The following is a 141874-nucleotide window of genomic DNA, read 5'->3' as shown; positions in this document are numbered from 1 at the left end:
TTTATATTATTAAAGGCACTGCCCAATCATTGGCGTTTTGGAGGTAAATGCCATTGCTTGTACGACAGTTGCTACTCTTCTTCTCTTTTTTTTTTTCAATGCTACGCTGTCCTATTAAAATTACATGTTCCCTAGCAATCAAGATCCTCATCATATTCTTATCACGATAGTCCTTTTTTTTATTTTACGGAGACTATTTTAGCCCCCCTAGTTTTCAAAATGCTTGACATTGTTCCTTTTTGTTTAGAATTTTCCAATTTCAATCCTTTAATTGTTGAATTGCTCATGCCAGCTAATAGAATATCTACTTTCTCGATTATTATTTTTTGAATTTTGTTTTTATATTTGTTTAGCGCATACAAATATGTGGGATTAGAAGCGAATTTACAAAGATTGAAGTGGTATCTACAGTAATCATTCTAGATTAATTTTATTGTCCTAGCTATTTTTGTAATATATATATATAAACATGTTTGATCTATTCCTCAAAAAAAAATATATATATATATATATATATATTTTTTTTTGAGGAATAGATCAAGCGTGTTTACAAAGGCAGAGGCATGGGATGGCTTGCAAAGGACCCGACACTTGCAATTTTTTTCCCAGTCTTCCCTTGAATGATTATAATTTTTAGCGCTGAAATTAGTAGATTTTAACTTTTAACCCTTTCAAAAGTTTTTTTTTCTAATTCCCCACTAAATTTAATATTTTAGCTCCGCGGCGGCTTGTTTACCGTACAATTTGAAAGAAATATTAGAAAATAATTGTTAAGAATTTGTAGCTGCTAGATTAATTGTGGGAATCAATGGTGATTTCTAATAGATTTCACTGATAAACTTGTATTTTCTCTCAAGATGAAGTTGTCTTGCACAAATATTTTGTAATGAAAGCAAATTATTGAAAGTCAAATCTTACAAAACTTGTCATTATGCCTCTTCTTGAATTATTCTTTATGTTTTCTTTCCATGTACAACGTAATGTTACATGGCACGACAATCACGCGCATATATCTTTTGCATGTGTTCTAGCAAGAAATTTGCCCACGCCTAAAATTTATTTTATGAGCAATAAAAGTTGCATTTATTAAGATAGTTAACCGCGTAACTTAACTCTATTAAATTTAAAGAAGAAATCCATTTACAACTTTAATGGTGATTAAATAATTATATTATAAACAAAAAATATAGAAATATCAATTATTCCTTTACTTTTTGTTATAATGACTAACAGTTTTTACGGAAAAGATTTTTCTACCTCTAAACCCAAGCTTTATGAGTTTACCAATCAAGAGTAAAAGTAATAGTAGTTTGACTGTAGAAATTCACAATGAAATATGAGTATGTGCATAATAAATATCTAATCTAAGTTTTTTTAGTTTTTTTTTTAATAATAATATTTATAATATCATATATTTGAGATTTGAAACTAAAATTGCCAATAAAATTATTTGTTTATATTTTAAAATCCAAAATTTATTTTATTGACAAAAGCTAGCCCATAGGTGTGACTATTAAAATTAAATTGAATTAATAATTATTTAATTTAAATTTTAAAAATAATAATTTTCTTAACAATCATATTATTTCAAAATATTGTTTCAATTCTTATAAATTAAGTATTTTACTACACGAAACATAACCTTTTTTTCTTGTCTTTTCTATTTATTTTAAAAAGGAGTTTAGGGGCTTGATTGTATATATATATAAAATGTTATTACTATGTGATATAAATAAAAACCTTAAAGAAAATTTTTCTAAAAAAAAAACAAAGAAAGAAAGAAAGGATAAGTAACTTTTTAATATAGGGCAAGCATTGGAAAAAAAAATCATTTTAGGATAAGAATGAAGATTTATAAACAATAGGACCAAATTGGACATTAGGGAGACATGAAGGCGTAGAGATGAGGAATCACTTAGCCAACTTAAGTTATGATGAGGGTTAAGTGCATTGATGCACTTGATTGTGGCTCTTTCATAGAAGAAGAAGATGATGATCACGATGCCAGCTGTGATGAAAGTAACACTTATAAGACAAACGTGTTCTTTTGATTTCCACGTGATTTCTTAAGCGCGTGATTGGGCTTCGTTTTGTTACGAGGTGCCCCTGTTGGGCCCATTTATGAACCCGTCTATGTTAGCTGAACATGCGTGCTCGGCTAGTTTGTCTTTATTAAATCATTGTATTTTTGCCACGTGGAGTTATTCATGGACCATTTTTCATTTACCTATACATCCTTCCCCATCTCCATTGCTAGAGGACCTCTAACCTATGCACTGTTATTTTATTTTATTTTAATTTAACTTTGATATTTTATTTTAGCATAAACAATGAAATTGAATAATGAAATGTCAAAGCTTTTTTTATTTCTTTGATTCTATTTTTTTTAAGGATATATATATATATATATATATATATATATATATATATATATATATCTTTCACCATTGACTTGCTAAATATTAGATTTTATAATTTATTTTGATTTACTTTCTATAAAGCTATTTTGGTTTTATGATCCAGATTGCTAATTTTAAATGTTAATCTTATTGATTTGAGTTATTATTTTATTTTTTTAATTATTTTTTTCTCAACTTTATTATGTAATATTGGATTGATTGAAAATTGAGTTTATAATTGTTTTTTTGATTTATTTTCCATAAAATTATCACAGTTTCATCACCTGGTTACAAGTTTTACAAGTCAACTAGATTGATTTATTTTTTGTTTTGTTTTTTGTATTAAATATTTTTTTTTTCAATTTATTTCTTCAACATTAGGTTAATTGAAAATTTTAATTTATAATTTTTTTCTATTTGCTTGCTAAAGAGCTGTCTTGGTCTCCTGATTCGAGTTTAACAAATTAAATTGGGTTGACTTGAGTTATGTTGATTAGAAATCGGGCTTCACACACACACACACACACAACACACACACACACACATATATATATATATATATATATATATATATATATATATATTATGGAGCTATCATGGTCTTATGACTGATCAGGTCTCGAGTTAGGCTGGTTGACTCATTTTTTTTGCTTTTTTTTTTAAAAAAAAATTCCATATTTCAATATTGATTTTATTAGGAATTAGAATTCATAATTTGTTTCGGTTTATGTTCTATAAGGTTATCCTAGTATCATAAATCAAGTCACAAATTTGATCAATTGATTCACATGGTTTTTTGTGTCGTTTTCTAATAGATTTTTTTTTAAAAAAATTTCATCCTTAAATATTGAGTTGATTGAGAATTGAGCTTTATAAATATTTTTTTTTTTTTGCTTTTATGGGATTATCCCGGTCTCATGTCCTAGGTTTAATAGGTTAAGCCGGGTTCACTCAACTCATTTTTTAGTTGAAGTTATTTTCAATTTCATCTTTCAACATTATGTTGATTGAAAATTAGATTTAATAATTTTTTGTATTTGTTTTTTATAAAGTTATTAAGATCTCATGATCTAATTAGCTGATTTAGCATGTTAAACCGAATTGATTTAAATAATCTAATATGTTATCATTTTAATATTTTTTAAAAAAATATTGTCTTGATTCGTTTTAGTTAAATTATATTTTTATCGATCGTTCGGGTTGTTTTTAGATTTGTTAAGTCGACCATATCATATTGAATCAATCCTCGTATAGTTTAAAATTTTTTTATATTAAAAAACATATTAACAATACATTGATGTTTTTTTATGCCTAAAAAAAGTAATCTAACTCGCAACATGCAACAGAAAATTATCTTTTTTTTATCTAAAATAATTTTGAATTCTTGTTATCCGTTTTCATTAAAGATAACCCAAAAATGCAAATTCACATGATTTTGTATATATTATTTTACATTAAATAAATAAATAGTCCATTAAAAAATAAAATATGTTTCACGCATAGTAAGTCAAACTACATAAATTGAAAAATATTTTACTGCTATTTTTAAAAAATGCTTAATTAGTCCATAAACCATATTTTTTTTTTATAAAAGTTTGGATAATTATTTTAATGAATTTTGATAATTAAATTATTAAAATATCTCATCTATTTCCGTCTATGATTAAATTGAGTATTTTTATTCACAAGGTTATAAGCTTTTCACATCCACTTCAATTCATCTAAATATGGGCAAATGTCTAATGTAAATGAGTGCAAAAAATAATCCACAGTATTAGCTTTATATTAGCTATTTACCCTGTATTTTGCAACGAGTTAGATAATTTTATTTTCATCAAAAAATAATAAATATATAAGATTTTTAATGTATTTTTAGCCATAAATAAAATCCCAATAAAAAATTAAAAGATAGATATAGATTAAAATATTTTATTTCACAAACTAAATTGAAAAAAATTCAAGAAATAGATATAAATTAAGATATTTGATTTCTTAACATTAACAATGTACTTGGTTTTATTTAATAATTTTTTAAAATCAAACCACATTTTTTACTAATTGTCTAGATTATTTTTGGAATTGTTAGGTCATTCAAGTCATATTAAAATTTTTTTTATGCAAATTAATTTTAAATTTGGACTAGATAAATAATTAAATATGAAAAATTCAAGATCTATCTACTGAATCAGATTTAATAATAATATCAAATAATTCTTCTGACATAAATATTTTTATTATATTTAGATTTGTTTCTAATTTAATTTACGCAGCGAAGACAAAGAAACCAGTACCATATAAATATGTTAGGTACATGGAACAGTAGAAATGCATCTAGATGCTTGAATGGACCCGTGTGCAAGTTTTTAGGTTATTCTCTTTTTGAGATTTTCTAAGAACTGCAATGGCTAGTGTGCTACTTATTCTTGTGTTTGTTTACCTTTAATATAATATAGTAATATATTTGATAACACATCAACCTATATTTTATACTGTAGAATTTATTAAAAAATTAAGTTTGAAATGTAATTTTTATGAAGTAATTTATACATGTTTTTAATTGAGTTTTATAAAATACTTTTTGTTTTTGCAATTTAAAAACACTTTTAAAAACCTTTATTTATTTTTTATTTTTTTCTTACTTCAAATTAATATATATATATATATATATTTTTTATTTTTTTTGTATTTTCAAACCAATTTGATGTGCTAATATCAATAATATTTTTTATGAAATAAAAAAATTATTTTACTACATTTTCAAATAAAAAACACTTTAAAAAGCAATCACAACTGCAACTCTAAAAACAACTAATCAAAAATTATATATATTTTTTCTACTATTCATAAAACTCAACCATAATTTTTAATAATAAAAAAAAGTATCAATCATTAAAGAAACTCTGGTGGCTGTAACCTAATAGCAACACTGTAAATTTATTGTCTCTATCTGTTTAGTTAATTCTTTTATGATTATCATATATTATTTTGCATTTTCTAAGGAATTTCTTCTTGCAATATCACTGAAACTCAAACTGAAGTTGCGCATTTTTTGAGCAAAGAAATTTTCATATCTGTCAGTGTACCTTCCATCAGTCTAGCTTGGACAAAGAAAACAATGAACGTTTCTTTCATAATCAGCCATATATTAAGCTTTGCTAGAGGAAACCAATAGCATTAAGCTGTAATAGCGTTCTTGGTGATGATATATTAACTGATCATTAATCATTACTGTTTTTATATAAATTCTCAGAAGCTATCCTCCTCCGTTCTTTTTAACTCGAACGCATGACTCGTTGCTGCTGCAAGATGGATGATCGTGTCTGTATCCACCTCAATTTCTGTACTTTGGAGCATTTTCCTTTGCTTAAAACTCATGATTTCCGAGTTAAATCGTGTATAAATTCCTCAAAAATATGGAAAGAGAGATCGGAGACAACAAGCATAGCTGCATCATACTGCTTGGCAATAGATTGTAGCGTGAAAAAACGATTGATATTAAGAAATACCTATATTTATTTAAGTACTATTTCTCAACTTTATGAAGATCTCTTGATCAGGAAAAAATCAATCTTCTATTCGGTTGGCAACTCGAAGCGACATAGCGGGCACACATGACTAATCTCAAGCCAAAGAACAACGCAAGGATTATGGAACTTGTGTCTGTGGGAGCATGGCATGCAAGTGACTGGAGAACCAATTTCCATGTTTTCCAAACAGATTGTGCAGAATGTTGTGGACTCAATACCATCGAAGATCACCTCCTCTAATGATTGGATCGATGATTTAGCGGCCGGAGTTAGCTTGCATCCTTCTTGTTCTGCATATTGTCTGAAGGCAAGATCAATCAATGACTCGTACGAGTTAAATCCAAGCTTTTCACCCCTATCTCTCAATGGCTGATGAATAGTATTCTGCCATATACTGGGCAAGAAAGGCCTCCCTAGGCTAGCTTGCTGCTGGTTCATGAAAGAAACCATTCTAGCTGCATCACGTGCTTCTCTTAGAACACTCCTTGCATAATACATTCTCTCATATACATGGCGTGGCAGAATTATTTTCCTGTCGATCATCAAAAACAAGGTGAACTCATTGTCATAAGATTGAGTAATTACATCCAATATGCACCGGAATAGATCGTCCTGGTTCTTTAGCCGAGTCCAGTCTTCTCTTGGATTTCCTTTCCATTGAATCCTATCCAGCGAGAAGCCGATGTTGGCTTCAGATATCAGCCCTGAGATAATGTCTCTGGTCAGAGAGTGACATGATTCAAAGATGAAAGATTTTTGTGGACCATGATCTCTTATCGTCTGTGGCACAGGCGACCTCGACTTGGTGAATGATTCCAATAAATTGTGTTCCATAGGCATATAGACAATAACATCCGATACATAGCTTGTCATGACTTGAAGTTTAATACTGAACATGGAGCAGTTAGCTGAGACAGATGCACTGCTGTTTCTAGGATTACTGGAGTAGATCGCAGAGACATAAACATTATAGTTTTGGGACTCCATGGTTGACATAATGAAGGGAAGGAGAAAGAAGAAAGAAGAAATCTGAAGAATTAGTCGTACGTCGAGGTGCAAAATTAACGCAGAGATCTATTGAAACCGAAGCAGATAAAATCTCTGCACTTTTTATGTGTGTGTGTAAGCCAAAGCTTTTGATTTTCGCCCAAAGCAAGGATTTCCTTCTCCTTCTCGTATTGGGATTTATTTATTTTCTAGTCCTATTTTATTATTAGGTTTTGAAACAAAGCTGACATCTTGAATTCAAAGACAGAGATACACTAGTACAAGCAAACAATATCGTCTTTTAATTCGCTGGTTGCATCTTCTTACATGCGAGACAGGGCCCAAAGATTTCCTAATTATACAAATTATTATTATTATTACTACTACTACTACTACAGAAAAAAACTAAAACCCATAGGTTTTTTTTGGCTGTAGACAGGGGCCTAAGATCTCCTCTTTTTCTCCTTTTTAGAACTGGAAGATGCGGTTTCATGCATGGCAACCACACAGAGACAAATCAATTTGTTTTTTCTCTCCTCTCTCATTCTCCCCTGCCACGGAGACATAGCAATGATGATTGCTGTCAGAAATCAAAACCCAGACCAAAAGAAGCTCTCAACTGCAAATAGCAAGTGCAAGGATGAAAAGAGAGAGAGGTTGTGTTTCTGGTATGGGGAGGAAGGGAAGGAAAGAGAAAGCAAAGACAAAATCAAGGGTGAAATTGATTTTTTTTTTTTTTTCTTATTCTTGCATGCAATGTTGATTGCCTGATTTGAATGCAAATAAGAGATGCAAAGGATATTTAGATCAGATCTGTGATGCATGTAGTTGTTGTTTTTAAAATATATTGAAAAAATATGTTTTTATTTTTTAAAATTTGTTTTTAATATTAATATATTAAAATAATCTAAAAATATAAAAATATAATTTACTTTTTTTTAAAAAAAAAAGCTATGGTTGGATTTTACATTAATTAAAGTTGATATTGCTAGATTCTATGGTTGTTGGTTTAAATTTGCATGCAGAGAAGCATTAAACATTGTGCTCACATATTCGTATCACTCTCTTATATTTTACTGTGAATTATCAGTTATTTTTTTTTTAGTTTTTAAATTTTATTTTTGTACAATTACATCTTTTTTTAGCTAAATTAAAAAAAATTAAATTTGTTGACTAGGAATTTTTTTTGAAAAACATAGAATCAAAGTAAAAAATACATCACGAATTGGTGATGGTTTCAAAATTCCCATGAAAAATTTATTTTAGTCCTCCAACTTTATAGATTATACATATTGGGACCCTTAATAGTTTTGGTATAAAAATTTATTTTTATTAGTTTTTAGTTCTTGGTATGAGAAAATAGAGAAAATACCATATTCCAACAGTAAAGAAAAAATCATTGTTGACACTATTTCCGACCACTAAAATAGTCAATTTTGGTGTCAACACCATTTTCGATCACTAAAATAGTCAATTTTAGTGTCAACAAGTTTTATTTGGTGAGGAGAATTTCAGTTAGATTTTCTTACCTTGAAATTGTCTAACAACCCAAATCTAGGATTGGGAAAATTTCTTATTTCGATTTGATTTCAAGTTTTTGTATGGATTGTTTTGGTTTTTTAATACCATTTATCAGTTTAACAAGTGTTTAGATTCTTTTCTAGGTATTTTGAATTAAAAAAAAATGAGTTGATCAAGTGATTTTTGGATAAAAAAACATAGATCATGTTTTTCTAGCCACCATAATGGTCACAATCTAGAAAAAAACAAACAACATGTCCTTTAGAATTTATTTTTCAAAAAATAATGAAATACATAGTTTGACCTGAATTCATTTTAAAAAATAGGATTTGCGAGTCCAGTGCTAACTTGATCTTTCCTTGTTTTTTTTGTTTTTTGTAACTTTACCCTTTTTTAAAAGAAGAAGAAGAAGAAGAACATGTTTTTAATATGTTTTTTAACACAATTTTTATTTTTTAAAAAAAAAAATTAATATCTCTTCTCTTTGATTTTTTTTTATTTAGTCTTTTTAAAATAATGATTGTTTTTTTAATTATTTTTTATGTATTTAATTTTTCAAGAGATTATTCTCATTCATTTATAATTTTTTTATGTTTTATATAATTGAGATTTGTTTTTAAAAATAAAAAAAATACTTATTTTTGGATAACATTTCTAATAAGTGAAAAGATAAAAATATTAATTTTATTCGATCAATTTTAGATTTGCATCTATTTTTACTATTACTTGATTAAATAAACATTGATTTTTGTAAAAAAAGTTATTAAACACAATATGGTAAATGGCCTCTCGACTTTTTCATACACTTATTTAGTTATTGTTAATGATTTTTTTAATTATTAACATGGATTGTTCTCGATTTATTTAACTAAATGAATGCCTAAATTTTTCAATTTACACTTGATAAATTTTATGTAAAAACAACATGTAAAAAAAGCTTGCTTGTTTAATTTTTTTACTGGGAAAAAAAATATTTAGCCTACTATAAAGCATAAGTTAAATAGATAGTGCAGAATTCTAAGAGGCATAGGGGAAATAATGTTCCTCCACGCACTATAGACCCTTTCAAATTCATTGTGGACTTCCCCAACAATTTTTTTGTTCCAATTGTTTTTAAAATTTCATCATTAAATTGACAAATTAGATGTCAATTTAAGTTAATTTATTATGAAAAGAAGATTAAAAGACAAGGGATCAAAATAATAATAATAAAAAAAAGGAACGGGTGGCTTTAACAAAGTTTCATGAAATGTTCATTGGAATCCCTGAACTTTCCCAGTTATAAATACTTGGTCCCTTCAATTATTAAAATATAAGAAAAAAATCAATTTTAATCCCAAACTTTATATTTTTATTTTTGGTCCCTCATTTGAGAGATGAGAGAGAAAATAGTTGAATTTTGATGATAAAAAGAGAAAATCTTCGTTTACACAAATTTCAACCACAAAAAATGATGATTTTGGTGTCAATTGATTTCTTTTGATGAAAATAATCTATCCTAGAGGTTCTTGAACTTTTCTTATACAGTAAATCTTAGCCTAAAAACAACTTTGGTTCTAGTTGATTGTGGATTTTTCAGTTTGTTTTATGCAATGAATATGTTTTACAATGTGTTTAGAGTATTTTGTTTTTTGTTTTTAAGGATTAAACCATAGTTGAAAATAAGTTTTTTAGTCTGAAACATCATAGCCCAACTTTTCAGTTAACAAAAATCATTGGAATTTAGGCAAGGCAAGCGATGCCTCACCTGTTTTTTTTTTTTTCAAAAGATTAAAGGACAAATGATAGGGATAGGTAATCCACTCATATAAATTTTTTTTCAAAAAATAACAAGGCCTAGGCGCATGGGCTACTCTAAACCTCGCATGGGCTTTTTTTCCAGGCCTACATGCTTTGGGTCTACCAGACCTGAGTGTCTAGGCCTTTTTTTTTTTTTTTTACCCCCCTCTAAATTCTATATGTTTTTGTTTTTCTCACTTAGTTTTTTTTCTTGTTTCATCATTTAATACTTTGTTGATTATTAATTGGGTAATGTAATTTGTTTCAATTTGGTTTTTTTTTTCTTTCTAATTATCCTAATATTTGGTTGGTTCTCAATTTTATAGTTGTTTATTTTAGATAAAAAAAATCATTTTACAAAAATTGTTATTCCAATTGATTATATAACTCGAGTCACGAGTTTAACACATTAACTTTGGTTGGTTAGGAACTAGATTTCATAATTTTGTTTGGTTGCATAGATAGTTATTGATTTATTTGATTAAATGCATACATGAATTTTTTTTATTTGAGATTGAGATTTTTATTACTTAAAAAAACGCATAGAAAATATTGTTGTGTTATAAAAAATATATCCAACTCGAGGCACAATGCAAGTCAAATAACTACTTAATCCTAGTCAAAATAGGACTTTTAATTTATCTTTTCCAATTATTTCCTAGCCTAGGGTTTTTTATTTTATTTTTTATATTTCAAACAATTTCCTGGTCCTGGACAGTCTTGAGATTCGTTTAGTTTTGCTAATCAGTGATTTCCAATAACTAATAAACGTAATTTTTAATAGTTAGATATGTTTATAGTCACCAAGCAAGATACAAAGAAAAAAAATTCCTGGTGATTTAGCAGATGATTTGAAAAAAGAGAGACTGAAATGAAAAAAGGTGCTCAACATGAATGGTGTGCCATAAGTTTTGCAAAAGATGCACTTCGATTCTTGAACTTTAAAAATCACGCAAATTATATAATTTTAGTACCTCAATATTTTTCCAATTCAAATTTGGTATAAAAGTTTATTTTTTGTTATTTTTTAGTCCTTAGTTGAGAGAGAGAGAGACAGAGAGGTTGCTGGATTTCAGTGGTAGAAAGAAAAAAGTGTCGTTGACATTGATTTAAGCCACAAAAATAAACGATAATTGTGTCAAATAATTTCATTTGATGAGGGAAGTTCATATTTTGATTTTTAAAAGTTGCTTTAACCTATGTTATTTAGTGTAATATTTAAAAACTTGATTGTAAAGTGAAAAAATAACCAAACTATAGGATGCTTAGAGTAATTTTTCCTCAATAAATTATCAAAATCATACCAATGTTTCTTTATAGCAAAAGCATCATGCACCCACACCCAAAGCATCGTGAATTGATTGTCTATCTATAGTGCATTTTGTAGACATGGAAATGTATAGTTTAGCCCTTATAGTTTTTTATTTCTTTTATTTTGGCCCCTCTAGTTTTAGGTGTTTTTCGTTCTAGCCTATAACTTTTATTTTTATTGTGTTTCAATCATTAAGTGTTGAGAGAGACAATTATAAAAAAAGGCAAGCAGAGGAGAAAACTTCTAAATTGACATAATCTTACTGCAAAAAAGATCGAACCTGGTATTAATAAGTTAAACTTTGAGAGTGGAGTTCGATAGAGATTGTATCATCATTCAATCATGCTACAAAACTAGATTGAAACTCTAAAACTTTATTTTGATTCTATTTGATTTTGAGTTTTTTTTTTACTAATTTAATGTTGTTTAGGGTTGGAAATAGAGTCGTTGAGGTTAATAAGATATTTTTTTAGTGTTTTGAGGTGAAAATAAGTTGAAATTTAGATTTTAAAAACCAAAATACCTAGACCCTATTTCTTAGCTACTGAAAATGGCGGATAAATGTTGTAAGGTATGAAAGGTTATTTATCTAAACAGATGATGTGTCATCCTCTTTATTATTTTTTTTAATAACTTAGTTGGATGACACATCACTCACATAAGTTTTTTTTAAAATAGAAAGTGTGCTTGGCCTTTTAGGTCTAGAAACACCTAACCTTTTTTAAAAAAGCTTAGGCATTACTAGGCTTTATTTTTAGCCCAAGAATAATTTTTTATTTTTCACTTTATAAAAAATTTCTTTTTAAATGGAATTATTAAAATGATATATAAAAACATTCTATTCTTAAAAGGTGTCCGGCCTTTTTTTAATATATGAAAATCACTTTATTCAAAAAAAAAAAAAAAAAAACAAGTGTGTCTAGCCTTTAACACCTAACTTTTTTTAATAAATATAAAAACTAGGCATTACTAGGCTTTGATTTTAGCCAAGACATATTTTTTTATTTGTTTAATTTTTAATTTTTTACATTTTTTTTGCTTTATATTTTTTTTAAAATAGAATTATTAAAATGATATATGAAAATCATTATGCTATACTTTTGAAAGAAGAATTGAAATTTTTATGTGAATATTAACAATTGCTACGTGAATAATTATATATGAACATGACATGCAGGAATTTTTTTAAAATGTATATGAATATTCAATGAAGATAAAATATTTATTTTATTATTTTTATTGATAATTTTTATATGGTTTTTTTCAAATTAATTATTCTTTTAATTTATCATATGATTTGGTGAAAATTATAAAGGTATGTTGTGTTTTATTGAAGCTTGCTTTGTGGATCATGGTTAGTTTTGATTTTAAAAAACTATTCTCTAGATAAAAACAATCAATAAGAGAGGTGATCTTTGCTTAAATAAATACATTTTTATTCTCTTTAATACAAACTATCGGGTTCTTACGAATATTTATTGTAACTACTCTAAGTTTTTATTAAAAAGGCTAAAAAAGTACTTTCATCAAAGAAAAAAAGGGAGCAAGAGGATAATAGACTGGAATCTTGACAAAAAAATTTATTTCCCCTCCAAGTTAATTTCTTTATGAACTTTAAGCTAAGTTACCACAAAATTAAAAAAAGAATAATTTTATAAAGTGGCCCGACTTTTGGGCCTTATTAGTCAGCTGACGGCTCTACATTTCTTTTGTTGTTATGTGGAGTTTGGCCTCTATATGATTATTTTTTCGTCGTATTAAAATTAAATATTTAAAAGTATGTTCTTCTCGAAAAAAAACTTGGATTTCTCTCTTCTCCTCCTCCTCCTCCTTTTATGAGACGTTATTATTCGCCACGTAACGGAACGCTTGGTGCTCTTACCTCAACAAACGGACGTCTCATATGATAATAATGGTATAGTTTTTTACTTTATTATTGCATCAAAACCTCAAACCCAACAAATTTTTTTAGGGTTATTATTGTTGATTTTTGCAATTTTTCAATAAAGATGTTTTTTTGTTCATGCTAAAATGGCACTAGATACGTTTCCTAACCTTACAAATCTCAAGGAGTTATTATTGTTGATTTTTGCAATTTTTGATGACCGCAAGATTTTTTCTTTTGCTGGAAGCAGGGATGAAATTAGAGGGGGTAGGCAGAGGCAAGAGTCTCTGCGAGGGAATTTTTTTTCTTTGATAAATTAGATTTTTAGCTTATGAAATGAAAAAAAATTAAATTTTGGTCCCCCTTAATTTTTTTTTCTATGATTTGGCCCTCTCAAACTAAAATTCCTAACTCCATCTCTAGCTGGAACCCTATCCATTCGCACAAATTTGAATTGCATATAATGTTTTCTAAATTTGAATTGCATATAATGTTTTCTACTAGTATATTTTTATTATTGTAGCAATTTTTACAAAGATATTTGCTATTTAAATCTGAATCTGTGTCTTTTATTGTATATTGTTTGCTTGTGTGCATTGTTTTTATATTTTTTTTTGGCAATTGGCTTGATATTTGGTCCGTTTATTTTGTTATAATTTTAAAAATCGTAGTTAGGTGGGTGGTAATACACTAAACTGCTTTTTATATTGTAAGGCCCACCAAAACATTGAGTTTGAAACGTAGTTTTGGTGAAGCAGTTTTTTCATGTTTTTTTAACTAAGTTTCATAAATCTTTATTTGTTTTTGCGTTTTAAAAGTAATTTTTTTCAAAATTTGAAATTTTTTCTTTACTTCAAATATATTTTTTGTATTTTTATATTATTTTGATGCGCTGATATCAAAAATAATTTTTTAAAAATAAAAAATTAACTTGATGTATTTTCAAGTAAAAAGCACTTCTGAAAAGCAACTACAACCAAATATCTTATATATTTTTTTTGCTGCACCTAAACCTCAATCATAACTTTTACTAAACATGTATCTCAATCCAACTAACTACATCTTTTTTAAACTTATTTTTTAAAATCATAACTACAAAAACTACCTAAAAAACAAACACACTTTAAAGGTGTGTTTGTTTTCCAGAACACTTTTTAATTTTTTCGGGAAATCACTTTTTAAATTTTTTTGTGTTTGTTTGCCATTAGAAAAGTTGATCAACGGAAAATATTTTCCAATCAAAGAAAAATTTGGCTTGATTTCTAGGAAAGTATTTCCCTTTTATTTTGGATGAAAAACCCTTTTCGGAAATTATAAAAAAATTAGAAATGTCATATTATTTGCTGATTATATTAAATTTGATCCTCAAACTTTTGATTGCTATATATATTTTGTTTTGAATATTTGTTTTTCAATTTCATCCCTTATAATTTAATTTTTATATTAACTTTGGTTCTTATTTTTATAATTGTTATTTGCTTTTACTTTATTATTTTATAATTGAATTTTTTTATCAATCAAATTTGGTCCTCTTTGTTTTGATTATTAATTATTTTTATTTAAAATAATTTATGAAATATTAATTATTATTATTTTAATTTTTTTATCTTTTATTTTTTTTATTTTTTAGATTTGATCTTTATTATTTTGATTATTATTTATTTTATTTGAGATAATTTATAAAATTAATTTTTTTTTTCAATTTCATTCTGATTCAACTTTTTAATTTGTAAGATTTGTTAATAATTATTTTAACAAATTTTTAAAACATAAAACATTAATAAGTTATTTTTCAGCTCATTTTCCATAACATAATTAAATATTAAAAATTATTTTTCAACTTATTTTTCATTATCCTGTCAAATATCAGGAAATAATTTATATTTTTAAAATCTATTTTTCTAAAATTCATTAAAATAAAAAAATACTTTCCAACAAATAAATAATACACCACACATGTAGGAATCTTGATGGCTCTGATTTGCTCACCTAGAAAAATCTCCAGTTCGTTCTTTTATTTGTTTTTAAATTATTGAGCTTCCAAAGGGCAATCTGGATATTAAAAACTTATAGCATGGGTTTAATAGTAAACCTATAGCTGTAGATTTTTTTTGTAAGGAGATTAACACCTCATTAAATGATTATATTTTGTAGTACGACCCTCCCTTTAGTTTTAGGTATTTTTGATTTTGTATATAACCATTCTTTAGAACCAGATACATTCATATTTTTTTTGGTGCACTTTCTATTTTATAAATATATGTTCTTTTATAGTTTTATTTAGAGCATTTTTTTAATCCGATTTTATATATTTATTAGATAGGTTTCCTTGGGATAAATTTCATTAATTTTATTTTTTAAAAAGAATTGATCATGTTATTTTAAAAAAGGGATAAAATACAAGAGGAAGAAAGTTTTTTTTTCTCAGTGTCCCTTTCTTCAACTAAGTACTAATAATATTCTTTTTATTATTTATTCTCACGTGTGGTAAGAGCAACTATGGGTTTGATTTATTTACTCTTAACTCTAAGTATTTTTCAAGAAAAAAAAAGGAAAAAAAAATAAATATTAGAAGGAAATAAACATGGAGTAAAACACTACCATTTTTTATTTGGAAAAGGAATATTAAAAAAAAATAAAGAGTTTATTTGAGAGTGTGGCTGTGGTTGCTTTTCAAAATATTTTTCACTTAAAAATATATTGAGATAATATTTTTTTTAAAAAAAATTATTTTTGATATTAACGCATTAAAATGATCTAAAAACATAAAAAATATATTATTTTGAAATAAAAAATAAAAAAATTACAATTTTTTTTAAATATTTTTGAAATATAAAAATAAATAGAACTCAAGAGTGGTTCACCTTTTCTTCTTGCTTCTCTCCAAATTAATGGAGGGGAGCAATATATATTTTCTAATTTAGATCCATGGAATTATATACCAAGAATTACTACATAATTTCGAAATATATTTTCTATTACACTATAAAAGAAGGATTCATTATTAACAAAAAAAAAAAAACTAAAAGCTTTCAATAAAACACTCTCAGTGTATTATTTTTTGAAAAAAATAAGAAGTTATATGAAATTAAATAATAGCTAACATTTTGAAACTTCAAATATTAATTAACCCCTTTAATTATATTGCCATCAAGTTGAGAAAAAAGAAGGTAGGATGAGTAGCTTGACGAAAAAGGGTTAAGTGGCCTAACTTTTCCCAATCCCAGCTAATGATTAAATTATATAAAAAAGAAAAAAAATAAGCACTAATAATCAAAGGGTCAATAGTCAATAACTCCAAAGAGAGATGGAAAGGTCAAATCGAGTGACGAAGGGCTTTTGTAATTATTTATGTGGTTGTGGTGCCTGCTTTCTTTGATACTGTTAGCATATACCCAAAAGCCATCCCATCTCATAATAAATAATAATATAATAATAATAATAATATAGAGAGAAAATAAAATTAATTGAGAGAAAGAGAGAGAAGCTGAAAGATAATCCTTTGCATATATACTACTAGGAGGATATAACAAGGGGAGATAAAATAAAAATAAAGAAGAAAAACCTCAAAGCTCGAAGCCCATGACGGGCCAAATTCTTTGACTAGTTGTAATTAATTCTCCCATCATCATCATCATCATCATCATCGGATCTTATCCTCTGTTTTGCTATGGATCCATTTGATTTGGTTCGCAAAGGTATAGGTTTTTCTTTGTTTCTGTTATGTCTTTGACTTTTATAGATCTTTCGTTGTTTCTTGTCAATTTTGAGTTTTTTTTCGAGGTTGTTTTTTGGTTAGTTCAATATTGTGTTTTTGAGATCTTTAAGGATTGACTGTGTGGAAAATGTAAGAATCTGGTGCTTGATTTGTGTTTTTTTTTTTTTTTTTTTTTTAAATTCTTTTGTAACGGTTGCTTTTATTTAATTTTGTGAAATCTTTTTGCAAGGGTTTTGATTTAATGAGCTCCGTGTTTAATTACTCCATGTGGGTTTTTTTTTTGTATTTTTTTGGGTTTTAACTTTTGATTTAAATGGATGTAATTTGTCTTATTTTTAGCTATAGCTTACTAATTAGTCAATTGTGGGGTTTGAAGCGTTGTTTTGTGCAATTGGGTCCTATTTAATGCAATTGATTCGATGTTTCACTTAAAAGATTTCATTTTTATTGGCATGTTATGCATTCTGTGCTGACGGTCATAGTTCACAGTATTCAATTAACCTTCACCTGGTTTTGTTCAACCAGGTTTTGGGGAGAAAATGATTTGATATAGCGGTGAAGTTCCGGTTCCATGTATACTGTATTTAGCGTGTTTTAAAAGCTGAGTTTGGAAATGGGTATGCCAAAGTTGTTTCTTTTAGGATGATTTCAATTTAGATAAGCCAGTTGCAAATATCAGTGTCTTTTTAGATAAGGGTTGTTGAGGTCATTCCGGCCAGGACTGGATTTTATGATTGTGGGGCTGTCATGGATTATGTAGTTCTATTTCCATGTTTGACTGATGAGTAAATGAAAATGTTTGCAGGTTTTGGATAAAGCCTACTGCAATTCAGGGGTGTTCTTTGTGTCAGTCTCTTTTTATGCATTTAGAGTTTCTTTTTCTTTCCATTTTAGTAAAGAAATGAGCTTATCCAAGAAAGGTTCTTTAACCAACGATACAAAGCTTAATCTTCCAAGTAAAGCAACAACTTTGAACCCAAATGCAGCAGAGTTTGTTCCCTTTTCCCTCAGATCATCTTCTTCGCCATCTGGAAGTACATCAAACACTGCAGATGCTGCAACAAAATTCACTACTTCTGGAACCGTAGGAAAAGCAGTGCTTGATCGATCAGAATCATCTGTTTCTAATGCTTCTGACGATGAGGCCCATCAATTCTGGCGCCACCAGCTGCCAGATGATATCACCCCTGATTTTAAGGTTATGAGTGACGATGAGTCTCAGGGACTAGGAGGGCTCTCTTTAGCAGGCTTGTCTCTACATGACAGCGAAGTGCCTAGGTTCCATGCCTCCTCCAGAAGTGGATATGTATTGACTGAGCAGCAGGAACCGTCTCCACATCATATGAATGGTAGCAGCTTTGGTGAAAAGATGAGATATCTGTCTGCTTCTTATGGAGAAGATCCTAGTTCAGCAAGTTTTCTGAATTTGCCAACTAAGCCGTGGGACAAGCAAATTGCAAACGGTGATCACCTTCTTGGCAATGGTAGGGAGGTACATCCCTACAATGGAAATTCTAGTCATGGGTTCAGGAGTGAAATATTGGGTGAGCATGCAGTAGTGGATGATACTGAAATAAACTCTTTGGGGTTTTTGGCTTCACAATTCCCTGGGTTTGCTACTGAAAGCCTTGCAGAAGTTTATTTTGCAAATGGTTGTGACTTAAATCTCACTGTTGAGATGCTCACTCAGTTAGAGGTAACTCCTTTGTTTCTTGCCTCCAATCACGTTTATTTTGTCTGTATCTCATTTTGCAGATGCTTTTAAAAAGATGTATTATGTTAATGCATTGTCAAAAAGTGTGCCTGTGCTTTGCTAAACGCAAAATATTTTTTACTTGTTTTTGTATTTCTCTTAAGTCTTCTGGAATTCTGAATCCAATTTGTCTGGGTTTCCCCCAACTTTGTATTGGAATTAATACAGTGGAGACAGCCCTTTTGCTACACATCCTATAATTTTGTAGAGATGCAGGGCCTCTGCTATTTGGTTGGATGCTAACTGTGACTAGCAATGCTTCTCATGCCTTATTTTGGCAGGGAAGAGCTTGCTCCCGAAGATTTTGATGACTCAGTCCGACTGTGGTCTTATGTGTAACCTCAAGTTCTTAAGACACTGTTCCTGGTAACAGGGGGTTAGTCATATTGTTTTGGTTCTTTCCTCCTATTGATGTTCTGCCCTTTCTTTTGTTAATTAGTAATATCTGTTGCAATAGTTGTGTAAATGTGATTTGGTGGAAGCACCAGTGCTTGATGTCAAGAATAACATATTTTCTTATATTTCCTGAAGTGGCTAAAATCTGTCATCCCATCTGTGAATGATTCTGCTTATCATAGTTACATTTTTCTCTGTATGCAGTCTACTGTGCTTTGTATACAGAGCATTTATGTTACTTATTGTCTTAAATTTGTAGCTTCAAGTTGATGGCAGTTTCAATCAGAATACGAACTCGAAGACTTTGTCAGCTCCCAATCTCAGTGCACTGGACTTTCCTGCGCTTACAGTGCTAGATAATCAGAATGGTTCTTCAAAATATACTGGGGATGATCTTCAGCAAGCTAGTGTTCCTTATCGATCTTCTAACAAAGACAACATGCTTTTATTTAAACCTGGCGGTTCCTTTTCATCTAGAGGTGCAGTGGATTTTGCATCAGCTGTCAGGAAATTGGCATCTCAAGATTCTAGTATGTGGAAGCATGACAGAAATGGTTCTGCTGATTCCACAGTTGGCTCAAGCAGAAGTTCCCATGTTTTGCCTAGTGCATATGGTGGTGGTCATGGGAGAGGCATTTATGCAGACAGGCTGCAAAGTCGCGGGTCAGGTCGACAAGCTCCTGTCTGGCTTGAAACGGGAGAAGCAGTGGGTAATATTCCTTGGTCAACAAAGTTAATTGAGTTTATGCACCTTTTAAATGCGGGCAAATACCTTCCATGTATATATTTCCTTTAACATTGTTGAGATGGCAGCAAACATGTATTCTGAGATGCGGGAAGAAGCTCGTGATCATGCGCGTTTAAGGAATGCATGCTTTGAACAGGTATATCCTTTTTTTTTTATTTTTTGCTGTCCTGCTGTTTAAACCTTTCTTATTTTGACCCTCAAGGTGTTCTGTGATCAAAACAACCTTAAAATTGGCTCTAAAAAGATGCATGAGTCATCGTAAGGAGGTATATGTTATCCAAATACAGTAACTGATGATGGCCCTTTATAGTGCAGAAATCAGGAATTAAAATTTATATAAGCCACCTAGATAAACCCCATATCTAGCGTGTCCTTTTCCTAAATAGGATTGAAATTAGACTACTAAAGTCTGAGTTGACCAGTAAATCTACTGGCTGATCCTAAGGTGCAAGTTAAACACAATCTAGAACAAACTACAGCTGTACATGCTCACCTAGAATCTAGAACAAGCTGAGTTGCATGAGCAAGCAGGCACACTATCAGCCTGGAACATGCTGGCTGAGCATGTGTTACTGATAGGTTTGCTTTTACAAACGTGATGCTAGTGTGCCACTGCAGTGGACATTGTACTAGATTATCATGCAGCAAATTTGATGCTTGCTGACCGCTGAGCCAAATAATTTGTGAGTCTGCTCCAATCTTTATTCACGATTTGATCTTTTTGTCACACGTCAGCACAATCAAAATAATCAATCATTAGGTGTAATGGTTTTTATATCTCACAACAGGCACGTCAAGCATACCTCATTGGGAATAAGGCTCTGGCAAAGGAATTGAGTGTCAAAGGACAACTGCACAATATGCATATGAAGGAAGCTCATGGAAAAGCTCAAGAATCTATTTATCACCAGAGGTTTGTCAATTCTTTGTGCTCACAGTTTGTTTCAGCCATGACAAGTTGATGTGTTTGGATTAATAGGTGATAGATTTTCCCTCTCTCCCCTCTCTACCGCTTCAAACCATCTGTTTTAGCATTAGCTGTGACATGCTGATGTTTTGTGTTTGACTATTGCTTTTATCGATTTTATTTTTCTTCCTTTTTTCCTTGAAGCAAATGAGATTGTGTCAGGTCTGGTTAAATCATTTCGCCCTGGCATGTTCAATTTCTTCTACTGATTACATTCTTTGTTGTGCGGGCCTGTTTCTCAAGAAATGTCAACAATGCCTGCTGTGCAGAGCCATAAGTGGACATTCTTTTCATCAATTCCTTAGACCCAAGGAGGTTTTAATTTTTGTAAGCTAATAGTTGGGTTTGTTCTTACTCTCCGCCTGAACTTTTTTCCAGGAATCCAGTCAGTCTAGAGATGCAGGGAACTGGAAGAGGACATGAACAAATGATAGACCTTCATGGTCTGCATGTTACCGAAGCCATTCATGTGCTAAAGCACGAATTGAGTGTTCTGAGGAGCACAGCCCGGGCAGCAGATCAGCGTTTGCAGGTCTATATATGTGTTGGAACAGGTCATCACACCAGAGGTTCACGCACTCCTGCAAGACTTCCCGTCGCTGTACAGCGATACCTGCTTGAAGAAGAGGGCCTTGACTACACAGAACCACATCCAGGGCTGCTTCGAGTAGTGATATATTGAACCAGTGTCACAACAGCACAAAGCACAGGAGTTTTTTGACACGATGCAAAATCCAAGTCATAGTCATCAAATCGTTCTTGTATCTGTACATGGAAGATATCGAAGAGAAAGTAGTTGAAAGCCTGAAAAAAGAAAATATGAAAGAAAAAAAGGAGGAAAAAAAAAGGTGAGGTTAGGGAAAAGGTGAAAAAGGGAGCAGAAATGTACCATTAAGGTGTTAACAGGTTGACAGCAGGATTACATTTTGGTAGTGATCAGGGAACCTACAAAAGCCGAAACTTTTGCAGCTTGTTAATTTTGTACCATAAATTTTTTTCTTGTAACATTCCTTTATCTTTTCTTTTTTATTCTCAGATGTAACTGATAGAATTGAATTACATGATAGTACAATTCATCAAGCATGACTAAGTTGTCCCCGATGGCTATGAAATCTTGAAATATCATCTCCATAGATGAGTGCTGGTTGTCGTGTAACATGAGTGAAGTTGTCCTGACCTTTTTGATACTGTCTGGTCCGCTGGTGGAGTCACCGCATTAGCCAGCTTTTCACGCACTAGAGCCTATTTTGGTGGAGGTTTCGTATGGGAGTGTTCTTGTGGATGAACACACGCACCCGTTATATTCACAGGTTAGAACCCAGAGACAAATTGAGCCGGAGCATGCTGCCTGAAAGTTCTTTAATGCTGGAAGGCGAAGCGGGCTGGAGGAAAGTCGCCGTGCGCAATCTTAAGTGAACACAAAGCATTAGTAGCAATCCAGGAGTGACCTTCCGAATATTTCCTGCGTCTATATTCGCCATGAATGATTTTCAGAAGCTAACATAATCCTCTCACATTCGTTTGAAAGAATTGTAGCAGCCAATTCCAATACAAATCAGACATGGGAGAGAATCTTATGCTCAAAGGCCGAACTACGTTATAGGATGACTTCCCATATTGCCATCTCAACTAGTTTACAAGAGAAGCTTACGGAAATACTTGGATTGATCAAATTTTATAAAAATATGTATTTAAATGGAAAAGAATCAGTACAAGCACAAAAATAGAAAGAAAAAAATAAATTCATGAAATGATTTAATTTCTCAATATCTTTGATTTAATTTTTTAATTAATTCATTTACTGTTTACCTCTAAAATATGATGGCTCATAAATTTTAAAAATTATAAGTCTATCTTTACCTGAAATCTAGTGGATGATTTTTTATTCATTTATTGAAGCCAATGAGCTTCTCTCTTGTTGGTTTGATGAGTCATTGTCATATTGTATACAATATAGAGTTGCCAAATGTATACAGGATTATATTTTGAGTTTGAAATGACAAGTTAGTGTTACATACTTGATGTTATATAGTGAATTTGAAAGAATCTTTTCAATTTAAAATCTTAAGATATTATATGAGGCTTTAAGATATGATTTATATTATTATATAACGCATCCTCTTAATTGAAATCTCTTAACCGTTTGATCATCAAGACTTTAATAACATATAAAAAAATCATTTTAACCCAGAAGCTTAAACTCTTAGATGAGGTTTCAAGATTTAATTTATATTATTCTCTAACAATGTAATGAATGCGAGAGAGAGGACATGCAACCTTGGCTATTATAATGTGGTCATATGAATTGATGGACAATATCATAGGTATCTCGTCTTTAACTTTAGCTTTACCTTTAACCCACCGAGCTAACCATATACTGGTGTCAAAATATGTTGTATTATATTAGACTAGTGAGCAATGATGTTTATTTTATTATAACAAAAGCATACATAATATAAAATATTGTTCTAGGTAAGCCTAGAGTGTATACAATTTTAAATCCATAAACATAGAAAATAAAATTCAAGACAAACATGCTTTCAACATAAAATACAATAAAAAAATATTAGCATGCATACTAAGCATATATTCAAACTTACAATATATATAAGATCAAATTCCTAGCATGCATACAAATAATAAAAATAACAATGTTTAAATTAAAACAAATAAGAGTACTTGTTGAAGCACTTCAAAGAACTAAAATTTTTGTTTTTGTCAATGATAAATCCTTTGTTCTTAAGGCTTTATTGCTCATCATTTGTACACCTAGATTCTTTGCAATATACCTCCTAAGATTCCAACAATACCACGTTAGTTCATATCCACTTCTAAATAAGATATTTGAACTAAAATAAAAGACCTCAAATATCTCTCAATGAAGTATGAACTTAAACTCTAGATTTGAGAGAAAAAACCAAAGCTTAAAAGAAAATAAAAACACAAAAAATAAGGTGAGAAAGAGTGAAAAATCTAAAAAATTAAAGTTAGAAACTCTTCTTTCACCCTCATTTTTTATAGTGAATTTTATAAGCTAAAAGATAGAAATTAATAGGAATTAGTTTCCACCATTATCAATCTTTGATTAGCCACCATAAACCAATAATCAAGTTTAGAAAAACCATCGGTTCTTTGAGATTAATTTCTCATTCACCCATAATTTGTTTAAATCATGTTAATTAAATAAATTTCCAACAATCTCCCACATAAATTGAAATTATCTCATCAGTTTGAAAATGACTCAAAGATTTGTTTTGAGATACTAATTTGGTATATTACTATATCAAAATAGGTAGCTTTTGACTTTGAACCTTTCTTAGTGAAATACTATCAGATTTACTTGGATAAATAGTGAGCTTGATGTCTTGAATTATTCAACTTTTTATGTAAAACAAGATAACAATAATCATATAGTTCTCTATCTAGAGATTCATTTGGTTCTCACTATTGTGTTCTTTTTTACCTTGAACAACTCTTGGATTCATGAGTGTTTTAAAGAATTTGGCCTCTATTGAAATTCTCAAAGAAACATCTATATTTCTCACTCATATAAGTGATCTTTTATTAAAAGTATTATGCTATACTTCATTTAGTGTATCAAAATATAAAAATTATTAAGAGCTCAGCTCACCTTTTATCACATTGTAATTGTATAATGATGACTTAGTTTTCTAGCGCTACTAAGAATATTATATGACTTAGTTTCCATAATTTAGTTGGGATATTCAATCAACTAGGTATGGTTACTATCATTACACTCTTTCTTCTTTTAAAAGCTTTAAGCTCATTCTTCTTGATGAATCATATACAAGCTCTTTCAACAAACCTTTAATTAGTGGATCTGTAATATTTTTCTTTGATTTTATATAGCCAATATAAATAATTCCATTCGAGAACAAGTGTTTAATGATATTATATCTAAGATATACATGTTTAGACTTACCATTATATATATATATATATATATATATATATATATATATATATATATATATATATATATATCACTTTGTGATCTTCCAATTGTTGACTAGTTATCGCAATGCACACAAATAAATGATATTGGTTTTGGCTAACATGAAATACAATCTTTGTATTTTCCAGTCCTTTTTTTTTTGGCCAAACGACATGTTTTTATTTGGGTTTTTTTTTTTTTTAATCATTAGAGGTGATTAGGGTCCAAGTTTTTAAACTCCAAAAATTAAAATTTCAATCTATTTTCACTTAAAAATACCTCAAAATACCCTAAAACCTTTATAAATCCATTTTTTACCTTGAAACAAAATGGAATCACCTTTTAAAAAAAATCAAACCGAATCTATAAAAACTTAACTAGTTTTGATCTATTTTTTTTTTAGCAGGTTTAAAGAGAAAAACCATCTCCATTGAACTCTTCTCTTTAAGATGAATTTATTCATACAAAGATTGGTATTTTTTATGGTCATAATATGATCGATCAAACTCTTTCTTATTTATCTTTCTTTTTTAGTGAGTCCCTCTACTCTTTGAGCATTCATATATATTGAAACATGAAAAAAAATGAAGTTTTGAATCAAAATGTAAAAATTATAAAAGAATAGAAACTAAATCTGCAAAAATTAAAATTAAAGGGCCAATATGAAGTTCTCCACATCTCTGAAAAATGTAGTTGGAAAAGAGCTTTGTTTTTATTTATGTTCATTTTGGTCCTTGATTTTTTAATTTTTTTTAACAATAACTTCTATTTGGTAAAATTGATATTTAATCTAACATCCAAATATTACCTGCCATCTTTATATACGATAAACATGCAAATCAAAATAAATTCTAAAATAAACAACCAAGAAAAATGGTAGAATACGTCACAGAACTCACCTTTTGCAGTTATTGAGTCAGTTACCATGAAGAAAGGAGGACCTCGTACTGCTGTTTACGATCTTTGTAAGAAAGTTCAGTGGCCAATGCCTACATTTGATACAACAGAAACGAAATCCAGGTTTGCCAATTCAACTAGCTCTCTCTCCTGCCTTTTTTCCCCTCCAAACTTTCATTTATATGCAAAGATCAAATGTTTCCTTTCACCGTTATTAATTGTACAGGGTATTTTGTTTTCCATGCTACATTTTTTCTGCATATTTTTCTCTCTTTCTTCCAATCAACTTCTTTCCACAGAACTGCAATTGAATTCGGTGAAGGCCCCCCCAAAAAAAAGGATTTAACAGTTACGTATCAAAAATCATCTTGAACATGCAGTCTTTTGGCGTTGTTGAATGCGAGGGAGAGGCTAGGGCTGATAAGAAGACTTCATATGACTCTGCAGCACTAGCCATGCTTAATGAGCTTCAAAAACGGGGGCAGGTCATCTTTGGTGAATCAATATAAGACTTGCTGTGGTATGAGTTACTATTCTCTATTCTGTCTAATTTTGGAAGCATGATGGTGAATTTTTGTTTAATAATCTGCCATCTATTGATTCAAAACACAGAGCAACCAGGAAAGTAGTGAGTGACGCCTAGCCCTAGGTGCTGTTGTAAGCTTAGATTAGAGTAACTTGTGAACTATCCCCCATTTCCTGTATAATGTTTCTGCCAATCAAGCTTGTAACCAGAAGGGTTTATGTATATGATGTGACTATTAATACAGGAAAAAAAAAAAGAGAGAAAAAAAGATAGCATTATGTTATGGCTTGCAGTTCAGTGGTGCCCTCTTGCAAACCAGAAAGGTTTCCCTGGTCAATCCATCTAGCCTCAAAAAAGGAAAAAGCATAACTTGCAAGCTGTTTTCTTATCCCATGTCGGCTTCTAATTTACATAAATCTCATCTAACATTTGTAAAAAGAGAGAAAGAAAAGAAAACAAAAGCAAGAAAGCATCTTATCTAGCGGATGCCTGTCTGGTGGACTTCGATGACATTGACATTTGGATCAGTCTTGTGTGTTAAAAATTAGCGATATTAAAAATGGGCTGAATAAATAATTGAAAGGGTTAAAAATTAGTCATACTTCCATGTTAATCCTCATTAAAGTTGAATTATTTATTATTTATATTCTTTTTAGTTTTCAGTAGATCCTTTCTTAATGAATCATTAAAGTGTCATACAAAATGAAATATTTCTTCAAAATAATTCAGAATGGGCATTTGTTATGTTGAGTTAAATGGATCTAGTCTACCGTGTTAAGGTCTGAGTTAAACATGTTTTTATGAGCATTAGGTTTTATATAGTTCTTGATCAAATAGCGAAAACAAATACTACAAAAGATATTGGTAATTTGGTATGCTAGCTTTGTAAAGCCACAGGATCAAAACCCATCTCAGAGAAGGGTGTTCTCAGCACTCCTCCAGCTAATCGCACGGGGATGCACGTGTTTCTCGTTGTACTGAAGCTGGATCATGATGAACCCATGAAGCTGAGAAGCAAGTGGCTTCTAAAGTTATTGGTGAGGAAATTAGTAAACCAACTACAGCAAGTTGACTGCATATTCTTTTCCTGGCTTTGATAATGTCAAGGAAGATAAAACCTGCACAATCTGCAATGCCTAGCTGGTGCAAATATTCCTGCAAACATAGGCAATGACAATACATTGGCAACTCACTTTCTGTCAAATGGCAACTTGAATAATAATACACGACGCAGAACAAATCCACTCGCCCTATTTGGTTTTACATTTGCATGAAGAGAGTTATTTTGAGTTGATCAAAAGACCTCATCTATGCAATGTGTTAAATTTACATGGTATGGTGTCAAAGCACACCCACCGAAGAGATGGAGTGTATACATAAAAGGTGTAGTTAGGTAAAACAACAAAATTTGTTGGGATTTTCACTCATCTATTGTTCCTTATGCACACCAAATGCAAGTATGTATGTATATGCAACGAGAGGGTAATTGTGTGACGCAAAGTAGAAACTGTCTTTCATTCTCAGAAAACTGGTGGTGGAAACAGCAAACTCCCACAGCATTGAGCTTTCTCAGTTTTCACATGTCACCATTGGCCAGTGACTATAAAGCAGCGTGTATGCCAGCTTGATACGGTGACATCATGCTCTAATCAAAAGCTCATATACATTGCTGTTGTTATCCCCGCTAACACGCTTCAGCATCTCAAAACTCTTACGGCTCCCTAAGAAATCAATCCGTTTAAAAATCACATAACCATGCACTGATGTTTCTTTGCTGGAGTACGCTGATCGAAGCCTGTCAGCATGTCTGGAATCAGTATGAATAGCAGCTCCTATTTCTTGCCCTGACATATCCTCCTGGAAGAGAATATAACACACATCAGCATTGATTCCATGAGCCATCAGGATTGATCACACAAGTTGATCAAAACATCCATATTTATGATCTCAAGAAGTGACGTACTAGCAAAGGGAAGGGAAAATATTTTCAAAACTTACCTGATAAAATGCATATATATGATCTAAAACCTCCAAACATGTAAAACCATTTTCACTGAAAAACGTTCTTGAAGATGGCCCCATTTCAGAAAATCGGTCAACGGGAAAAAGTATAGTCAGAAAGTGATTCTTAAATATCAATTCGGTTTTCTCACTGCAAGACACAGAAAGAGAATGAGTGAGACACTCATAAGCATTGAGGATAATTTTGGAAGGTATCCCGGTTGAGAAAAACAATAACCTCTCTGTCAGTGGCCGGGTTAAGTTTGCGAATGAAGCTTCTGAGTCCTTGATGTCTCCTTTTGCATCAAAAAATACAGATGTATGATGTTCACTAACATCTTCGCTGCTAAAAGAGTCTGTGTAAATAGAAGCTGTTGAAGTTGGCTCAGATATTGACCAGCAGATTGAATCCAGAAGGCTGCTAGGGGTTATTGGTCGTATTGGGGTTTGACAGGTCTGTAAAAATCCACAGAACAAAAGATACGTTTCACATCAACACAAGGCAGTTTTCAATACAGGACAGATGAACCTACCCACATGTAGAAAAACGCACTTGAAAGGAAGAGAAAACATGAAGTAATATACAAGAAATCACCACCAGCATGTCATTCATTTGAAAAATATGCAGAGGCACAAGGAGTCAAGGATCGCAAAGAAACTGACAAACAATGACTTTCAGGTGAAAAATTTACTAGCAAATTATCATGTTCACAGGATTCTGTAAAAGCACTCTTCAGCATTTTGCATGGTGATCAAATGTCAACAGCCCAAGATTTTCACCATTGCACCAGGGATGGCCCCTCAGTAATCAGGCCCAAGTCTTTCAAGTTATGACTTATTTTCACGGGACAATAGCTGTAATGGCCCAAATTTGAGAAAAGACCCCAATTCTACATGTTCAAGTAAATACATCTCTAGTAGATGGTGTGTGTCAAAGAGTCATCTCAACTTAAAAGCTTAAGCTTTAGATGAGGTCCCAAAACATAGTTTATTCTATTCACTAGCACACCTCATGAAAACACTTTGGCTTAAAACTTAAACATGCTCACCACTACTTTGTGTCAAGATTTTTTATTTAATTAGAAAAATAGGGGGATGGGGCTTGCTAGGAATCGAACTTGTGGCCATTTAGTAATATACAAGACTTCATCACCAGCATGTCACCAGCATGTCATTCATTTGAAAAATATGCAGAAGCGCGAGGGGTCAAGGATCACCAAGAAACTGACAAATGATGACTTTCAGGTGAAAAATTTACTAGCAAATTATCATATTCATAGGATTTTGTAAAAGCAATCCTCGGCATTTTGCATCTTGATCAAATGTCAATAGCCCACAATTTTCAACATCGCACTAAGGATGGTCCCTTGGTGCTCAGGCCCAAGTCTTTCAAGTTACGACTTATTTTCATGGGACAATAGCTGTAATGGCCTAAATTTGATAAAAGACCCCAATTCTATATGTTCAAGTAAATAAATCTCTAGTTGACGGTGTTTGTCAAAGAACCATTTCAACTCAAAAGTTTAAACTTTAGGTGAGGTCCCGAAATATGGTTTATTCTATTCACCAACACACCTCGTGAAAACATTTTGGCTTAAAACTTGAATAGGTCCACCATTACTTTGTGTCAAAATTTTAAATTTAGTTAGAATAATAGGGAATGGGGCTGCTAGGAATCGAACTTGTGGCCATTTAGTCATCGAGGCTTTGATATCGTGTCAAAGAAGTGTGGTCCAATCCAAGCAAATGGTTTCATTATATTCACTAACAGTTTCTATGTCTATTACACATTAAGCAAAACTGAGTCTCTCTAACACTAAAGCCAAAAATAGAGAACAGAAAGACAGAAGGCATTGCAATGCGAGAATAGCTAAACATGAAAAACACAAGCATGCAAGTGAAGATCTGATAACATGAATATTATTAACCACTAACCTGCATACGATGACTGCGACGATTTCTAACCCCATTCTTAGCAATATTCACAATCTGTAGCCTTTCTTCGTGACTTGCTTTACCTCTCAAACTCTGTGGATCTTGAGGAACATTTCTTCCATCCATTTCCTAGAACAAAATCAATTTTAAAGATGCAAAGTACAGGGGAAACAAAAACAAACATCTAGGAAAACATTAATTAAAAAGTATCATCATTAAATAAGCATTTGAACAACATCAAAAGTACCTCTTCTGTAATGTGATTTTGAAAATTTTCCAGCATCACGCCAACATGTCTGGCCAAATCAGCAGACATATGAACAAGCCTCTGCATGTGCTTCTCCTTCACGGTTTTCAGAATCCATGGTGGCTGAAATACATTACATGCGCAAAGAATTTAAATGAAATAAACTAATGAAGTGCAGTGCTAGTCAATATTAAGAGTAAAAGGATTTTCAAGTTGTAGATCATGTCATCAGTTAGATCATACAAAATATAGTGCAACTACAATACGCAAACAGTTGAAAAAAACTGACTTGGAAAATTCAAACAGTTTAAGCATCAAAAAGCAACTCTGTAGAGGAGCAGCATTTCAGAAGAAAATGAGAACACAGAGTACTCATTCTAGTGTGGAATCAGCAATGCAGAACTCACAGTAACAAGGTTATTAGAATGGCCAAGGTATTTTTGGATAGAAGCCCCTTCACACACTACATAACTTGCACTGCAACCAACAAACCATCGATCTAACACCTTGGCACCTTCTCTTGTAGCTGCCTCATAAACCTATCAAGCATATTAAATGACTCAAGGAGTTGATCAAAGACATTGTAAAGCAGTAAACATAGATGAAACATGGAGTCCCACTCATTTATCTAACATCAGCATGTAGATTAGAAGTAAAGTAAACTCACTGCTATCTGATACCAACATTTCAACTCACCTTACTTCGCAGATCATCTGAAATGTCTGAATCAACATACATGGAATTGCCAGACAGGTTCAAGCCAATACTTTTGATGGGACTTCTTCCAGAAGATAGTTGATGTAGTCCTTCACTCTTGTTGAATTGCTTGACATCATTAATACCAACAGGAAGACAAACATTTTCAGCACCAGTAAAACCGACAAGCCGATTCATTTCATCTAAGCGTGCACCATTTTCTCCAACACTCTTGACACTATAGAGTGATTCACTCAACCTTACTGCAGTGGATGAAAAAACAAATGGATTTGATACAACGAGCTAAAAATAAAATCACTTTAATTCTCTTGTTTCCTTGTTGTGTTCTTGTCTGAGAAAAACAATCAAGATACATTTTCACATAAAAATCCTAACAAACAGAAGCCTCGCTAAAAAACTCAGGCAAATAGCCCACCCTAAACCATATGGAAAACCCATAGAACCCTCTTTAAACAGAATAAAGGCAAGCATAAAAAAATATCAGTATAGCACTTGAAAAGGCACCATAGCTCTGAGAGAGATCAAATCTCCTAATTCATATGTGAGGTTACAAATAAGATTGAATTTGTGACAGAAAATTGCACAAAACCAGCTCTTGGTAGATAAAACCTTTTATTAGCAACTAAATGCATATAATTGATTAGTACAAAACCAGAATTAGTCAACTCTTACCATTCCTCCTGACACTGTCCACAAACCATCCAAGCGTTACAACAAAGAGACCAATTTTAGATCCATGCTTCAAAGCATGCTCTAATTTACGTCCACCAAAGCTGTAACTAGTGTTAAGGTTCCACAGAGTCATGGCATCAATAGCGAAGAGATATTTAATGTATTCTGGGACTAAAAGACAATGAGAAATGCCTAATAATACAGTCAACCCAAACAAAGAATTAAGATGATTGCAAAATTTCACTCGCATGCATATCCAATGCACAAGCCCATTTTACAACGAAGCATCTCCACCAAACTGCCATTTCATGTCAAAAAATGATTTAATCTACGTCATAAAAGAGTAAAAGGATATCTGAACCACCAAATGAGTACACTGAGGATGCAAATTAGGGCTGTATTGACCACCTAATCTCTCTGTTGCTTCCATGACTTGTTTCCTGGCTTCTGCATAAGAAGAATTTCAAACCTGAACAACTACTTATTTAGATAGTTAAACGAGAAAATTGAATTGTTTTATCTGTTAAAAAAGAATATAAATTTAACATATCAAATAATTTGAAGAGAGAATCAAAAAGATGAAACAACACATCATATTCAAGATAGCCATAATTCTACCTTAGTTAGCATCATGTTTTTCTTTTAAAGGAGAGAAGATTACATAAAACAGATAGCTCAAATATGTACCTGATACCTAACAATTCAAAGAAAAAATGTTGTTGTTATCATAACAATAACACAAACAGCTGCAACTGTATAGTTATTGTTCGTGACTTCATACAAATAATAAAAAAAAACGTTACTTTTATATGATAAACACAAATCTACAATATAATACAAATTTCAAACACAAAATCACAATCTTTCATGCCTTCTTTATGTTTTTCTTGCTAAATAAATCAACAATTCAGAATCTTAAAAATTAAAAACAAGCAAAAACATTACTCAGTACCGCGAAGTAAATACCTTTGGATAGACCGGTAACACAAATAACAAGACCAGCAAATGGACCATGTGATCTAACCACGACAGGCTCAGACCCAATAGAGGAAGTAACAGGAGACATTGGCTCAAAAGATTGCAACCCTCTAAAAGAAGGTAATGAAGCTGACATCCCCACAAACAACCTTGAACACCCTTTACTATCAACTACTTGAACTCTACCACTACCGCCATCACCAGCACCGCCCATAAGCCCCCACCACACTTAAAAATCTATTTTTAATTCTTGATTCGCACCATAATTAACCATAGAAAATTAAATCAACAAAGCACCAGTCTTTCAAACAAAACAATAAAGATTCCATTGCATGAAACAAAAAAAGATTAATGAGCGGGAAAGAGAAAAAGAAAGAAGACAATACTAATTAGAGGTAATGATGGTGTTTCTGAAATGACTAGAAATAATCCGAAGTAGAAATCTTGACAAGAAACAAAAAGTGGGTTGATGTTAAAAAGAACAAAAACAAAACCTCAACCAAGAAGTAGTACTAAAACGAAACAGTATAGGACTTTGGAAGAAAAGGGTGTTTGAAGAAGAGAACAAAACAGTAAAGGAATGTGAATTTTGATTCAAAGAGAGTGTTAAAAGTAGTAGGAGTAGCAGAGGTTGATGAGACAAATCACAAATAGAGAATTTCTTGAAGAGATCCCTTCAAAAAGTCAGAAAAAATTTGAATGTCGTGCTTTGCTTGCTCTCTGGCTCTGAATCTGTAATGTAAAAATCACTGCTTTGGCTTTTGTTTTTTGCTTTATTGGTTTCAAAAAAAAGGGGAATCGCACCATTTCATTATCCAAGCCAAAGCCACGAGCGTTAGAAGTTTTCACTTTTCTCTGTATTTCACATTCAAAAGCTGGATTTATTCTACCCAAAATAGACATGTTATTTTTGCGCAATTACATGGCTGACATTGTACACATACAAGTGAAAACAAAAGCCTATGTGGTTGTTGCATAGTGGAGTTAACTATAACTTAGTCCCTATGTTTTATTAAGGTATATTAATTAACTCCTATAATATAAAAAAAAATTAAATAATCATTTAATCAATGTTGACCATGCTTAATTTAGAAGTATTTTGTTCCAAAAAATAAAAAAGCTTTATTTCTCATCAATCTCTCCATCTTATCCTTTTCTTTAAAAAAATCTCAAAACAAAAAATAAAACTAATTAAATATACAAAATTAATTAATTATTAAATATATGATTTTTGAAATCATGAGGACTAATTAATTAGTTTTGACAAACTATAAGAACTAGTTTATAATTAAGAGAAATCATGGTGTGTATCATTAAATTATAACAAACAAAAAAGAAAAAAGAAACTCCCAAGATTTCTAACCAGTAACCACAGCCATCAGTTTCAAGACTTCAATGAATATGACAGAAGACGAGTTACATCCTGCAATTAATTTAATAATTATGATATGAACTCCTTGATGTTAGAAGAGATGGTGATTGAAGTTGTTGTTGTGGAGCATAAGAACATGTTTCACCTTTTCTCCTTTCTTCTCACTTGTTTGATCGTGAGAAAGGCAGGTGGAGTAGGCATTGAGTTGTTTGATTAAATTTCTTGCTCGTTGAAGTTTCATAAACTTAGAGATCTATCATGAGAGATTAGTGGCCCGGTTTACATGGTGAATAAGTCAATCTCCTCATCCTTATGGCCATGATTTTTCTGCCTGCATTGATGGAATCTTGGCTCGGAATGCTACCTGACGAACAAGCTTCTTCCGACTAATTCAAGCATGGTGTAACTATGCCCGCCCACACCTGGTCGAAACTTGATTTTGATCTAGTTTTACCCATAATATATCTAAGAATCCATTTAGGAACGCAGTGCAAACCGAGTTTTTATAAAATTTAAATATTTTTAGTTAAAATTTAATTTAATTTGTATATTTTGGATTGTTTTGATGTGTTGATATCAAAAATAATTTTTTTTTTTAAAAAAAGCATCAGTAGCATACATTTTAATACAAAAAAGTTATTTAAAAAACAACCACTATCACATTACCAAACATATTCTAAATTTACTTAATAGATTAACCCGTGATTCGATACATGTATTATCATCATTTCTCTACATGCTATTTGTTTTCATTGTGCTTTTTTATGTTGGAGTCATTATGGTTTAATTATTTTGCTGGGTTTTTACCCTACACTGCATCCAATTGCCCTATGATGTCGTCTTATGTTAATGAAATTTCATTGTTGTTTTTTAAAAAGGGTAATTAAATAGTTAGATAGACATGCTTAGAATTGGTTCACTCACGGGTAGTTGTCATCTTCCACGATACTCCTTTAGGTCACCTAAAGTTGGCCTGAATTATTTAATGGCTTGTAGTATAAAGGTAGCATAAGCAGTGACATTGCCAGCAACGCACTACAAAAATGTTCATACAGTTGACATGATTGATGTTATGTAAAGCACAAAGAAACTAGTCACTACGACCAATTTAAGCTTGAAATTAGGAGGGCAGAGTCTTTTTTGTGTTTACAATGATGCAAGAGTGCCACAATAGTATGATTAAATTCTTGATTTTAAAGCTTGCATCGAAAGGCTGCTCAAATCCTCATCTGCGATCTTTGGCTGTGTTCAAGTTTGGATCCCATTGCCCACCGGACTGGATTTGAGCATGAGATTTTCAGTTGTGGCAGCAGCTGGCTATGGTTTCTACTTCTACAGGTTCAACAGGTATGCTGGAAAGCAAGGCAGCGCTATGTATCATATTAAAAAATAATATAAATTTTATTTTAAAATTTTATTTAACAATTTAAATTATTAAATTGAATTAATTTTATGATATGGTGATGACTAAGTGGTTACGAATTCGAATATCATTATCCTTATTTATTTGATAAAAATTATGTACAAGATAAAATGAATCTATATAAATTTTAAGTTTAAAGAACTTTCATTTAAAATAGTTATAAATTATATTTTAAAATTTTATTTAACAATTTAAATTATTAAATTAAATCAATTTTATAAAATATCCAAGAAAGATTTGTGAAATCAGAAACGATGGCGAGGAAGTCAGCCTGAAAACGGTGGCAGTGGAAATGAAAGAGAAAGTATAATTTGACCTATCGACATGAAATATTCAGCAACTACATGATGACAAATCAGGATTCTAGTCCACGATAAAATGATAACACTGTCCAATTAAGTGGTAGGCCATGTCCACTCCTGAAGCTCCACGGCCATCTATTATAATTCATTTTCATGTATATGTATGTAATATCACTATTTGTCCCTTGCCTGCTCCTTGGAAATTCACATGGTAAGGGGGGGAATTAGCAAACTGCCGTAAAGCCGTTTCAAGCACAGTTTCTCGTTGCTTTTCAAATTGTAATTGTTGTGTTTTCAAAATATGTTTAATGTTAAAATATATTAAATTGATGTTTTTTAATAATTTTAATTGTTAAAAAACCAATTCAATCAAAAATTTAAGTTATTAGGTTATATCCCAAGATATAATTATATTATTCTCTAACAAACTTCTTCAAGTAAAAGCTCTTTAGACCTGAAACTTGTATAAACTCATATTAACTTGTGTATAATTTTTATTAAATAAATATTGATGGTAAGATTCAAACTCGTGATTTTTTGGTTATTAAAATTTTAATATAATATTAAAAAGTTATCTTAATCTAAAAAATTAAATTATTAAATAAAATCCAAAATATAATTATATTATTCTCTTAAATCTAGATTTGATCTCATCCTATGCTGTTAATCTTTGCTGCAGAAGTTAACAAGATACATAACTTTTGTTAGGCAGAGTGGGACATGGACACTTTCCGAGCTATAATAGTAAGGAAGCACACAAGTTCATGTTATCACAGCGCTAAAGCTATAAATTAATGCTGTCATAATGTTTTATTAATCAAGCAAATAATGATAAGATTAAAGAAGCTCATCATGGAAAGTGCCGATCTAACAGCATTAGACTAATTAATTAATTTTTGATGTGGTGAAGGCTTCTTGATTATCGCGTCGGGTCTCCCATCAACCGCGTACCAAACCTTGCGCAGCAAGCTTCTACGTGTTACAACATGCGTAGCCATGGAAACATACGAGTCAATGGTCAAGGTACTTTTTTAAAAAATTAAATAAATTAAATTAAATTAAATCAAGTGAAGAGGGGGGAGGAAAGAGGAGGATGCGGTCAACTCATCTGTCAACTTCCTAAAATGTACATAAGGAAGCCAAAAAAAAAAAAAATAGAGAGAGAGAGAGAGAGAGAGAGAGAGAGAGAGAGAGAGAGAGAGAGAGAGAGTTGATTTCACTTCGCATGGTACTTCGTATTCGAAGTATCGAGAAATAGCATGACGTTAAATTAAAAATAAATTGTGAGAAATATAATTTTAGGCTATGGAATAAAAAAAGAGTGGAAAACTTCAATTTAGTCCTTGAAGTTTAGTTCATACATTATTTGATCTCTGATGTTTTAGAATTCTATGTTATAGTCTGAAACTTCATTGTTTATACAGTGAGAAAAGGGAGAAAATCATTTAAAAATAGAAGAAAGGAGAAAGAGGTTACTTGGGCACATTCTGGTGATGAAAAATACCGATCATTGTGTTATTGGGTTTATTTTGCAAATAAAAGTTTTATGGAGGTAGTTTGAATTCTTTATATTGCTAAGAAAAATAAATTGGGACTTGGGAGGGTTTTTGTGATTTGGTTTAATTTTGAGTTCTTAGAAAGATTGGAGGTGTTTTGGGAAATAAATAGGTTTAATGAGGCTTTTATAATATTTTGTAGGAGTTTATATACGAAAACAAGTTAAAAATGAATTTTTTAAGTTTTTAAAATTTTAAAATCCAAACCTTAACTTTTCAACCACCATAAATGGTTGGATTCTGCCGTCCACACTATAAAACAATGAATTGTACGTTCTTTTAAAAAACAGAGGAGTTACGTAAAGGTAGTTTGAATTTTTTAATGGCTTGTAGTATAAAGGTACCATAAGCAGTGACATCTTGTCAAAATAAAAGTAGATTGTAGCTTGAATTTTTTTTTTTTTTTTTTTGTGATGTGATTTAATTTTGAAATTTTAGAAAACATGAGGTTTTTTTTGGGATAAAACTGGGTTTAACGGATGTTTAATAGTTATTTTGGTGTGAAAATAAATTGAAAATGAGTTTTTATAATCTTAAAATTTGGATATTAACTTTCAACCATCATAAATAATCGGAATCTGTACCAGAAAATAAACACATTGTTTGTCTAGATAAACAACACATCATTCATTCTATAAAACAAATTAAGATAGACAATGAGTGTGCAAGTTTAACCTTTTTATTTTAGGTGATACGCTTATAAACTATTTGTTAAATAACCCCAAGTCTTTTTCTTGAAAAATATAATAAAACTTTCTTTAAATAATTTTATTAAAAATAATAATTAGACAATTCTCCAATTATGCCTTAATTTTTCATAACAATAGAGCTTGTGATATTTACCATTACTTTACTATTAGTTATATATTAAACTAATATGTATTTATTTTTTTAAAATTATGAATTTCGATATTTGATAAGAATAGAATATCTGTTTTACTATTTTTATTATAGATTTTTTATAAAATAGTATAAGACTTATTATTCTTAGATTTGTTCATAATAGCGTCTAGAAAAGCTCGATCCATATTTTTGTTTTGTTTTGTTCTTATTTAAACTTGTTTTGATGATCACAGTAAGTTTTTTATTTTAAAAACAAAACTTTTAATAAAAGAAATACATGAATAAAGAAAGTGAGTATATTATTAAAAAGATACATTTTCTCTTTAATTTAATTCATTAAGATTTTTACGAATATTTTTTAATTGCTAATAGTTTTTATTCAATAAACCTTGTTGCAAATAAACAGACATGTTATTTTCAAAATCCAAAATCACATGAATGTGAGAAGATAATTTTAATTAAAAAAATATATTTTCCTTTAAAATTTTTATGAATTGACTTTCTTACAAATATTTATTTTAATTTTTATATTATTAAATAAAAAATAAATTTTGAAACAACACTTGTGCACTATGCTTATCAAAATTAAGTCAGATGGACACTTGAGGGTCTAGCCCATTGGTCAACAACAAAGCTTGTCTTTGCGAAGGTCCTGGGTTCGATCCTCAAGAGTACCAGCCTGTCACCCCCGCGGTGCCTTACCTGCCTACTGGGCTTGCAGGATGTTCAGTGGGCCCGGGAAATAGTCGTGGTGCGCGTAAGCTGGCCCGGACACCCCGGGTTACCAAAAAAAATAAAATAAAATAAAATAAAAATAAGTCAGATGGTGGCTCACACTGGGAGAAACCTCCGTTCAAACTTGCTCGCCTAATACTAGTTTGATTCTTTGCGGGATGAATCAATTTTTTTTTTTCAACATCATAAAAGGCTGCGGGTGTTGTGTTAATGTTTTTTATCATAAAAAAAATTGTATTTGCAAACTACAAGGTTTATATTCATGTTCAATAAAAAAAAATTGAGAATGATATATAGCTAATAAATGATAATAATTAATAATTGATTGATTCCAGCCAAAAATTAAATAAAAAAAGGTAAGATAAAGATGTTATTTCTTAGAAAAAAAAAGGTAAATATTTATTTTATTTTGAAATTGGGTCTCTAAAGTTTAAATTAATTTGGGTCAATAAAATTAAATTTTATTTTTCCAAATCAAACAGTGATACAATGTCAAAATTTATTTTTAACATTGCGAGAGCTCTATTTTCAAGTCAAATAAAATAAAACATCAAATTCAATTTCAAGTCAACTTAATATTTAAAGATAAAATTAAAAATAAAAAATAGTTAAGGGATAACAAAATTAAAAAGAAAAAGAAAATACCAAGGGTAACTATTGTAACCCACGGTGGTTTGTGTCTTTCTTCTATATTGTATTTCCATTTTATTTTTATTTTTCTTCCTTCTCTCACCATCTCATGTGTTTATGATTTCGAACACCGTTTCATGGTTTACCAGCGATGAATATGTAAAACTAAACTACAATTGTTAAAAGAGAAGCAAAAGAATGGAATGAAAAAAGAAGTTTGAAGGGCCAATAAAAAGAACGAGAGAAGGATGCAAATGAAAACAAAAGATTTTATGTGGTAAAAATAGTTTGAAAAACTCAATCAAAAGAAAAAAAAGAAAGGATGCAAATGAAAAAAAAAAATCTTGAGGTGGCTCACAATTCTTATGAAGTTTTCACCCCAAGTTTTTTAATTGTACTAGTCCATTGGCCGTGATATACTACATATTAGATTCTTTTTAATGCAAAACAATATTTATGCATTGATATTGTGTTTTCTAAAAAGAAAAAAAAATAGTTATGAATGCAAAGTTTGACCTATATTGGATGATATCTTTTTTCAATGCCGGGTAAGTAATATATTGGATTTTTTTTTAAAATATTGAAACAACAATATATTAGATTGGTCTAATTTAACTCGGGTTAATCAATTAAACTCGCACCTGAATTATGAAATCGTGACAACGTCATAAAAAAATAAAAACAAATAATTATATCCAATCTCAAAGCAATCTAATGTTAAAAAATAAAATTAAAAAAAAATCAGTTAAAAAAAGATTAAAAACTAGACTCGAGTGAACTCGAGTTAATTTTGTTAAACTTGTAATTTAAGTCATACATCTCACTAAATTTAATATCTTTTATTTCTTAAGTTATTTTTTTATTTAATTACATAATAACTAGGTAGAGATACTTTTTTGTATTAAATAAAAAACAATTTGAAAAATAAACAAACATGAGAGGCACAAGAGACTGAAAAACAAAAAATGACCTAGTTTTTTAAGTTAAATAACAAAAAAATGTTTTAAAGTCAAATAAGAAAAAGACCCATTTAAATAATAATAATAAAAAAAGAATGATTTTTTTTCTTTTAATTTTAAAGGGCTGAAAATGCATTAAGTAAAAACAAATTTTTAAAAAATTAACAACAAGACCAGACGTATATACCTACCTATAATCTTGGCCTATAAAAAGAAAAATTATAAATAAAAATATTTAATTAAAAAAATTGAGTGAACTCATATCAACTTGTTAAACCAATGATTTAGATCATGAATTTCATTAAATTTAATAACTCTTTATCTCATAAATTATTTTTTTATTTAAAGGTGGGTGAGACTTTTTTTTTTGTATCAAGTAATTTAAAAAATAACATTTACTCTTCAATTAATCATCCGCAGGAAGAAAGTAGTAGCAGTATTGCATCCTGGAGTAGAGCAACATATCAGTGTCTTATTCCTTACATAAACATTCTATATAATACATTAATTGTGAAATCTTTCTCAGCTAAAAACATAATTATAAGAGTAATTATAATTAGAGAGAGGGGGGGGGGGTAATTGATCTTTTCATGGTATTTTCCTTCTTTTTTTTTCCATTTTTGTTTTCATGGTGCATTGATTCCTTTATTTCTCTCATTCCTTTGTAAGATATCTTGTCATTTCTCTTTTATCTTTATGATATGTAAGTTCATGATTTATGCTGGTCAAAAAAAGAAAAGAAAAGAGAGAGACTACATTTGGGTGTTAGCCAGTGTAATCTGGCATCCGATTTACATGCAGCGGAGACTTGTAAAACCCTAATGAATTCTGGAGGCAAAGAATTCAAACGACCATATTATACTCTCTATACTTTTAAACGTCTTTACGGACACATTATCATAAATGGTAAATGATGCTTGATGTCTGCTATGACCAGACCAACTTTCCAAGCAGGGGTCAATCTTGAATCCTTGATAGCTGACACAGCAGCAACAGCATCAGATTCGATTACAATCCCATGAGTTCCCAACGAAGTAGTGAAGATGAGAGCTTCCCTAATCTTCATGGCTTGTCCTCGAGCGACATGCCTACTCTTGCACTTGGAACCCCTACCATCCCCACCGCTTTACCACTGTGGTTCCTACACACAACCCCAAAACCCGGCAATTGGGCTTTCCTCAGTCATCGAAACAACATATTTATCTTTAGGTTCCCATCAAGTGGTTTTGCCCTTCTATTCATCTGGACTCCTCTTTGAGAAGATGTTGGAGCAGGAGAAGGAGAAGGAAGGAGGGTCCTGCTGCAGGGATGTCTTTCTTGCTACTTCATCTATTTGATGGTCATTCTTGCTCTTCCAAACTTGTCAACACAAACACGCAGCACTAATCGCAATGTTGTCATTTCTGCATTCATTCCCCAGCTTATTAATAGTGCTCCACCTTCACTCAAAATTTCCAAACCCTACTCTTGATCATAGTACCCTAGAACTAGCTAACCATAGTGGCTCCACAGCTTCTTCCTCTTTTTGGCATGCCTACAAAAGGGAGAGGGGACTAAATAGAGCTTAAAGCAGTTGGATTGGCATGAGATTGCATTTTCCTTATCTTTTCCGGGGCACTCAGGTACCAAACTGCCTTCCACACTGTTGAGGAGGATCTGATCGATGACTCTGGTTTATCCCTGTAAGAAATAAATAAAAACTAGATGATGTGCAAAAAAACAGTACGCAGTACACAATGCCGCAGGCAATAGAAAGATGTATGAAAGACGACTTCAAACACAAATGTGTACATAAGCTAGTAATCTGTAAGCAATACTTGTGACAATTTACTCAGGGCAAGAAAAGAGAGACTAAATAGTACAAAGGGATGACCAATCACACGAGCAAACGGTGAAACAATGAGCCATGCATAGATGTAAAAACAAAAATTAAAAGAGAGCGAGAGAGATTATATGCTCAGGGTTTTATACTGGTGCTCTACAATGTGTGAGAAGTCCAATCCTCAAGGATGGCCTTGTGTGTTACAGAAATTTCCTTCAAATCCTTTTCAGTTGCAACCGTAGTTTGCTACTGCTTGCATGCACACCCCTGGTTTTCTCTATTTTAATCGGCACCTGTACTCAGAAACTTAGCACTAAGTGTTTGAGTGCCACCAACTGCAAATTTTTCTCTCTTTCTCACTAGTATTTCTCTTGTTACAAGGGATGGATAAATTCAAAAATGATTTCCTCCATTTAACTTCAGTCTTTTTTCTCCTCGTCATTTTATCGAACAGCTTGTGGCTTATACAGTCTTCTATAAAAATAGCGGTTTCAAATCCCCGAATTCAGCTTAATTTTCAAGTGATAATCTTTATAGATTAATACATATATATTCTTGACACGTAATAAAATTGGATGAAAGGATATAAATTTTAACAAAACAATAGTAAAATGGTAGAATGCATAAAATATTCTATACAAGGGAAGATGCATAAAAAAGTAAGAGTATAAGGGGAAATGTGTCATTAATCCGTTAAAATCTCATAAAGTGTGGGGCGAAATTGTAGTTTCAATATTTTGAGGGAAAGAATGAAAAACAAATACGAAGGTTCATCACCACGTGGCAGCCAAGGGACAGCGTCGGCATTGTATCACAGAAACGGCATTTTAATGCAGCGGCACTGTAGCATTTGCCTAAGAAAATATATACCTAGCTAAGAGTTTGCTTCTTCGCTTTGCAGCTTCGAATTTATTTTGAGTGTACAAAAATGGCTTCTACCTTCTTCAGGAGACTAGCTAAGGCCACTCCAGTTTCATTCGGAGGTCAGCCCAAGTCCACTTTTGGAGCAATCGCTGCAGTTACTGGTGGAATCTCTTATTTGTACTACTACAACTCTCCAAATTTGGTAATTTTCCATCCGGGTTTTCTATCAAATCACACTCATTTGTTTTTGATTAAATAGATATTTTGACGATGATCATCATCATAATTGATTGATTCTGAGATGGGTATTTCCTTTTTTTGTTTTTTCGCAGTTTTAGATTTTTTTAAATGCTTTGTGATTTTTGACAATGTACCAGGCTCATTTAGAAGAGGTGAAAGTAGAAGGAAGTCCAGAAGTTGGTGAGTTTCTATCCCCTCCTTTTTGTTCATAAGATGGGATGTGGCTATGCTGTTCTGGAAACAATATTGATGCTTGCTTGCTTGTTGTCTCTTTTTTCAGCTCTCAATCCAGATAAATGGATTGAATTTAAGCTGCAAGACACTGCCAGAGTTAGCCATAATACTCATTTATTCAGGTATGCTTTTTTATTCCCTGTTGTGGATTTGACTGAATTTGGATTGTTCTGGAGCACGTTATGTGATGTCTCTGAGAAACTGATTTTCTAGGCAAATGTTACTTTAGTTGTTAATTGTGTTCCATGCCTATAATCATGACTTGTTTTCCTGCCCTTTTCTTTGGAATGCCAGGTTTTCATTTGATCCTGCTGCAAAGTTGGGTTTAGATATTGCTTCATGCATTATTACAAGGTGTGTTTTATGCCGCTTGTTCTGATACTTCCATATATTTTCTGTAGATTTTTTTTAGGATCAAAAGAGGCTTTAAATTAAGTGTTCTGGTTCTTTCATTGCTTTGATGTACTTTTGTAACTGCAGGGCTCCAATAGGACAAGATGCTGAAGGAAAAACAAAATATGTTGTACGCCCGTAAGTCTCCCTGTTCAAGATTCCAGTATGCTTGATCCAATTTTATTTCTCTCAATATGTTGCTTGATTTCTTCCCGCCTTACTTTTTCATGGCTGTGCTCGTTTTCTTTAGAGTAAAAGTTGACTGCTTATAAGTTTTTCTTGGATCTCAGTGTTCTTGATACTTGAGTACTGAAGTTGTTTCTAAGAACTGGATGTCTTGAATACATAGGATGGAATTCCTTTTGAATTATACTTCTATGGTGTTAGTAGGCTCCTTGACATGCAGAATTTTGACCTAGGATGGAATTCCATCCGAATTGTACTTGCTATGGCATTTCTAGTCTCCTTGACAAGCAGAATTTTGACCATCAAAGCTGCTGCCTCCCTTTTCTCCTTCTCGGAAAAAAAAAGGAAGATAAGCAGTTTCATGTTAAAATGTGGTTTCCATGGCTCTTCTCTTGAAATGATTTTACTGGCAAAATGGTTAGTTTGTTCTTGGATTGTTGAAAGTTAATTTGTGGAACTTATTCTCTACTCAGGTATACTCCTATATCAGACCCAGATTCTAAGGGATATTTTGATTTATTAATCAAGGTAAGTGACATAATTGTTTAGCTATTTTTCCTCGCATACTTCCTCAGTTTAGACTATTAAAGATGGCCATTTATTCCTATTTAATGCTCCTCATCTTGAATTTTTCTCCCATTCCTTTCAAATTGTTGCAGGTGTATCCTGAAGGAAAAATGAGTCAGCATTTCGCTACCTTAAAATCTGGAGATGTTGTTGAAGTGAAAGGGTATGTTATTCACAACCATAAGCTAACAGATCTTTACTGTGCATTGTCTTTATCACTGATGCTTTTTTCTTGTTTCAGGCCCATTGAAAAGCTCAGATATTCTCCCAATATGAAGAAGCACATTGGCATGGTAAGAGCTCATGTAGATTTGAAGCGTTGTGAAGGGCGTTAACCCCTCTTAATTATGAGGGGCAAGGTGGTGTTGGGAATTGTCAACTCTGCATCCTTTCTTCTAACCATGGCTATATGTGTTTCTGAAGAGTCAATTATCATATGTACATTAAAGATCAGTGGAATGGGGGGAAAGGTGGTTTTGGGAATTGTCAGCTCTGCATCCTTTCTTCTAACCATGGCTAATATGTGTTTCTGTCAATTATCTTGTTTACATTAAATAATAGTGGGTTATCAGTCCAATTCTACATGTAGCACGAAGGAAAAGATTTGCTAGCTCATTTTTGTTCTATATTTTCATCACCTTGCATATGTGCTCTCTAGTTCTCATTGCAAGGTCCATTTACAAACATGTTCATTGCTATCCAGTTTGATGATTTTATCATGTTCTTTCAGATTGCAGGTGGCACAGGCATTACTCCAATGCTTCAAGTAATTGAGGCTATACTGAAGAATCCCGATGACAACACTCAGGTGACACTGTCTCAATGTTATTTTCTGTGATCATTAGCTTCTGCCCATTTAATATGTAACTTTGTATTTTGACTTATACCTTAATGATGATTTGAATGCTTCTGTTAGCATCAAATATTATATGGATATGTCAGAATATCACAAATATAAGTTACAAGATCATTTATTTATGTAGATCAATCACGATCACTATTTTTTTCATGAAGACTTCTCACCTAAAGTAGTAGCAAATTGATGATCTTTATTTTTTCTTAACAGGTATCGTTGCTTTATGCGAATGTTTCCCCTGATGACATACTTCTTAAACAGAAGCTTGACTTTCTTGCTGCTAGCCATCCAAATTTAAAGGTATCAGTTGTTTGAATTTGAAAATTTGCTGTATCAGTTCAACTACAGTTATTCTTCTCCAATGAAAACTCCTTAATATTTTTTATGGTAAAAATCCCAGATATTCTATACTGTAGACAATCCTCCAAAGAACTGGAAAGGAGGTTCAGGTTACATATCAAAAGATATGGTTGTGAAAGGCTTACCTCGTCCGAGTGATGATACAATTATCCTGGTAAATGTCAATTTGTAACTTCTGCATCTTTAGCCTTCATTAAATATAGCTAGTTCAGTGGTGGAGTCCCAGGGAGGCAGTAGGGGGCCATGGCCTACTTGTACTAAAAACAATTACTAGATAATTAAGCCTTTTCTATTTTCTTGATCTATGTTATATAGTAGTAGCTCATTAAATACTTAGTCATCCATGTTTCTTGCTCTGAAGCTGGGCCTAATATATTCGTTAATATGGTACATTGGATTTGGCTTTTTTCTCCAATCACGTGGAGTACTCGATATATATACATTAATATCAAGGCAAGTTTAAATTTGCATTTAGGTAATTACACATTCGAACACACAAACATATACTTACACAAGCATATACTCTTACAGGTTTTACTATTTTGGATTTGTTTTGCATGTGTTTTTGCCTACCCAAGAAAATTCTCGCTCCATCACTGTTTTCTTCACTGAACACTTAAAAAGTCTTTGCATTGTCAATTAGTGCTTTCAGATTGACATTATCCCTTCCAATATTTTTTCTTTCATAGAAGATATGATGAACCATTGTTCAAATAAATACTGCTTCTTGATGTCAGGACTTTCTTGCGTGTTCCAGATACTGTTTCCTACATAACAGATTACCTTTTTCTAAACTCAAGTCGCGAGTTACAAGGAGCTTCTTTAAATCACTGACCAACATAGCATTCATAGAATTATGAAACAATAATCACTATTTCCGGGCTATGCTACGAAGGACTTACCCCTGTTTAGGATAGTTTTCAACTTCTATTTTCTTTAATTGAGTTTTATAAATTTCAACTCACAGTCAACGTCACCCTGTTCTTTCATTAGTCCATTAAGTGAAAAGATATGTTCTTGCATGACAGAAAATGTACCCTTCCATATCAGCTGTAAACTCTTTTTTTGGCTTTCCCATATAGTTGATGTGGAAATTGGAACGAGTTTGTAACTCATTTTGAACCCCCCCCCCCCCCCCGCTATTGTTTGCTCTTTCAGGTGTGTGGACCCCCTGGGATGATGAAACATATATCTGGTGATAAGGCTAAAGATCGTTCACAGGGGGAGGTATGGACTGGTGAATTCATCTTTTTGTTATTTTTGACGAGTCAACAATTTGTCGTTTTGTTAATACTTGCTATTTGCTCTGTTGCAGCTCACTGGCCTGCTAAAGGAAGCTGGATACACAGAGGAAATGGTTTACAAATTTTAATAGAAGCATTTAAGCAGCTTAGAAAGGCTACTTTCTGATTTCTAGATTTTTTTTTGTAATGAAGGTTTTCTAAGGAAACTCAGGTCAAAAGTTGAACTTCAAAATATGGAATAATTTGGCTGCAGCATCTAGAGGCCAGGCCGATTTGAGATTTTGTTTGAAGAGAGCCTAGAAGAGTTTATGCCTGTTGTGGAAAATTTAATGTTGCTCAAGCATGATACAGTTTCATGAATGTGTGTTGGTCTTTTTGGGGTTAATTGCCCCTGTTAAGAACCTTGAGACTAAGAGAATTTTGCCATTTGAATGTTCCATAGGAATCCTCAGCTGTCGAGTTGTACAGTAAATGACAACAGTGCCAATCAATAAATTTATATTGAGAGAAGCAGATGCTTTCTTTACTGTGTTGGGCAACCCATCTCCTCATTGTACGTGGATTCATTTCATATAATTAATGTAGGTCTTATAAATAATCGTTTAGCTGCACAAATTCTCGAACTTCATGTTCTTAAAATCGGAGGAAAGAGAGACAAAAACACACGTTCCGAGGCATTTTCCTTTATTTGAAAGATGGGTGGAAAGTGGGGGAGGAATGGTAGGAGAAAATTTGAGAAAGATTTATGCATGAACTGGAAATTTGCTGCTTCAGCTAGTAAAATGTGAAGATGATCATTATATTTGGTGATATCAACATTTACACCTATATATGCTCTCTATTAACATCCACCTGCAAAACGAAGTCTTTTAGGTTCTAGTTTTTCCATTTTAAGAATCTTCGTTTGAATAACCTCGGTGGTCCGAAAAATTTTACATAAAGACCCAACCTTCTTGCTGAGCTCCTTGATTTAGGATTTCCAAGAACAATGCATCATAATGTGCTTGAGGGTGCTCCATCAAAGGCTGCAGTTGTTTTTTATTTGATGAATTTGAGAGGAATACATTCCAGATGCCCTAGGAAGCTGCTCACTACAGCTCCAGTGTTTGAAGTTGAATATCGAGAGACCATCAAGGGTTCAGCCATTCAACCAAGGGTCAAACCAGAATTTTAGAACACTGGCATTACCAGTGCTGAAAACATGGTTTCTGAGCACAACATCTGGGCGGCCACTACAAACAGGGCAAATCAGTTTGATTATCTCCTAGTGCTGGAGCATGAGCTAGTCGCAGATGATGGAAGAACAGAGGATTATTAATATCTGGGTTGGTACTGGCATCAACATTACTGGAAGACGATGCATTCCACGACCTATTTCTCATGTTTTTGTTGGCACCTCCAACACAACAAAGGACAAATGGTCAGGATACCTTCCATATTTAACAACTGAAAGAAGAAAACAGGGCATACTATCAAAAAAGGGAAAAAAAAAAAAGGGCCTGCGAAGTTGTAATCCAGACTTGTGAAATGATTCCTGAATCAGCCACAAACTGAATAGAGCTTATTTATTTATTTTCATTTTTTAAGCTATAAGTTTTCAAGGAAGAAAAGCATCCACTCAAATGGGGTGGGAGCAAAATGCTATAGGGGTGTAAGCAGTGATGAAGGGGTATACAGTCTCTAAATGCTTTAGAAGCCAGTAAAATGCTGCTGGGTCTGTACTTCGTAATACAGGATTTGAGTTTCCAACAAGTTATTAGCAAAGGTCTTAAACTTTATTTCGAGTTTCTAACAAGCTATTAGCAAGGTCTAAAATTGAACAAACTTTACCCACCTTCAAAGTGGGAGAAGCTTGAGCTTTTCCTGTTTTAAATCGGTGCTCGATGTCAGAGAACTTTGTTTTTCAGTAAAAAATCCCCTGTTGCCCGGCTATTCAAATCAAAACCAAATTTCCTATCTAGACTTGAGGGTTTTAGCAGAACTTCAAAGACTCCTCCACCCCTAATGAGGAGGCAGAGAGGGAATGTTTTGGGACTAGATTAGTGCTAGATTAGATTAAACCCTCTTGTGATTCCTAACTCATGATATACGAGGTGCGCTGTTAAACTAAAACCATTTGTTTATTTCTCATAAACTAGCTAGCAATGATGGGCATTCACCCAAAACACAGTGACCAAAAGCAATAATTCATTCATCTTAAACACCCAAAACAAAGACCAAGGTTAAGAAAAAACAGGAACAAATACGTGATCGCTGAGGAAATGTTGTCTCCCCTTGTTTAAGACAACAAATTGGTCGGTGTAAGAATCCAGGTTTTATGCACTGCTGTTGCTAATGACCAAATACTGATGTTTTCTTACAGGGTGTGTTTTACAAGTTGCAACCATGCAGAGAAAGATGTCTCATCGGACTATTGACAAAGAGAGAACAATGGAAAGGCAGAGCCGAATTATTACTGACATAAAAAGAAAAAAGGAAACATGGGAAATGGAAATTTGCGGGCCTCTATCATTGTTGGAATTCAATTTTTTTCTTCTGTATAAAAGAATATGAATTATACCATCAATATTGAATTAACATATAATCTACCTATTTGGATCCTACGAATAATAGGATTCCTTTACAACTGATCAAGTTCCTCTTGGTCCTTCTAAACGAATGTAATCATACATGACACCATGGAAGGGGCCATCACTTCTAGCCTGAGTGAGATAAATTGTATTTTTTCCCTCGACAAGCTGAGAGCCTGGGACATCAATGCCATACAACCAGTACAACCCATGAATCCCATGTCTTGCAATCGCATTATCCTTTCCTACGGCTCCTGTTGTGAATAGTGGCCGATCGCTGCTTGGATTGTTGAACCGAACCTTTTGACCAAATTATAGCAACTCTTAGTATTATTTGATTAAAGAGAACTGCAATTCTAGCAACAGGTGAAATGGTGGCAGACAATGAGAAGGACACATTGTAATTTACATACCTGTATTTCGGATGCAGTAGCTGAAGCCAAGGCCAATCGGAGAGTGTAGTTTTCATTTCGGTTAGCATTTTCGAGTTCAAAGATAATCTGCCATGTTGTTGGGTCGTACGTCTTATTTCCTGCATCTCTGTTGTTGATCAAGTGTTAGAATTAGCAGTGGCGAAGTTAGCTAAATAGCTAGCTTTCTGCTAAAAGATTAAGGGAGACAAATACCTGGTAACATGGGCAAAGAACCAGTCTTCAACATTACTAATACCAATGGTATAAACGAGATCATCGTTGGGATATAAATCGGAGTATCGGTTCCACAATCCATATTGCCTAAACCTGGACATATAAAGAGTTATATAGATATATGGAAGGGAAGACAAATCTGCAGCCGGAATGCGTGGCAGTTTTGACGAGGGCTTACTTTTCTGCTGGATCACTGGTGTACAATTTATTCATCAGTGTTGGGTATCCGTCTGGTACGTAGAACTCTGCAGCTGAGCGGTCAGGAATGCCTATGTCCCACAGAGTAGGACCATTTCTTGGAGGCTCGTATACAAGGTGACCAAATCTGATCCTAGATCCTGCATTTTGGATGTGATAATCAAGCTATTAACCAGAGCAAAAAGGAGGAGGACAAAGAAGCAAGAGTCTCATAGTTTTCAATATAACCACATCTGCATTTTGACACATTACACATAGTATGCAACAAAAGGGAAATCCATTTTGATCCTGTTACAGGTAACTCTTGATCAAGAAGAGAGGGAAAGATTATCATACCTGGATTAATTGTTATATTAGCATCGTACTTGTAATCCCCAATGACACCAGGAACCCATGCATACAAACTATAGTTCCCAGCTCTGACATTTTTAATCACAAAATGCCCGTGTCTGTCAGCTCGAATCCAGAATTGATAACCCTGAAAAAAGAACAATTTTGTCAGAAGAAGAAGATAGATAAACTCTGGATAATTCAAATCAAGATTTTTCAAGTTCAAACTGAAGTTACCTTGGATTCTGTTTGCCATGAGCCCACATCTCCTGGCGCGGCCAAGCCCACATAAGCAGAGGAGGCATACGTTAAACTCTCAGTGACGTATCTGGAATGAAAGGAAAAAAAAAAAACAATTATTAGCAATTATTTACTTCAACCATGTTGATCATCCAGAGTCACCATAGCATTACCGGTCACGAACTAGTAATTGGCCAGTGACAGCACCGCGCTGATCTGAAGAAGGGAAATCTTCTGATTGAGGAAAATCGTATGGCCACCGGTTGACTTCTATTGACATCTAAATTAATCAATGAAACATCATGTTACAGTCAATAAAAATGTATGATCCGTAATTTGTCTCAATAGAATCAGTAGCTGAGTTAGCAGATTTATAACCTGTTCCTTAGCATCCTCCCAAAGTATCGAGGAATCTTCTGTCGGTGAAATAGAATTAAGATAGACGAATACCGGGCCAAGGACCTTTTTCCATGGCTCTCCATTTCTGTATGCTGTATTCAAGTCCTTTCCAGCATAATGTGTGCTCGTGAACATCTACATGTGAGTGAAGGAATTAGACAAAAGCTGAACATGGCAAGTTAGAAAATTATTCCGACAAGTGACAACCTTTAGGCACTAAAGGAGTCAGACATGAATGTGTATCACAGAATCTGGATAAATTAGAGAGTTGGGTTGCTTACGTTGAGAACAACGGGGCCCACATGGGAAGTAAGATCCTGCTTGTTGGGTCCACCAACACGGAATTCATTACTGGGTGTAATCATCCAAAATCCCACAGGGGGGTCCTCTGCAGTCCACCCGTGCACCTTGTTATCGTTGTCCTCGCATGAGTACTGGTACTTGTCATCCACCTGCACCTCACATTGTCACGGGACTTTCAGACAACGGACGCAAGGGACAAGATTGACGAAAAAAATCACCGAGCCAGCAATGATAATCCCCTAGCAGAGGCTAGCTAGTGACAACCGTGCCTGTCACTTTTCAACTATTTATGGTTGGCACATCAGAGAAATTAAAGATGAAATAAGAGTTACCTCTCCTCTAAGTTCTGGGTTTATCGGTTTGGTCAGAAGAACAGCTTCGGGATAAGCCAGAGGCTGGCCACTTGCGCGGTCTTCAGGCATTGGCATGATCCTTTTCCTGGAGTCCGATAATGCCATGTAGTGAAACCTGACGAAATAAATTCCAGACATTACATGTACAGTAAATCAGATCAGGCGTTGGTTACTGCTAGCACTACTACAGTAGAACTCATCGATTAATAGCGAATTGAATGGATTTTGTTTTAGTTTTTACTTGTCTTTTTGGAGCTTGAAAACGACTCTAATTTGATCCATGTCAACATCGGGCCATCCTTCCAAGCGTTCCAATATGGTGTACAAGTAGAGCCCCGACTGGCCACGCCTTACTATATATCTGCAAACATGAAATTAAATTAATATGAAAGCATATTTTAACTCTTCATGGTATTAAAGCATTGTGTAGAATATTTAGACTTCACCTTTTGTCTACATTTAAAGGAACTGTGGATTTTCCCATTGAAAGATCCCATGTTTTGGTGAAGGATACCTCCACTTGGTTTTCATCTTCCATTATCACTCTAAAATCTGTTGCTACTAACCTGCAGAGTAGAAGAATTTTAAATTACAAAACAACTTTCCAACCCAATTTAAGCTTGCTATCATGGCATATGCACCCAAAACTGGGCAATTGCCGCTCTGCACCGGTCAGGACATTCATATTTCTTAGAATATAAGAGGATCTAAATCTAGTATCATGGCATTGGCTTATGTCAACATTTAGAGGGAGAGAGAAATTTACCTGTCGAAGATGATGGAATCTCCCGGCTTGTTCCAGACCACGTCCCAGTATCTGTATTCGAAATATGGTGAAGTGCAGTTAGTATAATTGCTCGCTAACCCAGATTAAAGGATTCTACAGAAAATTGAACAGGTTTTTACAAGATTAAAATGAAATGTTCATACCCTCGATTATCTTCATCGTTGCCGATTTCAAGCACGTTGTCGATTCCTTTGTATTTGATTCCGGTAACATCACCATCTGGACGGGAGAATGTGACTTCGACGAGTCCATTATCAATCACCACCTGAGAAGGCCAAAAAAACCAATTAATTAGTAAAAATTGCACAAGTATGATGCCTTCATGTTCATCAATGGTTCATTGGTAACTTAATCATATAGCCAAAATAATGTATGAGCCGAGTACCCGTTGACGATTCTTTAAATCTAGCTGAACCCCAAGAGCCGAGCTGTCGCTGGTCCTTGGAATTTTTCTGCACAGTAAATCACGGTAACATATATTACCTCACAATAAACCTTACACATATATCCCTTTTTATTTTTATAATTATTTACATCCTCTAAGAATTGAAAATGTTAAGTAAGAATTTATGAACATTTATTTGTGCCATAAAGGTCATGAAAATTCTATAATATTAAAAGAATAACTGTAGTTCTCACGTAATAAAAAATAAGTAGATAGAAGGAGAGAAAAAATCAATTTCTAAGTTTAAATATATAAAAATTGAAATGTCGTGGGTCCGAATCTTCATGTATTGTAGAAGACAATTAACAAATCAACTCACAGGCGTGCCCTGCTTTTGAAGGCAAAACATGTCACTGCACAGCCTTTTAAAAGCTGAACCTATGTATGGCTAGATTCTTGTTAGCTTATGTTTTAGCCGAATTAGGACCTTAATTAGTTTAATGCTCTAATGTTCGAGAAGGGGGGGAGAACCAAAAACTATGTATGAAAATGGTTGTTTAATTTGACTGTGAATGTGAAAAAAGAACAAGACAAGAATAAAAAGATGTGCAGCACCATACTGGGGGGTGTTGGCCACCATTCACCACAAAAAAACATGACGCAAAAATTATTGAAGGAGAGGAAAAAGTTCTCGAAAAAGTTGTCCTGTGAATGTCTGCTTTAAATTCACCTGTTCCAACTTAGAACAGTTTCGAGACATGTGAACATAACAATAATAATCTCATTAGTGCATTCTCTCTCTCTCTCTAATATCTCTCTCTCTTCCATCTCTTTCTTTCTCTCCACAAACACACACGCGAACAGAAAGAGATGTAAAATGAAGGGGGGGAAAGCTGGGGACGAGGACGAACCTGACTGGGGTCTTCGCGAAAGCAGCTGTGAAGAAGCAGAAGATGATGAGCCAGACGACCGAGGTCAGATGAGACCCGCCACGACAACGCACATTCTTCATTTTTGTGATCATGAATCCTACAATATCACCCAACAACATGAAACTTAAAAGACGAGAAAGTTTTCCATGCATAAACTTGGAAACAGCTAAAAGGGAATGGGAAGGGTAGAAGATAATTGCAATTAAACTAGGATTACCAGAAGGGAGAAGGCATAGACATACCTTGCTTAATGCCGAGGTGTATCCAGAAAGCTGTTATCCAAAGCAAGAGGAAGTACACTATTTAGAAAGGAATGAAGCACAACAAGTTATCAGATAGGAATAACTTTCATTTATCTTATCGTCTTTCTTTACAAAGAGTTACTAACTAGCTAATAATTACAAATCTGCTTAATCAACTCAGAAACGGGCAAGGATTGGTTTAAGGGACGTGATCAATGACCTTTTATTAACTCAAGAATGATTCTCGGGTGCTTTTATATGTGCTTACAACACTCGGGAGTTTTTTATTATTATTATTTATTTATGTTTTCCTGTGCTAGGAGAAAATACGCCAAGAGAGAGACCCAAGGTGCTTTTTGTGGGGTTTCACGGTTGAGTTTTGGAGGGATTTATGTCATCTTTTATAGACATCATTTGGCTACCGAAGAGAATATCTCGTTGTCTCCATTTTCATGCTCGGTGAAAGAGAAGTCTCAATACGCAAAACCTGCTACACCCTATTATCTAGCCAGCCACAAAACCAAAACGCAAGACAGAGCATCACGCGGTCAATAGGAAAATAAATGAATTCATTCAAAGCTGCTCATGCAAGACCTTTGAAAATGTGACTCAATTTGGTAAATATTGAAGAAAAAGGTCAGATTTTGGGCTCAATAGCAATCAATGGAAGGCTAATATTTCATAACGGTAGAAGTCTTCGATGCTGCCTAACCTTTTCGATTGCCGAAGCAAACCGGCAAGTTAATCAAACCAAATTTCGTGTGTCTACACACACACACTTTGTAATAAAAGAATTTGGAAGGGATTTTCCACAATAACAAAGCAGGGAGATTTACATGTTTTGGAGAACACTTTCTTTTCAAACAGAGACAGCAACTCTATTGCCTTCTTGCGATCGATTGCAGCAACTTAAATTCCCATTTTCTTAGTCAAATATTTGAAAACCAATTACATAGGAGACTTGGAGGACGCAAGCAAATACTTATATTTGGAACATTTCCCTTTTTATTTGGATATTCATACATCATTTTCTTCCCAAATAAATACGTAACTAAGCTATTCTAGATATTCGCACTTCCTTTTATGTCCTAGAAAATCTAGAAAAAAGAAATCATTTTAGATATACTTCACTTTTAAACTTTAATTTGATGTATAGATTCATATGATATGATAGAACATTTAGAAAGGAAAGCTATTTTAGATTTACTTGCCTTTCACGTACACTTTTTATATATATTATGATAGAAAATCTAGAAAGAAAATAGAAAATAGAACAAAGCCTAAACAAAATTAAAAGAAAATCATGTATTTTTTTTCATAATAGTATTATAGTTAAATATTATTGTAGGATAAAAAGATTCTTATAAAATCTTCCACTTAATTATCGAGTTCTAAAACATTTTTATAAAAATCTTTCAATCTTAATCAACTCACCAAAATATTATCCTCTCCAACATATAAATATTAAATTCTATAAAATTATTATGTAAGATTAGTATTTCTCTAGGAAAAGCTTTCATTATCTTTCTCCTTTATTTCAAGATAATAAATTCATTAAAATAAAATAACAAATGATTTAATGTTTTAATATATGTAAGTATTAACTCATAATAGTTTAATTACGCAAGTGAATGGCATGCACGCTTGTGTAGCATGGTTTCAATAAAATATATTACACTACGTACGATTACAGGATCAAAAGTAAAAAATAGTAGAATTACAAGTTACATCAATTTTGACTCGCTAGTTTGTTAGTTTGAATGATACGTTAGCAGAATTTTTAGATTTATTGATAGAATTTTTTTTTTGGTCAATATTTATGTTTAAAATTTATGGGTATGAATTTTATCAATGAGTTCACGAATAGAAATAATTTATCAGTAATTTTTGGATATGTCGGTAATCTTATTAGTAATAATTTAAAAATATATATTTAAAAAATAAACTATTAAACAAAAATATAAAATAATAAAAATAAAATAAAATTATATAAAAATAAAATATTTATTATAAATTTAAATATTTATAGGTTCAAATACAATTAATCTATAACAAAGGCGCTGGATAAAGAAAAGGAGGAAGGTCTTTGCTAGGACCATAGGTGAATAAAAGAGAGCACATATACCATTCATTTGTGATTTCATCTTTATTACTAGTCGACGGAGTTCAATTGTCTCAGTACTGAGTCGCTCATAATTAGTAGTAAAATGGGTCGTCCGAGCTTGAACTTGCTAGCCAAAAATTACCTTGAACTCTGAAGTTTGAGTGCTCAAAATCGATTTCGAGCATCCAATAGTTGAAACACTGCAAGCCGTCTGCAAGTCCTCAACCGTAGTATTCACTAATGGATATTGCATGGCCATATTTAATCAGAAAATTCACCACAATTTATTGAGGAAAATATTTTGTTGATATATTCGTTTGTATTTGTTAATTTTTAGGTGGGGAAACTTCCCAAAAGGTTAGTTTAAATGGTAAATAAAAAATTCATTTAGCTTGAGGTCTCATGTTTGAGTCCTATATATTATTTTTTTTAATTGGAAAAGTGACATATTTATATTTATATTTATATTTGATTAATCCTATTTGTAAAGGTGTTTTAAACTTCTATCACAACACATAGGTGTAACAATAATCACTCTAGATATATGAGTGTAAAACGTGCAATATTTTCTATCAAATATAAATTAGCGTTGAGCAACATTACGAGGATTAAACTCATTTAAATTCTAAATTCTATAGTAATAACTATTTTAGTGTTTGAACTTACATCATGGTGTTCAAACACACCTGAATTCCAAATTTCATGATAAAAATAAAAAATAAATAGTTTATTATATAAACATATATAATCAATTCTTTACCAACCGAAAGTGAAGCCACTCACTCCATCTTCTGATGGGCGATGTCACCTTTGTGTTATCTTTTTCTTTATATATGTATACAATTATTATTTTAAGAGCCAGTTTTAATTAAAGGGAAATTAATGAAGGACCAAACGCAATATGATTTTATTTTTATTATTATTCCAGAAACTACTTGTCTAACTGAGTTTCGAATATGTCACTCGTCAAAGTTAGTTAATTTTGTCGACCGGAAAGCAAGACGAGACCGCCGCTGGATATCTCCGTCGAAATTTGACGACAGGCATCCATTTGTAATTTAAGCATGCGTTATAATTAATGCTTTTCTCTCTGTATATTGATTGATTATTATTTTTAATAGACTTAATTATAAAAATCTTCGAAGAATATTCTTCATTAATTACAAAGTAAATTCCACCTCCACCTCTACGCCAAATTTCATTCTCCTTGCACACACACGCAGACCATCATTGAAACTAAAAAATCGCTTGGTGTTGCGGTATAGTCATGTTTTTTTAAAAAAAAAAATAATTTTTTTATAATTTTAAATTGTTTTTAGATATTAAATATATATATATATATATATATTTTTAAATAAATAACAGCTACTATTATAACATCAAACAATTCCCAAGAAAACTTCTATAGTAGAAAACAAAATGAGATTTTGTTTGTGTAATTCTAGGAAAATGTACAAGAGCACAGCAAATGGTGGCAGGAATATGGCGCAGTCCAATACGATAATGGGATCCAACCTTAGTGGACGTCGCATGTTAATTTGCAAAGTGGATCCTTCCAACCGTCCAAGAATGTCTTTTTGTCTGACTTTTTTTTATTAATTTTTTTTTCTCGTTTGTTGAACTTTTGCTTGGAAAATTAACAAAGAAAATGGTTGGCAGCTGGAATTAGAAACCTCGAGCAGACGTCGGAGTCGGCTAAGTTTGCTCGTAGGGGTAGAGGAAAACGGAGAGACTTGAGACTCCAAGACGCCATCCAGTCTCTTTGAAACTTGACTAGAACCCCTATTTTATAAACCATTTGAGTTCTGATTTTTCTGTTGACTATTTGACACAAAAAAAAAAAAAAAAAGAAAAAAAAAACCATGCTTTATGCAGTGGAGTCCTCATGGCATTAAATTAAATATGTTGGTAATTCAGCAACTTTCTCTTGGCTTCATTTGACTATAGATTGTTTTTTATATATATTTTTTTACCGATATTGTCAAAGGATTAGGAATGTTGCTGGGAATTATTCCAACCACCCATCCCGAAATCCCAATTCGGTGGGTTTATTTTCCTTATCTATGTTTGATTTACGAAAAAAGATTGGAAAACATTTTTTGTTAATAAGGAAAATATACTTTGTTTTTCCATTCATATTCCACGCTAATAATAATAATAATAATAATAATTAACTAATTATTTAGTAGATAGCCTGATGGTAAGAATTTAGAATGAAAAGGTTTGTTTTTCTGTGATCTAAGGTTCGAATTTTAAGGTTGCTAATAAAAATTGTCACTAGAAACTTACATAATTATTAATTTTAAGATTCATGGGATTAGTTGAGGTGTACTCAAGTTGACCCGAACATCCATGTTAATTAAAAAAACAATAAAATAATATCAGCTAGTTTTCATTAGCATGATCATTTACAAAAAAAAGAAAATTTATTTTTCAAATAAATGTTTTTATTTTTCCTTAGCAAGTTAAATGTATTTCGTGACCTAGAAGGAGATTGGTCGACCTCGTGTTTTAGTTGAACAATCCTAGTTCTTTCAATCACCTTAACCAACCCCATTTAGTTGTTGAACAAGTCCTGGGACTTTTTCTCTGTCTTTTTTTTGTTCAACGGCTGCAAGATACTCCAGAAATTAACTCATACCAACTGCAAAATATATTAATTTCTTTTCTTCAATCTTATCTGGATTTAAAACAAGGAATTAAAAATTGAAAATAATGTCAACTTCTTCTTCAATGTTTCAAGAATATCATATTTTGGACCAACTTTCATGCATGATGATTGATGTTTTGCCTTGTTGCATCAGAGATGGAGTGTCCATTGTGTTTATATATATATATATATAAAAAAAATAAGACATCAGGGATGAAGCTGGTAGCCTTTAATAAGGGAGGTCAAAATTAATAAAAAAAAATATATTATTAAAAAGCTTATTTATTTAAAACTTGCTTCCTCTAATTCCACCTCTCTAAGACACGTTTAACTTGCTTTAAAATAATAGGACATAAAAATTGAAAATAGAAAGAGTAGTTATGACAAAAAATGTTTTTTTCTATATTAAAAAAATATTTGAATACATTTCGTAGCTGTTCAACTTTCTGGAAAAAAAAAAAATCAAAATCAAAACTGAACATATGACCTTTTATGCTTATTAATTGTTAATTTTCCACAAGTAAGAACATGCCGAACAATTCCTAATTTTCTTTAAATAGTAAATGACATTTCTTAATCATTGTAATTGTAGGTACTTTGACTAAAAAAGTCTTTCAAACTTGTTAATTTAATGTGCAAATAAATCTTAAAAAAAATCTCCTAAAAACTAATTAATTATCTGGTTTTTTTTGTGTTGTCAAGGGCATTGAAGATGTCTTGCTATTCTGAAAAAAGAAAAAGACCTTTGTATCCTAATTGACTACTACAATCTACAATAATTTCTCTAGTGCTACAGTGTTTTTCCAAGCCCAATATATTTTTAAGACTCTTAAAAACTGTTAAAACGGTGAAATTAAGAAATCTTGACTAACTGAGGAGGTCAAAACCTAATTAATGCCGTAATTAATTAGGGGAATGTAGAAGAAGGAGCCCAATCATTGATAAAAATGAAGTTCGTGGTTTTGATTACCCAAAACGATCGTTTTGATGTGTCGGCCAAGCGATTGATGATCGTTGACCAGAAAATTAAATTAACGTGCAGTCGTTCCTCAAGAGTTTAAGGGGGCTGAGCCCAATAGTTTAAGAGTAAGAAGTTCTAACACCATAACTAGCCAATGGCCCAGCTACTACAAAGAAGAGTATACTTTTTAGTTTAAACAGGGATTACAGCATATATATATATATATATATATATATATATATATATATATATATATATATATATATATATATATATATATTGTTGACATTGTATTAAATCCTACTCTATCGCCAATGATCAAGCTTGATTGTGTACAAACAGGAAACAATAACGGGAGATTGATCTGCATTAACTGTCATGATTGAAAAGTTATTGTGGCTTGATTTGCTTGACTAATTTCCTTAAACGTTCTCTCTCAAGTTGGGAGTGCATGTTAATGACACCCAACTTATAAAGCAAGGCTTCAAATTGAGTGGAGCTTGATGGTTTAGTAAACACGTTTGCCGACTGATTCTTGGTTTAAATGTAAGTTGTCTGAATCATCCCTTCTCGAATTTTTTCACCCATCAATAATCAATCTTTATATGTTTAATTCGCTCATGAAAAACTGGATTTGATACTATATGCATGGCTGCTTGATTGTTGCAAAATAATGTTATTGGTTGTGCATGATTTATTCTCAGGTCCTCAAACATATTTTTCCATCATGTGATTTCACAGCATGTTATGGCCATATAACGATATTAATTTTGCTTCTGCGCTTGATCGAGATACAGTTGTTTGTTTCTTGGTTTTCCAAAAAACCAGTGCCTGACCAAGCAAAATGCAGTATCCTGTGAGTGGCCTTCTTGAATCCTTACAACGAGCCCAATCAGCATCACAAAATGTTGTTAATTGAAGTGAACATATGGATGGTAGCAAAATGCCTTCTCTAAGCGTTTGTTTGACGTAGCACCTTGTGTGCTACATCTAGATGAGGCTGTTGTGGCTTGTCCATAAACTAGCTTAACACATGCACAACATAAGTCAAATCTGGTCTTGTTCCCGTGAGGTATACGAGTCTTCCAATTAGTCTCTTGTACACTGATGCATCTTCCAAGAGTCTTCCATTGGATTGCCTTAATGATATGTTCTGTTCTACAGGAAACCGAGAAGGTTTGGCACCTAAGAAACCAGCATCTTCTAGAATTTCCAAGGTATATTTTTGATGTGATAGACTGATTCCATGCTAAGATCTTGCAACCTCTATACCAAGAAAATATTTGAGCTGTCCTAAGTTCTTAAGTTTGAATTCCTTGGACAAGAAATTCTTGGTCTCTTTTAGTCGTGCAAATCATTCCCGGCCAATATCGCATCATCAACATATACAAGCAATTCCAAAAGGATACCATGATGACTTTGAATGAATAATGAATAGTCAAACAAAGATTGATGAAATCCAGTATCTTTGAGTGCTCATCACAGCTTGATAAACCATTGTCTAGATGCCTGTTTTAAGTCATATAGTGATTTATGAAGTTTGCAAACACGATTCTCTCATTTCCGTCTGAAACCAGGAGATAAAGACATATATATCTCTTCAGTGAGATCACCATGCAAGAAGGCATTGTTAACATCTAATTAATGCAAATACCAACCACGCAAGGCAGCAACACTAAGCAAGACACAAATTGTGACCATTTTTGCAACTTCAGCAAAGGTTTCCTTGTAATCAATGCTCTCTATCTGATTGTATTCCTTGGCTACCAGCCCTTTGTATCTTTCTACGGTCCCATCAGCCTTCAGCTTGATCTTATAATCCCACTTGCATCCAATGGGCTGTTTATAAGGTGGTAATGTGACTAGGCTCCAAGTGTTATTGGCCTGTCAAGCATTAAGTTCATACTGCATGGCAGCATGCCACTGTGGGTGTTGAATAGCCTGTGAAAAACTTGTGGGCTCTTTGAGAAGGGTGAGTTGAGTAGTATAAACTTTATGGAGAGGAGATATATGATCATAGGATAAATGTTTAGCGTTGCGAGATTTATCATTTGTATAAACATCAAGAAGGGTCAGTTGAGTAGTATAAACTCTTCAAATGCAGCAAGCATTTGTTTAGCATTGCGAGATTTATCTAAAAGGTAAATGTTTCTGCAGATCTTGGATCTCATAATCATGAGGAGTAAACGATTTCTTCTCTCCCATTTCTCATATTTAGCTTTTTCTTCAGGCGAAGTTCCATCAGTTGGCTTATCAGGTTCATCTTCATCGATCAAGAGCAATATGCGAGTCATGACACAAGATAACAAGTTTTATGCTATTTTCCCACACAATCCAGCTCTCAATATTTACATCATTTAAAATCTTGGAAGTAGGAATAAGCATCCCTAGCTGCCATGATTAATTAGAAATGAAAATCATTCACATTTTTCATCCTGCAAAATACAATCATGCATGCACACCACGAAATTCATGCAAAGCTTTAACTAAACAGCAAAAACAAGAACAACTACTATTTTTTTTCTCTAAAACATTCATGTTACTGGTGGCCTTAAATGGTTTTTTTTTTTGTGTGTGTGTGTGTGGGTGCAAAACTGAAGTTATTTGCGTAATAGATTCCTAAAAGTACAAAACAAATCTTACATTTGACTGAGAATATATAAAGTATCTTAATTGTACCTTGATGAATTCTTCTGATTCTTTAAGCAAGACCAAAACTAGAAGGTGAGAGGCAGCCCAGAAGCAAGAAAAAAAAGGAGATGATTTAACAAGTTGCTTACAAAATCCATGCTTTCATGTGCTGACAAACTGCTTTGTTTGGTTTCTCTTCTGCTGAGAGAGAGAGAGAGAGAGAGAGAGAGAGAGAGAGAGAGAGAGGCACTTGTTATTTGTTAAACTTTGCGGTTTCAAGAAGGAGAGCCGTCTGCCTTGTTACTGTACGTAGCATATTCATAGGCCTGGGCTCGATTTTATGAATGGAGGGTTTTTTTAAGACAAAAAAACAACTAGTGCCCCTGTACTTTTAATTTTTAATCATATCACGCCCCTACTCTATTTTATACTTTATTTTAATATTATTTTATTTTTAAAATATGTTTTACTTGAAAATCTATAAAAATAATATATTTTTTTATTTTTAATATTAACACATCAAAATAATTTAAAAATCAAAAATAAAAAAATTATAACCAAAAAATATATATATTTTAAACCCATTCCCATCTTGTTTTAAAACTTATTTGATATTTTTTATTTTTTAAAATTTATTGTTAATATAGCATATTAAAATAAAATAAAATCAAATCAAATTTTTAACAAAACTCGGCTCAAACAGTTCCTTAGTTGCGGTGTTTAGTTGGCCGTGCTCAAAGATGCGTCATTTTGCCAGTGTGTTAATGGATAACTTACCTACCTTTCCATTTTATGTACCAAATAAAAGTTTCCCTTTGTCCGTGCTTAAGATTAAAGAAGAAAGAAGCTCTAAGCCAAGACTTGAGAGATGTTCCATGCTCAATAATCATGCTGTTTAACATGCAGGCAAACTGCATGGAACAACGTAGAAGAGACACACTACCGCAACATATTCTTCAAAATTGAAGAATGAAGATTTCTGGAACAAGTTTTAATGCAGTTTCCATTAAAACAAAGAAAAATTGCATGTTAATCAAGAAGAAAAACCAGTGTAGGCAAACATGAGCAGCTCCCATGTATAATTCAAGTTATAAAACAAAACAGGAGTGGCTTATTTCCACAAAGGATTCTCTATGGACAAACATGAGCAGAATTGCATCTAACCCAAAACCGTACGACAACCCCCACATTTCAAAATCAAACTACCAAGTGAAAGAGTCCAGTCGGTACCAGACACAATACAAGCATGCGGATGAAAAAATGGAAGTCAACCATCAATCTTTCTTCTTGGAACCAACTACCTTTTTGGTGATATCCGATTTCATTTTGCAACCCAAAGAGAGAGCTTCCAAAAACATAGAATCAATTGCTTGTTCGTTTTTCTCATACAAATAGAATGCAGCAAAAGCAACAGGAAGTCCTGCAATAATAAACAGAGCACAAAACCACACTTATTCAAACTGACTGCTGTGATTAAAGAAAAAAGACATCAAAAAATTAAACATATAATGGTAGTCGGAGCAGGACAAGAAGAAACTCAGGTAAAAAGGCTGCATCTGGAATATAATTAAATGGGGCAAGCAGAATTCTGATTAAATTGTACTTAAAGACAGTTATAACAGGTAAGAGGTCATGTCAAAACTTTTGGCATGGCTTGCTCTTTTCAATTTAAAGTATTAGTCTTGATGTAACTGCCACAGGGTTAGAGGGTTGAAAATTGAAAGAACGAAAATTCCATATCTGACTATTTATGCCCATAAAAGAACAGCTGAGAGTGTACCTATAATAAATAAGGTCTGAAATGAAATGGCTCCAAGGAAGCTAAGAATCAATAGTGATATCACCACCTGTTCCATTACAAATGGAAAACCTTAGCAAATGGCACATGGCATCCCAACTTTTAAACAAGAATGGCTAAACTACCCAAATCTTTGAATAGGTAAAATCAAGCACTTCAAAAGCACAATAAAATTTGTAACAGAACTTATTTCTGCTGTAACTTAAAGAACAAAATTACATATTTAATGCATTTAGTTAAATAATGCAAGATTCAATTCCAATGTAGGAGCTCATAGCTATAGCAATCAGGCGGTAGGGCTTGTTATTTTACATGTTCGATAGAGTAACGATATCTCAAGCAAGAAATTGTCATTTAGCAGTATCAAGTATCGGACAGAAGCTTTCATTACATGAAAGCATCTATTCTTACATTATCAGTTTAGTATCTTTGCATTCTGTACATGCAAACCCTGTTCAGAACTAGCATGCAGATGTACAGCAGTTTCTGAACTAGAAAAGAAAGTGCAAATCCAAATATGAATTTACTACACTACAGAATAAGACTTGTAATAAGAAACCTGTAAAGAACAGTGAAATACCTGGAAGAATAATGACCAGTCATTTCCCTTGCAAAGAGATTTTAAAACATTAACAGCAGCATTCCATGATGAAGCCACTGAAAGGGCAGTTTGGTGCGACCTCTCCTCTGACAAGTTGAAATATGACATGGGAATTTTTTCAATTGTATATCCAAACCTGCACCAAAAAGAAAATTTTACTATACAGAACTGATGTTCCTTGATTAAAGAGCAGTGACCTTCTGTCAGTCCCCCACTGTATCAGAAGATTTAGGACATGCTTGGTGTTCAAAATTCGAGCAAGCAATTTTCTGAATTTTCAGCTTATAGATTATGATGTTGAAAACCCAAAACTTCACATGTTTCATTATATTCTTTAATAGTGGAAAATTTGTTCCCAGAAAAGATAAATGTGATAAGAACCACATGCAAGGAACCACTGGCACCACATGTAAAACACTTGGACCGTTGGATTCAGGTGTGGCTTATAGATATCATATTCTCAAGTGATAAAAAAAATGCTTCTTTAAGAAACAAAAGATTGGCTTATTGACAAGTGAAAAAGGAACGCAGGCATGCATACACTTTCTCTGGTAAATTTCCATGGATGAACAAGAAGACTGATACCACCAAGAGAAGCTTTGAAGCAGCAGTAACAATGGTGGACTGAGATGCAATGAAGTTGTAGTAAATTGCAACCAGAACTAACAATGTTATCAATGTCTGCTTTTTATCCTTCCAAAGCAGTGTATGAGCAACTGAAAATGGCAACAGCCGAAAATATATTAGTTCCAATACATGGTAAAGTTCACACACATCCACAGAGAAAGAGGGAGAGAGAAGGAGAGATGAGTGTTGAGAATCTTGAGATAACTAGCTAAAGGGAAAGACTGATATCAACTTGTTCCACACCAAAACAAATATGCATGGTATGATGTCCCCACAACTTTCAATTGCTAACATTCCTATTCTGCATGTTAAATTCATCAAGTTACCTTGAAGTGAAAGAAAAATGAAATGCCCAATTCTATCATTTTCAGGCATGTGGAAACCAGCTCAAACCCCTCAATCCTTTCATCTTTGGTGACCTACAATCACTTGTTAAAATACCAAATCCATGGTTCGGCACAAACTTTTTCTATTTTCAATGTTCCCAGTTGCATTGTTTAATGTTTTCAACAGTTCAGCATCAATAAAAATGCAGCCAGCATTATAAGCATGCAATGGGTGATTCATACACAAGTTTCTGGTCGATTTCAGTTCTATATAGAACTCGGCATTCAACAGCATAGATTGAAAATGCTTTCAGGGAGCTAATATCCTGCAGAGCCAGACATGAAAAATATGACGAAGAACAGAAATCGATTGTACCCTTTCCACTTCCAAGACATATGGAGGCTTTAGATGGCCCTTCTCTTTTAGGTCGATTCTCAGCCCTTAAGTGTGGATATGACTCAAGCGTCCTTTTTAAGCCTTCCTGCAAAAAATCATAATCACATTACCACAAGAAAAATTACCAATCCAATTGTACTGGAATTAAAAAAGGTAGAGTATAGCATGCATTTTAAATTGGTGTTTATGTTTGTTGGTTGGTAAAAGCATTCATCCAATCTACATTCAAGTTAGAGAGTGTGCTGTACTGACCACTAAGATTGTGTTACAAAATCTGAGCTATTCAAAATGCACAAAACATAATAAGAATAATGTATCTGTGGACCTTCAAGCACGTTAGAATAACAGTACAAAGCATTTACATTGACTGCAACAATAGTGACAATAGAATCTGAGCAGCTAACAAGGATAAAAGCATTTATCGATTGACATTCAGGTTTGAGAGAGATCTGTGCTGACAGGTAAGATGGTGTTACAAAATCTGAACAACTCAGAATGCCCAAAACATATAAAAATATTTTTCTTGCGATGGACTTTCAAACTAGTTAGAATAACTATTCAAAGTGTTTAAACTTACTATAACAATGTTGTAAGAGAAACTGAGAAACTAGAATGGAATCATTTAACACTTAATGCAGGGTTTAAACCTAATTTTTTATAGCAACATCTAATTAAGGTTCTGTATAAACTATTCGGAAGGTGTAGCAAATCTCAACAAAAGTTTGTGAAAACTACCAAATAATTCTAGATCATGTCATGCAGAAAAGCAAATTGTCATGGGATGTTGGAAAACCTCAAGTGGTACAATAGGTGCATAACCAAGTCTATCCTTTGCTTTCGAACAATTAAAAGATCTGCTGCATGAGAGTAGTCTAATTCTTGAAGGTATCAGCTGCGGAACTTTCATCCCATATGGGCCAAATATCTTATATATCCACTCTATCACATGTGCAATCGGCATCACAGCAAAGGCGGGAATCTTTATTCTTGGTCTGCAAACTACAACAATTCAGATAGCAGAAATTGTGGACTAGCAAATACATAAATTATTTTTAAATTATTTTTGTTTCTAGCTTCCTGGATACAAGGAGAAAATGATTTTTTTTTTTCTAATTTCCTGCATACAAGGAGACATAATGAATTAAAATGAAACATTTATTATTGCATTGTTTATGAAGAAATTCTATTTTCATAATCAAAAGAGAGAAAATACTTTATTCCTACTTCCCCCAACTCAAAAAAAAACAATAACAGTTGTTTATTTAAAAAAACAACATACAGAATGCTTATGCTATGTTGGGAAGAAGGTACTGAAATCTCATGCAACAGAATGGATGGAGAAGAAAAGAAGTAGCATCTCCTTCCTTTATTACATTACATTCAGTTACAATGTGCCATGTCTATTTTTAATAATATGAAATAGGTTGCATCTAAGAAGCATGCCATATGATTCTAGACTGGCTTAAAATCAACACCCTAATACAAGATGAGGAAGACTCGACTGGATATGACCAATGTGGAGGTTCAAAAGGAAAGAAAATGTGGACAATGGCCAAGGCAAACACATAAATCATCTTATTTGTTGAAAACTAGAGAGAGAAACAGTTAAAAATCAGGATAACAAAACTAGGACGAGAGGAAAGGAAAAGCAAACACTTAGTAACAGCAGAGTAATTTGATCAAACTATGAGATATAAATAAGCATTTGGACACAACTAGCGAATGAAAAGAGTTCAGAGAAAAGGAGTACCTCTCATAGCCAAGGCCTTCCAATATAAGTGATGTAAATTCCCAAAACTTTATGGGCTCCATGTTGGTTATAAAATATGCCTGCAAATCTAATCTAGTTTAGCTATAAGCAATCTCCGGATCACGTCAGCATGTAAATAACAGTTTCAAAGCATGACACTGCCCTGATTTAAGAGAAAAAAATAGAAAGCAAGACATCATGGAATAATCAGGACCTTCTCACAATTTCCCTCAAGAACCTTCCCACTTATTCTGTTTTCCAGCATTTTCTAAAGCATTTCAGAATCTGGATTGATATGAACCATGTCCCAGTCGCACAAGTTCTTGTTAAAGCTAACATGCTAAAGCATCGAGAAGATATTATTTCTCTTCATATCATCACACAGCATATGAATTAGAAGTTTAAAGGGGATTTCCTTTAGACTACAGGTAAAGGGCTCTCTCAAGGACTTCATATGGTTTTGTATGACATCCTACATATCAATTTCCTACATGACAAAGGGTGAGATGTAGATGATGCACTTCGATCTTTATGTCTTCCTGAATAAAAGTGACCAGGAAGGTTCAAACCTTCAAAGTGACTTCACCACTTTCAATCCAACTTTGACACAGGAAGGTTTAAAAGTTTTGGCTTGTCAGCCAAGGTAGGCATGCGTATCAAGAATATGCTGTCATGGTCCTCATGGACAAATATGGTTATTGTCTTCTTAGGCCTGGTTTCAACAGAGAAATTAGTTGACCAAATCTACCTTGTATTCTCTCTTAGTCATGTCATCCATCTTTCTTATTAATGTATCTTTGCCATGTGACTTGCAGAAAATGAACTGATATTGTCTACACACGGCTAGATAAGGACCAATTATCTTCACCTGATTTTCTTAAGCCAAATAAATATTGATATCTGTCCCATTTGCAGTGTGTATGAAATCTCATTGGCCAAAGCATCTCCAACTAAAATTATGAATATAATCTTACATGCAAATACCAACCAAACTAGTGTCTTTCTGTTAATTCATGCATGGAATGAACTTACAAAACTAGAATATGTCAAAGAACCAATTCAATATAATAGCTTAAGCTATTAGACGAGGTCCCAAGATATGATTTATATTATTCTCTAACACACCCCCTCAAGTGAAATCCATTTGGCCTTGAAACTTACACAGGCCACATTACCTTGTGCTTAATTTTTATCAAATAAATGGGAATGGTGAGATTCGAACTCGTGACAGCTTGGTCATCAAGGCTCTGATACTATGTTGAAGAACCAATTCAATGTAATAGCTTAAGCTGTTAGGTGAGGTCCCAAGATATGATTTATATTATTCTCTAACAAAGTACGATTGCAGGACTCAAATGCAAGATAGAAGTTATAAGCAACAAGTGTACTCTTCGCAACTAAGAAATAGAATTATTGAAAATTAGAATAATCTCCTAACTCAAACTTTGTTCTTGCAATCCTTTAGTTATATACAACAATAGATCTGAATAGAAGAGATAGCAAGAAAAGTTAATGGCATGCACACACGTTATTGAAAGAAAAATGGAAAAGCAGAAAAAGATGGCACCTGCCCAGCCGCTTTCTCTGCAACCTCCTGTTCTGATGCTAGAGCTCGATCAGCACATATGTGGGCATGTGCCACATTTTCAACATATGTGAAATCATAGATGTTATTGCCATCACCAATCATGAACTGCTCAAACAATAATAAAGGAAGAAAGATGAGCATTGGATGTAATGAAAGAAAAATACCACATATGCATCAGTATGTAAATAGAAGTGCAGCAACGGGGAATAAAAGTAACTTAAATATGTGCATGGCAGATGGCTAATGCAAAAGAGAGTATGGAACATAATTTGATGGCTATGGACATCAATTTTTGGTCTAGAATAAAATTTTGCAAATCATATCTAAAATATTAGCATGGTTTTCAATAAGAATTCAGGTCAACATAACTTTATTAGCCATCCAAACTGATAAGTTGACTGCACGAAACTAACATGAAAAGCATGAAAAAGTATTCAATAAAAGTTCAACCTCCTTCAAAGCTACATTGACTTTTCATTTAGAGCACACTTATTTCTTCCACTCCAACAACTAGCACTATAAGAAGACATTTAATAAGTTCATAGAAACCTGTAACCAACAGATATTCAGAGACAATCCACGAATTTTGTAGTACTTAAAATAGCATTTGGTCAAGCAATTTGCATGGCTGCACACACACATTATCTCTTAAAAATCCTAACAAGTTATATCACATTTTTACTTAAAAGAAATATACCTTTGATTTCCCAGCCCTTGCAGCAGCAACCAAAGATGGAACAAACAACCTATCTCCAGGGCCAAATATGCTGCTAGGCCGTAAACTACATGTCAACAGTCCATTAGTACCATTGGCCTTGAGAATTGCAGCCTCACCTTCTGCTTTAGTCGCTGAATACGAATCGAGAGGCTGAAACAGTTTAAAGAAGAAGAAAAAGATTCATCTCCACTAAGCAATCCATTAATCCCAAATCAAATTCAACCGAACAATACCAGTATTGCTAATACCTTATCTGTATAAGGCAATGACTCATCTCCATTAATGATTCCATGAATTCCATCAAAAACCACACTAGCTGAGCTTGTATAGATAAGCCTCTTCACTTTTAGCTCCACACATGCATCAATTACATTCTTTGTTCCTATATAAATTACAGGGGCGGGGGGGACCTAATAAATAAAATAAAAAAAACCAGGAGCTTCATAAATCAAAACTCAAGGCAGCAAAAAAAAAGGTATTAACCTTGAACGTTGACAGAGTAGTGAAGCTGTTGGCTGTTAACAGACGAATTAGGAGCTGCCATGTGGAATACGACTTCAGCTCCTTCAATAACTGAAAAAAACCAAAATAAAAATAAAAAAAATTGCTTGAAATTACTTAATTAGCTAAAAATCAATCGAGATGGTGGTTATGTAACCTTTGAGTACTTGAGGTTTGTCACGGAGATCGGCGGAGACATAGTTAGCACGGCCAGATTTCAAGGCGTGACCGAGGGCTCCATTTTGCTCCTCCGTGGAGAGGGTAATTTGGGGTTCCAAATCGGCTATACGAACCGAAAACAAGTCGTATTGAATTAGCATTTCTACTAAATGGCGGGCTGCAAATCCCCTGCCTCCAGTCACCACACACCATCTCTCCTCTCCTGACATTATCGATACAGACCTCCTGCAAGTTAAAAAAAAAGAAAGGAAAATCAAAACATTGCTACAATGCGGATTCAGTATCTGCTAAATTTTAAAGAGCATAGGAAGTGACGTTGGTGGCTGACCTTTCAGTCTCTTCTGCGATTGCTGATGCTTGATTGGGATCTGGGTTTGAAAGTTTTGCTATTTAATAAAATAATTAGACAGGGAGGAGTAGAGGAGCAAGATTGAGGGAATCTCCTATTCCTGCCAGCCGATTTCTATTTTGTTTTAATGGTTTAATCTTTTGTGGGCTCTCCAACGGAAAACAAAATCTCCGACGACGTATCGTTTCTTGACTCTATTTATTGACTTTTTTTAGAAGAATTCAATTATAGCCTCTAGACATATTTTGGAGACAATACATTTACAATCCAATACATAGTTGTTTGTTATGGTTATTTGAAAGGACTATAATTATAATGCTTCAAGTTTACGAAATTAATTAGATGAAGTTTACGTTGTTTATACTTTTTAGTTCATAATCACTTGAAAATGAATGTTTTATTACTTAAATAAGTTTTATTAAATTATAATTAATTTTCACAACTGTTGATTTCCGAGTAATTAGTTAACTTATTGAAAGATAAGATATTTTTTTATTACGCAATAAGTAAATTATCAGGATATCTAATTTAATCTACATCTGCTCTACTAGTTCTCGTTTTTCAGTGTCAATATTGGTCAATAAAATGCTTTTATTGTTGGTATTTTTTCTAATCTCTATACGTTTCATCACTGAAAGCTAGTCCAAAGTTATTTATTTGATTTAATTAGATATGTGTATGTTAAATATCCATGATTCTTAATAAAAGCTGCCGTATGTTTTGTTTGATATTGTATTTATAATTAGTATATATTAATAAGAGAATATAATTTATTTTACTAAATTTATTTATTAATTTAATAATGATAAAAACAGCAATGACTCGTCAATTTTTCAATAGAGGGGTTGATAGATGTTTTAAGGAAAAAACATTTAAAATATTGACTAGTATTGATGCATGTCATTTGGAGGCATATTTTGAGGTTGATAAAGGAGCTACGTAGACATCCAATAGCCTTCATTGTGGCATGAAATTTGCTAAGTGATATTGCATGCATGGAGTGACTTAGAAATATATATATATACTCTTAATATTCTTTTCTTAATGTTTCAAGATATTGAAGGATCAAGTGATACTAAAAATATTAATATTGAGGATATGGCTACAATATCCTTGTACTTTATTGCGTTTAAAGAGAAAAATAGAGAAAATAAATATGATTTTCAACAATCTTGAGAGATGATGATGAGCAAACATTTTCATGGAATGTTGAAAGCAATATTAAGACTTTGGAGCATAGTTTTGAAACTCGGTCTGGCGGGTCGATCCGGGACCCAACCAACCCGAGACTAGAATGGGGGCGGGTTGAAGAAAAAACGAGGAAAGAAAAAATTCAGCATGACCCAATTGCAAACCTTTTGACTTTTATTTTTTTTTATTTTTACTAAAACGATGTCGTTTTGAATTTTTTTTTTAAATTTAACCTAATAATCCGGTCAAAACCCGAAACCCAGACCTTAGATCGGGCTGAGTCTTAAAACTATGCTTTAGAGGGTTTTGTTTATGAACTTTGAACCTATTACTGCCCATTGAAATGATGATCGATGAAGGTAGTTCAAGGATGAAGGTAGTTCAAGGTGAGCGTATTGTCCTTGTGATTTTCTATGGTAATTACATAAATTGTTATTAATTTGACTTTAATTTTATATATTTTAGAATTCCCTAGGAACTTGCATATAAAATAAAAGCACTTCATAATATCTTATAAAAAAGAATGAAATTGCAATAAACATCCTAGGAGTTTATTCTCAAGATATGCAATTTATACACATGTTTCTTGGTTGGGAAGGTTCATGTGATGATGGGAAAGTGATTTGAGCTATAAATTGGTTGATGACCACCATCTCTTGATAATAAATAATTTTATTTTTAATTTTAGAGCATGTAGGATTAGTCAAGGTGTGCATAAGTTGGTCCGGACACCCACATTAATAATAATAAATAATAATAATAATAATATTTTTTCTCAAATTGGCTAACTTTTTCACATATTGTTATGAATAAACTTAACTTTGCACTTGTTTTTTTGTTTGATTATTATTTTCATTAATAGTTATTTTTAAGCCTGGTTATATATCTATTCCCCTCTATCGATTACTACCTCTAAGTTTGATTATACATCCTTAATGACTTAATTTTAATTACTAACCTATTTATTAATAGCATGTATGGTTACTTTCTTTATTAATGATTTATTTTTAATCACCAATCTATTTATTAATAATAATAAAAGCATCTCCAACAAGTGTGTGAAATGAAAAGCTAAATATTAAAAAAATATTATTTTAGCTTTTTTATGTTTATTTTGCACACTTCAAAGAAAAAGCTAAACAAAATGCTAAAATGTCTTTTCTCTCCTATAAATACTATTCCTATATATCTCTCAAAAAAGCTAAAATCAACAAAGTGGGCCCACTAGAAAAATAAACCAATTAAATGTAGTCATATGAAAAAAATATTAAACTTATTAAAAAAATAATAAAACACTTGTTTCTTCTACTCCAATATAATCAGCTCTTCAAATAGCTTTTTTTCATTGGAATATATATATAGTAAAAAAAGCTATATTTATACTATTCAAAATTCTATTTTATCAATTTAGTTTTTTAAAATAGTATTTTTCATTGAAGATACTGTAAGCATTAACACATTAACCAATAACTTAATTTTATATAAAATAAAATGTTACTTTTCGTTTTTTTACTCACCAAATAAGCTTCCATGACCTTTAATTTTTATAAATATCATAAATCACTCACTTGACCTCATTAATCTCATGTTTTATATACAAAATTGTAATTTCTGCCACATGTTATTTTTTTCACACACATTTCATCATTTTTATATTTTTTAACTTATTTATTAGCTTCAATATCGAAAGATCCTTTATTCACATGAGGGACTTGTTTTGCACGCCAATTGCTAGCTTAAAATGCAACTATGAAAAGCCTAGTTAGTGGTTGTTTGGTAATATGGTTGCGGGTGAGGTTCACCCGCAGCCACACTACCCAGTGTTTGGTTAAAGAAAAAACAGAGTGTGTTTGCTGGTAGGACTCACTAATATTTAAGGTTGCACCGCAGGTTTTAAGAAGCAGCATTTTACTGTTTCTTATGTTGACAAACTAATCTTAACAGTGGAGCCATGCTCCACTGCACACTGTTACTAAGTGAACAGTGGGAGTGAATTTTAATTCACTCGCACTGTTCACATGAATAGTTTTTTTTTTTTTTTTGAAAAACTAGTACTCAAAGTTTATTTTTTTTCCTGAAAAATTAGTACAGTTAATTAATTGCACTCGTATTGTTCATGTGAAAAATACATACATACATACATACATACATACATATATATATATATATATTTTTAAAAAAATTAGTTTAAGATAAATTAAATTTGTTCGTACTGTAATCTCAATTTTATTCCTGATAATATTTTACTTAATTTTATTGCACGCAGGATAAATCATGATAACTGTAGTTATTGTCGAATGAATTTTGTACATAATGAAATTGTTGATTTTTTTTTAAATTGTGTTTTACTCGAAAAACTAGTACTTAATATTATTTAATAACACTACATAAATTAGAAGGATATCGCATAATGACGTAGCATTTGTGAAATTTGATCACAATTTCAATTATGTTATTGCCGAGTCTGGCCCAGTAAAAAAAGAATTCAGTTTTTATTTTTATTTTAATTGTGTTCTATTCAAAAAATTAGAAGGAGATCGCTTGATGACGTAACAAAAGATTCAGTTTTGTTGTTGCGCGCTTAAGAAACCATGAAAAATATAGTCCTTGTTGGATAGATTTCGTATGTGATGACATTGCACATAGTTTAATGGAATAATAAAAAAAATTTGATATCAATATTATTTATTTTATGATGTAATAACAGTAGTTAAATTTACAATATTTAAATTAAAAATTATTAGTATTAATATATATATATATATATTATTTATTTATTTTATAACCTCAATTTGAAAAGTATTTTTTTAACCAAACACATTAAACTATTTTTTCTTGAACCTCAATTTCAACCACAGTTTTAATCAAACATCTATTTTTTCAAACCAACTCAATTAAAAATACTTTTTATAAAATAACTTTTTTCAAACCACAACCATAAAAGCTATCGCAATACCAAATACACTTCCTGAAATTCTCCCAAACCTTGTCAAGATACTTCCCTTACTGAACCTATGTTTCCAACAGCACAGCCTTTGAATAAATAAAAAAATTATGAAGATTGTGTTGTTCGGAATGATGTTACCTTCATAATTTTTTTTTTTAATTTTTATCTTTGATTTTAAAAATCAAATAGCATTGAAAATAGATTTGGTAACTCGAGATCTGAATCGGATTTGAAATTCAATCGGCCAAACAAAGATTCAGAAAAAAATTGAGGTAAGAAAAGAAAATCATACGGACCTTGTAATGCTTGTTCATAAAAAATAACCAATGCTTGAGGACGAGAAGTGTATCGATGACCTGTCGTCTACAGCTTGAAGCTTGAGCCCTGTTGTATTGTTTGTACAAGAAGAAGAAAAGGAGAGTTGAGTCGTGGAGAAAAGAAATTAGACAAAGGATCTCACTTTGAGATTTTAACAGGGGAGGAGGAAGATAAAGATGTCAAATTGGATCCACGTGTGAGTGAAAGACGCAGGGAAAGATAATGACTCTCGTTTGTGTTTATAGGCAACAAATTACAAAACTTGATAACATTTAAAATGTAAGGACCAAAATGAAATATATTATAAACTGTAGGGTTCAACTAAATGCTCCACTTCTTTCCCTCCTCAGGCTCTGCTCCAAAAAATTCAAAAACCGATATTCCCAATTCTGAACTCTACCGCCACTTTCATAAATTAACAAAGCGCATACCCATAAACCTGCATCAGCTCAGCCCCCCCCAAACCCTAACAAAATGTCCTCAAAATTCAATTCGTCCCAATTTTCCTCCCTCGACGACGACGACTTCCAAATCCCTCTCTCCCAAACACCAAAACAGACTCTTTCTATCCGCAACAAACCCGCTGACAATCCTCGCCGTCCGTCAAAAAAGCCAAAGAAACCCACCAATCCCGGCAAAGAAAATATAGATCCCAACTCTCTATTACCATATCAGAAAACTGAGTCCGGTGCCAATGACTTCAATTTAGACGAGAATTGCAGTTTGGATTTTATAGAGTCAAGCATTGATTGTACTGTTTCTTCTAAAGTTGGAAACGAGAAATTTGATAGCGGGAGCGGTAAAAAAGAAAAATTGGAAGTGAGTGGAGGATATTTGTGTAATTCGATTGAGGCTAGGTTAATGAAATCAAGAGTGGATTATAGTGGAGTTAATGTTGGTAATGAAGAGGATTTCGAAGAAAATAGTGAGCTTGATGCCTTAATTAAGTTATGTACCGAGGAAGAAGAAAGTGAAGTTACAGAGAAAATTAAGGTTAATTGTAATGGCGATGAATGTTGTTTTGTCTTTTGTCCGCTTTGTGGGACAGATATTTCGGATTTGAGCGAGGAATTTCGATTAGTTCATACTAACGAGTGCCTAGATAAAGAAGAAAATAGTGTTCCAGATGTGAGTGTTTTTAGGATTCTTGTAAGCTTTTTGTGCCTTTTCGACCTCGATTGGTAGATATGTTTTTGATTTTTTTTGTTTTTTGCAGGTTGTTCTTGGTGGTGATGACGCGAGACCTGAGGTTGTGCCACGAGGCGTGGAGGGTCCTGTTTGTGGTCCGAAGAAAGTTGTTGTGTCACCTGTTGTTAAATGGCTAAGGAATCTGGGTTTTGAGAGATATGAAGAGGATTTTGTTCGAGAAGAGATTGATTGGGAGACTTTACAGTGGCTGACAGAAGAGGTATGGTTAAATTTACTGGACTTTGTTGCATGATAAATTAATTTTAAGTAATAAATTGTGGGTTTTTGTTTTACTTAGAGAATGCTAGTTGGGGTATATAATCATTGTTAGACGTTATGTTCACATTATTTTCCTGTCAACAGCTGAACTCTCTTTCAAGCTATCTTCGTTAGTGTTCTGTTCTAACCAAAGGCCTTAACCAGTGCTTGCCACACCTGGAAAGAACTCTTTAAGGCCCACAACATAAGTAAAAACATTCTCCAGAAATATAAGAGAGAAACTAGGAGAATAGAGTTTGATCCTTTCTGAACCATTCAGAAAATGCAGGATTTGGTTCAAGAACTGAAGTAGTAGGATTAGGAATCTCAGGAGGACGAGCAGCACAGGTTCCATCATTGAACCCTTTAAGATCATGACAATTGAGTAAAGGCTCAAATTGTGTTTTCCACACAATGTAGTTTTATGAGTAAGTGTAATGGTGAAAGAGTGATGGGGTTGAGACTAGAAAACAGGTTGAGAAATTGGGATGATAGGGACAAGAGCAGAAGACTAAAAAGCATTGGTAGAGGTGGTTTGAGGCTGTGATACCATATTAAGTTTTAAGAAAGTTTTGCAGGGATGATCTTTTCTGTGTATTCACTTGGAATAAATAGATTACAAAGGATAGCCTGTGACCATATCCTCTCATATTTACAATCTGGATTGAGCCTAGTCCTATCTACGTCTACTTGCAATGACAACAGAATACTAACTAACCTAGTTTGAAAGAGTTTACTGCTCTTGACAGGAAAATAATCTAATCACAGTCTAGCAATCATCAACACCAAGAATTAGCGATTGAAAGATTGTGCTGTGGGCAGTTCTGTATGTGTGGAACCATAAATTTTATTTGTCATAACCTCCTCCTTGATTATTTAGATAGCGGGGGTGATTTAGAGTTCTAGACTTTTCTCCATTAAGTTGTTATTTCTGTTTGTTATGCTGAAATGAATATGATCTGGTAAATGCTTGTCTTTTTCTTCTTTCCAGGACCTCTTTGGCATTGGTGTCACTGCACTTGGTCCTAGGAAGAAGATTGTGCATGCTCTTAGTGACCTTAGAAAAGGGTCTAATTGCGCAATTGAGGCACGTGGAGATGCACACGCCTCTGGTGAAGTTGGTTCACGGAGAAGCCATGGAGCAGAAATGCAAGTAGAGGCTTCTAAAATTATTGGCGATGACACTAGTAAACCAACTGCAAACAAATTGATTACGGATTATTTTCCTGGATCTGTACCTATCAAGAAAAAAACTTTTGTCATCTCTAAAGAACGACGGGGAGCAGAAAAAAGTCAGCCAGGCTATGTTCGTAAACAAGGGGTGAAAAACAATACTAAAAAAGGAAAGCTCAAAGATATTCCTTTGTGGTGTAGCATACCAGGGACAACATTTAGAGTGGTATTGATATATCATTCATTAGTAAAAATTCAACATGTTTTTCATGTCAAATTTGCTCGATTTACTTAATTAACAATCCTTTTTATCACTCAAAAGTTGATAATATGGCACTATTTGGTGTCATTGTCACCTTTGATGTTAACTACAGAATGGAGTTGTAGAAGATAATTTATTTATTCCTTTTGCCGTTGCTTCACTAATGTTTTTCTTGGTTTATTGCTTACTTCAATCTAATTTCTGTATTGGCAGGATGCTTTCAAATATCTTAGAGGAGATTGTTCCCATTGGTTTCTTACTCACTTCCACATGGACCGTAAGTTCTTAAAATAATTGTATTTGGCAAACTAAATAAGAAAATTCTAATAGTTGTAGAGATATTTGAGTATGCATCTATTTTCAACCATGCCTTGTGTCATAAACAAGTCAATTTATCATGCTCCGATCAAGAAGTTACTAATGGCACGGGGCATTCACTTAAGGTGTCTTAGAAAGAAGATAAAGTACATTTGTTGCTTGCTAGCAATCAATTATTAGGCACATTCTCCATCGCTGTATGGTCTTTCAAAGCAATGTACTTAAATTAAAAGCTTGAAAATTCTCAAGAAACTATGTTCAATGTCTTTGCAGATTATCAAGGATTAACAAGGTCTTTCTGTCATGGGAAGATTTACTGCTCCTTGATCACAGCAAAGCTTGTAAATTTAAAGATTGGGATCCCTTGGGATAGTATACATGTTTTACCTCTCAACCAAAAGATCTGTATTGCTGGTGTTGATGTGACATGCTTGGATGCAAACCACTGTCCAGGCTCCATTATAATTCTCTTCGAACCTCCCAATGGTAAGGTGTGTCCACTTAGAACTTTAAGACACCTGTTATATTATAGTTTTTACCTAACATTTCTTATTTTAATACCGAAATTGTAAATGCCAGGCTGTGCTACACACGGGAGATTTTCGTTTTTCTGAGAAGATGGTTACAATGCCTGTTTTGCAAATGTCTTCTATCCATACTCTCATCCTTGATACTACATATTGTAATGCCCAGGTAAGTCCATGTTTGGTAATGATGTTATCTCTGGTTTTCTAGCTTTGGGCCTTTGGTTCGTGTAGGGCAGGTCTAAACCCATTCTAGAAAATACCCAAGTTATCTGAATTGAAACTTCACTTCTAATAAAAACTTAATTGCAAACATGTGCTACTAACTTAAATAGTATAAAATAGGAATCATAAAAGGCTAAATCCAAGCAATAATTGCTCCTGCATCAGTCATCTTCCCAGTTTTTCCTCTGAGAAGAATCAGCTCACATGGTAAATTTTCTCATTGAAAATTTTTATTTGCAGTATGACTTTCCGAAGCAGGAGGCTGTAATACAATTTGTCATTGAGGCCATTCAAGCTGAAGCTTTCAACCCCAAAACACTTTTTTTGATCGGAAGCTATACAATTGGTAGATTCTGTTACTCTCCCTCTATCCTTGAGTTTGTCTTCATCCCTCTCACGCACACTCTGTCTCATTTTCTCTTTATGGTTTGAACGAGACACTATTCTCACTCGGTGCAATATTTTCTTTTTAATTTTTTGAAAAGGAAAGGAAAGGTTGTTTTTGGAGGTTGCTCGTGTGCTCCATAAGAAGGTTTATGTCAACATGGCAAAATTCCGTCTTTTAGAATGCTTGGGGTTCCCTGAAGAAGATATGAGGTGGATTACATTAAATGAACAAGAAAGCCACATTCATGTTGTGCCTATGTGGACGCTTGCAAGCTTCAAAAGATTGAAACATTTATCAAGTCAATATGCAGTGAGTGACCAAAGATTGTGGTATATTTTTTTCATAAATAGTTGTGTGTGTGAATGTGTAGGGAGGGGGCATGTCATGCTTTACAACGATTGAGTTAATTTATACAGGGCATGAAAAGTATTAAGTGAATTTATAAGATGCACAAAGAGGAAAGTTGCCTGAATGAGTGCCTCAATGTGCTCTGTATGACTAGGTGATTGTGATTTCCAAGTGACATGATTTTGCACAAGTATTCCATCTTATTTGCTCTCTATTGATGAGCACTTAGGCCGTACTAACATGGGGTACTGTGCAGGAGCGCCCATTTGTGTGTGTATGAGCTTGAAATTTATTGACATGCTTGATTTTGACATCAACTTTCCATTTTCTATCTTATTTTTGCGAGTAACTAATTATCCAGGAAATTTGTAGACACATCTTTCATATCCAAGTACTTTTGGTCATGATTATCATCACTAATTAGTTTAGCTAGTTGCTGCTTATGTTATTGAGCTAGCATGGCAATATCATGGCCTGTGCCACTAGCTTTTGTATGATCTTTTGAGTTTATACATTCATATGAATCAGGGTCGATTCACTCTCATAGTTGCTTTCTCCCCCACTGGCTGGACATTTGGTAAAGGGAAGAAGAAATCTCCAGGGAGAAGGTGTCAGCAGGGAACTATTATAAGGTATATCCGAAGATGACTTTCCATTGACTTTCGAGTAATAATTAGAAAATGTTTTAATAGCCGAAGGAGTGCTTATTCTGTTTTTCTCCAACTACAAATTGTTTTAGTTTTCAACATGACCACCATTTATTTATACCCAGTTTAAAATTTCTGGAAAACAAAATACATTTAATACAACCCAGCATGAAACCTGCAAATCCCTGATTATTTAAATTCATGTGATGCACTTTTCATCTTCTTTAAAAAGGGAATGATTCATGTCTGGAGTGAGAATTGAATTCTGTGGTTCATGGATCATAATAGAAGATGCAAAATTTTGCTCAGGTGTTTGGCTTCAAAAACCTTACCTGTTCATTCATGAAAAATATTTGAAGGAAATATTTGAAGTGAAAGATCTTTGATGCCAGCTTGCAAGGTACTTGTGCATTTTACATTTGAGTTTAGTTGCCACCTGCCATGTATTGTTACTGGCGAACTATATAGCTTAATGAGTTATATAAACTGTAAAATGCATGTGAAAACCTTGTCACATCATTTTGGCTGAGGAATATATCAACTGCTCCAATGATGTTGGCATTGAGCTATACCCTGAAATTGCTTCTGTTACCAATGCAATGCAATATGAGCATTTTTGCATATGCCTCGTGGCAAGGATAGACATAATTTGACATGCATCATACTTCGCTTTCAGAATTGAACTAATGTGAAATTTTTGCTTGTGTGTTTACCAGATACGAAGTACCATACAGTGAGCATTGCAGTTTTACAGAACTCAGAGAGTTTGTGAAGTTTGTGTCTCCTGAAAACATAATACCAAGTGTAAATAATGATGGACCAGATTCTGCCAATGATATGGTTTCCCTCCTGCTGTCTTGATTGTTTGACTAGAATCTCAAAGTAGAAGCCCTTTTTTTTTTTTTGTCAAAATAGATGAGATGATTCCAAGGAAAAGCTGCCAGGTGGCCTCCAAATTCCTTGTATGTTATTCTGTGGTGTTAGCAGGTATTGCTAGCATGCTACAATGAATAATGTAACATCAATGTACAATTTGTGACTTTAAATGGCAAGTTGTTGAAGTAAAGGCACTTAATGATGACTTGTCATCTAATTTTGATGCTATGAAACTATATCAAGATTTCGTGATTGTTTAATTCGAAGTTCTTGCTGCATATTCTGATGTCAAGGTGATATTAACGCAGCAGTCATAAGAACCTGAGAGAAAATCTCCCTTTGTATTAGAGATCTGAAGGCAGATGGCAAGCATTTCCAATTCCTACAAATTTCGCTGAAGAAATGCTTTATTGGAATCTATCATCAAGTATTGAAAGCTTACATTTATATCAAACTGGCTAGAAGGAAACTATCACTCCGACATTTGTGACTGAAAATCTTCATTGCAGATAAGATCACTTTAATCTCCCCATGAAAATTGTCTTTTATACCTCTGAGAGCAGAGGTATCAGAAAACAAAAATATTCTTAGCTAAGATTTTTTGAAGCATGCTTGCTATGGACTTCATTTAAGGAAGCTATAGCAAGCAATTTCCATCTTTCAATTGTCTATTTGGCTGTGTTTACAAATACATAAGCGTTCAAATTTAAATGCTTAAATTAATATATTATATTTAAAGACGTTTCCTCATAGGGTGGACATGCCGGAGTGGTTATCGGGCATGACTGGAAATCATGTGGGCTCTGCCCGCGCAGGTTCGAATCCTGCTGTTCACGCAAGCCTTTGAGATTTTTCGTTCTTAGGGTAATTCTGAAATTAGGCAACCTATAACTCAAATCTCTATAATGTCTACAATTTTTTCTATTACAAATTAGGTCCCTAGAGTATTAAAAAAAATCCTTGATCGACCTTTTCTATTACAAAATGATGTCTGTCCTTCAAATATGCTGTAAAAAGTATGAGTGTTTTGGCTTGGTTTGGCAGCCGTAAAACAGATAAATAGGCAGTGCTGTTGCAGCTTAAAAAAACAAAACGTTGTGGTGGTCGTTTTTTCGGCGGGCAGCGTCGTTTTGCTGCTGTTTTGTTTCCTTCTCCATGTGTGAGCAACGTGTTTTTCAGCTATGAACAGTGGATCAAGATAGCACACATGGTGCGGCAAATCAAGCCAAATTTGATAGCTTGAAAGGGGTTTTGGTAACCTTTTCTTCTTTTTCTACGAGATTTTAAATGTGTTTGATATTATGGTTGTAGTTTTAAAAAAATTATTTTATAAAAAATATTTTTGGTTAAGGTTAATTTGATATTTATTTATGTTTGATTAAAATTATGGTTGAAATTGAGGTTAAACAAAAAATAATTTAATGTATTTGGTTAATAATGCTTTTAAAATTGAGGTTATAAAATAATTTTAAAAATATATATATTAATATTGATGGTTTTTAGTTTAAATATTGTAAATTTAACTATTGTTATTACATCATGAAATAAATAATACTTTATATAAAATAATTTTCATTGTTCCATTAAACTATCTAGAATTCCATCACGTATGAAATACATCCGACAAGAACTATAGTTTTTTTGGTTTTTTAAGCGCGCAACAACATCAAGTAAAATATAATCAAGAACAAAATTAAGATTGCGATTAAATTTTGCAAATGTTACATCATCAAACAATCTCTATCTAATTTATGTAGTGTCATTAAATAATATTAAACACTAGTTTTTTTTGAATAAAACACAATTAAAAAATAAAAAAATAATTTTATTTTTTATTTTACTAAGTCAGGCTTGCTTTACTACATTTTAAGCTTTACTGGACCCAATCTGGTCGAAACCGGTCCAACCAGAACAATGTAGCATGCTAATTAATTCATTCATAAATAGCATAGCATGCTACACTATTCACTCAAACACTGTTCATGCTAATTAATTTTCTTAACAGTGTCGAAGAAATAATATTTTCTTGCTTTTCTTTTTTTATGTTTGGAACACAAAAATACTGTAAAACCCATGAATAATAAACTATAGTTTTTACTTTATCAAACAAGTTACATTTACGTTTTAAACAAAATACAGATACAACTTCTTAAACAAACACTATGCAAGAATGAATTGCAACATGGTGTTATGTTGGCTTCATCTTGCAGCTGCAAAATGGGATAAAATGGCTGTCATTTTATGGAATTGAAACAAAACAAGATTGAGTACGTGGATGACTAAATATATAACAAAACCAGGTGTGCTTCAATTTTTCCTCTCTTTTTTTTAATGTTGTTTTTTTTAAAAAAATTTATCAATATCCTCTCTCTCTCTCATTTCTTTTTTTAATTGTTCGAATTTAATTTTTTTTTATAAATAGTAACTAATCTTTTTTATTGTCTCTATAATTTTATAATATCTTAAATAGATTATAATAATTTATCTTTAAATTTTACATGGATTTATTGTGTTTGTATATATGATATATTTATAAAAATAAAAATCACATGTACTTAGTGAACCTAATTTCATCTCCAAGATAGATAAAAAAATATATTTAAAATAAAAATAACAATGAAAATAAAATATTTACATGTATATCTATCATTTGCTTTCTACTAGGATATATAATTTATTTTGTTCTCCTCTTGGAGACCCTTCTTCTGCATGCTCAACTCACTTTATTTCTTCAAGCTACTGATATTAGAAAAATAAAAAATACTATTAATATTAGAAAAAACCTATATATTTATTTTTTCTTTTGATAATATAATATCCACTTAAGAATATATTAAGAAAATTAATGTGAAAACGGGAAAAGAAAGAAAGCATCACGGTAGCAATAGTGCCATAAACGTGTTTGTCGGAGAAAAGAAGAAAGAGCTTGGAGAGGTGGAAGATAGTTCACATCAATGGTGATGTGAATACTTGTACCTGAAATATTCTCACGGTTGATTGAGACTTGTTGTTGCTAATGATTAATCCATTTTAATTTAAGACAAGACTGCAAGATCATCGTGGGCTTCATTCTTTGAAAACATGGAGAGATAATATTATAATAACCTCTGGCTGGTTTGTTTTTACTTTTTGAAAATATATATTTATCATGTAAATATTATCTGTGAGCTTGTTGGAGCTTAGGGCCTGATTGTGTGCCTCGAAAGAAGTAGAAAACATTACAAAAAAAAAAAAACTAACTAAAAGGTATTGGCCTTTTCTTATGGATTTAAATAGTGCAATGATATTAAAAGTGAAATTATCTTTTTAGAGAGATTTAAATGTCATTTATGAAATTGATAAAAAAACAGTTTGATTGTTCAACTTTGAAAATGCACACTTACAATGCTTTTTCGCCTTTGAAATCTAGAAAAAAAATGATCTTTCATTTAGGGTGTTTTTTGTCTTTTTCTTTCTCTCTGTATAGTAAAATAATAGTTATACCCTTGTCTACTTAGAAAAATATCCCTACAGAGAGGATTTTATTTGTCTTTACATTGTTTTATAAAATAAAATTACATATTTAACCTTTGACTTTTCAAATTTTAAGAATGACTTTGGCCTGCATTTTTGTCTTTGCGCCATGGTTGTTTTATAATAATAATATGCCTTTAGGCCCTTTTTTATAATTTGCTTTATTAAAATATTAATAAATCAGTAAAATATATTGACGTGTACGCGTGTCAGAGTCCTCTGCGCTACTCTGAAGGCGCGTGAAGACAATTACAATGGCAAAAAAAAACTAGATCGCCGCCTCATCCAGTGCGCGTGGTTGTTGCATAGCTGTTGAGGTGGTGAGTTTTGCAGGGCGGGTTGACAACGATGTGTTTTTTTCTCATGCTATTTGTTTTTCTCTCCTAGGCTTTTGAATTTGTGCAAGGCCTTTAAAAATTTAGTTGTGTCCTCCGTTTTGTATTTATTTTTAGTTTGATCTTTATTCTTTTGATTTTTATTCACTATGATTTTAATGCTTCTTGAAGTTTATTTTTTTTTCAATTTTATCCCTCACCACATTTAATTTAATTAATTTTTTTGTATCCAATCTAGTTATTATTCTTTTGATTACTATTTTTTATCATTTGCATTTATTTTATTTTTTTGATTTTGTCCTTTAGAATTTTAATTCATTTTTTTTTCAAATTTTGGTCCTCATTTTTCTCATTACTCTTTTCCTATCCTTTTCTTCATTTATTTTGTTTTGAATTTAATCCCTAATTAGTTTCTTTCAATTATTTTTTGTGCAAGGGTTAGTCCTCGTTGTTTATTATTTTTTTTTATATAATTGAGAATTTTACTTTGTAATTTTTTCGTGTTTGCCTTTTACAAGGCAATCTCATTCTCATGACTCGGTTTATCAATTTCATTGATTTACCTGGTATGAGTTTTTTAAAAAAATCCTTTTTAGAATTTGTTTTATGTTTTCATTTTTATTATTTGACATTAATTTATTGGACTTTGAACTTTATGATTTGTTCAACTTTTCTTTTTGTGGCGTTATTCCTATTTCATATCTCAGGTTGTAAGTTAGTTGAGTTAACATGAATTGACTCGATTTTTTAAAATTAAATTTTTATTCGGTTTTATCCTCTATCATTAAATTATTTACCCTTAAGCGTTGAGCATTGCCATTTTTTCCACCTTTCTTTATACGAGGTTATCCTAGGTGCAAGATGGTCAAGCATCCGAGCGTCCCCTCCATGAATAAGCGGTGCATCTAGCTCGATGGTGGTTGGAGTGACGCGTGTAGCTTTTTTTTTCCCCTCTCCCCTACTTAATTTTCGTGTTGGCTTAAAAAAAATCAAATCAAGCCCTAAGGTTTGTTATACTTAAGATTTCATCCTTATTCTCTTCTTTATAATTTTTCAAATTTAAAATAATTTATGAAGTTAAAGGGTTTTTTCAATTTCATTGTTGTTCTCTTTACTATTATTTTTTTATTTTTTTTGACATTACATGATTGTTTTAGATTTTTTATTATTTCATTCTCCAGCATTTAATTGAACGAGTGTTTAGCTTTTTAATTGAGTTTGGGTCTAAAATTTAACACTATACATGTTTAAAAGATTGACTCTGGTTTATGAAGTTGATAAAGACTTGAGTTTCCATGGGTTTTTTTTTTTGCTTTTTTCCTCATCCTTTCCCTTCTTGTTATTTTTTATCCGCTTTTTATGAAATATTTTTAGTCAATTTTAAAATAGCATAGGTCGCCTTGTTTTTAGTTTTTTTTTTTATGGTCTTTGTTAAATTTAGCTATTCTAGTGGATTTTTTTTTTAAAAATTGAATTGAATTAATTGATTTCATCCTCCAACATTTAATTTTTTAGGTGTTGAGCTCAAGTCAAGAATTTAATGGATTACAGGTTTGAGAGTTTAACCTAGGTTTACAAAGTTTGCTTCATCTTGATATCTTTTCTCTGATTAAAAAAAATAGTTGGCCCTATTTTAGTTCTCTATTAAATTAAATTTATTGGTTGGATTCTTGACATTTAATTTGTGACATTTCTTGAAGGAATTTTTTTAATATGTTTTTTGAAAATTGGTTTTCTTTGTTCATTTACCTTTTTTTTTTTATTAAGTTATCCCAGTATCATGTCTCGAGTCATGAATTCAGTAGTCTCACCAAATTTGACTCGATCTTTTTTTTTTTTAATATTTTTAGATCTTGAATCAATAATCATAATCTCAATTTTTTTTTTTTTTAAAAAGTTGCATCATCTCAATAATTTTTTTTGCGATGAAAAGGATAATAGACCCAAAGTATACTGTGAGCCACCTACTTAGTTATTTCTAAATAAAAGTTGGCAGTACCAGCCTTAAAACCTCTCTCTCTTGTGCCATTCGTTTTGAATACTTATTTGTTTTTGTATTTTTTTTTTAAATGATATTTTTATTTTAAATTAATTTTTTTATATTTTCAGATCGTTTTGATTTATTGATATTTAAAAATAAATTTTAAAAATAAAAACTATTATTCCAATTTATTTCTAAACTATAATATTAATCAAGCTGTAATCAAGTCAATAACATTTCCCGTGGTACAAGTCAATCCAAGGCCATCCCTTCCAATCCCACTCTAAAACCAGTGGCCAAGAGGCCCAAGACCTTTAATTCGATGGAGGTTAATTTTTTTAATTGGCCCTTATAATTTTATTTTATTCTTGAAAGAGGCTCATCACCGCTACTAGCGGCCAAAACCTTTAATTTGTGACGTTCATATCACAATTTAGTTATTTGTTTTTGTTTTTATTTTTTTCATTTATTTCTCACGTGTTAAAGATTATTTTCTAGCTTTAAATATATTTTTGGATGCTACGAGGAAGCTTTGGATGTGCTTTTAACTTAAAATTGACTAAAATTAGAGGTTTTAGGCTATTGAGGGGCGGACAGTGACATCTCAAACAACGCTGTGTTTGGTAGCTTGGATGCCACCTCATCTACAGCGCTTTGTTTTCAAGAGCTAGGCCCGGGCGCCATACAAGCCCTTGTAGGGCATGGCATCGCTTTCCAGGCCCAATCATCCACTCTTACGGTTCCTCACTCTTTTTCACTTTTCTATGGATTATGCTAGATTTTTATTTTTATTTGAATTAATGTTTATACGGAATAATCTATAAATAAATCTAATAATTACGTTTTAAATCTCTCTTGAGTATGTATATCGAAATTTGGTTAATTGAACGAAAAGAAAGAAGGGGTAATATATATATATATATATATATATATATATATATATATATATATATAATTTCTGATCAATTATTCATTAATTGATAATACATAAATTAATTGTTAATATTACCAAAGAAAGCTCTAGTCTTTTTAAAAACTATAACATAATTAGATAATTCTTTAAATATCATTTTCATAAACTCATTTAAAGGTAATTTTATTTAAAATTTTAAATAAAATAAAGAAAAAAAATGTTAAGAGCTATTTAACAAAAATACCAATAACATAGTGTTGTGCACGGCATCGAATCCTGGATTGAGAGGTTTTTTGATGTATTTGGATTATTTGTTCAAGTGATGAAAAGAGGACCCCCTTGGAAAAATAAAAAATAAAAATACAAAAGTAAGTTCCTAATGAAATCATTATTGAAATATAAAATTAAAAAATAAAAATAAAAAGCATTGATTTTTTACATTGACTCGAAAGTAGAGCAAATAATCAAAATAGACTCGTATATAATTTACGACAGCGCAACATAAGAGCACATAAAATATTGGCAGCGTTCTTTAATCTCTTATTTAATAATCTACCTATGCTAAAGTGAGGGTCTCAATCTTATGAAGTTATTTAATTTATTAGCCAAGGTCGTCAAAGAGTGGAGCACCAATTATAAATCATCACATTTCGGTGACATTCGACATGCAACATATATAATAATAATAAGGGCAAGATTCGGCAAGAAAGCGCTGCTCCTCTCAACTATGTATAAAAAAATTAAAAAAATTAAAAAAAAAAAGAAGCGAGTTGAATATCCTAAGAAAAGTGGGTTTGGTCCACCACGTCACCTGTAAAAAATAGATGGCTGGTGTAAAGAAAATCTAAGCATTCTAGAGCATTTTTGCCACGTGATATAAATGCAAGTTGTCTTCCAAGTTTTATATTATCTGTGTTCCAAAAAGCCATTGACGTCCATAGCTTGTTTCCACCTTCGCCATGGCCGGTTTCTGACCACCAATTCTCCTCTGCACGTCCACGTAGTTTCTCGCACACATCCGTGGCCGTGCTTAATTAGGCACAGTAGTTTATTTAGTTGAGCTCTGGTTTGACCAAAAGAATAATTAAGTCATGGTCATGAGTATTTATTATTAATTAAATAAAGGTAATTTAGCATATGGAATAGCACTCCTTCAAGATTATTTGGCTGCCGATTTAGAATCCTTTATGCATAAAATTCTTCTTGTTGTAGCGTGATTTTATCTTACAATTGGAAAGATGTAGTAGAAGTTTTGACCAAGTCTTATCGCCCGTAATTAAGTTGTTTTTAATGTTAAAATATTGGATTGAAATACATTTTTTGACTTGATTTATTTTTTGTTGTTTGTCTTGTTGGATAAAGATTAGCAAGTCTGATTTTTTATATACAAAAACTGACTTTATTTATTACTAGTAAAGAGTAGACACATCAGGGAGCACATAAAGAATAAATTTTAGATTACGATGTTACTAATATATTATGATTGGACTTGTTTTTATTTTTTTTTCAATTTATTAATTTTTTTCCAGTTATTATCTGAATAATTATTTTATTAATAAATCAATTGATTGTTATAAAAAAATATATTTTCACAAAGATTACTAGTAAAGAGTTTTACTTGAATGTGTGATGGATTGCTTTGATAGGTGAAGAGGTATGATTTTATTTTTATTTTGAAAGTAATGCTAAAAACAACCCGGATGTACCTGCTCCAATCGATATGACAGCCACGTCCTTAAGAGAAAAGATTGATTTGATCACGATTCACAAGTAAATTATATATATATATAGCGGAGATGTACTCGCGATTGAGAGTGCTGTTAGGCAATAGTAGAGAAAAAACAAGTTGCATTTCATGTTTATTAATTTGGACTGTTTAATTGGGACAAAAAATCATAGAAAAGAAACCTCGTAAAAGAATGGCTTCCTACAATAAATGTACACCATTATTTGTTTCAAAGGGTGAAAACAAATTGGTTTTTCCTATCTACTGGAAGATGGCACCAAAAAACTGGGCCACGTCCCTCTCTCGTCCCAGAACTTCTTCCTGGACTTGGAAAAACCAGAGCAACATTTATGTGAATTAAGCAGCATCAGTGACCCGGCAGCTAAAATTCGCCTGAATTCCTGACGTCTTCCAGTAGCTAGCATTGTTCTTCACAAAATTTGAATCAATCCCTTCAGAAGTTCCAAAGAAATGACGGGTGAGAGTAAGTTTCGTCTCCATTGTTATCATCCCCGTTATAATCAGGTGGCGGCGGCGGAGTAGAAGGGGGATAATAATCACCACCCATATGGTCCAGCCCATGATAGAGTCCGAAATCGGATGCACCCTCATTAGAATCCAACAAATTCAAAAACGACCAGTCTATAGTATCACTATCCATTTGTCCAGCCCCACAGTCAGACGATGATGATGTGTAATTCTCCACACGTGACGATGATTCACCTCCCATAGCAGTGGACGATGCTGGCTCTTCATTAGCAAACCTGGCAGCAACTTCTTGCACCTCTTGCGGGGTAAGTGACCGCCCGCCGGCAATGTCCGGTGGATTGTCAGGGAAATTGAACTGGGCGCCACTACCACGTAGGCAGTACAGGGCAGCGTCAAATGCACGCGCCGCCTTTTCGGGCGTGTCATAGGATCCTAACCAAATTCTCTCCCGGCTATTGGGCAGCCTAATTTCAGACACCCACTTACCCCATTTTCTCTTTCGAACACCCTTGTACTTGGGCTCATGAGCTCTATCAGACTGTTGCTCAGATGACACTGACGAGGATGGCGTTCCAGGTCTCTCCATTGTTTCAGCACAATCACTCTAAACACTACACCAAGCAATTAACTTGATCCAAAAACTTTAAAACCGGGACCAGTTTCGTTTTCTTGTTTTTGGTGGGATTGTGAGAATTGTGGTGGTGGGGGATAATGAAAATGGCGGCTCGAGCTGAAGGAATATATAGTGCGGGATGGGGTTTGAAAGTGGGAGGTCTTCTAAATTCTAACCGTGTTGATCGGACTGAGGGAGTCAGAGGGGGAGAGTGCGAGGGAGCGCGGACACTTGGGACGCGGTAGGGCCATAAACGAAGCTACGACGCGGGAGCATTCAGCCACAGGTCAGGTGTTTGATAGTATTTTGTTGAACTTGTGATAATTACATGTGCATGCAAATTGGGATGAGAGGAGCAGAGTGGGGTTAGGTGGTGGACCTCTCTTTCCGTGATGGCTTCGAAACCCATTCATTAGTATAAACCATGCTCTTAATTAGCTTATGTTATATATAATTACGAGGAGAAAACATCATATTTAATGAAATGGATATTATTATGAAATTATATTATAAACATAGAATTTCAAATCATAAAATATAGATTTTACCATATTTAATGAAAGAATTATAATTATGAATTTGAATCACTAATTATAAAACATCGATTGCAAGCTTAATAATAATAATAATAATAATAATTACTCGTGTTAATATATATTTAGCCTATACGACATTGATTTGGATCGAAGACATTTCAAACGAGTTTTAGTGCAAGCGAAGTTGTAATTTTCATATATTTTTCTATAGAGTAGGTGAATACTCGTTTTGTTTCTGCTTTTGAGGTACGGGGGGCTATAGTGGATTGAAGTTTCTTTTAACGTATTGAAGCATCCATACTAGTGCTTTTAATAATGAGTTTCACGTTATTGCTTCCATTTTAAATATAAAAAACAAAATCATTTTAAAAAAATATTAAAAAAACAAATTAAATCGTCTTCATACCATAAAAAAATTGATTACATCCTTGGAAGAAAAAAGAAACGAAAACTCTAATCTTGAAAGGAAAAATAAAATAAAAATCAAAAGCAGCACCAAACGAGCTGCTGGAAGGAGAAAAATCAATTCATTCTTTTAAATAACTCTATATCATTAAGATGTATATAAACAAATTATATTTATACTATTTAAAAAATCGGAAATGCCGTCGATATTGTAATTAATTTCATGGCGGGTTTTTGTCATGTAGTGGACAAGAAGGGAAGCTTCGGTGGTGCCCCCGCTGAAGGGCCTGTCTTTTTCTTGGTACAGCAGCGGGGCCACCATTTCTCTAACTTGTAATTAAAGAGTGCAGCAATTTGCAAGTAAACAGCTCGTTTGATATTGGAAACAGATCCAAGCTCCATTTATACTCTCTGTCATTTTAAATATCAGTATATATAAGAGACGATGCCACTACATCTCTAAGTTCAAACTCCACCTAAATTACTGGGAGGATCTTATGTTTATATTTTAAAAATCATCATTAGTTCTAAACTTTACCATGAAACTCTTTCAAATTCATAAAAATCTTAAACGTTATGTCTCTCGTATGTTTTTTTAAATGACAGGAGCTGCTTAGTTCTTGCATCATCAGAGCTCATCAGATTACGTGGGAGATTTCACCTGACGATCTCACCTCAACTTACTAAGGAGCAAACAATCGTACCTGTTTGACTTTACTGGAAGCAAGAAAAGAAAAGAAAAACATATATGTAGAGTAATAGTAAGTGAAAACGACAGTGGAGGAATTTGATTAGAATTGAAAATGGTGAAAAATCCTGGATTTCTAGAACACAGTGTGGCACTGATCAACGAACGCGTTTCCCAACTTGGACACTTAACCTGATCTGGCGCCCGCCCTCTCCTCCTCGTTTAAATAATGGGTCCGGACAACGTTTCTTTTGGTTGTTGGTTCAGTGTACAATGATTTATTGCATGGCCAAAACATGTTTTCTCCATTTAAGACAGGCATGCAAGATTAAAATTAAGTTCTTCCTTCAAATCCGAAATTATCTTCAACGTCAGCAGTCGATGATAGTTGCCCGGAAATTCTGCATAAGACGGAGGACTGTATGAACCCTAACTCTCTTGCATCATTGCATACGCAAAGTTGCAAATAGTATTCTGCTGGTCATGTGCTGTCACCAATTAAAAAAAACAACCGTTCGAAACGTACGGAGATGATTGAATGACTGATTGGTGACGGATAAGGATTTGAGTTAGTGACGCAAGCCTTTCAAATTAATTAGTACATTTGGGCATCTCTAATGAAAAAAACCTGGTTAAAAGAGTTAAATTATCAATATAGCATTAATTTTGAATAGTGTAATTTAGGTTTTTTTTTTTTTTTTTTTTTTTTACATGTGGTATTCAAATAAAAAAAATAATTTAACATTTCATTTTGTGTTTTTACATGGAATGAAGAAAGAGAAAGGGAAAGTTTAAATAGAAAAACCTTTGAAATCTTTAATCCATTCTATGGCTTTTCTAAAAAAACATACAGGAATGACTCTTTATTTTGATAAAAAAAGATTTTGGCATCCTATATACATATCACTTTAAAGATCCAAAATTAACAGATAAAAGGCTATTATGAAAATTAATATTCTTGCCTGTTCATATAGTTGTTATGTTAGAAATGCTCTTATTAGTTCTTTTCATTATTAAAAAATTAGCAAATACAAATGAAAACACCAACAGAAATCTTTCATTGTTATATTACGGTGATATTTATTGATCGAATTTTTCATTGTTAAATCCATTGGTAAACAATGACAAGAACATTCTCACATTGCATACCGAGGGATTGAAGTGCAAAAAATAAAATAAAAAAGCCAAACAATACGATGACATGTAGGTTTTACAGAGGACATAACTGATAGAATTAACTTGATGATAAAATTCATTCGTGAATATACCAACATAAAACTTCTGCCAGTATACACTGACGACATTACGTACGGTAATACAACGGGATTCAAGAAGGCAAATCATATGGTGAAGTGATATTTTTACCGATAAAATTATCGACGGAGTTATCATTAAAATAATATCGCCGGTCAATCCATTAATAATATTTAAATTATGACTTGGCGCTCGATCCTTCTCTCCCCTTTCCTCATTTCTACTTCTTCTTTGTGCATTTTTTACTGCAACAAACAACCACCCCCTCCCCTCAATCCCAACACAATCCAATCTCCCACAACAAAATATAGTCACCACAAAACTCGAGTTGTCAGCATTTATGTTCTGATTTGAATTATTCAAAATTGTTGGTTGGAATTGAATAACATCAACTGGTTTGTGGCATATATGTTGTCTATTTGCAAGATTAAAAATTTTAGGTAGCTTCCCATATAGAGGAGGTGTTGTCGAATCTTTTTTAAAACATAAAATTTGTTTATTTTTTTTTTCTGTAAATCTGTGTAGATGCTTAGGGGAAAATCAATCCCACGTCATGAGGACAAGATCATGGCTAGTTTTTCTAGCAGTGATAATGAAAACCACGAATCATTAGGTGCCGATTAAGCAGAGGTACCCGAGGCACATGCATCAACTCACCACGACATTGCCTCCTCGAGTGTGATGCCGCAACGTAGAGGGAGGTCCTTTCATAGTGTGATGATGTGATCCATTTACCCACAAGTACAGGCGCAGTGGAAGGATAACTTTTCAATGTAAGTTTGTTATGCTTTCACAACGACATGTTTAATAATTTTTTTAAAAAGTAATATTTAAAATTATCCAATTTTAGGTTTACAAACATTAAGACTTCCTGAACAATAACATCAGCATTTAAATCATCAATGAAAATTTTATTGTTTCAATGAAGCTAAGTTTCCAAACAGAAATTTAAAAACCTAAATGGAAACTGCAAGTCGATGTGTGGTTTTCAAGGTTTAATGTTAGTCGTTAGTGCTAACTTAAATTTTTTTAATTATGTTAATCCATTTACTCTATTGAAATTATTGAATTTTTTTATATAAATTTTTACTGCAATGGAATAATTTGAGTGGGGTAGAGCTAATGATAATATTATAAGGAGGGCTTGGAAGAATCACGTTGCAAAAAGGTAGCATCAAAATTAGGATAATTTTTTTTATTTTAAATATTAAAATTTTATTTGTCATTTACTTATAGATAATTCGTTTGTACCATATAAGTTGCATGATTTTTCTTACGAGGTGCAAAAGAAATCCAAAATATATATGAAAGAAAGCAATTTACCAGGTTGGAATGACATGGTAGTTTGACAGGATTTCAGGTCGCCATACATCTCATAGACTATATGAGTGGACTACATTTAACACATGAAGTCCATGCATTTCACGCGACGGTCTCAGCTTGGTGTGAGGATCCAGAGTTAGCAAATTCACAGTTCCATTACCATGCACATCAACTGCTCAGTTCCATTTGTTTCGCTTGCATAATAAATGGTAATATTCTTTTTTTAATTACATCTATTTTTTTAATTTTTGGGTTTTTATAAAGATATTTAACTGATAACATTTTTATCTGGCAAACTGCGATTCTTCGATGCGAGTAAAGCCCAATGAAGCTTTTTGTGGAAACGCATGTGTGGAGTGATGATTGCCAAAAAAAAATGCAATAGTTCGTGGATAGTCGAGCTCAACACTTTATGGTATGTTGGTTTTCAACCATTTTTTTCTTAAGTTATTACTTACTTGAATTTGATAAAAAATTTTTATTTTATTTCCAGGACATATATAATAGTTGGTTAAAGAGAGATACAAGGACAATTATTCAACTCACACATATATCAATTCAAATTTATAGTTGGAGGCAAGATTGTCATGTGTACAAACTTTCTAACACTACAATCAAGAACTTGTGGACAATCTATAGTGTTTTGACCATTGGATGTTCATAATTAGTTTCGAGCACTCAATCTCTAGAGTTTGTAGTCTTGTTAGATCAAGGAGTACAAGAACATACGACCCATCTCAATAATAAATATGAATGACTCTTTACAGATTATAAAAAACTCTATTGAGTAGAAATGAAGATGAGATCACATATAGGTGGTATATGTACACTTTCTTATTAGCCCAATGATCTCGGGGTCGACCAACCTTCTCCTCCTCGTCCTTCAACGCCGCCTCTATTCTAATTTTTTTTATATTTGAATGTATAAATATTTAAATTTGTAATAAATATTTTAATTTTATATTAATTGGATTTTTTACAATTTTTTTCTATTTCATTTTAAAACAAAATTAAAATTACTAAGGTTTTAGTCAGAAATCCCAGTACTTCCCTGCAGTTAACAAAAAAGTACTGCAATGAATTATTTTGACTTTATAAACAACGTCAACTTTTTGTGCTGGTGTTGTTGTGACGTAGAAATCAAAGACAATCGTTAATGTGTACAAGGGAATATTTTCAAGATAAATTCATTTGCAGCTGCGGGTCAAACTAATTTTTTATAATGTTAAAAAAATATTTGTTTTTAAATATGGTTTAATGGATAAATCTTGAAACTTCAAAACCTATTTGTTTAATTCTAATTTTCAGCTATCTAAGAGTGTGTGTTGGATATTTTTAAAATATTTTTTATTTTATAAAATTTATTCTTAAAATTAACAAATAAAAAATAATTAATACTAATCGTCTCCATGGCCCATGGATCTATTTTTAAAATTGGCCGTAGCATGATTTGGGATGGGAGGGCTTTGTTTTTAAAAAATGTTTGTTTAGTGGAGGATAATTTTGGTCTTGTGATCGAAACTTGGGTCTTTGGTCTCTCCTGGTTATCTCTTTTCTTGCAACAAATCAACAGTAATTTTTTTGGGCTTCTTTTCCAGTCAAGAACCTGTTCTCAGATTGACATTTATACAAACACTTTAGGAACACAATTCTCTCTTTTTCATTAAATTACGTTCTTTACCTTTTCACACCTCTCACGTTCCTCTTAACCTTACTTAAGGCAAGATTGCGACCTTTTCTCTTATTTCACTTGTCGCAATACATTTGTCTGAACTTAGAAACTCACTATACATTAATAATGGTTACGCAAATTGTTAGAACTTCAATTTTGAGCTATAAATCCAATGGGCCGCAGGTGTTTGCTTATTTGCCTGTGAGAAGAAAATGGCAAAGAGAAACTTTGTTGGGTTGGTTGCAGAATAGATTGATGACTACAAGTAAGCGAGTGCAGGATAGAAGCACCACGAAAAGGGTGCAGGATCTTGAAATAGTGACTGAGAAATGGAAAATAGTATCAAAGGTGAAGGCAGTGATGGAGATCTTAAATGAGGAGCCAGAGACGATAATCCCAGTAAGGAACCTTGAACGGCACAGGATTAAAATCAATCTGCCTAAACCCCATAAAATTTCGGACTTCCTTCGAAAATCGCCAAAGCTTTTTGAATTGTACAAGGATCAAAGGGGAGTGCTATGGTGCGGAATGACAAAAGGAGCAGAGGATTTAGTAGAAGAAGAGGGAAGATTAATCGAGGAGCATTCAGACAAAGTCGCAGAATATGTGACGAGATGTTTAATGATGTCGGTTGATAGGCGGCTTCGGTTGGATAAAATAGCAAATTTTAGGAGAGATTTTGGTTTGCCTGTTGATTTTAGGGATAAATGGGTGCATAGGTATCCAGAACTGTTTAAGGTTGTTAAGTTGGTTGATGAAGTAAGTTATTTGGAGCTTGTGTCTTGGAATCCTGATTGGGCCATCACAGAGTTAGAGAAGAGAGTATTAGGGGTGAATGAAAGCAGTAATCATCAGCCGGGAATGCTTTCATTGTCATTTCCTTTGAGATTTCCTTCTAATTACAAGAAGGTGTATAGACATCGAGAGAAAATCGACCATTTTCAGAAAAGGTCTTATTTGTCACCATATGCAGATGCCAAGGGACTTACTGCTGGGTCGTTAGAATTTGATAAGAGGGCTGTTGCCATTATGCATGAGTTGCTTAGCTTTACCCTTGAGAAGAGATTGGTGACTGATCACCTTACGCATTTTCGGAAGGAATTTGTGATGCCACAGAAGTTGATGAGACTTCTTTTAAAGCATATGGGGATTTTCTATGTGTCTGAGAGGGGGAAGAGATTTAGCGTATTTTTGACTGAAGCTTATGAAGGTCAAGAACTGATTGAAAAATGCCCTCTGGTTGTTTGGAAGGAAAAACTTCTGAGTCTTGTTGGTTACAGGGAGAAGAAGAAGAAGATTTTAACATTTGGCGATTTATCGGACTTGGAGGATAGTGTTTTGATTGAGAGTGGTTCTGAACACGAAAATATAAGTATGCATTTTGGGCGTGAGGACACGATGGTCGGTGTGGAAGATGCTTTACTCGCAGACAATGATGAGATGAATATCGGAGAATTTGGCCTCGCAGGCTGGAACAGTGAAAAATCTTGAGGTCATAAATTTAAACCTTTGTAGGTTTTTTCGTTCACTTAATTCGACTCTGAGTCATTATATGTTTATTGATGGAGTTCGTTTTTCTGCTATAGCTTATGAATGCCAAGCAGAGAGCTCTTCTTGTCATCTAGGCATTTTAATCCGGAAATTGCATACTGCCGCTGATCACTAATCAAACTTACCATTATTGCATTTTGAAAGACACAACAGCAATTCTACATATGAGGGGGGGGGGGGGAACAGAAGCTGTTGGCCCTTTGAATGCCTTGTATCAGATCATCAAAACTTGTCAGAAACAGAGGTAGTGACTACATATTGCAGAATTTGTTTTGCTATTTTTACTGAGTGCGATGTGCTGGCCTCTGAAATAATGCCATATAGACTGCAAAATAGATAATTAGCTCTCATTTTTCCTCATCAAATGAATGTGTAAATTTCTTAATGCTTAATGCTTAGAAATTAGAACAGTATGGTATTTCTAGAAGGCATGTGAGAGTTGCATTTTTTTGTTTATTTATTTTTTGGCTCAGTTTTGTTTTTCTTTATGCAAGATACAGATCCAATAACACAATATAATACAATGTTCAATCACTTCCCAGTCTGCTTTTGCCTATGGTGCCCAATTTCGTAACGGATCTGGTGCCTTTACTTGATTTAGAAATGAAGCCTTAACTGCTTGCTGACTTATTTGGAGACAGGAACAGTTACTGTAGTGAGATAATCGACTGCAAGTTATTATGAGGTGTGGTGCTGGTAACAAATTTAGGCATCTGTAGTAACATAGAGACCGTCCTAGGAAATTAGGGGCCAGACTTCAGAGTCGATCTGCAACTTTTGGGGTCTGTATATTGTCATTATGTCAAAATAAAACAAAAGGTCCACAATTCTGACTGAATTGGGACCTGTTTTTTGAATTGGACTGTGGTTTTTCAGCAAGACTCTCTCTGCTGTTGCTTGCCTTTTAAGCCCATAATCATGCCAATAATGTATATGCCTTGCATAATTAACTAGTTGTCATAATTTTGTTCATTGTGCATATATAATTTATTTATTTATATTTAATATTTATTTAATATTTGATTAATGAATCTAGAGTACATATAAAAATGTTTTGTAAAGAAAATTATAAAATTATTATAATTATGAGATTTTTACTATATCAAAGTATTGTTTTTACATGTTCCTGGTCAATGCTATATTAAGACTGGATATTAATTAGAGTTGTTGAGACTGATATATATTATGTTTTTTTTTTATTATTAAAAAAAACATTTGTTTTCAGAAATAGAGATAAAAGGGATACTTAGAACTAATATGCTGGTAGTAACTTAAATTAGGAGTTTGGAATTTCTATATTAAATTTCCATTCAAACATGTTTGTTTTGCATGGAAATATTGGACGATGAGTGCAATCATAGGCGGAGGCATGACAAAGGCTAGGGTGGGCTTTAGCCTAGATCAAGATTTTATCAATATTTTTTAACTAGTTTTATGTAAAAAAAAATTATAATTCTCAATTAAGTTATCAAAAAATTCTAAAATTTTGTGTGGAGCCTTCTAATATGATGCTTTAGCTTGGGTTAAAATTTCAGAATTTTTGGAGAAATTTAGAAATTTGATGAAAAATCACAATTTGATCAGTTTTACGTTATTGGATGTAATTTTCAATCCGACTATCAGATCGACTTGAAATTTTACGAGGGATCTTAAAATATATTAAATAAAATCTAGTTAAGAGTTAAGGATGAATAAAGTTTGGTAGTGCTAACAAAAAAAAAAACTGTCAAATAAAAGCAAAATGACTTATTAAGAGTAAAATGGTTATTTGGCATTAAAAAATACAACAAATTAACTCCTCCTTTCTTTTATATGTTGCCGACTGAGTAGAAGCAGAATAAAAGAAGAAAGAAAAGAAAATGCGAGAGAGAAATAGAAAAAAGTAAGGGAAAAACATAAAAAAAATCCAAGGAAAAAAAGAAGAAGTGAGAGAATAATCTTATAAACTAACAAAGTCCAACTTATAACTTTAATAGTGAGTTTATTTTTATTTTCGCTTTAATTTTATGTATTTTTAAATTTATTTTTTAATATTTTAGATAGTGTATTTAAATTAAAAATTTACTATTAATTTTAAAAATTTATATACATGAATTAATAATCAATCTTAAAACATATTTATATATTTATTTAATAGCCTATAGGATAAAAACATTTTTGGCTCCGCCCTTGAGTGCAATAATCATATATTTGTTTGAACAAAGTTACAGTGCATCTTCTCTGTTTGCCGTTGCTATATATATATAAACAAACTCCGGTGCAGAGCCACGGCTTTTCACCCAACTCACGAGAGCGAGCGGGCAGGCATGGCATCGGAAAGTCATGGTAGGCGCCGGAGAGTTAGTTACATATAACACCAGAAAGGATGCCGGTGCCATTGCCATTGCCTTTGCCTGCTTATGATATATATCATCAACGATGAGGTAAGAAGATACCTTCCGGATTCTGAAAGAGATGCTCTTTCATCATCAATGATCAGATATGGATATTCAACTGCTCTCGATAAAACGATCCACGCATCATCAAATTAAAGCGCTAGATTTCGATCTTACCTGGTCAACTATCCCTTCCGTTCACAAGGATCTTACATAGATATTGCGGATGCTTTCTCATATCGTCCACAGCTTCAGTTGGATACAAGTGCCCATCAGAACCTCGCCATGAAAAGCTGTGAACATAGCGTTCAAGTGGGGTAGCGTTGATCCAACTGCCAGGGCATTAATACTTGCTTTGAAAAATTTTGATGTTCTATGTTAAAAATAATTTTTTAAAAAAATAAAAAAATATTATTTATATATGTTTTGGTACAAAAAATTATTTGAAAAACAATTACAATCATGTTTCTAAACAAGCTTTTAATTTTTTTCTTGGAAGAAGGATTAAGTTTGATTATTTAATTTTTTTTTTGATGTAAGATTTTCTATTCTAAAATTTATTTTATTTTTGATGAAAAATCTTGAAGAATTAAAGTATTTAAATTAAATAAAATCGGACTTTTGTTATTAGTCCAGTTTTCAAACCAATAAGAGAAATTAAAATTGTTATACTGAATCGAATCGAATTGTGGTGTTTTGGTTTTTAATTAAATTTATAGACAAATAGTGCATCTAATAACTTAGAATTAATATTGGGAGTTTGCTTTAAATGAAACTTTTACCATCCTGATATTATCAAGATATATAGAAAAGTAAGATCTTGATGCTCAACGGCCTTGATGTGATTGGAAGGCACCATGTGCTGACATTACGAGGCAAGACAAAAAGCTCTGTGGATTTATACGAGAAAAAACAAGACAGGTCCTCAAACATCCCATTCAGTGTAACATTACAGTCATGAAGTCCCAGTGTAAGAGAAAAAAACAGAAGAAGACAATTTGAGTTCGGCAAATGAGATAAAATATGTTACCAACTTGATTATAAGTATCGGATCAAATTGGAAAAAAATAATAATTTTGGATATACCCGAGGTAGCTCGTGTCTCTTAAAACTGAAATAATACTTGCTAGCTAAAAATATCCATAATACTTGCTAGCTAATCACTGTTTATTCCATCCTGTGATGTAATATGATATATAGACTTAATGCAATAAGTTTTTTAAATAAAATTAGAATATATATAAGAATATCATTGACGAAATTTCTAATAAAGAAACCCTAACTAATAAATCAACACCCAACAATTTCTAATAAAGAAACCCTAACTAATAACTAGACAATTTATTCAAGTCATAATAAGACAAGATAAATATATGATTATATATATTTTTTATTAATTTAGGTGTCCGGGTCAGCTTGCGTGCGCCTCGATTAATCCTACGGGTTTTGAAATTAACGACCATGTAAATCTCCAGTGGCACTGAGATTTACGAGACTCGAATTGGTGATCTTTAGAGAGCAAATTTAGAGCCTGACCAGTTAAGTTACACCTCTTAGAGCTATAAATATATAAATATTTTTATTAGATCAACGTGGGTGTCAATGCCAACTTACACGCGCATTTACTAATCACACGAGTCCTAAAGTTAACGATAATATAAGCTTACAGTGGTTTTGAGATTTGTGAGACTCAACTAGTAATCTTTTAAGAGCAAATTTAAAACATAATCAGTTAAGTTACACTTCTCAAAATTTATATAAATATATGAATATTAATTGCGTGAGAGTTAGTGCTTGAATGGTAATTTTTTAATAAAAGCTTTCAGAATAACACAATTGCATCCTCTATTTGAGACAATGGTAGCAATGCTCGTGATGAACATTTCATATTTTGGTTGTCGACGGTTAACAAGGATTTAATTTCATGGCAGCTGCAAAGTTGACTCCATTTTGATTCAAGAATGTGATTGATCTAATCTAAAGTGGACCATACGCTTCTAACTGTATCTCAATCTCCTAATAAAACAAGTTGTTGCGTTATAAGAAATTACTCCTACCTAGTTTTTGTATGATGGAAACTTTACGTACGTGAAAATCATGAAATGGGTTGGTCCATAATGGTTTGACTTTGAGAACACCATCTTTGTTTTTAAATTCGGTTAAAATTTATTAATTTTTTTTTTATGATTTTTTTAAGTTATGTTATTTTTATTTTATTAAAAATAAAAATAATTAGATTAGTTACCATCAACCCATTTGATTCATGACTTTGAAACTTGCTCCAAGTTAACCTCCAATCAAGTTTAAAAACTACAACTCACTTAGTTATTTTAACTATTATGTGATGATGAAATTAAGAGGAAAAAAACTTTATTTTATAAATTATTTTAAATAAAAAAACAATCAAAAAAATAAAGATTAAATATGAAACGTAAAAAAGTTGAAAGGGGATGGGATGAAATTAAAAAATTTCAATTTTATAAATTATTTCAAATAAAATAAATAGCAGTAAAAAACAAGGATCAAATATGATAAATTAATAAATAAAAAACCCAATTAGAAAAAGGATAAAAGAAAAACAAATAACAATAAAAAAAACAAGGATAAAAGTTGATGTAAAAATAAAATTAAATCAAATTCTAATAGAAGAAATAAAAAAAAATTCAAAATAAAATATATAGTAATTAAAATATCAAAGATTGAATTTGATATAATCAACAAATAATAAGATTTTTATTTTATTTTTTTATAATTTTTGAAAAGTTTTTTCCATCCAAAATAAAATGAAAACATTCTATTAAAAACCAAACTAAATTAATTTTTTACCAAAAAAATATTTTCTCCTAACCAACTTTTCTAACTATAAATGAAAATTTAGATTTCATGAAATGAAATGATTCTTAGTGTTTGTTGCATAAACGTCTTAATTTATACACATTTCCAACGCCCAACCAAAAGAAAAGAAAGCATAAACAGCCTTGATGACCACTTAAATATGGCAGTTTAATTTAGCTAGATATGTACGAGAGATCAGTGGCAAGTTGTTTCCCTCTCCTGAAGTCTCCCTGTCCTTTCTGAGTAATGAGCTGCCATGGGAGGGCGAGCTCTGGTTTTTGGAGAAATGCATGTTCTTCGAAACCAAAAATCAGATGCATTGACCGCGCAAGGTAGCCAGCCAGGCGGCTAGTGGGGCATTTATTTGGGTATAGACAGCAGCTCGTGCCATCAACACCACTTTACTATGAAGACATTAATGCCATGCATGAACTCCTTTTCTCTTTAGGATGTACTGTGTATTATTAGCCTATGCGCTGTATTACAAGTCAATTTGAATTAAAAAACAATTAACATTAAAAAAATATTTTTTAAATAGAAAAAAATTTGAATTATATGAGAATTGTTCTGATATAATTTGAATAATTTAGCGAGTGTAAAAGTAACTTGAATGCTAGTAATAATATAATTTGACTTAAAAAAGTAATTAATATGATATTTTTTTATAACAAATATTTTTTTACAACAAGTCATGAGACTGGAATGATACAACAAAAAAAAATAATTATGAATCTCAATTTTCAATCAACCTAGTGTTAAAATATGAATTTAAAAAAAAAATTAAAAAAAATAACTCAATTTGACCCGAGTTAACACACTAAATCCGTAACCTGGACATAAATATGGAATAACCTCATAATAATTAAATAAAAAATATATGAAACTTAATCCTCGAAAAACTTAATTTTTATGGATGGGATTGAAATTAAAAAATCAAATAAAAAAGGACACAAAAAAATAACTTGAGTTACCCTACCAAACTCATAACCAGAGTTATGATAAAAAGATAATCTCATAAAAAACAAACCAAAATAAATCACGAAATCTAATTCTCCTTCAACTCAATGTTGAATGATAAAATTTTTTAAAAATAAATTGATAATATTGCTGCGGATATATTAAAAATTTATACAAAACTAATGTTAAAAAAATCATATAAAGAATTCATACAAATTTAGAAGATTAAGCATATTAGGTTAATATATACATATTTAAGGAATCACTTCCTATTATTATCATGGAAGTTACTAATATTATTAGAAAATAATAGCATAATTATTTAAACATCATCAAAATAATTTTATTTAAAAATAATGAAATTAAAAAATATAAAAAAATAAGGAAAAAAAATTGAAAAGACAGGTGCACATAGACTAGACATGCACATCTAACCTAACATGAAAACCTAAGCGTGTTTGAGTCTAGAAGCCCAGGCTAACGCTACTTATTTTTATTTTTTCTTAAAAAGCATCCACCATTAGTGTTCTATTTTTATTTTTTTGTGGACAACACATAATCTATATTGATAGATGATAAGTTGTTCATATGTCATCTTTTTATGCTATCTGAGATAACTTTGGTGATAAAAAAAATGAGGTCTCAGTTTATGAAAAAAAATAAATCAGTTTTCAACAATTGTTTTACTCAAAACTTGAAAAAACAATTACCTTGTAAACCTCTATAGCCTCATTTCTAGCAAGGAAATACATTTTAGTCAGTCTAAATATTCAAAATAAAGTCAAACAAAAAAAATTATCGAGCTTCGATTTATTTTTTTTGACACCAAAAAAGGTGAAAACTATCTTTATTGAATTCCTCTTAAAAAAAAGATAGAAACTAAAATCAAAGTATTTAGTGGTTGAAATTCAATCACTCAAAAGCATTCTCTCTTCTAAAAAATATCAACAACTTTTTCTCTCCTCATTCAAGCTCAAGGATTTGAAATGTAAAATGAATGAGGTTTGGGGCAAGGTTGTTTTTTCTACAAGTCATTGATATCACTTTTTTTTATATATATAAATTTAGTACATTTATTATCATTTTTTTTTATCATATAATAAATTAAACATTCTTATTGAATCTAATATAGTTTATAACTCAATTTGCAAGATTTTTTCTTCTTCTTTAAAATACATTTGCAGTACTTGAACGTCGTCATTTGTAGTTAAAAAAAAAAAACCGACCCGGCCCTTGACGGAACGCAGAGCACCTATATAAGTACGTGGCTAAAAGTTGTCGATTTAATTTTTCTATCTTTTATATAGGAGTATGTATGTGCCGTGCTGCTCTCGTTTTGGGCCATGTCGACGGCTGTGCTGAACCTGAATGACGTAAAAAGCTAAGCTGTGGAAGCTAAAGTAAAAAAGCTAACATTGTGGTTCAAGAAAACAAAAAAGTTGACATCATACGGGATGAACTAGGTCCAGCTGGTGCATGTTAGTCTGGCAAGGGACTCTTCTCGAGCAGTCTCAAGCCTCAACCACTTTCTGTATATGTTATATCACAAGAAAACGCAGCAAAAGAGTGAAGTCATCCTCTTTATATGGTAATGGCTGAAAAAACGAAGTAAAATTTTTAGTTGAACTTTGTATTCTGACCCACTTTTATTTAATGAAGAATTTAAGACAATTGATGGTACTTCAACTACACATTTACTCAAGTTGTTGTCGGCATTAACTTTCCTCACCCACCGCAGACCCCCTCGCGTTAGCAGTATTAATGCCAATCCCATGCAGGCTTGTATAAAAACACATAACATACGCATTAACCATTCTCATCAAGAATCAAGACTTTACAAGACTCTTAAAAATGGCTAATGAAAGAGATCTCTTGTCCACCGAGATTGTGAAGCATGGGGTCGAGTCTTCAGGGCCCAACGCTGGTTCACTAACATTTTCAGTGAGGGTCAGGAAAAGGTTGCCTGACTTTCTTCAATCGGTGAATCTGAAGTATGTCAAGTTGGGTTACCATTACCTTATCAATCATGCCATCTACTTGGCTACCATTCCCGTTCTGGTCCTGGTGTTTAGTGCTGAGGTGGGGAGCCTTAGCAGGGAAGAGTTGTGGAAGAAGCTTTGGCAAGATGCTCGCTATGATCTTGCCACCGTGCTTGCTTCCTTTGGTGTTCTTGTGTTCACAGTTTCTGTCCACTTCATGTCACGCCCAAGGTCTATTTATCTCATGGATTTTGCATGTTATCGTCCTGATGATGATCTCAAGGTATTGATTCTTTCTATTTATCTCATTATCACCCTTTTTTGCCTCCTTTATTAGCGTCCTAAAAAGGATTTTTTTCACGTCATTCTCGAGTAAAGGTTTTAGTTCTAATGGATTATGTGACATCGAAACTTGACTTGTGCAGTATGGTGCTGTTTTCCTTTAAAAAATCAGGTTCTCAAGATGTGAAATTATATGTCAAATTGTGGGAATTAATTATTAGTTAGGATATTCAATGAAGTCATTTGGCATGATAAGTGACTCTTGAGTCAAATCTGTTTTATATATCTAGGATGAAAATTAAGAGGGAAAAAGTTGCCCATGTTCTGTAATTTCAGAATCAATGAGTTTTGTAAAAGAAAAGAGAAAAGAGGAATCGTTGATGTTTATATGGAGCGTCAACAATTATTTAGTATTATTTTGAAGGGTTTTCTATAGCATTTACAAATGGTTTCGAGTCAAATATTATAGATCCAACCCTATATATATATATATATCACGAAGTCTAATAATGACAATTAAATCCCACTGTAGGTGACGAGGGAGCAGTTCATCGAGCAAGCAAGGAAATCAGGCAAGTTTGATGAGGCAAGCCTCGAATTCCAAAATAGAATTCTGAAATCATCAGGCTTGGGAGACGAGACCTATATTCCAAAAGCAATAATGTCACACGAGAATTGTGCAACCATGAAGGAAGGGCGTTTTGAAGCCTCAACAGTAATGTTTGGTGCCCTTGATGAGCTCTTTGAAAAAACCAGGGTCCGCCCCAAAGATGTTGGGATCCTCGTGGTGAACTGCAGCATCTTTAACCCCACGCCGTCGCTCTCCGCCATGATCATCAATCACTACAAGATGAGGGGCAACATTTTAAGCTTTAATCTTGGTGGTATGGGCTGCAGTGCTGGGATTATAGCGGTGGATTTAGCCCGTGACATGTTACAAGCTAACCCAAATAATTATGCTGTGGTGGTTAGCACTGAGATGGTGGGCTACAATTGGTATCCAGGCCGAGACCGTTCCATGCTTATTCCTAATTGCTTTTTTAGGATGGGTTGCTCCGCCGTGCTCTTGTCTAACCGCCGCCGCGACTTTCGCCATGCCAAGTACCGCCTTGAACATTTAGTCCGGACCCATAAAGGAGCTGATGACCGTAGTTTCAGGTTTGCTTGTTTGGCCCGTCTTAATTAATTGCCTTTCAGATAAACTAGGTGGTGTGGAATTGGTTCACAGAAACTTAATGGGTAATATTTATACCACTCATCTTATCTTATCAGTTTTTAGGAGTCAGTTGAGAATGAATATATAGATTAGGGACTAATTTAGTTTTTTTTATATTAAATGCTATTAGCATTTTCCATCATGGTTTTTAATTATATATATATCCGTCAGCAGTTAATAGGCACCATTTTTTGAATAATTAGAAAAAATATATATATTAACTTTATTATTAAACTCCATCTAGATTAATCTAGAAACTGACTTGGGTTGGGTTTTAAAAAAGTTAGATAATTTTAGAAGATCTAAATTTAATTACATTAACCATGTCCTGGAAAGCTTAACCGGGTTGATTAAATTTCATTGGATAAATATTTAATTTAATTTAATTTTTCAAATAAAGCCACGAGTCAATTTGATCACAATCATTTATTTGAAAATTCATTTATTTTTCTATAATCATCATATACCACGGTAAGCTTCCCGATTTTCTCTTCGGGTGAGAAAAGAAGACTAATCATGGCTCTTGCCACTTTTCTTCCTCTCTCTGGAAAGAGATGTCCAGTTTCTTGCCATAGCTAATTCATGTACTTCCCTCCTCCTAATTAGTGGTGTTCGTCTGTTTTTATCTTTGCCACCCAATATCATTAGGTGTATTTACCAAGATGAAGATGAACAGAAATTCAAGGGGCTGAAAGTCAGCAAAGACCTCGTGGAAATAGGAGGTGAAGCCCTCAAAACCAACATCACCACGCTAGGCCCTCTAGTGCTACCCTTCTCAGAGCAGCTCCTCTTCTTTACCACACTGATTTGGAGGCACTTATCTGGAAACAGCAACGGGTCCCCATCATCGCCACCGGCCAAGCCTTACATTCCAGACTACAAGCTTGCCTTCGAGCACTTCTGTGTCCATGCAGCCAGCAAGACGGTGCTCGATGAGCTGCAAAGGAATCTTGAACTGAGCGAGAAGAACATGGAGGCATCAAGAATGACACTGCACAGGTTCGGCAACACCTCTAGCAGCAGCGTCTGGTATGAGTTGGCCTACTTGGAAGCTAAGGAAAGGGTGAGGAGAGGAGACAGGATTTGGCAAATTGCTTTCGGGTCTGGGTTCAAGTGCAACAGCGTGGTTTGGAGGTCCATGGGGCGTGTGAGAAAGCCTTCGAGGAACAATCCTTGGCTCGATTCCATTGACAGATACCCCGTGCCTTTGTAAGCTGTGGATACCTATCGATACTGGCCGGACTCGCACAAAGCGGGGCATTAGGCATTCTGCCTTTTTATTGATCTTAAGGTTGATGAAATTTAAGTCTCTGGTCTTATACTATGATATTATTTAAGTATGTTCTTGAAGTTCCATATTTAAGTTAAAAACACAAGTTCCGGTAGAGGTGTCACTAGGAAGCACAGTCTATTTGGAGCTTTGATTGTAAGTTGTGAAAAATAATTTAGGCACAGTCTGTCTGTCTAATCTTAGTCGAACAAAAATACTACTGTGATTATTATTTGCCAAGATCAGTGCCTCCATTCTTTAAATTTGTTCCAGCCTACGTAGCTTCTTACTTAACTACTCTAAATGTTTCTTGAACTAACTTCTAGCGTTTCATGCAAGATTCACCTCCATGACTGGAAGCTTCAGTGTGATATATAGAACTCAGAAAATAATTATGAGTTTGAAATTAAGTTAAGGATGTAAGCGTGATGACCATATTTGATCTATTCTTCCAATTTTTGAGTTAAGATTGTTCTTTGATATGGTATCAGAGCCTTATGATCAAGTGATCACGAGTTTGAATATCTTCATCTCTATTTATTTGATAAAAAATAAGCATAAGGTAATATGGGTCTGTGCAAGTTTCAAGCTCAAAGAACTTTCACTCGAGGAGGTGTGTTAGAGAATAATATAAATTATATCTTGAAACATCACCTAACAGTTTAAGTTATTGAGTTGAGATGGTTCTTTGACAGCAACCAACAAGCTTGACCATATTTGATCTCTTGTGGCATGCGCAACTCCTTCAAGCTTGATCAAAACTGAAAACGTGCGAAAAATCACTCAGAAATTACAGCAACCATGCCCGTCAGATACACCATGTTCTTCGATCGCACCATGTTCATGTCCTAGTATTTACACAGTCTCATTGTCTTCTCCGCCGAAGAAACAACTTAATGACATTCTCGCATCCCTGAAACCACAAATAAACAAACATCATCTCAGTTCCATCAGTCCTGTCCACATAGACCTAACTTTGATTGCTTCGTACAGATTTCCAATTATTTTAATCCTCAGAAATTGAAGAAAGATGCGATTAATTAATCAGTCAAAACAGTAAGAATCCCTAATTCGGGCGTTTTAAGGAACCGCATAGCGTGGCAAGAAAAAGAAACCGGTACGGTGTATTGGCGCTTTGACAAGAGTTTGGTTTCAACTTATTTTTTACTTATTTATTTATTTGTTTGGCCTGCTTGGCATGGTTTTGTTTTTTACTTATTTATTTATTAATAAAAGAAAAACGAATACAAGATCAAGGAAAAGGTTATAAATAGAGATCATTAATAATGAACTAATAAGTTGTTTGAAAGGTGGTTGAGAGGTTTGTAGTGGTTGCAGTTTATAGTGGTTATTTGTTTAAATGCATCAAAATAATAATTTTTATTTTTAAAAAATTATTTTTAATATTAATATATCAAAATCATTTAAAAACATAAAAATTTTATTTTTCAACAAAAAAAATATATTTTTTAAAAAATACAATTTCATCATGTTCTTAAACATTGCCTAAATTATCATCTACTTAATTGTCTCTTTTTGTTGCTTATTTATTATTTTTTATTTTTCCCACGAATCATTATTTTTAAAATAAAATTTTGTTATTGATATTATTATGATATTAGCTCTAATAAATTTACTAGTGGGTCATATGAGTTGCTTAAAGGTGATGGCTACATGAGTGATGGATATCTTGTAAGTGAATTTTTTAGTATCATGAGATTTTTCTAATATTTGTTATGTTTTCATTAAAATTTTAATGTGTCTTTAATATATTTTTTTTCTTTTCATTATATTTTATGCTAGTTCATTTAATAATTTTAAAAAGTCCTTCATCAACTCTAAATATTTTCTAGACTATTATTTTTTCAATTTTTTTAATTATTATCCTAACTTTTAAAAGAAATTCTCAATCCATACATGTGCAACCATAGTTATTAAACTCGGATGGCTCGATGGGTCGATCCTGGACCCGGTAGTTGGATCGATCTGAGTAAGGTTAAAGACCGACAAAAACAAAAAAATAGTCAAACGGTTGACCCGTGACCCAGGCGACCCAACAAAACCAGAAAAAGACTTCTTGTTTTTTTTTTTTTTTTCAAATGTGATTTTTCTCCTAGCCAAAGACCTTTTTTTATATATATATTTTTTAGTTGGTTATTAACCCTTTTAAAAATTCACTATATAAATAATAGAAGAATGTTTTATTTTTTAAATATGAGATTTGAAGTCTTTTAGTGTGTGTGTGTCTATATATATATATATATATATATATATATATATATATATATATATATATATATATATATATATACAGTCTATGTTCACAAGAAAAAAGTTATTTTTTCAATATGGGATTTGAAACACTTTAATATATATATATATTCTATGTTCATAATAAAAAAAGTTGTTTTTTGTAATGTAAGATAAAAAATCTTTTAAAATAATTTTTTAAACTTTATTATTTACAACATGTATAGTCTATATTCACATAAATTATTTTTTAAGGATTGATTTAGATTAACCTGAATTAATCAATATAACTCGGAATCCGACCTCTTAACCCGATAAACCTTCAATTCGGGTTTAATAATATTTTTGTACAACAACTCTTAAAGAATCGCTTATGTTTTACTAGTGTGCATGGGTTCTACCATGCTTAAATGAGTTCATACTGTTTTCTTTCAAGAACTAATCATATAAACACCATTGTCCGGTAGGAGATGAATTCATGGATTCCCAGCATGACTTCTGAGGGGTAAATTAATTAAGGTGATGTCAACCTGCACACGGCAGATTTGCTATACAAGTCGAATGATGATCGAAGCTTGGCAAGGTCAAAAACATGCTTGAACAAACAGGTAATGCATTGCATCCACTACAATGACGAGATTTCTGAGGAGATGGGATGGACTTCTTGGAGGAACAAGAACTGGTTTTCAGAACCAATATACATTAGAACCCTCGGAAATATGGAAGTAGCAGAAACTTTGTGCAAAGAGGTAAAGTTTGCTTGACTAAACAAATAGCTATACTTCCACCACCCTGCTCAACCAAATCACAGGAATCTGCCCAGACTTTTCACGATAAAGAATAAAACAAGAGGGATATTTGTGAGCTGTAGATAGAGATAAAGAGCTGTAAGCTGCCATTTTTCCCCAAAACTGAAGTTGCTTATAGAACATGCGGAAAATGCATTATGCTATGATTATACAAAGACGCGTGTCTCCTCCGAAACGTTGAAATGTTATATGATTTGTGAGAACTGCATAAATATTTCAATATAATTAAGCAGCTGAAAAGCATACTCCTCCAGTACATTATTTTTCTTCATGGCCTGGCAGTGCCCAACCTTAACTTCTTTAATTGCATGCCTTATTAAAATCACAAAGCTGCTCAAAGACCACTAAAGAAAAAGATCGATGGATAAAAAGAAAGAAAAAAAAAGAAGAGAACAAAACATCCAAGGATTTGATTAACAAAAAATAATCAAAATCCTTGTCAAGCTAGCCACTCCCCATCAACTCCTTCAATTTCTCCAATGTCCATGCTGTACATCCAAAACCAAACAAAAACATATAATCAGTGAACTCATCAGCCACCAACAGCTTGTGGACGTGTGTGGAATAAAATAAACTTTCTTTCAGCACGCAGCAACTAGATGGTTAATCCCCAAAACGAAGGAATAATCTTAATCAATAAATAAATAACAATTGAGAAAAACTTCTGCGGTCTGATTGAATTAATGCCAGCCTATAAAGTAAAGCCCGTGATCATCTCATTGATTAGGTTCAGAGGTCCCTCGCAAGCCATAAATTTTAAAGGAGATAAGAAAAGAGAGAGCATAAACTGCAAATGTTTATTGCTGCAAATCTGAACCCACACCGATCAACCTCTTAGCTAATCCGTGTATAATTCAGGGTTCTAGCAAGCATTTATTGATCTAAAACCATATTCAGATAATGAAATTCGTTGTCTGAAATCAACAAAACCTCTTAATTCGTTTAATGACAAGAAAATCACCTACTGTGGCACAACAGACATGAAACATAAAACATTTTCCTCATTATTTATTTATTTATTTACCATGTATCTTTTAATTACATATTAAGATTTTGGGTTCTTACCAAGGCAAGGCGGCATCTTGGAAATAGTCTTGGGAGAAGTGATCATTGAAATGTTGTTGATCATTTGCATTCAACCATGCTGGGAATTCCATGACCTGTTCAAATGGATGGCAGCCATCATCCTCTGTCTTCACTTCAGGATCAAGCTCCATGGTCTTCATGAACTTGAACCACCATGCTGATGTGACCAAATTCATAGTATCATTCCATTCCATTTGATGTTGTTCTCCTATTGATCTGATCTCTTCCATCTCCTCATCATCCATCACTTGATGTAAGCCGGCTCCACCATATGAGTCAGTTACATCAAACGCTGCAGGTGGCATTCCTTCGCATGTATTTGAAACTGAAGGAATCTCCTCGGTGGCAGTGAAAGGAGAAGGGAAAGAAGAAGATGATGGAGATGAGGATGAGTAAACTGATGGTGGGTTGTCTCTGCTGTAATAAAGAGTGGTATCTATGTTGTTAAAATCATGAAAATTGAGGTTTAGACCTAAGGTTTGGTTTGGAAGGGGGAAATTGATATTTTCAGCCGTAGTTGGGTCAAGAATTGAAGAACTAGGCCAGGAAAAGGGATATGGAGGAGGACAGGGAGGAGGAGGAGTGAAGGGTGTATAGGAAAAGTTGTCGAGATAATTAGAAAAATCGGTAGAGTTTGATGGATATATTCTTGGATTTCTCCTAGATTTTATTTTTCCTTCCTGTTCAAAACAAGGAGGGGGTAAAAGCTGCACAGGCAGCGATGATTGCTGCTGCTGCTGTTCTTGTTCTTGTTGATTTTTCTGTTCTTGTTGTTGTTCATTGGCTTGTTTCATAGCTGCTCTGTGAAACTTTAGGGCAGTGACAATCTCTCTTCTAGCCTCGGCCATATTAAGAAGCCTTTCTTGGTAAGGCCTACTGGTGTGCAGTCTCCTCCTGACCTGTTTTTTGTGTGGTTGAGGTTCTTGGGGTTGCTGGCTTTTTTGGTTTTTACTTAAACCTTCGCTATAATCGGCCATATTTTTGCCAGAAAAACCATCACTATCAGCAGAGCCGTGGCCTTTGGGATTCATGGGGTCTTTGGTTCTTGAAGAGGTTAACTGTTTCACAAGGCTACGTATATAAGCACCAGAGAGGTGAGGCTCTTCCTTCAGCTTACTAAGTTTACCAGTTCCCATGCCCTCTTTAGTTTCTTGCTTAGAGGATCTACCCCTCATCTCTCTCTCTCTCTCTCTCTCTCTCTTTCTTTTTCAACTTAGGAATGTAGGAAGAAAGTGCGGGTGGGAAGAATCATAAGGATTTTTTTTCAATATTCTGAGTCTGAGGGACAAAAGTACACAACGCAGAGAAAGGCAGAGGCTGATCCGGAGTACTAGTCCGGAGGGCCTCATGGGTGTTATAAATACTAGTTTGATCACAGTCTAGGGTTTTAAAATGTTTTTGGATTTTTCCCTGGTTTGGCAAACCACATTTCTTACCGTTTTAATACCCGCCATAAATGAGCAATTAGGGTGTTGCTTTCCTAGACTACCCTTAACCAAACGACAAAAACTCCGCCTCCTTTCACCATCCAAAAGGAAATAGCACCACCATCTTCAAGCTCAGAATATCAGTACTGAGGAGAATCCTATAGTCCTAGCTAGCGTTTTGTGTTGTATCAATAGTTAAAGGGATCAAGAAATTAAAGCCAAAGAAGTATCGAATTCGATAAAAATATAACTTTACAAGAACATATTGATACTGACAAAAAACAAGGAATATAACTTCAATAAAGCAAACACCCTAAGAATCTCCAGTACTCTCTTTGGAAGAAAAAGTTGACGGTGCACAAATTTTTTTTTTCAAATAAAAACTCTAACTATGAATGAGTAGAAATGTAAATGTCATGGGACTTTTGCATGTCTAATGCATGTCATGGTCATCACCAACATCATCTCATTTAATTTGGGTCGACACAAATACCTATAATTTTCTGAAAAGTGAATTTTAAAAAATCAATTTTCAAACTTTTTAATGAAAAATATTTTACGATCAATGAAAAATATTTTCTAATCACGATGTAAACACTCATCATATTCTATGTAATCAAGTATTTGTTTTTTCAACCTATAATTATTTCTAACTAGTCATATTATTAACAATCACTAAAAAAATAATGAGCATTACATTCTATGCACCAAGTATATGCTTTTTTTAACCAATGGTTATTTCTAATTGACATGTCATTAACAATCACTAAACTCATAATGAGTTGCAATATTTTCATCAAGCAATTATCATGCAACTTACATCTTGATATAAATTGTTATGATCAAAATCTATAAAATATTTGAGTCACTAGATAAACAGGGAAGCAGATAAGTTACAAGCTCTCATAATCAACAATTCTTACTTACATTTTCTTTCAATTCTCTAAAAGACCAACTGATATTAATATCATAGAGTCTCATGTTCAACATAAAACTTATTTTTTTAGGAAACACTAAGCTAATATTCAAGCCCGCACATATTCAGAATATTCATAACCCATAAAAAGCATAATTTTTATGTAAAGTTTTTCCACTCTAACCAGAATTGTTCTAAAGCTTTAGATAATCTAACATTATTTCAGAAAGGCGTGACAAAATCCAATGATTGAACTAAAACATTCAGAGGTTGAAGTAAGAAAGTTATCATCATGTAAAGTACATACGAAGTGATTCCCATGTAGAAGATAGGAAATCCATTAAAGATGGATTCTTGGATTGATTGAGGAGCAGGGTTTTTTTAGTAATTGAGAGGTTCTTTAGATTACAACTTCCTGATTTGCTAGTGATTATTCATGGGTAGAGGGCATTTTAGGCACGATGAAAGGGTATTCTGGTATCTTGCCTGCAAGTACTATGGGACCAGACTCAGGAAACGTCAGCGAAAGCATACATAAAGACTGACAGAAGAATCTCCATTACTGTTGTAACCTTCTCTTTTCAATTCCTTTTTTTTTTAGAGGAAAAAAAAAGAAAAGAGGAGAGAAAGTTCCAAATCTTCTGTTAAAAACAAATTGCTCGACATGATTTGAGTCTGTTCATTTGAAACAGAGAACTTGGACCTTTTGCAAAGGCATTCCACAAGATGTTAAAGACAGAAATGCTCCATACCATCCTCTTTCTCTACTTTTTATATTATTTCCGTTTCTTGCCATCTTTTTCACTGCATATATTTTCACTTCAAGTTTTCACACTCTGATTGGAGGTGGCAGACCCAGAGGCATGGCTCTGTCTTTTAGCAGAGTTTTCAGGCAGCATTAACAGTGAAAATAAAGCCTAGAGAAAAGAATTTATTGCTGCTGTAAATATAAATAGATCAGCCCCTAGTCACCTACTGCTTAGAACTAACATCTAAATTTTATATTCAAATTTGCAACTGACACTGTTTTTTCACAAGGATCAATTGTTGTGCATGCAGGGAGCAAAATACATCATTTTAACATGCGAGTTTAAACCTAGATTATGTAGTCCTGGCTCATTATGTAGTCCGTAACCGCTCTTGATAGCTCGTGAGAGCTTCTCTTTTAATCCAAAGAAACTCCGAGATTAATTGCTGTATGTTTACTACAGGACAAAGCCAAATGGCTTGCTGTAGCTTCATTTTGTTCATTGTTTATCTCCAACTTCTTTCAGAATGAGATCTATATATGTCTGTAAGCATGGAAATATCAACTGCACCTTGAAATTGACTAAAAACTACATCTAACCCTCTCATTATTCATTCACAGAGATGTTTTCTAAACTCTTGGATTGCTACGGCTCTCTACACAGCAAAGCCAAATGGCTTGTGTGCTTTGTTTTTGTTCAATGTTCATCTTCAAATGCTTCCAAATTGGGTCTAATGTGTATGGAAATGGGCTATCACTGCCCCTTGCAATTGACCGATCCATATCTAACTTCTCTCTCGTCGGATGCCCCGATCTGATGAGAAAAGATCAACCTTAGGAGCCTTACCACCAGCCCCGCTATTTGACTCCCTATATATGACAAATTGTGAGCTAAGGGAACCATTTTCATGAAAGTAAAAGCCAGATTGAATGGCTTCATGACTTGTATTCAAACCCCAACAAAACCCTAAATCCAGCCGGTTAAGATTAAAGCCAGGATTTATGGACACAGCTAACAATATTAAGTCATCAGTAAAAAAGAAGAAGAAGAAGCCAAGCTCAGTAGGAGATAAATGGTGATGTAAAAAAATAAATTGAAGTAAAGACAGAGAGAAAAGCATTCAAGTTGCAATGTGTATCTATGAGCTTAACTTACATATCTCTGAACATGCAGAAATAGAATAAAATTCTAGAATATAATAAAATAATAGAAATTACAACAAGTAGATATATACGAAAGAGAGAAGGAGAAAGAGAAACAGGCCTCTTCTTTTTTGTATATCAGTGGATCAAGTGGATAAAGATTGGCATATGACATTGCTGCTTTGTTTCTGAAAATCTGGTGGCCAAAAAAAAATGGAAAACAGCTCCCAGTATCCAATCCCTTCACGCACAGTTGGCTTCAACGAATCACATTTACACACACATCCACGTCTAAATACTTCCAATTAAAACACTGCATACCCCCGTTACATTACCCCCATTAGGCCATTATAGACACTCCCTTCTCTCTCTCCCTCTCTCTCTCTCTCCATTTCTTGTGACTGGAATTAACTTCACCTTTGGATTCCATTCACACCAGACCACCACTGTGTTTGAAATATTGAAGGAGTGTCTTTACCCCTTAATTTTATCTTTTTTATGTTTTCATGGGATAATATCATCCAACTTTTCGTTTTCCCTGTTGTATTAATTCACTTCCTCGGAATTTGCAGGCCTGTTGGCCTTTCCTTCTTAACTGTGCTTGAGGTGAGGTCCTTTAATTTATAATTTACCCCACAAGAATTAGAATTACTAATTCCTTTTCACTGCAAAATCACAGAGGGAGACTGCTGAAATCAGGCGGGAACAGTAATTCCTGGGACCCTTTCAGTTTATTGACTTGACTAATAAAAATTAATGGTATTCTTCTACAAACTTTTTTTCTCTCTTTCTTTTAAGGCATTTAGATCAATGGGATTTCCATTTTGTGGAATATTTTATATTCGAAATTGAATGATAACATAAGGTATACATTCACTTATTAATTATCATAGCCTCCAGCGCTAAAATCTGTGTATTTAAAAGAAATGTTTTACTCGTAAAAATAATCACTTTGAAAATGATAATTTAGAGAAATACCAACTCGAACTCTATTGTGCTTGACTGTACATTGAGCTTAAGGATGTGTGGGTCTAGCAAGTTATCAGACTCAACTCTCCGAGACTCGGTCACGCGCTAAGCCTAGGTACTTGTAGATCTAGTGAAATGTCAACCACAGCTCCCCTAGACTCGATCACGAGCCAAGCCCCAGCGCTTATAGATCTAACCAGATGCTACACTCAACTCCCTTGAGCTCGGTCACGAGCTGAGCCTAAGCATTTATGGGTGTCGGTCTACCAAGATGTCAGACACACCTTTGGGCTTAGCTGTGTATGACCTAACTAAAGGATTTTGGTGGTTTTTCAAAGGCCTGACTTTCCACCAAGAACAGCCTTCGTGAGTTACCTCTTCTCATGCGTCAGGGAGGGAAAATTAAAAAGGGTACAACTAAGAGCCAAATGGGAAAAAATATCCTTGAACTCCTCAACACCATCCCTAGTGGAAGGCCTAGTTGTTGTTGTTCAGTGGATAAGACAAGAGGCTGAGGCTGAGGCTGAGAAAATACCGTCATATGAGCCTTTATAGAAAGGGCTAAAACACAAGATCCTATCGAGGTAAAGTCTCTCATCCTCTTAAAACAGGCAGCAACATAGAACCCTCATGAGCGAAGGGCTGACCATCAATGATGGGAAAGTCCCTTATCACCTTTACACCTTTAACTCTACTAGGCACAAGAAATAAAGACCCTCGGGGTAAACTCTTTTCTACGGGCCTTGTTGAATTTTCCCCTTCTTCTTTAGCTATTAGTCCTGTAAAAACAAATATAAAATGAAGGAAGCTAAAAAAATAGTAGGGAAGCAACATACTTTGCAAGACAGCTTAGTAGTATCATTTGGTCATCTTATTGACTTCATATTCAGTTAAAGTTGAGGCTATCACAACACGTATAATTTTTCTCCTCATCTGAGATAAGACAAGGCTGTTTGTTTTCTTCATGTGAAGGGACCTTTTAGTAATGAGAACAACCCCAGATTGGTTACAGCCCCTCTCTGTGATTGATTGTCCCATTGTATCTTACAACCAGCCATTTTCCCCTCCATTTCTTAACATGTATTACCTTCTCCAACAAAGTCCCCTATATGACGCCAATAGGTCTATTAACGAAAGTAAAAAACCAACGCATATTATTTCAACTAATTGATAGCAATTTTTGAATACATTAACTATAGGTTTAAGCTTAACGAACCTCCAAAATGTTTCAAAGGAGAACACAAATTTTTCATCCATTGGGATACAATTGGTCTGGACCCAGCTGGAAGTAACTGAACACCTCTCTTGTGAACTCTTGAAGGGGGAAAGAATACCCCATTACATACATACAAATAGGGGGGCGGTAATTTCAAAGTAATTCTAAGTGGAACCTAGAGTCTATTGGCTGATATGCTCAACAAGATCATGCATTTATGCCTCATATTCTCCTGATTGGTGGCGAGCCACACATTCTACATCCTTACCACATATATTGATGGGGACGTCGTCCATGGAAGTCTAGGGCAACCTCCTTCTCTCCTAGGTATCTCTAACAGGGGTAGGAGAATAACTAATGTGAGAAAGGTTTCTCACCTCCCTACCATAAGAGGATGTCAATATACCACCCTCTCTTGTCCTGGAACCTAGTCTGATAGGCTCTTGTCCCTTGCTACTCCTTTTAGGATCTGGTTAAAACCTGAACTCCTTATCATAGACAGGAGAGCCTCTCATTTTAGAAACAAAACTGATGTTTTTAGGATCCACTTGTTCTATTTAAAAGAAGGGGAAAAAGGTTTTAATAATAGAAATGTATGGAGTGGGTTTTTCTCCTCTTGAACTAAAACATAGATGATATGGGAGGTTTCTTACTAGAGTAGTTTTTCAAAAATCTTAGAAAGTAAAAGCAAAGTCAAAAGCAAGAACAACTAGGTTTATTTTACTTCCTGACCAGTCAGAGATATCTTTCTTACACTTTAACCCATTCTCTTTGAAAAGAGATAAGCATCATGAGCTATAAAAGAGACTAGGATATCTCTCAAAGGCATGTTTAATTTTTCAACTCCTAGTTATATATTTATTCTGAAAATTCTTCTCTCAAATATGATTGTATATATTTTTTCTCAAAAGATACTCATTTGAGCATCGAAACATTCCAAAATATATAAAAATAGACCTTTTACAGGTATCATATATGATCCACTAGTCATTTTGGTTAGAGAAATCAAATCATAATCAGAAGATTAATTATTTATATAATATATGAGTTTATCTCATAACCCAATTGAATAAATTCGAACCTCATCAATATCAAATATCAAAATAATGTACACAATGATGATCAATCAGACCAATAAACTATAACTTAATTATATTAGTATCTTTCTTTTTTTATATAAGAAATGGTTATGATTGTTTAATCTTTTTATTTCATGAACGACAGACGCTCTTTTAGATTTTATTTGATGAACGTTTTTATCCAAAAAAATGAATATATTTTAACTGAATGTTTTTTTTTTTTTTTTGCAAGTATTTGAAATCTTAAATAAGATAATTGCTTGCAGGGAGGGGCAGGGTGAATCGAAGTTTACAACTGTGAGTCGCAAGGTCAAAATGGGTGGGTCATTTCCTCCCCCAATCGTTTAACAAGGGTTTGAAGAGGCGGGTGGGACCGCCTGCAAAGCAACAGACGGACATGATGTGACGGGTCATAATCAAACGGCTCATTTCCACTTGACGATGGTGCTGTCTGCTGACAGTAATTGCCACGTGGGCAAACCTTTAAGGCTCCAATCAAAATCAGCCTGCCACGTGGGAACCTCGGATAGGGACAATAAGGAGGCAGCACTTGTTCCTGTCCACCGCCGAAAAAAGCCTGCCACCCTTCAATCAATATCCCCATTATACATTACTCCTCTTCTAGTTTTCTTACACCCAACAAAATTTTTAAAAAAAAACCTCCATACATACATGTCAACAACCTTACAAGCACTCTTGTCGGCGTATCTATAATGTCTTGGTGCTTTATTTTGGAGGAGTTTTCACTCTCAGAAAATAAGATATTTTCTCAATACATAGAAAAAACATATTTTTTATACGGTTTTTCTTAAAATATATTATGAATAATAAATCCATTAATCAGGTAGGGCATGCAGTCCTTCCTAAGGGTAAATGCAATGCCCTCCTTTGCGACATCTCTTGTGGTCTTGGCCATAAAGATGGTCAAAGATTGGCAATGGACACCCGTGTACCTCAGCTAGCTAGGTGCTTCAAATTCGATTTGACTTCAGTTATCAAAATAAAGAAGTATTCAATTCTTCAACTTCCCTGCTACAACGATATTATGATATGGTAATATTAAATTCATATCATTTATTGAGATTCAATTAGCCAAGATTGGAGAAGGGTCCCTGAGCCTGAGAGGATCCCTACACGTATACATGCAGCCCCTTGCGGTGTTTCCCTCTTTAAAATGTAAGGTCATTTTCCGCTATTAGTGGGGGTGGCTGCGGGGCCGGCCATTATTTTTTCAATCAGCACCACCAACAACAAACACTAGGTACCATGCATACAACACGCAAATTCTTGATAGAGATGCAATATCACAGGCTATTTTTCTAGAAGACGGTGAGAGGGGACGTAGCATCGAAGGATCCCAGGCTCTCACCGTGCTCATGGTTTTTTTTTTTTTTTTGATAACCCGGGGTGTCTGGACCAGCTTATACGCACCACGACTAATTCCCGGGCCCACTGAACATCCTGCAAGCCCAATAGACAGGTAAGGCACCGCGGGGGTGACAGGCTGGTACTCTTGAGGATCGAACTCGGGACAGTCGCAAGGCAAGCCTTGCAGTTGACTACTGAACTAGACCCTCAAGTGTTCATGGTTTTGTTTCTTTGAATGACAAGTCGCGACCAATAAAAACCCAGGAAAACCAATCTTTCCATTCTCTGTGACTGCTCTCTCTACCCCACATCTCCCCTCCCCTTAACAGGGCGAGGCATGCAAGCGGCAAATGGACCGTGACCCACAACAAGGAAGAGGCTGGTGCAATATATATGGTCCATTTCCCTTTGTTTTATTATGCAGTTTTTACTCCCACTGTAGTGAAGTTGCTGTAATTGTTTCTTTTTTGTGGCGTTGTGGGATGGTACGTAGCATAATGTCCTTAATTAATTCACTTGAATGCTAGCACATGACAGTAGTTGTAGGTGGCATGCATGCAACTGGTAGCAGAGAGGAGAGGGGGTGCGTTGCAATTTGCTATGTATGCATTCAAAGAAACAATGGGCTGTCCATGCATGACCGATTACTTCCCGCAGTTCCTAGCTGTAAATCTCTACCTGCAGAATTTGTCACGGCTAGCTAGCCTTTGAGCTTCTTCAGCTGTAATGTTTGTTCCATGTGAATATATTGTAATAAAGATTGAAAACCGGGTACCAGGATCTTGTAATAATTATCAATCCCTGCCGTATATCACCACCAAAATCTCGATCCTTCTCTACTCTTTCAGACGGAGGACGCATATGGCTATGGTGTTTTGGTCTATGGCTACGTACATTCTCTTAATTTCAGGATAAACATTAGAGCAGGATCTGTGCGATAAATTCAAGCCACCAAGTGACAAAGCTGAGGTCGCTCGGGGATTATCTTTACACGTGCACTTGTTTTCACATTCAATGAACATTTTTTTCTGTTTTGATCAGTTTTCCAACGAGACAAAATACTGATGATCTCTTTTTCAAGCTTGGTACGCAAGTTTGTTGTCAAAATGCAATGCACAAACACGCCCAGATTATTATCCCCATCCAGTTTTCTGTAGGATTCTTTTGTAGAAAATAAATAAATTCTTTGTTATTTTGTTATAAACGGTCTAATCAAAGTCCTCAGCACCTTTAAATTTTTGAAGTTTTGACATCGTGTTTTGCAATGAGAGTTTTTACCAAAAGGTTATGTACATGTTTGATTAAACGAGGATTTAAGGTTGTAACAATCATTTTATTTTATTTTTTAGTATTCTAATTACGGTTATTTTTTCAAAAAAAATTATTTAAAAATATATTAAAATAATATTTTTTTTATTTTTAAAATCTATTTCTAATATCAATACGTTAAAATGATATGAAAATATATAAAAAAATTAACTTTTTTTTCAAAAACAAATATCTTTAAAAAGTTCCATGGTGTCATCATCTGTGATTTTAAAGAATACAATTAATGGTCTTTAATTTTTTATTTGAATAGAGAGATTGAATGACAATGGTAAAACTTTAAGTACAATCTTTAATTCTATATCTATGTGTATGAAACCTTTTTTTAGCTAGAGATGTATAAGAGAACAAAAGGCTTTGAGTAAGATTTTAGGTTAATTCTATATATATGCTTATTGTTATATCATAAAAAATCTTAATTAATGAATAGAAAGTTGTTGTGTGTATTTAATAAAATAGATTCAAAAATAAAACAAAAACTGATAAATCAAATAAAAAATTTAATGTTGATTCAAGACTTGAGCAAGAAGTTGATTTTTTTATAAGTAAAAGAAGGATGCACATACAAATATTTTTATCTTGGCTATCCTTTTTATCTTGCAATTTTTTTTTATCTTCTAGGTTAACTCAAATCGTTAAGCACATATGATTCTTGTTCTTATAAATAAACAATGCAAATACAATTTATCTATCTAAAGTTTAAGGTGAAATGCTTTTAAGATAAATTAAAATAATATTTTTAAAGTATCGTAAAATTATAGAAACAGTCCAAAATATCAATTAATGTTTTTTTAAAAGTTAAACAAAATAATTTATGAAGTAAAAGATAGGGTATTAATTAAAAATCAAACATTTAAAAAATGATTTTAAAAAAAAATCACCTCTATTGAAACCACCTCTATTGAATTTTTCTTTTTACAATGAATTTATTAACAACAAGTTTAACTATTTTGATTGTCATATTGAATAACTCTCTCTCTCATCACCTTTTTTCAACAACTTTATCTCACCTACTCAACATCCAAGGAGTGAACGTGACAAAAATAAAGTCTTGGGTTGAAATAATAAAATATAAAATAATAAGGACCAAACATGTATAATTCAAAAATTTATGGATGAAACTTATTTTTTCATGTTTTTTGTTAAAAAAAAAAAAAAGTTTTGTTTTTTATAAGTGTCAACTTTTATCCTTGTTTTTTCAATTGTTTTTATGACAAAATTAAATTATATTTTGTGAAATAAATCATTATTATAAAGTTAAAATATTCTATAAGACACCAATACGTGAGAGAATATAAATGGAAATACATATTAACACATAAAACCATGAAAATAAAATCTACAAGGATGAAATTTCTTTTTAAAAAAATTAAGTACAATATTGACCAATATACAAAAAGGTAAAAATTTCAAGAACTAGGAAGGAAAACGTTGGTTATGAAGGGTGAGAGGATCAACAATTAATTTTGCTTGCTTTTTGTTCCATTTTGGTCTTAAACAATATCGACGGGTTCGCTTCTATATCTTGTTAATATTTAATTTAATATTTAGGTGGGTAAAGGAGGCATAGTTTAGAGAGTTCTTGCCTCCAAGTTTCATCAGACTAGAGAATTAACAACATTGATGTATCTTAGGACAATGTGCATAAATATTTATTGCTCTATTGTTTCTCTATATTTCATATATGACACAAATCGTCATATCTCTATCATCTCTTCATTGTGGTAATAATATTATTTAATTATGACATATTCATATTTTCAGATAATAATAATCTTTTATCTCTTAGTAGTTTATATATATTTGTAAAATAAATAAAATATTGTGATATATAATTAATTTTCCTTATAGAAAAAAGTGAAACCACAAGGGACTAGATTTTAAATAAACTATGAGGTCTATATATGTTGAGCGGTAAATCATAGAGATTTATAATTAATTAAACTACGGGGAGCTTGCAATGCATTGCTTTGAGCAAAGTACAAGTAAGACTAAAGTGCTTAGAAAAGGAAGCAATTAAATCAATATTGAAAGTTTGTAAACAAGACAATGAATAAAACTGTAAAGAAAGCAAGTAAATTACACAAAAAGAAAAGCATGACAATAAAGTGCTTAGAACAATAAACTTATAAATTGTAAGAAAAATAAATGGCTAAAAACCTGAGAAAGTTTGTATTAAAATTGCTATATCAGGGCAGCAGGCCAAAGAAAATACAAAAAGGGCTGTCCTTTATTTGTACTATAATAGGACCTAAGATCTACTTGTAATTCAAGTAAGAAAAAAGGACAGATTTAGGAATTACTGAACAAATGTTAATGTGAAGTAATTGATTTTGATTGCGGTAGGAATTATGTTTTAAACTGCTATTTTTAAAATATATTAAAATAAATTTTTTTATTACTTAGTAATATTTATTTTTAACAAAAACAATCCAAAAATATAAAAAAAAAAGATTAAAAATTTTAAACAAACAATATTTTAACCGCAATGCAAAACACGTAATTAATTCTGTTTTATGGATCGATCGTCAGCCATTCAGGCGATTCCTTCATGAGCTACATTTGGAATTATCTTTAATTTATGCATTCAAGTGTAAGCCAGGACTGCTTTTGAACCTAGCTCATAAGCAGACGGGCAACATGGGAGTGACCGCCCAACTCCTAGGCCCTAAGACAAAAAACCTATGTTGGAATCATCAGCTCTTCCCCTAATGTCCAGGCAGCTAGTTCATATAAATTCCCTATATATACATGAATTAACTTCAAACTTGATCACCTCACTTTCTTGTTTCAAATTATTTTTCCGTTCTTGGGGTTGCAACTGTTGAACAGCACATATGGCCAGCTTCCCTGCAGCCCCTGCATGTCCACTGGCTTGGAAGAACAATTCAGCGTGTCAATAGGCGAGGGTGGTGCAGAGAACATTGCAACTGTTGAAGATGCTGCAGATCTCATTGAGAAAGTGAAGGCAGCAGCATGAAGGGAAACATTTCCAGGAATCAAGATTATATAAATTGTCATGATTTGGCTATTTTGCATGTGCCAAAGGAAAAACCTAAAATTGTTTTGCAGGGAGCAATTTTTTTTTTCGGGTCGTCTAAAATTATGAATTTTTCTTTCCTTCAAAGACAAATAGAAAATCTAATGCGTACATGATGGAAATGATGTATCATTGAGCATTGGCACGTTTCCTTGATTAATAAAAGAGAAGCACTGCAGTTGTTCTGCAGGTAGCAATTTTTGTTTCAAATTGCTCAACAATCAGTAGCAGTTGTGTATATTCATTGGTTGCAGCACAATAGTACAGTAATTGCTCTTTCCAACATCAAGAGTTCATTGGTTGCATGGCATGATGGCGTTCATAAGCTGTTGACCGCCAGATAAATAAGAGGTCAATGGGACTAGAGATCCAATTATTTAAAATAAAAATAAGGGCACATGCACTCTAGAAACATCTCTCTACATTCGAGTTTTAGTTCAATTGAAACTTCCTGGGTAGACATAGGGCTATTGCAATTCTGAAGCATATTTTGTATTTCTTCGAAAAGTTCTGACAAGAATATTCAAAACATCTCTAGACATCAATAGCATTATAATGCAAGGATACCATGGAAATATTCATTAGCTATTGTTGAGAGAGAGAGACTGTACGCTTAACTATACAGAAACTTCAATCAAAGACGGGGGCAAAATGCATTTGCCTTTGCCTACCAAAGATACTCTAATGCAAAAGCATGCATGTATTTACATGATGGTAAATCAGCTTTGGTGAATCTGTACTTACCACAAACCACATTTATGAACCAGGATCTTATGACATTCCTTTTTTCTAATGAAAGGATGCACCGTTCAAAAAACCTTATGCTGGACATCAAGCACTCAATCTTCAAAACACCTGAGCCAGTCACAGATGTTTCTGGAGAGGACTTTAGTCTCATTCAAAGATAGAGTTTTAAGGCCTTGAGCAATGGCATCTACAGGAGTGTACACATAACCTGCTTGCCATTTTGGTTCCTAATTAGAGGCAGCAAATAAAATTTTTGTTAGTGATGAATTTTAATGATAAAATGGTTGGTCCATCAGGAAGGAAAACCAGAAGGACACAGGATCCTCATGCAACAAAGCATGTCAATACTTCACATGCATGGTGCCAGGAATTAATAGCTATTTATATTTATATGGGTGCAATTGCTACTCTACATGCACTATTAAGGGAAATATTGTTCACAATGGTGTCAAGTGTAATATATCTCGTTTGCTATTTTCATTATGTATCCTAAAGCTTTCTGGCTTGTGGCCTTTCTTGAACACTCGTTACTGCCTTTAAGCATAAAGCAGACTCCAGTAAAATGAACCTCCACATGAGTCCATAGTAGACAATAGTACATGATAAGAGATCCACAATCATCACCCCACCGGCATGAGAATCATTGTTGTCCAAAAGTAGATGTAATGTAAAGCAGAACTTAAAAGCACAATTGGAGTTTGGACTTGAGTGGAAAAATATCTCTTGGAAAAACTAGTAATGAGATCCTTTTATTTTTACTTGACTGGTGAGTAATGAACAAATTCGATTTTTGTTTCCAGTACAGACAGTTGTTCTCAAGGGACAATCTTTAAAAAATGCAAGCACGAGAAAGGAGCATCAGTGCTCTGGGCACTTTCAGCATGAGAGAAGGCGAAAGTGAAATAGAGGAAGAGTCTGCTAGACAGATCAGATATTAGAGGATGCCCTATTACATTTCACTACATGAGGGGATGCCTAACTTGCATATGGTTTTGAATTGTTAAAGAGGAAGAATTTCACAGCATTAGCCTCCAAGCCACAACATTAACCCAAAGATGTGTATTCTTGGTATAAATATACAAGAAACTTCCAACGCTATGGCAATGATTCACAGAGTATGTACATGCTGGATGACGAAACACACTGTGCATATAGGCAAATTCATGACTGATGTATGCATAACATACCTGTATGCATGGGGTGATATGGCTGCCACTTAATTGGACCTTTTCTATTGTTCCACCTATGGACTCAACACGAGGTTTCAGGGTCTCTTCAAGGACATCTGTCTCATCAATCGCATCAGAGTTGAACTTCACCTAAGACAGCAGAATATATGTCTTCAATTCTATAATACACCAGAATATAAAGGCTATCCACTTGTATGAATTCTGGAACATCCAGGGCATCATACATACCAGTAATGTGTGTTGAACATTATACGAGTTCCTGCAACAATCACGGTTTTCAGAAGGTGATGGCTTGAACTCTGATATCCCTTCTGTGACCTAATAGAAATGACGTCAAATAGATGCATATAGTTAGAATCCACAAAATTACCAGCTTCCATCTAGAGAAAATTGAACTGAATAATTACAACAGAAGAAAAATAATTATGAATTGGTCTACTAATCCACAAAAAATTCAGAAATCAGGATAATCAATCCGGGTTTCCAATTCTTCAACTCCCTAGTATAAAAAAAAATCTCTAAGAACATTAAAAATAAATTCATATACACAGACGAGGAGATTTATCAACAGGAATGGTTCAATCAAGGCTCAGTCATTGTTTCAAATTTCAAGTAGAGAGAAACAAAACCATTCTTTATGAAATTGGAACTGGATGTTAAATGTGTTCACATAGAAGCTTCTAGTAGATATGAAAGTACCTGACCAAATACTGATGGCAACTGATCAACAAATTTGGTCAATGAAATTAGGGCTTCTTGTTCGCTATCAGGTATAATTGCTCCAGCTGTATCAAGCAGAACCTTCCATGCATCTCCTACATATGAAACATTGCAGGAAAATTTGTCAAGATAAAATGCATGGAATTCCATAAACTAAAGAAAAAGTGAAGACAATCAAAGTGAGCTAAGACAATTAAAAACCAAAAGAAAAACTTGTATTCTAAAGGTAAACTGGAAAGGACAAGATTTTAAATGGAAAAATCAATATGCAATTTACCTGAGGCACTCCTGGCCATTGCATACATTGGAGAAGCTTCAACAACAGGCATCATCTGATTAACTAGTGGACCTAGCTGTAGAGCAGCATTGAAAACAGGGAGACCCGAATATTTATTAGACAGGAGAAACTTATGTTGTGCAAATGCCTCATCTTGAGTGACCAACATGGAAGATTAATGCACTCATACAACTTAGGGTTAAAAACTCCACTTCCTGCCCAAATTCAAAAGGCTTCCATGGAGAGTGTCGAAGAACTTTTTATTGGTTCATATATAACTAGTGACAACATCAGTGTTATCATCAATATAAAACCCTATACTTTTAGAATCAGAAACTGCTAGGAAATCAAACTCTGTTGAGTCCCAAAAAGAAGAATGAACAAACAAAGGCTACAGTCAATCATATCATCAAAGAGAAGAGTTGCTGACTAAATTTCTTTGCAATACTTAGGTTTGTGTCCCTAATGTCCACATAATTTTACTAAATGCATATTTTGTTTGGGAAGTCCATATGTACTACTTTCTAATCAGTGTAGGAAAGCCTTTTGAAGGTAAAAGGCGTTCCCAACATCACAAATTCATTGCATCTCTATCAAAGCAAAAGGAGCTTCAGGCAAACAAAGAAAACAATAATTAAATATACAGATGTATGCACAAGCACCATACAGGCACATGTCCATATGCACACTTGAGGTAACCCTGATCAAGAGAAAGACATGAAAGCATACAATTCCTGGCATAGAAACTCTAATCGTTTGATTTGTGTAACAGTAAAACTCATGAAACAAAACAAGAGGCACCGAGTATTATGACATGGACATATTTACCTGCTCAAAATATGGCACCGCCTCTGTAGCAGGCCTGTTGTTGAATGAGATTATGGCATTAGCCTTAGACAAAAGACGACATTCTTCGTCACACTCTATAAAACATTCAAGTTATTTGAAAACTAAAACAAAATCTCATAATCTGCGTTCTGCTTCCACCACTGAAAAACACAGGAACTTCCATTTTTCTTCCTGACTATTAGACTTGCAAAACGTTGAAGGTCCAGTAGAATAGAAAAGGGAAATCAAACCTTTGGTATCTTCTCACAGAAATAACTTCCTGTTAGAACTTGGAGAAGTGCCCCATTGCTTCAACATCCATGTGAAACAACAAAACATGTGTGAATTCATTTCTGGGTAGCTAATTAAATTCCAAAAAAATGTTCTTAAAAGGTAACACATTTGCTACTTAAAAGTTGAAGGCAGGTAACACACCTGTGACCAACAGAAAAAAGTGGAAGGCCAACAAGCTCCGAAGCAGTTAAACCATCATGGGGCAATCCAGATTGCAGTAATAAATCCAAGCAAGCATTGAACCTCTCATAGACTTGATTAGCAGCTTTAGAATGATCGAATGTCACGTTGTAAGGCACTAAAATAACAACATAACCATCCTTTGCCAATAGCTCAATCAAACAACTGCAAAATTAAGGAAACAACAACAACAACAAATCATAACATCAAAATCCAAAACAAAAACTAATAAAAGATTGTTCATTGAAAGGAAAAGGATCGATTACCTGTAAGTGACTTCAGGGACAGCTCCAATGAAGGCACCACCAAGGAATTTGATGATGGCACGTGGCTTTATACCTTTAGGTGGAGGTATGACTAAACATGACTCCATCTGCGTGTATTTCTGTCGCTGCTTGTAGTTGGTATTGGTAATAACAGTATTACCATCTCCATATCTAAAGTTGCTGCTGCCTCTACCAGCATACCCATTTGAAACCATTCTTGATAAAGAAGAAGATCCCGAAGTTTTAGATCTTCGCGTAGGAACCCATGGATAAAAAGGTAGGTTAAACTTGGTTTTTGATGGGTACCTAGGATCATTATTATAATCGGCTGTGGGATTGTTTGGAGAAGTGTAGCAAAGTGAAGTGGCCAGTTCCATAACGGTATGTACTAGGGTAACAATAGTGTTACTTCTACTCCAAATCTTTTTTCTTGTAATAATAAGCAAACCTGTGCAAATCAATGAATCTAGAAGCAGTAGCAATAGCGAAAAAGACTATTGTGGGTGGCAGAGCATTTTGGGGACAGAAAACGAAAGTTAACATATGCTGATTATGCTGCCACGATTCTGGCTTGCAATTGCTTATTCAATTTGGGCCTGGTGTGGCCCATACTTATGTTTTCCCAAAATGGGCCACTGGAGTCCTGTTTGATCCTAGATTTTGCAAGATTTCTTATGATTGTAGTAGTGTTTGTTACTTTATTTGCTAGTTATTACGCTGGAAAAGAAATGGAAGGAAGTATCTTGTTCGTCGGACGACAGAAATGCTGATTCGATTCATTTTTAGATCACTATGAATGACCAATGCATAGGAAAACTTGTTTACATGATTGATCTAGTTGCTCATCATAAGTGCAGTTCTTGATATTGAGATATATGTCCAGCTTGCTTGTAGACAGGTTTGAGAAAGTGAATTGGGGAAGGTTTCTTGACAGAAATGGGAACACAACAGTTGGGTGGGAAAGGCCATCTCTCTCCCTTGGAAGCTCGTCGCAATACCAAAAGAGCAAAAAGAATAGATGCTTGAGCGTTCATCTCATAGAGGGAAAAAATATGCATTACTTACAACTAGAGAGCCTGACAACTCGGCCCGCATATATATGCAGGGGATATCACTGAGCTAACTCATGTCAAAACATACGAGAAATAGCAGCACAGCCTCTGAGCTCCCACGTAATGGCAAACTTAGAAACATCGAAAAAGCATGGGATACCTCTGTCGATTAGTGTCTCTATAACACATGGATGTATACCAAACTTTGCCTTCTGTAGGCAGCTCAGAAGTGAAATGCGTGATATAGATTTCATCAGGTGTGCAAACTGAACAATTCACAATAATAAGCAAACAGTAGATGTTCGTAAAGCAAAGCAAGTAGGTCGAGTGAATTAAACAAACAGAGGCTTCATTATCAACTATAATTCTTTATTGCCAAAGATGTGTGAGAATCATACAACCAGCTCGAAATGGTGTTACGCACCAAATCAAGGTAAAAGACACTTAATTTTGAACACCCAAGAAAGTCACTTCCAAAAATACAGTGATGGCATACGACTCCCATCTAAATGTACATGAATTCACCACCACGCACAGCATTTTCAGCACCTTTCCTCTCTTCTGCAGCCTCCTTCTCCCGCTCTTTCCAGCTCTCATAAGCATGATCATCAGTTTGCAGCTCATGTCGGCAAATTGGACAAGAATTGTGTTCATCCTGTCACAAAAATTGAATAGCATTAAGAATGGACTACTTTATCACATCAACTCTAACATAATCATAGAATTTGACATTTTAGCATGCTAAAGGGATTTTACCAGCCATGGCTTAAGACAAGGAGGGTGGAATCTGTGCTTGCATGGCAACTCTTGCATTTTGTCATTGACAACCAAATTCTCTTTGCAAATTGCACATTCTGCATCCTTCCCTAGCTCAGCCAAGATCTCCTCTGTGATAGTAATTACTGGAAGCTTTGCAACAACCTCTTTACTGGCAGGAGGCACTCTCGGGGCTGTGGAACCCATTTCCATAATCTAAAAGACAGATATCAAAACAAGATCAACATTAACTCCTCCCAGTAACCAAGCATGATCAGGTAAGATATCAAAGCAGGGTGTAAATCAATTCCTTGAATCAACATTTCTTCTAGGAGCTTCCCTTGTCACTTTTTGAGCTTGCAGAGTTCACATTTGTGTAATTTTATAGAAAAATAAGGAAAACAAACTGACTGACTAGGCTTTCAAATGTGAGAATTGGATAAACCAAATTCACAGCATAGAACAACTAAATTCATCACAGAAATGTGTTTCCTTTAGCTACAAAACCAACGCCGTGCCAATTAATTTATAGAAATCAACACGAGATCTTTACCTCTGGTATCATATCATCAAGATTGCTCATTAACTCTCCAAGTAGATTGGAAGCAGTCTCTATTGTATTGTTATCCACAGGACGCCCAGAAGATTCAAATTCCTGAAGTGTGGCCATAGAATTCAAGATGTTCGACTGCACTAACCAGTGGGGCCGTGGTGGTTCAGGATCCACAGTAAGATGCCCCTCGAACAGATACCCTAAAAAATCAAAAACCCAATAGCAAGGTCCAATATAAATATATCACGAAGAATATTATAATTTCATTTCAATCAATTTGCGAAATTATTTAGAGCAAGTAATTAAAAATATCCAATCGATCAAAAAGATGCATGTTAAGATAGAAAGTTAAACCGCTATTTTGGGAAACATCAGGGGGGTTTTCGATTTGATCCAAGTGTTCTTTAGCTTGAGCAATGCAATTTTTCAAGTGCTCCTTCTCGGTGGAATCAGAGGTCAAGAGTAGAGCTTCTTGAAACAATCCTAACCCAGCAAGCCAGAAACCAGGAGCTATGTATCTGGTCTTTAGCACGGTTGCAACTCTACAAACAACAGAATAAAACTGCCGCCGCCGCCACATGAAAAATTAGATTTCGCAATAAATAAATAAATAAAAGGAGAGAGGGAAAAGGAGAGACTGACTGTTTTACGGAGAGAAGAAGAAGCTGAGGGGTAGTGGAGACGGAGGAGGGATTTAAGAGAAGAGAGTGCGTCTTCGAATTTCTGTTTCTTGCCCAGCTGTTTCTGCAATTCTTCTAATTCTTTTTTCAATAATTGTTCATTGGACCCCATGATCTCTCTGCTTTGTTTTTCCTACAATTCCCTAATTTCTGAAATTGTTCTGTGTTTATTGTCGTTTTATTTCATTTCATTTATTTTTTCTTGTCCAAGACGAAAGGCAACCAGATCTGGATTGGATGACAAGCCATACCTTGTTCGTGCTCCCTGCTGCGTCAATCATGATTTTAGACGACTGTCGTTTAAAGCCATGTGACACGTCATTTGGTTGAACACAAACGACGCCTCATTCCCTTCTTATTCTAATTTGCCCGCAAGACAACCACCTCCCCCTTTCTACTAGCTAAGATTTGTGGTTTGCAAGCCGGGTAAAAAAATATTTAACAAAAAACAAATTGTTTAAAAAAAATTATGACATGAGATATGGCTTCAACTGATAATTTAAATAGTATGATTAAAAAATTTAAAAATAATAATAAATAAACTAGCAAAAAAACAAGATAATAAAAAAAAATAAGAACCGACCTAATTCTACTATGATTATCTAATAACTCAATATTAAATGATAAAATTAAAAAAAATAAAAAATGTTGAATAATGAAATTAAAATAAATTATGTTAAAGAAAAATCAATTTGCATTAACATTTCAAACCGATAACTCTGATCATGAATTTTGGACTAACTTAATTAAAAAAATTTGAGTCAACCAGAATTAACCCACAAACACTACAATCATAGACATAAGATTAGAATAACTCAATAAAAAAAATACAAAAAAAAGGGTTGGAGGACCAGTTTCAAATAAATTAAATATGTAAGGATAAAATTGAGATAAATTATTTTTTAAAAAAAATGATCAGAAAAACAAAAGTCGACTCATGTTAACCTTTGAAATCGATAACTCTAGTCATGAACTCGAGACTAATCTCATAGAAGGCAAACTGTAAAAAATAATAAAAAGAGTAAAAAATATTAGATTAAAAAAAAATATTAAGCTAAACCAGGACAAACCTAGTTAAATTCTTGACTCGGGTTTAATTAAGAAGTTTAATTCTCAATCAATTTAATTATAAAGGATAGAATTGTTAAAAAAATTCAATTTAAAAAACTTGTTAAAGAAAAAAAAAGACAGCAATAAAAAGAATGTGAATCAAGTTTGATAAAAAAAGACCACAAGGGATCAAATTGTAAAACAAAATCTAAAAAATGATCTTAAACAAAATAAATTACAATAAAAAAATAGAGATCAAATTTGAAAGATTAAAAAATAAAAGGGGGTGAAATTTAAAAAAAATATATAAATTTATAATTTATTGAAAATAAATAAAAAATAGTAATCAAAACAATAAGGATTAAATTTAAAAAATAAAAAAAGGAAGTGAAATTGAATTTTTTTTTGTAATTTTATAGGTTCTTCGAAATAAAATAAAAATAATACTAAAAAGTATAGAAATCAAATGCAAATGAAAATGAAATTGAAGGAGCTTGTCTCAAATTCTTAAGGGGTTAACAGTAAGTTCAAGTGAGAAAAAAAGAGAAAAAAAAAGGAAAAAATTATTGTTAGTATCAAACTAGAGGCGTGTCTAGTTCACGCACTTTGCCATCATGCAGAAGACGCCGAGACCTTCCAAGCATTTCCCTAAAAAATAATGTTTGGTGGTTGCACGATCCTGTACACATTGCTCGAATGGCTTGAGGGTTATCCACACATACATGCCTAGCATTTTTAAAATATAATATTTAATATATATCAAGTATATATAAAAAAAAATCTTTAAGTAACCTTGAAATCTACAATAAAATCAATGTAAAATAATAATTAAAAAAAAACCTCATGAGAGTCTTGTTGATTTTATCTTCAAGAACATCAAGGTAATTATATTACTTTGAAAAATCTGAAAAATCCAAAACTCCAAAGTAACAGGTGTTATTTTTTTTTATACTAAAATTAAATTAGTAATCTTAATATGTAAAAAAAAAAAAAAATTAAAATAATCAAGTAAACATCCCTGTATCATGATGAAAAAACAATACCACCCCTAATAACTAGTTAAAAGTATTTTTTGATGAGAGGAAAGGGAGTTTTCACCATTCCAGTGAATCCTAAAGCATCTCCTGGGCTCCAGTAACTTCTCCTTCACCTCTGTTTTAATTTAATTTAATTAGTTTCGAGGAGCTGAATTGAAATCATGTTAAAGCGAAAGTTTATTTATTGGTAAATAAGAAAGACAGAACACAGGGAGGGAGGAACATATTAGAGTCCCACTTCTTGTTATCACTGAGTAAAGCTACAGTGGCTAGGTTTTGTCAAAATAATTTAGACAACAAGTACAACAGAGAAAAGAAACAAACATGATGAAGAGTTAACTGATGATGATGATGGCAGGTGTCAATCCCTAACACATTTCTCCTACAAGGTCAATAATTTTGTTCTTAGACAGAAGCTTCAATCCTTGGCTCAAAAGAGAAGGCAGACATGAACTCTACAGCTTCACCATTCTTAAAACATTTTGGTAACTCAATCCACTCATTGGTTCTCAAATCACACACAACATAACGGAAAAACTCGGCAGAGTTTAAGCAGATAAATATCTGGTCACCGGCTCCAACACAGTTTATATCCACCTTCTTGCCGTAAAACTCGTGTGACATTGCTGGAGGCATCGCTACAATCTGATTCCAAGATCGAATGCTCTCGTCAAACCTCCAGATTCTGAGGTTTGCGCTTTCAAAAAATTCTGATAACACAACAACTAGCATCTCTCCTTTACACTCCACCACGTCGATGGAGTATTCACAGAAGACAGGCAACAGCCTTGGATACTCAGAGAAGCACTTGGTGGTCAGATTGCAAGACACAATCGTACCTGAGGAGCTGAGGAAATAAACAATCTCCTCTCCGTCCTTAACAGTTATAACTGATGAGTATTGCTTAGATGGGCTCCTCTGCATGTCGGTTGCCACAACGTTTCCAGCCTTGCTAAGGAAATACACAGCATTGTCGTCGTTTGAATCAAATTCCTGAGACTCGTCAACCTTTCTTCTCAACAAGATCTCTTCTCCCCAGCAACCAGTGCTTGAATTATAGGCTTTGCATGAAAGTTTTGGTAGCTCACCAGAGACCAACACAAGTTTATAGGACTGATTATTCTGTGCATTCATTGCTACAGCAAGAAGAGAGTGATTTTCTTGGGCTGCATGCACTGGAGGGAGCTCACGACAGGATCCTGTCACAGGATTGCATACGATGAAATTGCACGCTCCCATGTGGAAGCATACTAAGCCACCGGATGCTGCAACAGGAATGGAGTCACAGTTAGTGCTTTGCTTGAGCAGCGGAGGATAGTTGAGTTTTTTCCAACTTCTTTCAGCAGAGTCAAAGATGGTTGACTGATTAAGATGGGGATCCACCATGAGAAACCATGGCTCTCGAGAAGGAATCTCAGAGCAGGCAAGCTTGAAACTTGCAGAATCTGAAACTGATTTCCATCTCTTGCACACTGAAGCAGCACGAAAAAATGCAGAGGTTGGTAGCCATGAAAGAACCCTTTCAAGAAGGTCTTCATTGAGCTCATCCAAAGACAAGCTGAGCATCCCTTTATCTTGTTCTTCCAGCTTTCTCTTCCGACCTGCTCTCGAAGCCCAGTTACCACTGTGCTCCATTGATTGAAACTTTGCAAATAATAACTGTCAGAATAAAAGGAGACAAAGGAATTATTAGTGAAATGCAAGTTATTGTGGAGTATATATGCTTGACATACCAGAGAATAAAAAAGAAGAATTTAATATCCACTCATGAAGGGATACGATAACTGGGCTAGAGATTTAAAATTCACAACTAAGGAAAAGCAAACTAAATTCCCTTAAATACACCTATTATCTTCCTTCATGCAAGTGACCACTATCTAGGACATGTAATGAGGATTTCGTTATCCTGTCTTCACTAGAAACAATCTGGAAATAAACTTTGAACACTAACAACAAGTTGAAGATACTAGGCCTACAAAGAACCAAAAATGATAAAAACCCATGGGAATTTCACCTTTTACTAAATCTTCACTCATCAAGAAAAATGAATAAAGTGAGGAAAAGAAGAGAGAATTTTACATGTGAAAACAGCAGAAGAGATAGATTCTTCAAAGATAGAAGTACAACCGGAGAATTGACAAGAGCATGCTACAGGCTGGGTAGTAGTAAACAAAATGAAAAGAAAAGAACTGAAAGGGGATCAAGAAATGAACTTTTTGTTTAGAGAGAAGCCGCTAGGAAATCGGCATCAACAACAAAAAGAAAAAGAGAAAGCAAAAAAAAACAAAAAAGAAAGACCTAATAAACTATCTTATTCGACAAATCAGGGCATCCTGCATTAGATTCTTATTCTTGTATGGATTCTCATACAAAGAAACCAAGCATCAAGCAAATAAACTATCTTATTCGACCAGGAAAAAAGCCCCATCAAATCTCTCTCCAATATGAGCTCAAATTCATATTATTTTCACCCAAATTTAGTCTCACAGAAACCATCCAAACAAGGAAGAAGAAGAAGAGCAAATGAAATAAACTAAGAAGAGAAATACAGGCACACATACAAATAGAATGAACAAGATCATGAAGCAAAAGGGGGAGATCGCGAGAGAGAGGAGGAAACTAGAAAATGTACCTTCTTGATGTTGCTACCCGATTGGAGGAAGGCCTTGTCTTTGAGATTATAGATAAAGAGGGATACTAGCAAAGCAGCAGAGGTATGTATGTTGTATACTAGTGCTTTGGTGGGTCTTGATTGCTTGTGTGGAATTTAAAGAAGTGGAGACAATGACAATCAAACAAACAAAAAGGGCAAAAAAAGCAAGGCCAAGTAGAGGAGAGGAGTGGAGGAAGGCTAGTGGGAAGCTTCCTCCCTTGGGTAACAGAGAGCAGCGGTAGCTTGTTTACTTTTTGTTGGTTTATGAGCGTTGACACTATAGAGAGAGAACTAAAGTGGAGAAGGCAAAGTACCAAAGCCCACACGAGCCAGTTGACTCTTTTACCAAATCTAAACACGAGTTACATAGGATACGCACTTTGGGCCATCCCATTCCTCCTCCTATCTATTGCTAGATCCAAACAAAGTCTAAGCTCTTAACTACTAGCTGGTTGCGACATGGTGTTGGTGTCTGCACAGGCGGGGCGGATGGAGTTCCTAGAGTCTTGGCCGAGTTAACAAGGAAAAAAGATTCGATATTTAGCTTCCGATTAGCCTCGTTTTCGGAGAAATTCTTGGTTTTATTTCTGATTTTTTTAATGCATGTTGAGTGTGGGATTGAAAAGCACAACATTTCCACATGAATGTAAATGGTTAATCTATCTTTACATTTATTTTCTGGAAAAAGAAAACATGTGAGGCGGAGCACTTTAATCATAAAAAGAAAGCGAACACACACGTACCGCTGGTTGAGTAAAAGAAAAGCAAGGAACGAGAGAGAGAGAGAGAGAGACAGAGAGAGAGAGAGGGACTACACAAATCTACATGTCAAAGGGGGTAGTGTTGTGTTGTGTTTATTCTCTTGTAAGTAGGGTTTTGCTGTGGCTGTGGCTGTGGCTGACCTTTGTGTAGGCAATAAAGAGAGAGAAAATAAAAACAGGGACTGCATTAGACTACCATTTTTCTCTTCTCTTCTCTCTGTTTCTTTTGCCTGCTCCTCTCCTCGTTGAGGAATCTCTCTCTCTGTTTCTTGGGTTTCGCGCGTGTGTGGACAACAAATACTAAAGTCAATGCCCAGAATTGATTCCTTAGCCAAACATTTCAAACAATACTACATTAAACAGAAAACAAAACGAAAGGCAAAACAAAAAAGCCGTTAATCACGATTCTCTTTTCTTGTGTTCCTTCCTTCTACTGTTGCACAGATCTCGATGTCTTAGGCCCATAGCCTGCATGCCTGCCTGACATTGTTTCATTTCCCGCTATTCACGGTCAGCCCATTTTATTTACTCAGGGCTCCCTCAAATCGCCCGCAAAGGCTCGTCCGGCTTCAAAATGGACCGGAGAGTGGAGACTCATATCCTTTTCTTTTCTTCTCTCTCCCTCTCCCTCTCCCTCTCCCGAACCGCTAAATAAAGTTTGGCTATGGCGCGGCCACTTTTGGATATCAGTCTGGAGATGTGATCGAGTTAAAACAAAAAAAAATTCTATCTATTTGGATCTATATCCAGCAAGTTCTAATCAAATTCCATTCTTAAAGCCTCTCTTCTATTGAACAGTATTAT

At 33.3% G+C, this 141874-nt stretch overlaps 14 protein-coding genes and 1 non-coding gene across 20 annotated transcripts in view; 6 read left to right on the top strand and 9 right to left on the bottom strand.

The window, feature by feature from the left end:
• The window catches only part of LOC118030636 (uncharacterized), a 1155-nt gene extending 1077 nt beyond the window's left edge, over window positions 1–78 (bottom strand). Inside the window, exon 1 of one of the 2 annotated variants that reach the window (XM_035034815.2) lies at window positions 1–78. This exon is cut by the window's left edge and continues 260 nt beyond it. The gene's annotated coding sequence lies outside the window, so the exon portion shown is untranslated. The other variant, XM_035034813.2, reaches the window with a different exon arrangement.
• A 16800-nt stretch (window positions 79–16878) lies between these two features.
• LOC118030635 (polyadenylate-binding protein-interacting protein 7) lies at window positions 16879–22075 on the top strand. Of its 2 annotated transcripts, XM_035034812.2 has the most exons (7): window positions 16879–17108; window positions 17654–17745; window positions 17934–18824; window positions 19537–19987; window positions 20091–20161; window positions 20814–20938; window positions 21371–22075. In XM_035034812.2, the coding sequence occupies exons 3-7, from the start codon at window positions 18030–18032 to the stop codon at window positions 21672–21674; spliced, it is 1746 nt and encodes a 581-aa protein (XP_034890703.1). In that variant the 5' UTR covers window positions 16879–17108; window positions 17654–17745; window positions 17934–18029; the 3' UTR covers window positions 21675–22075. The 2 variants fall into 2 exon arrangements, with proteins under 2 accessions (XP_034890703.1, XP_034890702.1); XM_035034811.2 differs by lacking the exon at window positions 17654–17745 and having other exon boundaries at window positions 16880–17108.
• A 5488-nt stretch (window positions 22076–27563) lies between these two features.
• Window positions 27564–33760, bottom strand: LOC118030633 (uncharacterized). Its single transcript, XM_035034810.2, has 10 exons — window positions 32909–33760; window positions 32298–32389; window positions 31943–32045; window positions 31250–31512; window positions 30961–31092; window positions 30554–30676; window positions 30307–30435; window positions 28610–28827; window positions 28369–28522; window positions 27564–28227 (listed from the first exon to the last, which is right to left on the bottom strand). Exons 1-10 carry the CDS (start codon window positions 33132–33134, stop codon window positions 28009–28011), a joined length of 1659 nt encoding a protein of 552 aa, XP_034890701.1. The 5' UTR covers window positions 33135–33760; the 3' UTR covers window positions 27564–28008.
• Window positions 33761–43412: 9652 nt separating this feature from the next.
• On the top strand, window positions 43413–48016 carry LOC118030632 (NADH-cytochrome b5 reductase-like protein). Its single transcript, XM_035034809.2, has 13 exons — window positions 43413–43628; window positions 43804–43846; window positions 43947–44022; window positions 44195–44254; window positions 44381–44431; window positions 44953–45007; window positions 45139–45209; window positions 45288–45339; window positions 45777–45854; window positions 46113–46202; window positions 46303–46416; window positions 47421–47489; window positions 47578–48016. The coding sequence occupies exons 1-13, from the start codon at window positions 43491–43493 to the stop codon at window positions 47632–47634; spliced, it is 954 nt and encodes a 317-aa protein (XP_034890700.1). The 5' UTR covers window positions 43413–43490; the 3' UTR covers window positions 47635–48016.
• Window positions 48017–49935: 1919 nt separating this feature from the next.
• LOC118030631 (uncharacterized) lies at window positions 49936–55339 on the bottom strand. The gene is made up of 18 exons (XM_035034808.2): window positions 55113–55339; window positions 54893–54922; window positions 54630–54747; window positions 53719–53785; window positions 53477–53598; window positions 53313–53363; window positions 52993–53112; window positions 52788–52907; window positions 52526–52661; window positions 52172–52342; window positions 51870–52025; window positions 51665–51771; window positions 51489–51579; window positions 51258–51399; window positions 50902–51061; window positions 50703–50816; window positions 50490–50616; window positions 49936–50376 (listed from the first exon to the last, which is right to left on the bottom strand). The coding sequence occupies exons 3-18, from the start codon at window positions 54740–54742 to the stop codon at window positions 50137–50139; spliced, it is 2037 nt and encodes a 678-aa protein (XP_034890699.1). The 5' UTR covers window positions 54743–54747; window positions 54893–54922; window positions 55113–55339; the 3' UTR covers window positions 49936–50136.
• An 8905-nt stretch (window positions 55340–64244) lies between these two features.
• On the bottom strand, window positions 64245–76706 carry LOC118030630 (3beta-hydroxysteroid-dehydrogenase/decarboxylase). Its single transcript, XM_035034806.2, has 14 exons — window positions 76508–76706; window positions 72053–72110; window positions 71702–71949; window positions 71527–71616; window positions 71292–71425; window positions 71023–71193; window positions 70305–70430; window positions 68738–68817; window positions 67781–67979; window positions 66967–67072; window positions 66179–66353; window positions 65617–65773; window positions 65019–65085; window positions 64245–64658 (listed from the first exon to the last, which is right to left on the bottom strand). Exons 3-14 carry the CDS (start codon window positions 71931–71933, stop codon window positions 64513–64515), a joined length of 1683 nt encoding a protein of 560 aa, XP_034890697.1. The 5' UTR covers window positions 71934–71949; window positions 72053–72110; window positions 76508–76706; the 3' UTR covers window positions 64245–64512.
• A 127-nt stretch (window positions 76707–76833) lies between these two features.
• LOC118030629 (DNA cross-link repair protein SNM1) lies at window positions 76834–83280 on the top strand. Of its 3 annotated transcripts, XR_004684359.2 has the most exons (11): window positions 76834–77657; window positions 77746–77937; window positions 78967–79374; window positions 79624–79687; window positions 80002–80219; window positions 80308–80421; window positions 80718–80823; window positions 80963–81174; window positions 81742–81845; window positions 82170–82260; window positions 82577–82712. XR_004684359.2 is itself a non-coding variant. In XM_073409849.1 (10 exons), the coding sequence occupies exons 1-10, from the start codon at window positions 77004–77006 to the stop codon at window positions 82719–82721; spliced, it is 1908 nt and encodes a 635-aa protein (XP_073265950.1). In that variant the 5' UTR covers window positions 76834–77003; the 3' UTR covers window positions 82722–83280. The 3 variants fall into 3 exon arrangements, 2 of the variants coding, with proteins under 2 accessions (XP_073265950.1, XP_034890696.1); XM_073409849.1 differs by lacking the exon at window positions 82170–82260 and having other exon boundaries at window positions 76834–77348; window positions 82577–83280; XM_035034805.2 differs by lacking the exon at window positions 82170–82260 and having other exon boundaries at window positions 82577–83277.
• Window positions 83281–83490: 210 nt separating this feature from the next.
• On the top strand, window positions 83491–83572 carry TRNAS-GGA (transfer RNA serine (anticodon GGA)). Its single transcript has one exon. It is a non-coding gene; the product is annotated as a tRNA-Ser (tRNA).
• Window positions 83573–91309: 7737 nt separating this feature from the next.
• Window positions 91310–92416, bottom strand: LOC118030627 (ethylene-responsive transcription factor ERF017). The gene has a single exon (XM_035034804.1). The coding sequence runs from the start codon at window positions 92277–92279 to the stop codon at window positions 91659–91661; it is 621 nt and encodes a 206-aa protein (XP_034890695.1). The 5' UTR covers window positions 92280–92416; the 3' UTR covers window positions 91310–91658.
• A 5517-nt stretch (window positions 92417–97933) lies between these two features.
• Window positions 97934–100614, top strand: LOC118030626 (protein WHAT'S THIS FACTOR 1 homolog, chloroplastic). Its single transcript, XM_035034803.2, has 2 exons — window positions 97934–99676; window positions 99771–100614. Exon 1 carries the CDS (start codon window positions 98311–98313, stop codon window positions 99673–99675), a length of 1365 nt encoding a protein of 454 aa, XP_034890694.1. The 5' UTR covers window positions 97934–98310; the 3' UTR covers window position 99676; window positions 99771–100614.
• Window positions 100615–107709: 7095 nt separating this feature from the next.
• On the top strand, window positions 107710–110912 carry LOC118030625 (3-ketoacyl-CoA synthase 10). Its single transcript, XM_035034802.2, has 3 exons — window positions 107710–108164; window positions 108696–109321; window positions 110028–110912. Exons 1-3 carry the CDS (start codon window positions 107754–107756, stop codon window positions 110590–110592), a joined length of 1602 nt encoding a protein of 533 aa, XP_034890693.1. The 5' UTR covers window positions 107710–107753; the 3' UTR covers window positions 110593–110912.
• Window positions 110913–113871: 2959 nt separating this feature from the next.
• Window positions 113872–116601, bottom strand: LOC118030624 (uncharacterized). The gene is made up of 2 exons (XM_035034801.2): window positions 114774–116601; window positions 113872–114196 (listed from the first exon to the last, which is right to left on the bottom strand). Exons 1-2 carry the CDS (start codon window positions 115967–115969, stop codon window positions 114148–114150), a joined length of 1245 nt encoding a protein of 414 aa, XP_034890692.1. The 5' UTR covers window positions 115970–116601; the 3' UTR covers window positions 113872–114147.
• Window positions 116602–128494: 11893 nt separating this feature from the next.
• LOC118030623 (uncharacterized) lies at window positions 128495–133078 on the bottom strand. Its single transcript, XM_035034800.2, has 9 exons — window positions 132529–133078; window positions 132224–132427; window positions 132040–132097; window positions 131789–131851; window positions 130961–131036; window positions 130663–130778; window positions 130192–130281; window positions 129961–130092; window positions 128495–129000 (listed from the first exon to the last, which is right to left on the bottom strand). The coding sequence occupies exons 1-9, from the start codon at window positions 132903–132905 to the stop codon at window positions 128866–128868; spliced, it is 1251 nt and encodes a 416-aa protein (XP_034890691.1). The 5' UTR covers window positions 132906–133078; the 3' UTR covers window positions 128495–128865.
• An 850-nt stretch (window positions 133079–133928) lies between these two features.
• Window positions 133929–135807, bottom strand: LOC118030622 (E3 ubiquitin-protein ligase AIP2). Its single transcript, XM_035034799.2, has 5 exons — window positions 135532–135807; window positions 135244–135451; window positions 134890–135089; window positions 134337–134552; window positions 133929–134235 (listed from the first exon to the last, which is right to left on the bottom strand). Exons 1-5 carry the CDS (start codon window positions 135679–135681, stop codon window positions 134086–134088), a joined length of 924 nt encoding a protein of 307 aa, XP_034890690.1. The 5' UTR covers window positions 135682–135807; the 3' UTR covers window positions 133929–134085.
• Window positions 135808–137809: 2002 nt separating this feature from the next.
• Window positions 137810–140777, bottom strand: LOC118030621 (F-box only protein 13). Of its 2 annotated transcripts, none has more exons than XM_035034797.2 (2): window positions 140289–140777; window positions 137810–139315 (listed from the first exon to the last, which is right to left on the bottom strand). In XM_035034797.2, the coding sequence occupies exon 2, from the start codon at window positions 139289–139291 to the stop codon at window positions 138062–138064; it is 1230 nt and encodes a 409-aa protein (XP_034890688.1). In that variant the 5' UTR covers window positions 139292–139315; window positions 140289–140777; the 3' UTR covers window positions 137810–138061. The 2 variants fall into 2 exon arrangements, with proteins under 2 accessions (XP_034890688.1, XP_034890689.1); XM_035034798.2 differs by lacking the exon at window positions 140289–140777 and adding an exon at window positions 139736–140239.
• Between the last annotated feature and the right edge of the window lie 1097 nt (window positions 140778–141874).

This window comes from Populus alba, chromosome 6, assembly GCF_005239225.2.
Source record: "Populus alba chromosome 6, ASM523922v2, whole genome shotgun sequence".
NCBI lineage: Eukaryota > Viridiplantae > Streptophyta > Magnoliopsida > Malpighiales > Salicaceae > Populus > Populus alba.
This window is presented reverse-complemented; position numbering and strand designations above follow the sequence as displayed.

What these genes read in the sequence shown, in the direction of transcription:
- LOC118030626 (XM_035034803.2), top strand. Translation starts at nt 98,311, where the DNA reads ATGGTTACGCAAATTGTTAGAACTTCAATTTTGAGCTATAAATCCAAT.
- LOC118030635 (XM_035034812.2), top strand. Translation starts at nt 18,030, where the DNA reads ATGAGCTTATCCAAGAAAGGTTCTTTAACCAACGATACAAAGCTTAAT. An exon ending in AGATGCTCACTCAGTTAGAG is followed by an intron (nt 18,825 to 19,536) that starts GTAACTCCTTTG and finishes TTAAATTTGTAG; the next exon opens with CTTCAAGTTGATGGCAGTTT. An exon ending in GAATCTATTTATCACCAGAG is followed by an intron (nt 20,939 to 21,370) that starts GTTTGTCAATTC and finishes ACTTTTTTCCAG; the next exon opens with GAATCCAGTCAGTCTAGAGA.
- LOC118030632 (XM_035034809.2), top strand. Translation starts at nt 43,491, where the DNA reads ATGGCTTCTACCTTCTTCAGGAGACTAGCTAAGGCCACTCCAGTTTCA. An exon ending in AGAAGGAAGTCCAGAAGTTG is followed by an intron (nt 43,847 to 43,946) that starts GTGAGTTTCTAT and finishes CTCTTTTTTCAG; the next exon opens with CTCTCAATCCAGATAAATGG. An exon ending in TGAAGAAGCACATTGGCATG is followed by an intron (nt 45,340 to 45,776) that starts GTAAGAGCTCAT and finishes ATGTTCTTTCAG; the next exon opens with ATTGCAGGTGGCACAGGCAT.
- LOC118030623 (XM_035034800.2), bottom strand. Translation starts at nt 132,905, where the DNA reads ATGGAACTGGCCACTTCACTTTGCTACACTTCTCCAAACAATCCCACA. An exon ending in GTCCCTGAAGTCACTTACAG is followed by an intron (nt 132,428 to 132,528) that starts GTAATCGATCCT and finishes TTAATTTTGCAG; the next exon opens with TTGTTTGATTGAGCTATTGG. An exon ending in TGCCATCAGTATTTGGTCAG is followed by an intron (nt 130,282 to 130,662) that starts GTACTTTCATAT and finishes CATTTCTATTAG; the next exon opens with GTCACAGAAGGGATATCAGA.
- LOC118030630 (XM_035034806.2), bottom strand. Translation starts at nt 71,933, where the DNA reads ATGTCAGGAGAGGAGAGATGGTGTGTGGTGACTGGAGGCAGGGGATTT. An exon ending in CAAGGGCTGGGAAATCAAAG is followed by an intron (nt 70,431 to 71,022) that starts GTATATTTCTTT and finishes TTGTTTGAGCAG; the next exon opens with TTCATGATTGGTGATGGCAA. An exon ending in GGAAATTTACCAGAGAAAGT is followed by an intron (nt 65,774 to 66,178) that starts GTATGCATGCCT and finishes TTTTTGGTGCAG; the next exon opens with GTTTGGATATACAATTGAAA.
- LOC118030624 (XM_035034801.2), bottom strand. Translation starts at nt 115,969, where the DNA reads ATGAGGGGTAGATCCTCTAAGCAAGAAACTAAAGAGGGCATGGGAACT. An exon ending in CAAGATGCCGCCTTGCCTTG is followed by an intron (nt 114,197 to 114,773) that starts GTAAGAACCCAA and finishes TTGGATGTACAG; the next exon opens with CATGGACATTGGAGAAATTG.
- LOC118030622 (XM_035034799.2), bottom strand. Translation starts at nt 135,681, where the DNA reads ATGGGGTCCAATGAACAATTATTGAAAAAAGAATTAGAAGAATTGCAG. An exon ending in TGATGTTTCCCAAAATAGCG is followed by an intron (nt 135,090 to 135,243) that starts GTTTAACTTTCT and finishes TTGATTTTTTAG; the next exon opens with GGTATCTGTTCGAGGGGCAT. An exon ending in CTTGTCTTAAGCCATGGCTG is followed by an intron (nt 134,236 to 134,336) that starts GTAAAATCCCTT and finishes TTTTTGTGACAG; the next exon opens with GATGAACACAATTCTTGTCC.
- LOC118030631 (XM_035034808.2), bottom strand. Translation starts at nt 54,742, where the DNA reads ATGATCACAAAAATGAAGAATGTGCGTTGTCGTGGCGGGTCTCATCTG. An exon ending in GGGAGGATGCTAAGGAACAG is followed by an intron (nt 51,772 to 51,869) that starts GTTATAAATCTG and finishes TGATTAATTTAG; the next exon opens with ATGTCAATAGAAGTCAACCG. An exon ending in CATGGCAAACAGAATCCAAG is followed by an intron (nt 51,400 to 51,488) that starts GTAACTTCAGTT and finishes TTCTTTTTTCAG; the next exon opens with GGTTATCAATTCTGGATTCG.
- LOC118030633 (XM_035034810.2), bottom strand. Translation starts at nt 33,134, where the DNA reads ATGGGCGGTGCTGGTGATGGCGGTAGTGGTAGAGTTCAAGTAGTTGAT. An exon ending in GGACAGTGTCAGGAGGAATG is followed by an intron (nt 31,513 to 31,942) that starts GTAAGAGTTGAC and finishes CATCCACTGCAG; the next exon opens with TAAGGTTGAGTGAATCACTC. An exon ending in ACCCGGCCACTGACAGAGAG is followed by an intron (nt 28,523 to 28,609) that starts GTTATTGTTTTT and finishes TGTGTCTTGCAG; the next exon opens with TGAGAAAACCGAATTGATAT.
- LOC118030625 (XM_035034802.2), top strand. Translation starts at nt 107,754, where the DNA reads ATGGCTAATGAAAGAGATCTCTTGTCCACCGAGATTGTGAAGCATGGG. An exon ending in GTCCTGATGATGATCTCAAG is followed by an intron (nt 108,165 to 108,695) that starts GTATTGATTCTT and finishes ATCCCACTGTAG; the next exon opens with GTGACGAGGGAGCAGTTCAT. An exon ending in GCTGATGACCGTAGTTTCAG is followed by an intron (nt 109,322 to 110,027) that starts GTTTGCTTGTTT and finishes CAATATCATTAG; the next exon opens with GTGTATTTACCAAGATGAAG.
- LOC118030621 (XM_035034797.2), bottom strand. Translation starts at nt 139,291, where the DNA reads ATGGAGCACAGTGGTAACTGGGCTTCGAGAGCAGGTCGGAAGAGAAAG.
- LOC118030627 (XM_035034804.1), bottom strand. Translation starts at nt 92,279, where the DNA reads ATGGAGAGACCTGGAACGCCATCCTCGTCAGTGTCATCTGAGCAACAG.
- LOC118030629 (XM_035034805.2), top strand. Translation starts at nt 77,004, where the DNA reads ATGTCCTCAAAATTCAATTCGTCCCAATTTTCCTCCCTCGACGACGAC. An exon ending in TACAGTGGCTGACAGAAGAG is followed by an intron (nt 77,938 to 78,966) that starts GTATGGTTAAAT and finishes TCTTCTTTCCAG; the next exon opens with GACCTCTTTGGCATTGGTGT. An exon ending in ATTTATCAAGTCAATATGCA is followed by an intron (nt 81,175 to 81,741) that starts GTGAGTGACCAA and finishes CATATGAATCAG; the next exon opens with GGTCGATTCACTCTCATAGT.